The sequence below is a fragment of the Oncorhynchus kisutch genome, linkage group LG11 (assembly GCF_002021735.2).
Source record: "Oncorhynchus kisutch isolate 150728-3 linkage group LG11, Okis_V2, whole genome shotgun sequence".
In the NCBI taxonomy this organism is placed as follows: domain Eukaryota; kingdom Metazoa; phylum Chordata; class Actinopteri; order Salmoniformes; family Salmonidae; genus Oncorhynchus; species Oncorhynchus kisutch.
In genome coordinates, this window is record NC_034184.2 from 48,795,684 (window position 1) to 48,917,579 (window position 121,896).

General features: G+C 41.5%; 4 protein-coding genes and 1 pseudogene across 7 annotated transcripts; 3 read left to right on the plus strand and 2 right to left on the minus strand.

The window, feature by feature from the left end:
- Positions 1–9,149: 9,149 nt before the first annotated feature.
- Positions 9,150–24,975, minus strand: mettl18 (methyltransferase 18, RPL3 N3-histidine). Its single transcript, XM_020494908.2, has 2 exons — positions 24,748–24,975; positions 9,150–11,893 (listed from the first exon to the last, which is right to left on the minus strand). The coding sequence occupies exons 1-2, from the start codon at positions 24,847–24,849 to the stop codon at positions 10,895–10,897; spliced, it is 1,101 nt and encodes a 366-aa protein (XP_020350497.1). The 5' UTR covers positions 24,850–24,975; the 3' UTR covers positions 9,150–10,894.
- Positions 24,976–24,994: 19 nt separating this feature from the next.
- Positions 24,995–38,490, plus strand: zdhhc16a (zDHHC palmitoyltransferase 16a). 2 transcript variants are annotated; one of them, XM_020494907.2, is made up of 11 exons: positions 24,995–25,128; positions 34,694–34,952; positions 35,469–35,663; positions 35,755–35,843; positions 36,088–36,116; positions 36,265–36,398; positions 36,601–36,684; positions 36,958–37,028; positions 37,496–37,619; positions 37,696–37,766; positions 37,923–38,490. In XM_020494907.2, exons 2-11 carry the CDS (start codon positions 34,701–34,703, stop codon positions 38,023–38,025), a joined length of 1,152 nt encoding a protein of 383 aa, XP_020350496.1. In that variant the 5' UTR covers positions 24,995–25,128; positions 34,694–34,700; the 3' UTR covers positions 38,026–38,490. The 2 variants fall into 2 exon arrangements, with proteins under 2 accessions (XP_020350496.1, XP_020350495.1); XM_020494906.2 differs by having other exon boundaries at positions 24,997–25,128; positions 36,958–37,043.
- Positions 38,491–54,441: 15,951 nt separating this feature from the next.
- Positions 54,442–70,310, plus strand: ubtd1a (ubiquitin domain containing 1a). Of its 3 annotated transcripts, XM_020494110.2 has the most exons (5): positions 54,442–54,656; positions 56,004–56,090; positions 67,001–67,228; positions 68,081–68,266; positions 69,585–70,310. In XM_020494110.2, exons 1-5 carry the CDS (start codon positions 54,605–54,607, stop codon positions 69,806–69,808), a joined length of 777 nt encoding a protein of 258 aa, XP_020349699.1. In that variant the 5' UTR covers positions 54,442–54,604; the 3' UTR covers positions 69,809–70,310. The 3 variants fall into 3 exon arrangements, with proteins under 3 accessions (XP_020349699.1, XP_031691767.1, XP_031691768.1); XM_031835907.1 differs by lacking the exons at positions 54,442–54,656; positions 56,004–56,090 and adding an exon at positions 57,597–58,036; XM_031835908.1 differs by lacking the exons at positions 54,442–54,656; positions 56,004–56,090 and adding an exon at positions 65,077–65,302.
- A 10,511-nt stretch (positions 70,311–80,821) lies between these two features.
- LOC109898823 (PR domain zinc finger protein 8-like) lies at positions 80,822–84,135 on the plus strand. Its single transcript, XM_020493890.2, has 3 exons — positions 80,822–80,886; positions 83,422–83,599; positions 83,878–84,135. The coding sequence occupies exons 1-3, from the start codon at positions 80,822–80,824 to the stop codon at positions 84,133–84,135; spliced, it is 501 nt and encodes a 166-aa protein (XP_020349479.2).
- A 12,142-nt stretch (positions 84,136–96,277) lies between these two features.
- LOC109898822 (growth/differentiation factor 10-like) lies at positions 96,278–104,522 on the minus strand (annotated as a pseudogene).
- Positions 104,523–121,896: the final 17,374 nt, after the last annotated feature.

The following is a 121,896-nucleotide window of genomic DNA, read 5'->3' on the forward strand; positions in this document are numbered from 1 at the left end:
GGTGTTCTGTACATTAGCAAGTTTGCAGAAGAAGAGAGGGGATTACTCGTTTTACTGTTTGCTTTGCCACTCCTTTTATAAACTCCTGTCATTTGCCTCATTCTTACTGTATAACCCCGTCATGCATTTAAACCCTATCTCTCCTACACAACCCACTGTCGTTCTAACCTTTGTCTTTCATATATGTCACCGATGATTGATCTCTTACTGTATAACCCTGTCATATACTGTATTAAAGCCAGTCGAATCTCTCATATCTCATCACTCCTCACATTTGACTCTGTCCATCAGCATAGAAATATAAGTACTAGAATGGACATTCCCAGTGAAGTCACTAGCTGGTAGTCGCTAACTCTTCCATGGAACAGGCTCTGGGTCTGAGTCACCTTTCCCAGTTGAGAGATAACACAGTTGTGGCCAGGGTGTGTTGGTTGGGAATACGCCATCCTATGTTTAGAATGTTCCCTGAACTGTAAAAATGTACAGTAAAATGTGCTTGAGCACACACCCTGTTTCTCTATAAATAAGTGTCACTGATGATTTTACTATTCATGAATGTATGACTGTCAATATTAATCCAGTCCATAGTGTAAATAAACATTATGAGATTGTAAAGATTAATGAGAGTGTATTTTCTGAAGACACATTTATTCATTTACATGGTGTACATACAAAATACCCCAATTACAGACTTTAGCAGTTTATTACTTAACAAAGCTGAAATGTAATGTGCTGACTACATGTAATCTACAGAAGGACACATTTTATTTGAAACCACAAGTTTGCCATGTTAAGTCAGAGAATCCATATTCCTCATATAGAAGTATAGGTGCTGTCTTGTTATGCTGATAAGCAGTGCCTTGCCAGAAGAACTGAGCCCATAGATGACATCTCCAGTACCCACCATCTATGGAATTCAGTTCTCAGGGCACAACACCTCTCATTCTCCTCCCAAATTGTGTCTTCCTAAGCTTCTCTTTCACTCTCTAGGCTTTAGCACCTTTTAAATCCATTAAAATGGCTGCTGTAACACCTGGCTCAAAATGGTATTTGTTTTCGTTCATAGTCAATCTGTGACACTTTGGTATGATATTTTACATTACATTATGAATGGAATAACAGTATAATATCGTACGAATTATAAGACATAGTTCCATACGTCTTACTGAGTCCTACAATAGCTTATGAATTGGATGATTAATTTATATAAGGCCTCGTTACGCACTCATAACAACAAAGGAGAATTACAAATTACGGGAAGAATTTGTTGGCGGTTAGGGGAACTAACGACAAAGGTTATGAAAATGTACGTAGCAGGTTATGTGAATTGGGTTAAATTCAGCATAAGGGTTAGCTAAAATGCTATAACTATCCCAGAGACGACTCGAACACAGTACCTTTGGATTGCTAAACGGTCACGGATTATGCAGTTCCTGATCCTAGATCTGTGCCTAAGGGTTACTCCTACTCTTAACCTTGCCAAAGGATGTTTAAAGGATCCATCTGCAGCAGCCAAGATTCCTAAGCGTTTCACAACTTCTGTGATGGAAGTTGGCAGGGAGGAAAGGGAATCTTCTGTGGTGAGGTGATGCAAGGCCTGATTCAGATTGCAATGCGAGATACTGTACAGCAGTGGTCAGCCACAAACAAGCACACACAGTGCACTGGTCAAGCCGAGACATGACTTGTCACATAAAACAGTTCAACAGAAACAAGGGGAGTAGTCAGGAAGGTGAAAAGTTAAGATAAAAATAGTTGATTCACAAATGAAAGAAAATCATACTGTATCTGTACACAATACATATCTATCTTAACGTTCTGTAACGTAGAACCCTCCCATGGACAAGCCCCTGCAGTGTGATACAAAAAACACAATACTTATTTTAATGTTGCTCAGTATATCTTTAAATCCACAACAATAGATATGGTTTGCCACTCATCGTCATCTGAACAATTTATGTTGCAGGAATATAACCCATTCAAATGACTAGAGTCAATATTGACAGTGTGAGTACAGTTCGAGGAATCTTCAGTGTTATCCCCAGGTGGTTTACAGTGCATTCCTGAGTGGACATACGCACACACAAACAAACAAGCACACAGAAAGTTGTGAGGAAGAACACACCTTAATATATGCTCAGGAAACTGCAGTCTTCCCGTCAGTTAGTTGAACTGAGCAACAACCGGTTGAACTGCCTGGAACTAAACTGGAATAACCTTGCCTGAGACCTGGAGTCTTGTGTTAAAGCCTAAGCATTAGCTCTGGGAGCTAACACAGTGGGGTTAAACACAGTTAAACCCATTCAGTTGTTGACTAGGAACTATTGTTGTTCAAAAATATAAATGAAAAGATATGAATCACACATATGGTGTAGAATAAAGCGGGGACAGATCTGGCTACCAGGCAAAGTCTGAGCACAGTCTCTAATCAACCTCTAGCATATGTAACCCAGACAGATACGGTTCAATGGCCCCTCATAGATCAGATACTCTAACTCCACACAGCCCTTGTAGCCTTTGGGTTTCTGCCATATTGCTTACATCCATCCAATCCTCACAGAACGTTGAAAGGCCAACAAGAAGTGTACAAGGGTTTAGTGGTTAATTTCAGACTAGGCGATTCACACTACTTTGTGTGATACATAATGTTGAATAGTAACAGCTCTACATAATCTCTTATTCCAATACTGAAATTATACTCACACAGATGAAGACATTTGTTACTCAAATACTTACAGACTACATACATTGTCCCATTGCTTCATCGTGTCTTTTCCAGAAACAATGTTCTGGCTAATAAAAAAAAACTCACAATAGTGACCTGGCCCTCACCCAACAAATAGCGGTATCTTCCATTTTGGCATCTGATGTCCATTTAAAACACCATTGAGGATATTCTGTTTCATTCTGAAATCCTACTGGAGTTTAGACCATCCTCCACATTTCTCCCTCCACTGATATCCACCTGTACTGTCCAGCCAGGTCCCACTGTTCCCTGTCCCACAGTCACACCACACTGTCTGACAGAGTTGAGACTCACTTAAATACCACTCTTCTCCACACTAGTCTCCCCCTTCTTGTTTTTCTAGCTTTCCCTCTGTATGACAAGTAAAGCAGTCACTTCCCAGCAAGGAAACAGTGGGAGTGAGGCTCACGCCCCCACACAGTGATTCAACAGAGCTACTTCTGAGGAACTCCATCAGACCAGCCCTGCCCTCCCTCCCCATCAGAAAACATGGGGAGAGGCTAGGGGTTGCTTAATAGTCTATAGTCACTTCCTCTGCTTGTCTGGTCTTTTCTCTCACCTTCAACTCCTATTTCTCTTTTCTGATCTAAAAACATTAGCAAAATAATGAATTCCTGAGGAATTGTGTTGTCACGTCCTCTCCGGTCAGATGAAGAGGAGACAAGGTTAGGAGAGGAGGAACCTGTGTTAGAGTATTGATATGCAGCCCTAGTCTGGTGGAGGAAACAGGAATTCCCCTCAGCCTCAGAACAGCTGCTGGCACAAGGCACAGGAAAACATGCATTGGTTGGTATCTGTGTGTTTGAGTGAAAAGGAAGTCACGCGTTGCCCTTTTTAACAAAGAGGCATGCTTCAAGAGTTGGTGGAATACAATTAGGTTTCCACAAAACCACATTTTTTTTCTTCTCATATGTCAATTAGGTTATTGCGTCATTGATTCTGATTACTGCGTGTGGAGAAGGGAGTCAATTTGACCAATCTAGACAAGCTTGAAGCCTAAAAAAATAACATTGACTCCACTGTTAGGTCTACACTATGTGCATGATTAAACTGATAATTAGCCTAACGGTTAGAGAGGCAAGCCAGCAACTGGAGGGTTGCCAGTTCGAATCCCGGGTCTGATGGGAAAAATCTGGAGGGAAGTGAGCTGGCAATCGGAGGATTGCCGGCGTTAAATCCTAGATGATATTTCCTGCTGTTGAGCCCTTGAGCACATAACCCTCCCACAACAGTAGCTCCCAGTGTGACAACCCTCCTCACCGTTCCAAAACCTGTATACAGTGCCTTCAGAAAGTATTCACACCCCTAGACTTTTTCCACATTTATGTTACAGTCTGAATTTAAAATAGCCAATGACAAAAAACATCAGTTTAATCTAACACACTTTACCCCATAATTTCAATGTTTTTAGAAATTTGTAAAAATTTATTGAAAAGCTGAAATGTCTTGAGTCAATTATTCAACCCCTTTGTTATGGCAAGACTAAATACGTTCAGGAGTAAACATTTGCTTAAAAAGTCAAATAATAAGTTGCATGAGTGCAATAAGTGTTTAACATGAATTTTGAATGATTACCTCCTCTCCGTACCCCACACATAATGGTCTCACAGTCGAGCAGTGAATTTCTAACAGATTCAACCACGAAGACCAGGGAGGTTTTCCAATGCCTCTCAAAGAAGGGCATTGGAGAAGGGTAGATGTGTTAAAATGAAAGAAAAAAAGCAGACACTGAATATCCCTTCGCGCATGGTGAAGTTATTACAGGTACTAAAGTAATACTGCAAAGAATGTGTCAAAGCAATTCACTTTTTGTCCTGAATACACTGTTTAGTGCAAATCCAATACAACACATGACTGAGTTCCAGTCTAAATATTGTCAAGAATAGTGGTGGCTGCATCATGTTATGTGTATGCTTGTAATCGTTAAGGCCTGGGGAGTTTTTCAGATAAAAAATAAACTGAATAGAGCTAAGCACAGGCAAAATCGTAGAGAAAAACCTGGTTCAGTCTACTTTCCACCAGACATAAATTCACCTTTCAGCAGGACAATAACCTAAAACATAACCTAAAATTTTACCCACTCCACAAATGTCTTATTAACAAACTATAGTTTTGGCAAGTCAGTTAGGACATCTACTTTGTGCTTGACAAGTAATTTTTACAACAATTGTTTACAGACAGATTATTTCACTTATAATTCACTGTATCACAATTCCAGTGGATCAGAAGTTTACATACACTAAGTTGACTGTGCCTTTAAACAGCTTGGAAAATTCCAGAAAAGTATGTCATGCCTTTAGAAGCTTCCGATAGGCTAATTGACATAATTTGAGTCAATTGGAGGTGTACCTGTGGATGTATTTCAAGGCCTACTTTCAAACTCACCGCCTCTTTCCTTGACATCATCGTAAAATCAAAAGAAATCAGACAAGACCTCAGAATTTTTTTTGTAGACCTCCACAAGTCTGGTTCATCCTTGGGAGCAATTTCCAAACGCCTGAAGGTACTACCTTCATCTGTACAAACAATAGTATGCAAGTATAAACACCATGGGACCACGCAGCCGTCATACCGCTCAGGAAGAAGACGCGTTCTGTCTCCTAGAGATGAACATACAACAGCAAAGGACCATGTGAAGATTCTATATCCACAGTAAAACGACTCCTATGTCGACATAACCTGAAAGGCCACTCATCAAGGAAGGAATCACTGCTGCAAAACCACCATAAAAACCCAGACTACGGTTTGCAACTACACAAGGGGACAAAGATCGTACTTTTTTTTAAATGTCTTGGTCGCAAATAGGTCTTCCAAATGGTCAATGACCCCAAACATACTTCCAAAGTTGTGGCAAAATGGCTTAAGGACAACAAAGTCAAGGTATTGTAGTTGCCATCACAAAGCTCTGACCTCAATCCTATAGAACATTTGTGGACAGAACTGAAATAAATCAAATCTGAAATAAATCATTCGACTATTATTCTGACAATTCACATTCTTAAAATAAAGTGGTGATCCTAACTGACCTGAGACAGGGGATTTCTACTATGATTAATGTCAGGAATTCTTAAAACTGAGTTTAAATGTATTTTGCTAAATTGTATGTAAACTTCTGACTTCCACTGTACATCTGTAAAATTATAGTCTAGAAACTAAAGCTTTGGTTGTCTTCCATGTCTTCTCCCTAGACCTCCTCAAATGACCACCTCTTGAACATCAGACTCTGAGAACTCACTGTCCCGTTCCAATCTTGTTGATGGCGCATTGTCAAGCTCAAAAAGCCTCAAACTTGCTCAGATGGCCATCGATTTTTCAACCCTTGTATTGGTCAGCTTGTTGCGTGCTTTGAGTATGATCCCAAACAAGGACCAGTTAGCTCGCTGAGGCAGCTGATGTTGGTGGGATTTGGAGGATGATGAAGGCAACAGGGGAAAGAACCTCAGATCCAGTCTCTTCCACCAGGTGGCTGATGAGATGTTGGCACGACTGCCATATTGTATCTGCATCCCAACGCCCTTGCTTGGAAGTGTACTTCGCCAGACTGCCAAGAACATTGCCCTCATCCAGGCCAAGGTGGCAAGATACGGTAGTGATGACACCATAGGCCTGGTTGATCTCTGCACCATCATACAGGATGCTCTTGCCAGCATACTTGGGGTCCAACATGTACCTGCGGCGTGTATGGGCTTCAGGCAGAAGTCTTCACGCTTTTTGATGTATTTCACAACTGCAGTTTCCTCTGCTTGGAGCAACAGTGAAGTGGGCAGAGCAGTATGGATTTCTTCTCTTACACCTGCAAGCCGAGTCTGAACATCAGACAGGGTGGCATTGTCTCCCTCAATCTGTGCAATGCCTACTGCTATAGGTTTCAGGAGTTTCAGGCTGCTTACCACTCTCCCAAAATACATCATCCAGGAGGATCCTCTTGATGGAGCTGTCCATATCAGCAGACTGTGATATGGCCATTTCTTGGAGAGACCAGTGTTGCCAACTAATTTTCAGTGTAAGTTGCTAGAGGAAGGTTGATTAGTTGCTAAAAGTTGCTAAATGACGTTGTCATGTCATTGCGTGATAATGTAAAACTGCGTAATTATGTGGAATACACAATAACGTTACTCAAATTGACTGGCCATCTCGGCAAAAAACATGATTTGATATTTGTTCAGGAACAGACTCCCACTCTTTTCTGTACTTCTGGCTGTACATTTTTGATTGAGGCATGTTGATTGATGTTGTAAGTTCTGTTCAAGATCAAACGTTCATGACCAACTATATTAATTGAGTTTGGCTCGTCGAACCCGTAATACTCCTGCTGCAGTCAGCCAACAATGACTTGCAATTTGCTGAAATTGCTGCTGCTTGTGCACAAGCTGAGCGCCTGCTGCTGGCGTCACTCACAATGCTTTTGCAGCCAGGCACGTGTGTTGTGACTGAGTTTGTGACAGAGAAAATGGTTTGTGTCATTTAGAGGGGAAATGCTTGCATTTTAGCATTTGAGTCACTTTTCAAACGTTGCTAAAAGTTCCAAACACATTTTTAAAAGTTGCCAGGGTAGTCTGAAAAGTTGCTAAATCTAGCAACAAATTGCTAAGTTGGCATCACTGGGAGAGACTCCTTCCCTGCAGGAGAATGTCAAACATGACAACACCACCCCAACAGGTGTTGCTGGGCAGCTTCAATGTGGTGCTCTTATTCTTCTCACTTTATAACGTGATGATCCTTCACATGCCTAACCATTTCATTGGATCTCTTTTAGTGTATCCATTGTTTTCAGTGCCATGATGTCCTTGAGGAGCAGATTCAAATCATGAGCCGCACAGCCAATGGGTGTGATGTGAGGGTAGGACTCCTCCAACTTAGACCAAGCAGCCTTCATGTTCACAGCATTGTCCGTCACCGGTGCAAATACCTTCTGTGGTCAAAGGTCATTGATGACTGCCTTCAGCTCATCTGCAATGTAAAGACTGGTGTGTCTGTTGTCCTTTGTGTCATTGCTCTTGTAGAATACAGGTTGAGGGGTGGAGATGTAGTTAATTATTTATTGCCCACGAACATTCAACCACCCATCAGAGAAGATTGCAATACAGTCTGCTTTCTCTATGATTTGCTTGACATTCACTTGAATTCTGTTGAACTCTGCATCCAGCAAATTAGTAGATAAAAACATGTCTGGTTGGAGGGGTGTATGCTGGGCGAAGAACATTCAGAAATCTCTTTGAATACCCGTTGCCGACACAGCTCGAGCAAGACATTCATCAGCATCTCTATGTTCCTCCATTGAGTCAAAAAACTTCTGATTCCAGGACCATGAGCTGTTACTATCGATAAGGTGTGATTCATAATTTTTCACCTCGAATAAAAGTAGAGGGACTGCTTGTTGTGATCGCTGAGGGAACATTATGCACTTGGCCAAATGATTCTGCATCTTTGTTGCATTCTTCACATATTATTTGGCACAGTATTTGCAAATGTACACAACTTTTCCTTCTACATTAGCTGTAGTGAAATTTCGCCACACATTTGGCATTTTCCTGTAAAGATTAGAAAAATAATTGTAAAAAAACAAACAAATACAATTCCATGTACAGATAAATAGTTAAGCAGTTAGATTAAACAACTCCTTTATAAGATAAATGTTTTAAAATGAAACCAGTGAATTAACACTCCTTAGTTAGCAGGCTCAAGCAAGCTAAAACCCACATGGTAGCAAAAACTAACAAGCAGAAACTGTTAACAAGTTAGAAATGATTTAAACACTTTGCTGTAGGCTACTATTTACTAGTTAACAAAAAATGATCTGTCATAAAAGCTATTCACCTCACCCAGTGTTGTAATCAAAACTTACCAGAAGGCATGTAGTCATTTCCTCAGTGTAGTAGTGTGGGCTCAATAGCATCTCATTAGTGTGCAAGATCTTGAGAATCAGCTGTATGTGTGATGGAAGAGTGCACTGCACATGATGGAAAAATGAACTGTGCATGCAAAGGGTTGCAATTCCATTGAATTGGGGATAGTTTAACCAAAATATGCCACAAGACCTAGAATTGCCTTGCGTATCCCACAAAAAAGGCTCAGTTATAAGATAATTTTTTGATGAATTTAAGGAAAATTCATGAGTTTAACTTCCCATGGAAAATTTCCCAGAAAGTTTCTGACCCTTTGCAACCCTAATGGCAAGACCTGAAAACGGTTGTATAGCAATGATCAACAACTAATTTGACAGAAGTTTAAGAATGATGAAAATAATAAATGGGCAAATGTTGCACAATCCAGGTGTGGAATGCTCTTAAGAGACTTACCTAGAAAATAGGTGCTTCTAAGGTTTATGGATTTAATAAAAAAATAAAAAAAAGTCAATACATTTCTAAAACATGTTTTCACTTTGTCATTATGGGATAGTGTGTAAATGGGTGAAAAATATATTTAATCAATTTTGAATTCAGGCTTAACAAAATTAGGAATAAGTAAAGTGGTATGAATCCTTTCTGAAGGCACTGTATGTGTATCTTTCTGAGGGGTTGGTGGAAACAGGGGAAGTCAAATTTCAGTTGGAATTGACCAATAAAGTCATCTTAATCTTATTGGATGAAACAGGGCACTCGAGTTGTGCAAGTGTCAACAACTGGAACAGATGAGTCATACATAGAGATCAATGTGAAACACAGAACACAGACGAAAGTATAGACAAACTATCAGTAAGTGGAAGTTGACACATAAGATAACCTTAAAAAACATGTTAATCCTTCTTCCTCATGTTACATTGACACCAACACAGGTGTAACCCACTTAGGTGGTGCTGCCCTGTTTATTATTCTTCCTAGGATATCCCCCTCTCTCCCACTGGTTTTACTGTGCATTATCCTCCCTTCTCTCAGTCTGTGTTACAGTATTTCCACAAGCTTTAGATTTCCATGATAAAGCTAAAAGGGAATTCCACTTCTAGCTACACCACTCTGTCACCATGCTCAACAGAATCTACCCTGGTTTGTTCCTACTCATAGGTTTACCGTAATAAGTTAAGTGAATATTTTACATTTAAAAAGTTTCAATCATGATTTGTGACACTTTATAATATTTACTCGAGGACATATCCAATATGGTCACCCTTCTAGAAAGACATTTTGATATGCTTTGATATCATTAGATTGTAACATGACATTGCCAAGTCTTTAAAGTGTATACAAAATAATACTGATGGGCAACAAAATGTGAAAATGTGAACTAGGAGACAGAAACCACAAAGCCCTACTGCAGAATAGATGTGCTACACTACACTGGACTCCACTTTCAGACCACATCCATACGCAGATGAGAAGTCGCAATTGACATTTTGCAGCGGACTTCAGAAACAAGTCTTGCTTTCATGGTGCCATTAGAACACTTTGGGAATCACCTGCAAAAGGTCACTGAGCCCATTTCCTTCCCTCCTACCTACCCCCTATAAAGACCTTCATTTCCTTTCCACCTTTCTCATGCACTAGCCCTATTCTAAATAAATATAGAAAGTTAGAGAGATGTGAACAAAAGGTAAAGTTGACATGAAACGGTATCTTCTTTCGGGTAGTATATTGCGCCTACTTCAACTACCACTTATGTCCTGTTAAAAACCGACCTGCACCAAATACACTTGCCAAAATACTTTGAAATACTTGAGGTACGCTTGATATTGGCCTAGTTTGCACACTACAATGGAAACAATGGAATATCTGCTCATCTCCTCAATCTTCTTTATCAGACTTCTGCTTCTTTCCCTCCATCAGTGCAGCTATCCTGTTGTCCTCTTCAACTGGCGAATATTCAAACTCCTCCTTAATCTGCCTTCTTTGTGAAGCACATCTCCAGTATTTGACATACAAGGTTTTACCACCAAGGTAAAATAAGCCAGACTGACAGACCTACAGAAAGTCTTAAATATTCTATGTCTTTTCATTATCTGTCAAACAATCAAACATACGGTCATTTTAATTATGTGAAAGTCCCGTTTCTTTGTCCCAATTAACACAGGTGATCCTTATAGGAAAACGTTTATTTGAAACAGACTGATGTTAGCACACCTTAGGTAGCATAGAAGTTCCAGGTGCATCGAGTAGAAATTAATTTGAAAAATATGATCCTTTTTAGTTCTTTGAAACTACACAAAGTAAAAAGTCAAGACTTGTTTGTTGTTTTGAAGTGCATGGCCACAACGTGTCTCTGTAGCCCCTGGTCCACGTCCCACAGTTTCTCCATATCAAACACTCCCTTGTCCTCTATAAACTGTTCAAATAGGTGCAGCCCACCCCCCACCCCAAAGTAGTGGGCCTTGGTGGCCAGGTAGACCACTCCCCTCGGGGCCAACAGTCTGTGGAGGGTGTCGTGAAGAGCTGAGTAGTACGCCGTGTTGTAGATGGTCTCCGAGGTGAAGATGATGTCATATTTAGGGAACAGGTCTTCCTTGAGGACCAGCGCTAGGAAAGTTGTCCAGTCGCCCGAGAAGAAACGACAGCAGGTCAGCTTCGAATGCTGGGTTAGGTCCAGGGCTTGCCTCTTGGGCGACGGGCTGCCATCCTCTCCCTCTTTTTTCTGTTCATTCTTCTTCTCCTCATCCTTTTTCATTTTGTCCTCTTCTATAATTGTCTCATCGTCCTCCTCCTGCAGCCCCCGTTTCTTTCCCTTCACTTCTTCCTCCTCCCCTTCCACCTGACAGTTGAGCAGTGCGTTAGGCAGTGTGAGCTGTTCTATAACAGTACTATTATAGTCCTGGAAATGGACCTGACTTGCTCCGCTCTTTAGCGCCAGTAGGCCCAGCAGTCCAGCACCACAGCCCAAATCCAGAACCATCTTCCCCCCGAACGTCTCCCCCTCCCTCTCTAGCAGCTCCAGGAGGTCATAGGTACACTCCCACACCTTCAACCCTCCCTCGTACACCCCGGAGATGAGGTCCGAGCTCTGGGCGGCGGTCCGCGACAGGATCCTCTCGTCGTCATCTCGCTCGCTGGCCGTCCGCTCGAACACAGACTCATTCAGGAAGTGGAGGGGTGGAAGCGTTCCTATGGTAACAGTCTCAGAGACAGCATCGTTGAGGAGAAAGTGGGGATCTGCAGGGGGATGGTGTTCAACAGCTGCTTTGACAGTTTCTGCTGGGGTGGTGGTGTTGTTGCTGGGCACCTGTTGATTACACACAGGTAAGAGATGCCCATTGTCATGTGCAATGCAAAGTACAATCTGCATGCATACACAAGTGTTGTAACTGTCTTGTCTCCTGGTAGTCAACTACATACACATGAATAGAACAGACATAGTGGGAAGAAAAATTGTGTGAACCCTTTAGAATGACCTGGATTTCTGCATAAATTGGTCATAACATTTTCTGATCTTCATCTAAGTCACAACTATAGACAAAACACAGTCTGCTTAAACTAACGCAAACAATTATGTTTCATATCTTCATTGAACACACCGCGTAAACATTCACAGTGCAGGCTGGAAAAAATATGTGAACCCTCGGATTTAAGAACAGGTTGACCCTCCTTTGGCAGTAATAACCTCAACCAAACGTTTTCTGTAGTTTTCTGGATCAGACCTGGACAACGGTCAGGAGGGATTTTGGACCATTCCTCTTTACAAAACTGTTTCAGTTCAGCAATATTCTTGGGATATCTGGTGTGAACCGCTCGAGGTCATGCCAATCGTGTTGAGGTCAGGACTAACTGGGCCACTGCAGAAGGCGTATTTTCTTCTGTTAAAGCCATTCGGTTGTTGATTTACTTCTGTCTTTGGGTTGTTGTCCTGTTGCATCACCCAACTTCTGTTGTGCTTCAATTGGCAGATAGACATTTTGCAGGAGAATGTTAGGCTAAACTATGATGATAGCAAGTTGTCCAGGCCCTGAGGCAGCAAAGCAGCCCCAAACCAATTTGTCTTACCCTGTACTGACTGAGATACTTCTGTAATCCTTTCCAGATTTATGCAAGGCAACCATTCTTAATCTTAAGTATTCTGAGATCTCTTTTGTTCGAGGCATGGTTCACATCAGGCAATGCTTCTTGTTCTTTTGGGGGCGGGGCAGGGCAGCTCTAACCAACATCTCTCGTCTCATTGATTGGACTCCAGGTTAGTCAACTCCTGACACCAATTAGCTTTTGGAGAAGTCAATTAGCCTAGGGGTTCACATACTTTTTCCAACCTACACTGAATGTTTAAAATGTTGTATTCAATATAGACAAGAAATATACAATAATTTGTGTTAGTAGTTTAAGCACACTGCTCGTCTATTGTTGTGATTTAGATGAAGATCAGATCAAATTATGTCAAATTTATGCAGAAATCCAGGTAAATCCAAAGGGTTCACATACTTTTTCTTGCCACTGTAGCAGCATACTAATGCTTACGCACAAGCAAAGATGCCTAATGTCATGAAGGACACAGAATAACAAGGACTCCCTCTTGTGGTTGGCCGCACACTGTCCCAGTATCTGTGTGTTAGAGATGTTGATGAGTATGACGCATCTAGTCTCTAACACCTCAGATTCAAACTTCCATTAGACAGCTCTGCAATCATTGTCAAATAATGTTTGTTAATCACCAAATAAGGCATGTCGCTGTGCAACTATCTACTACCGTTAGGTCTGATATGTACCCCCCCCCCCCCCAAAAGTTAAATAAACATGTACAAGCAACCAAAAAACTGTCTTTGGCACCTCCAATGTATTGAACTGTTGCAGACTTTCGACCTGTGCGTGGCAGTAATGGAGGTGCGAAGAGGCATTTTTTCCAGTTGCTTGTACATTTTTATTTAGACCTTTTTGGAAAGTACATAACGAAAGTTCACATTATCGCAACTCAAATTTCTTTGGATGTACATCGCCAAACTCCATATCTGGTGAACAACAAACTCATTTTGACATAAAACTTGCAGAGCTGTCTAATGGGAGTTTGAATAAGAAAACCAATAAAAAATCATTAAAATTAAAATTCTTGGCAGAGACAATATATCAGGCTTTTATTGGCCTTTTCTAGTCTATCGGCTTTGCCAATATTCCCGCTAAACAGCAAAGCTGCTGCTATGCTAGCCGCCACTCACTGAAAGGTCAATTCATCTCCCAGTGCCTGTTGGAAAGCAGACAACCAGGTTTTCCACTAGGATTTTGCTTAGCTGCATTCAGTTTATTTTTTTATCCTGAAAAACTCCAGTCCTTAACGATTACAAGCATACCTACAACACGATGCAGCCACCACTATGCCTGAAAATATGGAGAGTGGTACTCCGTAATGTTTGTATTGGATTTGCCCAGCTGATTCAAATTATAAACTCATTAAAAGACTTTGATGATTTGAGTCAGGTGTGTAGTGCTAGGGCAAAAACAAAAAAGGTGCCACCCTGTGTGTCCACAGGACCAGGATTGAGAACCACTGCTTTAATAGCTTGTTGCAAACAGGATTCATGTTTAGGAATATTTTTATTTTGTACAGGCTTCCTTTTAACTGTCAATTAGGTTAGTATTGTGGAGTACCTGCAATGCTGTTGATCCATCCTCAGTTATCTCCTATTACAGCCATTAAACTAACTGTTTTAAAAAGTCACCATTGGCCTCATGGTGAAATCCCTGAGCGGTTTACTTCCTCTCCAGCAACTGAATTAGGAAGGACTCCTGTATCTTTTAGGTGACTATGGATACACCATCCAAAGTGTAATTAATAACTGTACCATGCGCAAAGGGATATTCAGTGTCTGCTTTTTTTCCCTCTACACGTCTACCAATAGTTGTCCTTCTTTGTGAGGCATTGGAAAACCTTCCCGGTCTTCGTGGTTGAATCTGTGTTTGAAATTCACTGCTCGACAGAGACCCTACAGATAATTTGTATGTGTGGGGTACAGAGTAGAGGTCGACCGATTAATCGGAATGGCCGTTTAAAAAAAATAAAAACATTATTTAACTAGGCAAGTCAGTTAAGAACACATTTTCAATAACGGCCTGTCTCAAATTGCAGAGCTGGGCAAATCCAATACAAACATTACGGAGTACCACATTCTCCTTACAGTTAACTAGTCCAACACAATAACGACCTGCCTCTCTCTCGTTGCACTCCACAAGGAGACTGCCTGTTACGGAAATGCAGTAAGCCAAGGTAAGTTGCTAGCTAGCATTGAACTTATCTTATAAAAAACAATCAATCATAATCACTAGTTAACTACACATGGTTGATGATATTACTAGATATTATCTAGCTTGTCCTGCGTTGCATATAATCTGACTGAGCATACAAGTATTTGACTGAGCGATGGTAGGCAGAAGTAGCGCATAAACATTAATTCAAACGGCACATTTGTGCGTTTTGCCAGCAGCTCTTTGTTGTACGTCAAACATTGTGCTGTTTATGACCTCAAGCTTATCAACTCCCGAGATGAGGCTTGTGTAACCGAAGTGAAATGGCTAGCTAGTTGGCGCGCACTAATAGTATTTCAAACGTCACTCGCTCTGAGCCTTCTAGTAGTTGTTCCCCTTGCTCTGCTTGGGTAACGCTGCTTCGATGGTGGCTGTTGTCGTTGTGTTGCTGGTTCGAGCCCAGGGAGGAACGAGGAGAGTGAACGAAGCTATACTGTTACACTGGCAATACTAAAGTGCCTATAAGAACATCCAATAGTCAAAGGTTAATGAATTACAAATGGTATAGAGGGAAATAGTCCTATAATAACTACAACCTAAAACTTCTTACCTGGGAATATTGAAGACTCATGTTAAAAGGAACCACCAGCTTTCATATGTTCTGAGCAAGGAACTGAAACGTTAGCTATTTTACATGGAACATATTGCACTTTTACTTTCTTCTCCAACACTTTGTTTTTGCATTATTTAAACCAAATTGAACATGTTTCATTATTTTGATTATTTATTTTGATTTTTATTGATGTATTATATTCAGTTAAAATAAGTGTTCATTCAGTATTGTTGTAATTGTCATTACTACAAATAAAAAGATTGTCCGATTTAATCGGCATCGGCTTTTATGGTCTTCCAATAATCGGCATCGGCGTTGAAAAATCATAATCGGTCGACCTCTAATTTGGTTATGTGACCTACTGGACTCAAACAAGTTTCAGAATGTCCACTGAATACCCTTCTATATTGCCACCCTTTAGTTTGTCCATTTTCATCTCATGCAATATTACACACATTTTTTATGTTTCTTATTTCAATAGCCCCTTGGTCATGTGACCTGACTTCAAACAAGGTTCAGAATATACACTCAGTGGGCCTACACATTGCACACCCTTTAGTTTGTCCATTTTCATCGCATACGCATTACATGAATTTTTCAAAATTAAGATTTTCAATAGCTCCTTGACCATGTGACCTACTGGACTCAATGAAGGTTCAGAATGTCCACTAACTACCCTTCTATATTGCATACCCTTAAGTTTGTCCATTTTCATCTTACGTTATTACATGAATTTTGTAAACTTTTACATTTCAATAGCTCCCTGTTAATGTGACCGACTGACTTTCAGAATGTCCACGGACTGGCGGAGATGGGCACCGCAAGGCATCCAGTACGGTAACGCGACCGATCCATGCGAAGCTGACGGGAGCCCCGGGGAGAGTCCTCTTTTCTTTGTGAAGGGCAGGGTGCCCTGGAATGGGTTCGCCCTGAGAGAGTGGCCCAAGCCCTGGAAAGCGTTGCAGCGTCTGGTGAGCGCTCCCTGGTCCTTGAAAATCTGGCGGAGAGGGTGTAATACTCGCGTCGTACCCATATCCGCAGTAGGTCTCCAAGGTAAACAGCCTCTGGCATGTTATAACAATGTAGGTAAGGTAAGATCCCTAACTTCGGGTTAAGGATTGGCTCTAAGGGCTGGGGCGGTCAGGCTGGGGTGCGAGGGCCGGGCTGAGCTCGGGCCAGTCGCTCCGTTTTCCTCCTCTCACCAACATTGGAAGTTTGTTGTGCGGCCCATCTGGCTGTCTCTCTTGCATTGACTTGCAAGGTGCTGCGTGTGGGGTTTCGTTGGGGTGGTGTCCATTGGCGGGCCGAAGGTCGACAGCAACTCTGGAACGTGTGCCCGGGCCCTTCTCGCGGATCACCCCAGCTACGGCGCTCGCCGGCTCCACACATTGTAGGTGGGGAGGTCTCCTCTACGCTCACTAGACTTGAGGCGGAGACCAAACCCATTGGCCCCGCAGTGATGGGCCATTGCATGGATGTGGCTCATGCCCTACGAAGTGGGGAGAGTTATCTCCAGCTTGTCTGGGGAGGGAGGCCTACACCTGATGTGGGTAGTACCATCCAAGCCCATTGATTTGCCAGCGGAACCATAAAATGGACGGCAGAAGCCTAGGTTCCCACTGGGCACAGATCACTGAATGTCAACTTGGTGAAATTCAAAGGAGTGTACACACCTGTCGCACTCAAATCACCCTTGGAGTGACTGTGACCCACTCATGTCAAAGTGAGGAATATTGAAGTGCGGGTAAAGGTGGTTCCTATGGCTCTGTCCCGGAGGGCTGACTGGGCAAGCAAATTATTGAAAGGGGATGATTATTTTCTGTTGCTTCATCCGACAATCGGCCGATGGTGCCTCTTTATACTGCGAGGGGTATTTGGTTCTCAAGCCTATAAGTATTGCGCTGGAACCTGATGTCGGTTGGGTGTAAAAACCAAGTTAAAGGCCCACTGAAGGTTAGTAGTGGCAACTGATGTCCAGTTTAAGACAGAAAAGCCTCTGATGCCACCGGGCGTGATTCGAATGAATGCCAATTTGATGATATCTGACCATAGCATGCTTCCCTTTGCGGTTGCACTCAAAACACCTTCGGGGTGGCTGTGACCCCCTCATGTCAAAGTAAGGAAATTAGATGAAGCGGGGGGAAACGGCGGGACATAATTAAGTCTTGAGGTAGCCAAATGCCTCGTCATCCAGTTAGTGACGCGCATGAATGGATGGATGAGATTCCCACTGTCCCTACCTACTATCTAGCAAAACCACAGCCAAGGGAATGGGCTTTGCTGAATCAGCGGGGAAAGAAGTCCTTGTCGATCTTGACTCTGGCACTGTGAAGAAACATGAGGTGTAGAATAAGTGGGAGGCCTCGACTGCCGATGAAATACCACTATTCTTATCGTTTTGCACTTACCCGGTGAGGCCGGGATGCGAGATCCGGGTGCTCGCGCTGTGTGCTCGCGCTGGGTGCGACCTGCTCTAGGGACAGTGGCAGGTGGTGAGTTTGACTGGGGCGGTACACCTGTCAAACGGTAACGCAGGTGTCCTAAGGCGAGCTTGGGGAGGACAGAAACTTCCCGTGGAGCAGAAGAGCAGAAGCTCGCACGATCTTGATTTTCAGTATGAAAACAGACCGTGAAAGTGGGGCGTTTCTTCCTATCATTGTGAAGCAGAATTCACCAAGTGTTGGATTGTTCACCCACTAATAGGGAACGTGAGCTGGGTTTGGACTGTCGTGAGACAGGTTAGTTTTTACCCTACTGATGTGTTGCAATAGTAATCCTGCTCAGTACGAGATGAACCACAGGTTCAGACATTTTGTGTATTTGCTTGGCTGAGGAGCCAATGGTGGGATTATGACTAAATGCCTCTATGTCAGAACCCCCCCCCCCCCCCCTAAACGTAGAGATACCATAGCACCGCGGATCTTCGTTTGGCCCGGGATAGCCTGCCTCTTTTGGCAGTTGAGTAGAGCCGTTCGTAACGGGGTTGGGGTGCGGCCGGATGAGTTACTGCCCCTCTCCTGATGCGCACCGCATGTTTGTGGGGAACCTGGTGCTAAGTCACTTTTAGACGATCTGATTCTGGGTCAGAGTTTCGTACGTGGCAGAGCAGCTCACTCGCTGCGAGCTATTGAAAGTCAGCCCTTGATCCAAGCTTTTGTTGGGGACGGAAGGCATCTTCCACCACCATCCTCCTGCTTTACTTATGGGTTACAGGTGCACAGAGAAGGGTCGGAGGCCAGACATGGAGTGTGAGAGAGCCCAGGCAGGCGGGTAGAAGGCATAAGACATTTACATTGGGCTCTGGAGGGGGCTAGGTGGTGGGCGCCCATCCTCTGGTGGGACAGTGCGTCAGGTTGGGCCTCGCTGTGGAAGTCAAAAGGTTACCAGGTGCCGGTGGAGGCCTCCCCCCAAGGTGAGGGTCACTCAGGGGTGGCTGGAAATCGGGCTGGGGGCAGCACTCTAGCTGTGGAGGTTGGGGACTTATTCTCTGAGCGGATAAAAGCGGGCGGGTTACCACGTGCCCAGAGCCTGTTAAGGGTTATCAGGTTCACGTGGATCCTGACAGCGGGGCTATAGACGTCTTAGAGTATAGCTTATTCCCTGGAATTACTAAAGCCAAGGGAGAGGGGTGTTGACCGAGTAGGTGTAGAGGTCTGTAGTTCCAGGGAGTAAGCTATACACTCTCAGGCCCAGGGAGAAGGCAGGCAGGGAGTGTAGGCCTAGAGGTCACCAGGTCAATGGGAGGCCTGCCTGGAGGTCAGGAAGGCCCAAGTGAAGGTGTGTAACACTGTCCTTCAAGGGGGCAGAGTAGGCAAATTAATGTAAAATTGCATGAGATTAAAATGGACAAACTAAAGGGTGTGCAATGTGTAGGCCCACTGATTGTACATTCTGAACCTTGTTTGATGTCAGTAGGTCACATGACCAAGGAGCTATTGAAATTGAAATGTAAAAAAACAAACAAAGCTTGTACTTTGTTTACGCTCCCTAACTAATTCATCTAGGAATACAAAATGCTGCTCACATGTTTATTAGCTTTGCAAAGCAAATTAAGTGCCAAATCGTGAAAATAAGACCTGTGCAATGTTGTGCAATTTTTCCAACATCATGACACTTATTTGGAGTTTGTGACTCAAGTGGTTTGAAAGCTGTTGTTTTGAAAGCGCAAATATCCAACCTGAAACTCTTTTTTACCTCAGTCTATAAACGTTGGTGAGCATCCACACCAGTGGGTCGTTTATTGTTCTGCAGCATACCTGTAAATCAACTGATCAACACATCCTACTGCATGCTGTTGGCCTATTAATAAGTAGCTGTTGATCACGTAGTTACAGGAAGTAGGGGTGCTACTTCCTGAATCACCCCCTGATAAATAAATAAAATATCAACCGTACTTTCATAATAGTTATTGTCCTTGGTGTGGATAGCCCTTTTAGAGATTTGTGTATATATATTTTACTTAACCTTGTCGACGATGAGTATGACGGGTCTCATCGCTAACGCCCAGGATACTCAGATTTAAACCAGACATATCCGATATGGATTTTTTTGTGAGACGATTGAGATTTTTGGTGGTCAACATTTTTTATGTAACCTTTTATTTGACTAGGCAAGTCGGTTAAGAACAAATTCTTATTTAAGATGACGGTCTACAATATTCAACATCATTAAATGTGAAAATGTTGATGATATTTCCCAAACAAGGCCATGTATGCATTGATTTACATTTTAATTATTTAGTAGACACACTTATCCAGAGCGACTTACAAGAGCAATTAGGGTTATGTGCCTTGCTCAAGGACACGTCACGATTTTTCATTAATGCATTATCAAATTTAATCTAAATAATAACATAATGGTAATAATTGTATTTGAATGGTAAATCTCTTGATGAACTGCGTAAATTAAGATGTCAAAGGACTAATCACAATACAGGTGAATGCATATTCAGTAGGAGTGTGCATGCATGCATTGAGTTATTGAGCTTGTTTTGGCTCATCAGTGGAATCCATGGTGCTGCAGATGATGATCTGTTTGCCTTTCATTTGGGACTTAATTAGCCTACTGATCAACAGCATTTGCATAGAAGCATCACTCTGCATGTCACGCCTGTATGGAAGGACATCATATAGGTCGCTGCTGTTAGTTTGAGAATATAAACTCAACAACAGACATAAACTGAACAAGTTCCACAGACTCTGTACCATCACTCATTCATATATCCTTATGTACATATTCTTTATCCCCTTACACTGTGTATAAGACAGCAGTTTTTTTTTTGAATTGTTAGTTAGATTACTTGTTCGTTATTACTGCATTGTCGGAACTAGAAGCACAAGCATTTCGCTACACTCGCATTAACATCTGCTAACCATGTGTATGTGACAAATAAATTTGATTTGATTTGCGACATGTGACTAACAAATGGAATAATGTGTCCCTGAACACTGGTGGGGGATCAAACTGGTGTGGCCACCAGCTACATTAAGTAATGCAATGCATCTCCTCCTCATGGACTGCACAAGATTTGCCAGTTCTTGCTGTGAGATGTTACCCCACTCTTCCACCAAGGCACCTGCAAGTTCCTGGACATTTCTGGGGGGGGAATGGCCCTAGCCCTCACCCTCCGATCCAACAGGTCCCAGATGTGCTCAATGGGATTGCGATCCGGGCTCTTCGCTGGCCATGGCAGAACACTGACATTCATGTCTTGCAGAAAATCATGCACAGAACGAGCAGTATGGCTGGTGTCATTGTCATGTCAGGATGAGCCTGCAGGAAGGGTACCACATGAGGGAGGAGGATGTCTTCCCTGTAACGCACAACGTTGAGATTGCCTTCAATGATAACAAGCTCAGTCCGATGATGATGCTGTGACACACCTCCTCAGACCATGACGGACTCTCCACCTCCAAATGGATCCTGCTCCAGAGTACAGGCCTCGGTGTAACGCTCATTCCTTCGACGATAAACGCGAATCCGACCATTACCCCTTGTGATACAAAACCAGGGGTCAGTGAAGATCACTTTTCTCGTCAGTGAACAGCAGTTTTTGCCAGTCCTGTCTGGTCCAGCGATGGTGTGTTTGTGCCCATAGGCGACATTGTTGCCGGTGATGTCTGGTGGGGACCTGCCTTACAACAGGCCTACAAGCCCTCAGTCCAGCCTCTCTCAGCCAATTGCAGAGATTGTGCGTTCCTGGTGTAAGTCGGGCAGTTGTTGCCATCCTGTACCTATCCCGCAGGTGTGATGTTCAGATGTACCGCCTGTAAGCTGTTAGTGTCTTAACGACCATTCCACAGGTGCATGTTCATTTTTAATTGTTTATGGTTCATTGAGCAAGCATGGGAAACAGTGTTTAAACCCTTTACAATGAAGATCTGTGAAGTTATTTGGATTTTTACTAATTATCTTTGAAAGACCGGGCCCTGAAAGAGGGATGTTTATTTTTTTGTTGAGTTTAGAAGAACATGTATTCAATGCAAATGGTGATTTGTAGAGATTTATTTTTCAGCTGTCAGGACACATCTCTAAAAAAACACAGCTGCCAGGATGAAATTTGAAGTGACTCGATTGGCTAGTTCAGCTATCTGTCAAGAAATGGGCAGGTTGTAACTTGAGCCTGCTGCTATAATTGGAAAGAGCAAGGCGGTAGCTACGCTCCCTTTCACTTCTCACCGCTCATATCACTTGGTGCTGTTTACTGCTACTGTGAGAACTAACTCAATGGCAATGACATTTGCTATCAAGCCATAAATGTGTATAATATCTAACATGGAGAGTTAGGGTAGGAAAAAATATATGAAACGACGATGCACGTTCAGTCTGACTCAAATCTGCCCATAGTTTGAGAAGCGAGAACACACACGTGCTGATCTACAGCTTTCTTGGTCCATAAACATGCAGGAAGATTATTAGGTACAGTGCCTTCAGAAAGTATAAAAATCTCTTAATTTTCTCCAAATTTTGTTGTTTACAGACTGAATTTAAATAGATAGAATTTCACATTTTTGGGTCACTGGCCTGCACACAATACCCCATAATGTCAAAGTGGAATTATGTTTTTCAAAATGTTTCCAGATTATTTCAAATGAAAAGCTGACATGTCTTGTCATTAAGTATTTAACCCCTTTGTTATGGCAAGCCTAAATAAATTTGGGAGTAAATATTGCTTAACAAGTCGCACAAGTTGCATGGACTCACTCTGTCTGCAATAATGGTGTTTAACATGATTTTTGAATGACTACCTCATCTCTGTACTAGAGGTCAACCGATTATGATTTTTTCAAGCCGATACCGATTTATTGGATGACCAAAAAACCCGATGCCTATTAAATCGGCCCGTTTTTTTAAATGTATTTTTTTACATTTGATTATTTTTTGTATTAATGACAATAACAATACTGAATGAACAATTATTTTAACTTAATATAATACATCAATAAAATCAATTTAGCCTCAAGTAAATAATGAAACATGTTCAATTTGGTTTAAATAATGCAAAAACAAAGTGTTGGAGAATAAAGTAAAAGTGCAATATGTGCTATGTAAGAAAGCTAACGTTTCAGTTCCTTGCTCAGAACATGAGAACATATGAAAGCTGGTGGTTCCTTTTAACATGAGTCTTCAATATTCCCAGGTAAGAAGTTTTAGGTTGTAGTTATTATAGGACTATTTCCCTCTATACCATTTGTAATTCATTAACCTTTGACTATTGGATGTTCTTATAGGCACTTTAGTATTGCCAGTGTAACAGTATAGCTTCGTTCACTCTCCTCGTTCCTCCCTGGGCTCGAACCAGCAACACAACGACAACAGCCACCATCGAAGCAGCGTTACCCAAGCAGAGCAAGGGGAACAACTACTAGAAGGCTCAGAGCGAGTGACGTTTGAAATACTATTAGTGCGCGCCAACTAGCTAGCCATTTCACTTCGGTTACACAAGCCTCATCTCGGGAGTTGATAAGCTTGAGGTCATAAACAGCACAATGTTTGACGTACAACAAAGAGCTGCTGGCAAAACGCACAAATGTGCCGTTTGAATTAATGTTTATGCGCTACTTCTGCCTACCATCGCTCAGTCAAATACTTGTATGCTCAGTCAGATTATATGCAACGCAGGACAAGCTAGATAATATCTAGTAATATCATCAACCATGTGTAGTTAACTAGTGATTATGATTGATTGTTTTTTATAAGATAAGTTCAATGCTAGCTAGCAACTTACCTTGGCTTACTGCATTTCCATAACAGGCAGTCTCCTTGTGGAGTGCAACGAGAGAGAGGCAGGTCGTTATTGTGTTGGACTAGTTAACTGTAAGGTTGCAATATTGGATCCTCCGAGCTGACAAGGTGAAAATCTGTTCTGCCCCTGAACAAGGCAGTTAATCCACTGTTCCTAGGCAGTCATTGAAAATAAGAATATTTTCTTAACTGACTTGCCTAGTTAAATAAAGGCGTAAAAAAGATGTGAAAAGTCAAATCGGGGCCCAAAAATACAGATTTCCGATTGTTATGAAAACGTTAAAATCGGCCATTCCTATTAAATCGGTCGACCTCTAAACCAAATAGCTATTGAAATTTGAATGTTTACAAAAATGTATTTAAAACCATGTGAGATGAATAGGGTGTGCAATATAGAGGGGTAGTTAGTGGATATTATGAACCTTGGAGGTCAGGAGGTCACATGACCAATGAGCTATTAAAATTATTAACATTGAAAAACCATGTAAAATTGTGTGAGATGAAAATGGACAAACTAAAGTGTGTGCAATGTGTAGGCCCACTGAGTGTACATTCTGAACCTTGTTTGAAGTCAGGTCACATGACATAGGAGCTAATGAAAAAAAAAAATGTAAGTGTGCAATGTGTGTCTATGCCATTGGTCAAAAGACGTTTTGATAGTTTTAGGGGTAATGGTTAAAGATCTATTGAAATTTGTGATCGATTTGTCACTATGTTGTCAGTCCCTAACTGCCGTTGTGGTCGTAAGGAAAACTACAGGCGAATATCTGTCGAATATCCAACCTGAATCTGTCTTTACCTCGGGCGTTCATGTTGTTAGTTATCATACTTGGTGTGGATGGCCCTTAACGCAGATACATGGGCAGCTGCACACAATCCCTTTTAAACAAGAATATAAAGCCAGGGTTACCTCTACTTCGTAAATAAATTATATTCAGTTGCACTTAATTAACGTAGCAGGAATTCTGCTCTTCGGTAACAGCCCAAAAAGCCTGGGGAATTCTTTGGGACCTCATAACTAAGGTTGTAGTGGCTCGAGCTAGCTAGCTGTTACTCACAGGTTTGACTGCATAATCCTGCTTTCCAGTTTGTGATTGACTTTCTCCACCTTGTTGCCCCTTTGTCGTCAACTGCACGTCGAAGTTGAAACTGAAAGACATAGTTCTGACGAAGCAGTGTATTTAACTAGTATAGCTATAAAAGGCAGGGAATAAATTCTGCAACCTACACGCGGACTGGAAGGAAAAGGAGTTAGATAAATACCCAGAACACCTTGCAGCACTGAGTCTGCGCAGTAGAGGTGTAGCGTTTGGGCTAAAAACGAAGCCCACGCCAGAGTATCTATCTTTCAAGTATTCGCCTCCGAATAATTTAAACCTACTTCGGTATAATGGCCAGAGATAACACCTTTCTCGCGGGTGGCGTGCGATCCTAAGAAAGTGAGTAAATACATTCAATGTATTTGTGCAATGGTAGCTAGCAAGCAGCATACAACGCTACTCTCGAAGCTTGTTACTGGTTAGCTCACGACACCGCTGGTCTGTGCCACTGGGTTTATCATTTCAATAGATTATTTTTTGGCAGACAGGGCGGTGAGGAAGATGTCAGCGTTTAAATTGATATGAATGTCTGCATATTATTGTTTAGCTATCTTTTATAAATAGCCTTCGTTCCGTCGTGCCGTCACATCCCCATTCTTTAATTTTTACACTGCTGCCACTCGCAGTTTTATCTATGCATAGTCACATTTTAAATTGTCTCGACTACCCTGTACCCCCTGTATAATGGCTCGTTGTTCTGTCATTTTATTGTGTTATATCACTTTAGTTTGTTTAATAAATATTTTCTTAACTATATTTCTTTAACTGCATTGTTGGTTAATTAAGGGCTTGTAAGTAAATATTTCAGCTAAGGTCTACTACACGTGTTGTATTCGGTGCACGATACAAATACAATTTGATTTCAATTGAACATTGTATCACGAAAAAGCTTTGTTATTTCTGTGACAGTGGCAGACCGAGGTAAAGACAGTTTCAGGTTGGGTATTCGCCTGTAGTTTTCCTTACGTCCACCAACAGCAGTTAGGGACCGTCAACATAGTGACAAATCAAAATATTCAAATTCCGATAGCTATTTAACCATTACTCCTAAAACTGGGCCTCGACATTGCACACCCGCTAGTTAGTCCATTTTCATTTCAAGATTTTACATGAATAAAAAAAAAAAAAAGTAGGATTTCAATAGCTCCTTGGTCATGTGACCTACTGACTCCAAACATGGTGCAAAATGTACCCTTATATATTGCACACTTGTGTTTTTGTACTGTAAAATCACGTGGTTTAATGTACATTTTTCGTAGTTTTAAACTTCATGTCAATTACACACCTAAGAAGTGTGCAGTGGATATACACCCATATTGCTTAACATCTAGTTATGTCTCTTCTATATTGTTGTACATTAATATTAGTTTGACAATTAGGGGGTTCAGTCCAGTGTTGTGTTTACCCTTTTCTTTAATATTTATCTATAATTATTGGTAGTTCTAAGTACTTATTTTCCCTGTTTTTTGTGTGTTTTTTTCCCCCCACAGTATTTAACAGACGTACACAATAGGAGAGAGACAGATAATATCTCCTTTCGTCGTTAATATCAACCATAAAGGAAAAGGGCAAGTACGAGAGTCATGCTATTAATTGTCCAAAGCAGGGATGGAGAGTGAGATGGTGAGGTAGGCTGCAGTGAGTTTACTGGTCAATACATATACTGAACATGTAACCATAGTAATGGTGGCTAGTAAATCAATTAATAAAAATGTAATATTGACAAATGAAACAGAAATTGTAGACCTTTAATCTTTTCCAACATGTCAGACACTTCAAATCAAATGTATTTGTCACACACACATGGTTAGCAGATGTTAATGCGAGTGTAGCAAAATGCTTGTGCTTCTAGTTATGACAATGCAGTAATAACCAACAAGTAATCTTACCTAACAATTCCAAAACTACTACCTTATACACACAAGTGTAAAGGGATAAAGAATATTACATAAAGATATGAATGAGTGATGGTACAGAACGGCATAGGCAAGGTGCAGTAGATGGTATCGAGTACAGTATATACATATGAGATGAGTAATGTAGGGTATGTAAACAAAGTGGCATAGTTTAAAGTGGCTAGTGATACATGTATTACATAAAGATTACATAAAGATGAGAACATTTCAGTGTTAACTTTCTCTTTATCCCTGGTTGATGTACATTTCAGAGCCTCTTCAGTGTAGATGGGGTATAGCATACATTTTCAACAACAAAGACTGCACTTCAAGTTTGTGTTCTCTACTCTTGTTTAACTATTTTGTCTTCATCCCTAGTTACAGCACATGGAGCCACCGTTGGCATGCAAAACATTCAATCTAAAACAAAACCAAGCGTAACATTTATTATTTAACATCAAATATCAATGTAGAATGACGAAGTAGCCATCCATTGTGTTACATCATAAATTGTCTTACATGCCGTCACTGTTGTCAAAAGATTATAAACATGTTAAATAATGTTACTAACCCAGTCAGTCTTTGGGCCACATCCAGGTTCTTTATCAGTGGCACACATGAAGTAGTTGTTGGCTTTTTTGAACTCTGAAATCATAGGCATGAACTGAACATAGGGCTGTCTGACACAACTACATAAAAATGATGAATTTACATTTACTTTGAATTAAACGTCATTACATACCAGACATTTTTAGTATATCCTCAGCCATTTCTTTTCGCAGTTGCTCCATGTGTTTTTGAAGGTTCCATAACAATTTGGGAGGGGATGTTGGGAGTTCTGTGCAACTTCCTTGGCCATCTACACCAAAAAATAAAATTGAGTTTTTGACCTAATTGCCACATAACAGCTAACCATTAATTATTGAAAATATAGCTATCAAACCTGCATTACAAAGACCCCGCAGCTGAAGGTGTCCTGTTGCATGGTGTGAGTTATTTCCCCTCCATTCCACTTTACGTCCACCCAGTCGTCTTTTCCATGGCAGGATCTTCTCATTTTGAAGTATTCACTTTTTTAAATGTAAATATAATGGAATTCTGATTAGTTATAGGCAAATGAATACACAAGCCAAATTGGTATGCTGTTTTCCTTATCACTATAAACTAGTAGTAGAGGTAATTTCCTTTATGTCCCATTCTACACACACAGCCTAAATTATAACCACTGAACCAATTACAGGACAATAGTAAAAGTAGGATATAGGATCCGACCCTATCACAGAGTGAATAAATGTAGAGCATTTGTAGACATTTAGCAAAAAATATTAAGTGACCGTTTCATCAGTACGTGCTTAAAAGAAAGTCATGACAGTGCCCACCAAATCTATGACAATTGTAAGCACCAAAGTGTGTTTGTAAAAATAATATCTGAAAATGTCAGTTGTTGAACATAATACTTCTATTTGCAATAGCAATTTATGATATATGCAGTTGAGGAATATTCCATGTACCAACAGTACATGTAGGACAGACAATAGACATTCCCACATACAGTATTTCTATTCTTTTTTTCTCTCACCTTTATTCATCCAGGTAAGCCAGTTGAGAACAAGTTAATCCCTATCTGCTTTTTTTGGTCCTCCAATAATAGGTATCGGCGTTGAAAAACCCAAATCGGTCGACCTATAATAATTGTAAATAAGAATTAGTTCTTAACTGACTTGCCATGTTAAATAAAGGTCACACACACACACCACACTGACCAAAAAGTTAATTTGTTGGCATTTACGTATGTCCCTATTACCAGTAAAACATAATCAAAACCTATTTCTTTCACTTACTTGCTGTGCTGTTTTGTTGTTCATTTGTTTTGTCGTTTTATTCTCAACCAGGATTTCTATGGAATGCCGTTTGGGTCTTTGCTTGTCAAAAAATATACTATTTGACCAATCAAGACCTGAATATGTCTGCACGTCACATAATAATGTAACGCATTCATTTATTCTTTACGTAGTTATTACACATTGATTACACTATCACTCGTATTTCATATGTCACAACGATTAATCCATACGTATGCTGTGATGCTGGTAATGTTGTCTCGCGCACCTACAATGCTGGTCATTAAAAATAAAGCTAGCTAGCTCATGGATGCAAACAATGTTCTTCTAGGTGTCATCTAAAATAACCCTAATTTATAAGACAGTTCTTATTTGATTAATGGTGGTCGGACCATCTATGTGAAGCTAGCCACAATAAAGATGAGTCACAATAGTGGACTTTGTGTTTAACCTTCAAAATAAAAGTATGGCATAATTCTACTATTTGTATTTATTTGCATCACTGTCAATGACACTTTTATTTTGAAGGCAAACTGCAAATTCCACTATTGTGCCTAACCCTCATTGTGGCTAGCTTCACAACACATAACCTGGTCCTGTCGAGCCAGCCAGATGAAGTTGGCTGGCTGCTTATAACATTAGCTTTGGGCAACAGGGTTAAGTAGCTGGCTAGCTATTTATTTTCATGAACTGAAATTCAATTTCAATAGGCGAACAACAAGAGGCAACTTTGCTAATACCTGCTCACAAGGATTCCTAAATCATTGCTAAGAATAATGAAACTGACTGCAGTTTCTACTTGTCATTGTTTTCAGGATAGTTGTATTGGTGCTAGCTAGGTACCAAGCTAAAGGTAGCTACCTCAGAAGTTGCGGTCTAACAAATGATTCTTTATTATCAATGCGGTATTGTATTCATTTGTGCCCGGTGTTCGGTTGTTTGCAGACTTTTTTTGTACAGCTTTGAGAAGGCTACTGTATCCTCCGACACCCAAAGACCCAAATGGCGTTCCATAGTATGTTGTGAAGCTAATAGCAGTGACTGTATTACTGTGTAGCTCCGGTAGGGCAACATCTGAAAAATAGCTCACTTGGTAGTAGAGGTTGACCGATTTATGATTTTTCAACGCCGATACCGATTATTGGAGGCCCCAAAAAAAAGACAGATACCGATTATTCAGGCAATTTTAAATATATATATATATATTTGTAATAATGACAATTACAACAATACTGAATGAACACTTATTCACTTAATATAATACATCAATAAAATCAATTTAGTCTTAAATAAATTAATGAAACATGTTTAAAAAATGCAAAAACACTGTTGGAGAAGAAAGTAAAAGTGCAATATGTGCCATGTAAAAAAGCTAACATTTAAGTTCCTTGCTCAGAACATATGAAAGCTGGTGGTTCCTTTTAACATGAGTCTTCAATATTCCCAGGTAAGAAGTTTTAGGTTGTAGTTATTATAGGAATTATAGGACTATTTCCCTCTATACCATTTGTATTTCATATACCTTTGACTGTTGGATGTTCTAATAGGCACTTTAGTATTGCCAGCCTAATCTCGGGAGTTGATAGGCTTGAAGTCATAAACAGCGCAATGCTTGAAGCATAGCGAAGAGCTGCTGGCAAATGCAGGAAAGTGCTGTTTGAATGAATGCTTACGAGCCTGCTGCTGCCTACCACCGCTCAGTCAGACTGCTCTTTCAAATCATAGACTTAATTATAATATAATAATACAAAGAAATACAAGCCTTAGTTTCCGGTTTTGACCATATTAATGACCTATCATTTCGAAAACAAAATGTTTATTTTTTCAGTGAAATAAGGAACCGTTCTGTATATTATCGAACGAGTGGCATCACTAAGTCTCTAAATATTGCTGTTATATTGCACAACCTTCAATGTTACGTCATAATTATGTACAATTCTGGCAAATGAATTACGGTCTTTGTTAGGAAGAAATGGTCTTCACACAGTTCGCAACGAGCCAGGCGGCCCAAAATGCTGCTTATACCCTGACTCTGCTTGCGCAGAACGCAAGAGAAGTGACACAATTTCCCTAGTTAAAAGAAATTCATGTTAGCAGTCAACATTAACTTCTTGACGCTCCCCATCTTTAGCGGGATAATTGTCATCAACAACCACTGAATAGCATAGTGCCACATTCACATAATATTACTAAAAATATTTATATTCATGAAATCACAAGTGCAATATTGTAAAACACAGTTTAGCCTTTTGTTAATCCACCTGTCATCTCAGATTTTGAAAATATGTTTTACAGCAAAAGCAATCCAAGCGTTTGTGTAAGTTTATCGATCGCCCAACAAAACATTATGTACAGTTAGCATTAAGTAGCTTGGTCACGAAAATCAGAAAAGCAATCAAATTAATCGCTTACCTTTGATGATCTTTGGATGTTTTCACTCACGAGACTCCCAGTTACACAATAAATGTTCCTTTTTGTTCCATAAAGATTATTTTTATATCCAAAATACAGTGGGGCAAAAAAGTATTTAGTCAGCCACCAATTGTGCAAGTTCTCCCGTTTAAAAAGATGAGAGAGGCCTGTCATTTCATCATAGGTACACTTCAACTATGACAGACAAAATGAGAAAAGAAAATCAAAAAAATCACATTGTAGGATTTTTTATGAATTTATTTGCAAATTATGGTGGAAAATAAGGATTTGGTCACCTACAAACAAGCAAGATTTCTGGCTCTCACAGACCTGTAACTTCATCTTTAAGAGGCTCCTTTGTCCTCCACTCGTTACCTGTATTAATGGCACCTGTTTGAACTTGTTATCAGTATAAAAGACACCTGTCCACAACCTCAAACAGTCACACTACAAACTCCACTATGGCCAAGACCAAAGAGCTGTCAAAGGACACCAGAAACAAAATTGTAGACCTGCACCAGACTGGGAAGACTGAATCTGAATCTGAATCTGCAAACCAAGCAGCTTGGTTTGAAGAAATCAACTGTGGGAGCAATTATTAGGAAATGGAAGACATACAAGACCACTGATAATCTCCCTCAATCTGAGGCTCGCAAGATCTCACCCCAAGATGAAATGTGGCTGGGTCTTTCAGCATGACAATGATCCCAAACACACCGCCTGGGCAACAAAGGAGTGGCTTCGTAAGAAGCATTTCAAGGTCCTGGAGTGGCCTAGCGAGTCTCCAGATCTCAACCCCATAGAAAATATTTGGAGGGAGTTGAAAGTCTGTGTTGCCCAGCAACAGCCCCAAAACATCACTGCTCTAGAGGAGATCTGCATGGAGGAATGGGCCAAAATACCAGCAACAGTGTGTGAAAACCTTGTAAAGACTTACAGAAAACGTTTGACCTCTGTCATTGCCAACAAAGGGTATATAACAAAGTATTGAGATAAACTTTTGTTATTGACCAAATATTTATTTTCCACCATAATTTGCAAATAAATTCATTAGAAATCCTACAATGTGATTTTTCAGGATTTTTTTTTCTCATTTTCTTTAAGCCTCCAAAATTGTCATTTGTATCTGGTCAAGAGTCTGTCCCGACTTAGGCACAGATCAAGTTCTCTCCACTTAATCATATTGTTTGTGTGTTCAGGACTACCCTCATGGTGTTTCAGAATGGTGTTGATATTTGACCAGTCATTCACACCTTTTATTATTTTGTAATCTTTTGTAGAAAAGAGCTTGCAGCAAAAACAATACACAGTTGTTTTTGAGTATGAAAGCCAGCTTCTGGTAAACTTTTCCATATTTGACAGCTGTTTCTGTAATACGCCTGAATGGAAACCTCTTCTATACTTGTCTTTAGGGTAAGAAAAATCCAGTCCTGGTTTGAGTGCACAGCGGTCCATTAACTCGGTCCTCATAAAGTCTGTTAAGACTGGGGGCCAATTTGATGGAGCAGAAACTGTTCTATAATGGTCTGAGCTGCTTGTATCTGATGCTGGCTGTACACCTCTGGTTGCGCTAGTACTGGATGAGGTTGCTTGTACTTCACCTGGGTCTGTGTTAGTTCTTGCTGAAGACTGCTGTATTGGGTCTGTGTTAGTACTGTACTTGCTGAAGCTGCCATTACTAGGTCTGTGTTAGTATTTGCTGAAGCCGACTGTACTGGGTCTGTGTTAGTACTGGCTGAAGCTGGATGTGGATTACCTGAGTCTGTGCTTGTACTGGCTGATGATCCAGCACCTCCTCTACTGACACACGTAAGCATAGCACCTGTAAATTATAGATAACAATACTATTATACATTTTATCAGCTGTATCAGGCCCATTCTAACTGGCTCCCCCAGATGTCTTTTATACACTTTAAAATATAAATACTATTTATACTATGGCTTGGCTGAATACTTGATGGTTATTATTTACTGAGAGATGTGCATCCATATTGCCCAGTATTCCTAGCTAATCAACATTTTTTAATTCAATATATAAACCAATAGTCAATGTCAATCCATTGCTTTCCATCTTGCCCAGAGTTTAAACTAAACCTTGACTGAGAGACTAAATCATCATTGCCTTGTTTTAAAATTCTGTACACCTATGAGTGCCATCACGCCCATATATTGCCTGGACTGGTACCCACAGAGGTTGCTGCTGGAAAGCATGAGTTCCATTTCATGAACGCATGTTCACACGTGACGCGGTTATCTTTTCCGAGCTGCAGTTTACACCGTTGGCGCTTATCAAACGTAATAAATAGTTGTATTTCACTCTCACTTTGGTCAGGCACAAAGTCACAGAACACAAACCTGGAAGTGGCTGGAAAGCAAGCAAGCAAGACAGACGGACCAAGAGATGCACTGCCCAGCTAGGTTAGCAAGACAGACAGAATAGAGAGCGATGCACATCAACTTAACGTTACTGTTATTTGCTGACACCAAACTTGGAGAGAACACAAGTTTAGCTGATCGCTGTTCCCGCAATTCACTCTCATGTTGTTTTTTTCTTCTTTTTTTGTGACCAGAAGGATAGTTCCGCTTCATCCTCTCATCGAAGTTGTAAACATTGACACCAACTTTGACACGAGGGGGAGGTGAGGCTCTTGCGTAATTTGCGGGCCCAACGCAATTTGCGCAATGAGCTTATAGGGCCGCCCTGCTCTGATTGGGAATACAGATATGCATCTGGTCACAGATACCGTAAAAAGAAAGTAGGGGCATGGATCAGAAAACCAGTCAGTATCTTGTGTGACCACCATTTGCCTCATGTAGTGCAACACATCTTCGCATAAAGTTGATCAGGCTGTTGATTATGGCCTGTGGAATGTTGTCCCAATCTTCTTCAATGGCTATGCGGATTTCCTCGATATTGGCGGGGAGACACTGTCGTACACGGATTGGTAATAGTTCCAATTTGGCCTCTGATAGGCTAGGTGGAAGTTTCACCATATTGCTTTGACCTATCAAACTATCTCCGATCTCCACAAGTGCATTGAGCGGAGGGTCAAGTGATTTATAAATGTACATTTGACCTGTTTCCACATTATTCCTTTACGGAGTCCCCTTTTCGGGTGCCAGATAGCCTAGTGGGCGAGTGTTGGGCCAGTAACCAAAAGGTTGCTTGATCGAATCCCCGAGCTGACAAGCTAAAGATCTGTCATTCTGCCACTGAACATTGCAGTTAACCAACTGTTCCTAGGTCGTCATTGTAAATAAGAATTTGTTCTTAACTGACCTTCATAGTTAAATAAAATAAATTCATTTGGACTGTTTTAATCGAGATTTCATCATTGATTCTTCTGCACATTGTAGTCAACCCCCATCTGAGAAGGATGTGAAAGTATGAAACAACACTACTGCCACAGTTTTTAATTTTATTTCCAAACTGCTGGAATGTAACTTCCCATCCAATGGCAGAGATTAAATGTGATGTCATGGGGTGGGGGGTTGGTTTAATCTAATCCTAAATTGGAATTACGGGTAGGCAGAAGGGCCAGCCGGCTGTTCCAACATATGCCGTTATTCCCAGGGAGCCAGAGGAATGTCGGAATTGTTGCTACGTCCTAATCATAATCAAAGTCATAATTGCTACGTCCGGCAGATGACAAGAGAAGGAGTAGGCCTGAACCCAGAACCAATACCATTCCTTACACCCATGTGGTCTTTGTAGCTGTGTGTGTGTACATTCATCCCTGTGTGTGTGTGTTTCAGGAGCAGAATGCGGCCGTGCCCCACCTTCCTGCTGGTGCTGCTGCGCTGGGTGCGGTTGCGCATGTGCGCCAGACGGTGGCGCTACAGCAATGGCAACAACAGTAGACTACCGCTGTGTGTGAGACAGAGATGGGCCTACCTAAAACTGATGGTTAACTCCCTCTATTACAACTCCCTCACCAACTCTGATGTCGTCATGGACTCACTGATGGAACCCATCTTCTGGATGGTGGACCTACTTACCCGCTGGTTCGGGGCGGTAAGTATGTGTGATAGTTGCACAGATGTTCTTTCTCATGAAACAATTACTCCATCTCTTCAATTGATTCTCTGGTACCTTTTTTGTATACTTTTTAGCCAGTAGTTCTGAAAATAGCGCTCGAGACAAGTGGTTCCCGACAATTACGTACTACATCACATTATGTGCACCACGTCATTGTTCTCTTGCTCTGCAGTGGGTGCATGATATACCTCTTGCTAGCTGTCACTTATATGGCGATGGGCTGAAGCTCTTCGGTAGAAATCAAATTGCTAGGGGGTGGGCCCATCTGGGGGCAAATGTAGGGAAAATGGCACAGCACAGCTTTCAGAAGTCGCTTTTCAAACCACTATTTTGTGGCTAATTAAGACTAATTCTGCTCATAGATTATGCATGTTTGAACTACACATTGACACATCCAACCCAAAGCGGGAGGTTTAAAAAAAAAAAACGAAGTAGTCGCCAAAGTTCCGGATCATGTCTTTAATTACTCTATCACTCTCTCCATCTCTCCAGGTGTTTGTCTGTCTGGTGGTGATACTGACCAGTTCTATCCTGCTGATAGCCTACGTGGGTCTGCTGCCCCTGATTCTCAACACCTACTCTCCACCTTGGATAGTCTGGCACATCGGTTATGGACACTGGAACCTCATCATGATTGTCTTCCACTACTATAAAGCCACCAAGACCGCCCCAGGATACCCCCCTACGGTACACACACACACACACACACACACACACACACACACACACACACACACACACAGGGGTGGAATAAATATCTGTGTTGTGTTTATTCCAGGTAAAGAATGACATTCCATTTGTGTCCGTGTGTAAGAAGTGTATCATCCCCAAACCAGCCAGGACTCACCACTGTGGAATCTGCAACACGTAAGACAAACTCAGGTTGCCCCTAACCACAGATCCAAGATCAGATGACCCTATCGCATATCCTAACCATAACCACTAGGGGGATGAAATAGCTGACCCTGGGCCAGTGGTACAGGAATTACTACCTACCTATCTACCTACCTATCTAACTACTCGATAAACTCATAATCCTGCTACGGTATGGTAGCAGGGTAGTATGGTAGCGTTGTAGGCCAACGTTAACATGACATCTTCTACTTCACAGGTGCATTCTGAAAATGGATCATCATTGTCGTATCCTTTAAATGGAGTTGGAGAGTGGAGATTATAATTGGTAATGTCAAGTTATCAGGGATGGGTGACACCATTTATGGTGTGGATGGGTGTTATGAGGATGGGTGTTAGTGTTTTTGGTTTCCTCCTTAACTCCCGTTCCCTCCAGCGTGGCTGAATAACTGTGTTGGCCATTTTAACCAGCGCTACTTCTTCTGCTTCTGTCTCTCCATGACCCTGGGCTGTGTCTACTGCAGCATCAGTGGCCGGAACCTCTTCCTAGATGCTTATAGTGCTATAGAGGTACACGCATACACACGCTTGCAAACTCTTTGAGAGAGACCTGAGCCTGCTGGTCTGCTATCTCCTCCATTGGGGGCTTCTATTGTTGAGAGGGTCATGGTCTACTGTAACAGTCTCTGTGTTCAGTTTTAACTCTTGAAGTGTTTCTGTTTATCTCTAACTCTTGGTTGTCTTGGTGTGTGTTTTTGCATTGTCCCCATAGCGCTTCAAACACATGGACTTGGATAAATCAGGTGTCCCGGTGACAGGGATGGGGCAACTCATAGGAATCTTACCTCCTGGGCAGGTAGTACGCGTACACACACACACACATACACACACACACTGCCCCTTCCACGTCATTCTGCTTCTCGTAGTTACTTTCTTGTTCTTAGTGGTGGTAGGTCAATGGATGACTTAGATTTAAAGGGTGATATTGTTCACACGATCTTTGATCTTATATTATACTTATTATTGCATACTCATGAAACCGGTTACTTAAGCACAACCTCTGGTACCGATTAGGATATGTTTTACTGTTTAGGCGTTTGTATGACCTCTGTATGTTGTTGTCAATCAGAGCACCTACCAGACCCCTCCTCCTCCCTACACGTTCAGAGACAAGATGTTCCACAAGAGTATCATCTACATGTGGGTATTAACTAGGTGAGATCTACTTCACAATATTACTGTTATTATTACTGTAATATGTAACTTTTTGGGTGACCTGACCATGTTCACATAGAAATGTTAGTTATAGATCTGTAATTGTCATTGAAAGGAAGTCTAAGAAGCAGTAGAAATGTTCTTTGTGAACTATTTCTGTACTTCCCATTCTTCCCGTATTGTTTTTGTCTTTTACATTCGGTTTTGTACACCAATTTCAAACCGCTGAAAATACAATATTTTTTGTTATAAAATATATTTCAGTGGTTTAGATGGTACAATTATTCTTTACACAATACCTGCTTGTTTTGCCACATTAACTGAAATTAGGTGAAAAAATAATTTTTGCAGCCAAAGTACATTTTCCCGTAATGATAGAACTTCAGCCTCACCGTACCGTGTGTGTTGTCATTGGTTGTTTTCCCCCAAAAAACTGTGATTGGTCATTTTAGCACGGTGGCCGTAGCTCTGGGGGGGCTGACTATCTGGCACGCAGTGCTGATATCCCGAGGAGAGACCAGCATAGAGAGACACATCAACAACAAGGAGGCCGAACGCATGGCCAAACATGGCAAGGTGAGCACACACATGCCACTTGTCTTAAAGTTGGCGGACACAAGCTATTTAAACTGTATTCTCCTCTTTCTCCCAGGTGTACAAGAACCCCTTTAACTATGGCAGACTAAACAATTGGAAAGTCTTCTTTGGTGTGGAGAAGAGAAGGTTAGTTACATGCTTGTCACCAAGCAGTGTGAAGATCTGTTGCTCTGTGCAGATATTTAACACGCACATTATGTGACTGTTGTGGTCATAAATAAAACACTATTAATACATATTATTATTTCGTTGAGGTAACCTCTGCCTCTCTTCTCTCTCCAGTCATTGGCTGACGCGAGTCCTCCTGCCCTCTGGACATGCCCCCTATGGGAACGGCCTGACCTGGGACATCTGTCCAATCAGAAAAGACATGATTCCCGTCTGAGCCAAATAGAAAATAACTGACTTGAGACATCTACCCAAATGAAGAAATACCTGATGGCTGTCTGACCCCTGACCACACAGACTCTGTCTACAGAGAGAACTACATCTCCCTGTCACCCCTGTTCCCTACAGGTACTGAAGACCGATGACCAGGTTATATGGATGAGAAGTGGAGTTCTGAGCTGGAGAGTGAATACTCAGAGAACTACAGGGATGGCCAGCAGGGAAGAGATGGGGAATGTTTGCAGCACCCAAGTGAAACAAACCTGGTTATTTCCATGTAAAAGGACCCATGAGCACCAACATGTGAAGTTCATAGGAGCATGTCAAATGAAAGCTATGAGTCAATATTTTATAGAAATTAATGCATATATACAGTTGAAGTCGGAAGTTTACATACACTTAGACTGGAGTCACTTAAACTTGTTTTTCAACCACTCCACAAGTTTCTTGTTAACAAACTATAGTTTTGGCAAGTCGGTTAGGACATCTACTTTGTGCATGACACAAGTAACTGTATCACAATTCCAGTGGGTCAGAAGTTTACATACACTAAGTTGACTGTGCCTTTAAACAGCTTGGAAAATTCCAGAAAATGATGTCATGGCTTTAGAAGCTTCTGATGGGCTAATTGTCAACATTTCAGTCATTTGGAGGTGTAACTGTGGATTTATTAAGGACTACCTTCAAACTCAGTGCCTCTTTGCTTGACATCATGGGGAAATCAAAAGAAATCAGCCAAGACCTCAGAAAAGAATTGTAGACCTCCACAAGTCTGTTTCATCCTTGGGAGCAATTTCCAAACGCCTGAAGGTACGACGTTCTGTACAAACAATAGTACGCAAGTATAAACACCATGGTACCACACAGCCGTCATGCATCTCAGGAAGGAGACGCGTTCCGTGTCCTAGAGATGAGCGTATTTTGGTGCGAAATGTGGAAATCAATCCCAGAACAACAGCAAAGGACCCTGTGAAGATGCTGGAGGAAACGGGTACAAAAGTATCTACAGTGCCTTGCGAAAGTATTCGGCCCCCTTGAACTTTGCGACCTTTTGCCACATTTCAGGCTTCAAACATAAAGATACAAAACTGTATTTTTTTGTGAAGAATCAACAACAAGTGGGACACAATCATGAAGTGGAACGACATTTATTGGATATTTCAAACTTTTTTAACAAATCAAAAACTGAAAAATTGGGCGTGCTAAATTATTCAGCCCCTTTACTTTCAGTGCAGCAAACTCTCTCCAGAAGTTCAGTGAGGATCTCTGAATGATCCAATGTTGACCTAAATGACTAATGATGATAAATACAATCCACCTGTGTGTAAATCAAGTCTCCATATAAATGCACCTGCACTGTGATAGTCTCAGAGGTCCGTTAAAAGCGCAGAGAGCATCATGAAGAACAAGGAACACACCAGGCAGGTCCGAGATACTGTTGTGAAGAAGTTTAAAGCCGGATTTGGATACAAAAAGATTTCCCAAGCTTTAAACATCCCAAGGAGCACTGTGCAAGCGATAATATTGAAATGGAAGGAGTATCAGACCACTGCAAATCTACCAAGACCTGGCCGTCCCTCTAAACTTTCAGCTCATACAAGGAGAAGACTGATCAGAGATGCAGCCAAGAGGCCCATGATCACTCTGGATGAACTGCAGAGATCTACAGCTGAGGTGGGAGACTCTGTCCATAGGACAACAATCAGTCGTATATTGCACAAATCTGGCCTTTATGGAAGAGTGGCAAGAAGAAAGCCATTTCTTAAAGATATCCATAAAAAGTGTTGTTTAAAGTTTGCCACAAGCCACCTGGGAGACACACCAAACATGTGGAAGAAGGTGCTCTGGTCAGATGAAACCAAAATGGAACTTTTTGGCAACAATGCAAAACGTTATGTTTGGCGTAAAAGCAACACAGCTCATCACCCTGAACACACCATCCCCACTGTCAAACATGGTGGTGGCAGCATCATGGTTTGGGCCTGCTTTTCTTCAGCAGGGACAGGGAAGATGGTTAAAATTGATGGGAAGCTGGATGGAGCCAAATACAGGACCATTCTGGAAGAAAACCTGATGGAGTCTGTAAAAGACCTGAGACTGGGACGGAGATTTGTCTTCCAACAAGACAATGATCCAAAACATAAAGCAAAATCTACAATGGAATGGTTCAAAAATAAACATATCCAGGTGTTAGAATGGCCAAGTCAAAGTCCAGACCTGAATCCAATCGAGAATCTGTGGAAAGAACTGAAAACTGCTGTTCACAAATGGTCTCCATCCAACCTCACTGAGCTCGAGCTGTTTTGCAAGGAGGAATGGGAAAAGATTTCAGTCTCTCGATGTGCAAAACTGATAGAGACATACCCCAAGCGACTTACAGCTGTAATCGCAGCAAAAGGTGGCACTACAAAGTATTAACTTAAGGGGGCTGAATAATTTTGCACGCCCAATTTTTCAGTTTTTGATTTGTTAAAAAAGTTTGAAATATCCAATAAATGTCGTTCCACTTCATGATTGTGTCCCACTTGTTGTTGATTCTTCACAAAAAAATACAGTTTTATATCTTTATGTTTGAGGCCTGAAATGTGGCAAAAGGTCGCAAAGTTCAAGGGGGCCGAATACTTTCGCAAGGCACTGTATATCCACAGTAAAACGAGACCTATATCGACATAACCTGAAAGGCCGCTCGGCAAGGAAGAAGCCACTGCTCCAAAACCACCATAAAGCCAGACTACGGTTTGCAACTGCACATGGGGACAAAGATCGTACTGATGAAACAAAAATAGAACTGTTTGGCTATAATGACCATCGTTATGCTTGGAGGAAAAAGGGGGAGGCTTGCAAGCCGAAGAACACCATCCCAACCGCGAAGCACGGGGGTGGCAGCATCATGTTGTGGGGGTGCTTTGCTGCAGGAGGGACTGGTGCACTTCACAAAATAGATTGCATCATGAGGAAGGAGAATGATGTGGATTTATTGAAGCATCATCTCAAGACATCAGTCTGGAAATTAATGGGTCTTCCAAATGGATGATGACCCCAAGCATACATCCAAAGTTGTGGCAAAATGGCTTAAGGACGACAAAGTCAAGGTATTGGAGTGGCCATCGCAAAGCCCAGATCTCAATCGCATAGAAAAGTTGTGGGCAGAACTGAAAAAGCGTGTGCGAGCAAGGAGGCCTACAAACCTGACTCCGTTACACCAGCTCTGTCAGGAGGAAAGACCAAAATTCACCTTGTTTAACTTGTTGTGGGAAGCTTGTGGAAGGCTACCTGAAACGTTTGACCCAAGTTAAACAATTTAAAGGCAATGCTACCAAATACTAATTGAGTGTATGTAAACTTCTGACCAACTGGAATTGTGATGAAATAAATAAAAGCTGAAATAAATCATTCTCTCTACAATTATTCTGACATTTCACATTCTTAAATTAAAGTGGTGATCCTAATTGACTTAAGACAGGGACTTCTTACGAGGATTAAATGTCAGGAATTGTAAAAAACAGAGTTTAAATATATTTGACTAAGGTGTATGTAAACTTCCGACTTCAACTGTAAATGTTTAAATGATTTTACATCCTAAAAATGTGAAATAGGCAAACGCTTTGATTTTTTGTCAAACAGATGGAAAAGGAGTCTTGGAAGACATCTACCAGAAAAAGTCTTAAAATGTATTAGAAATATATCAAAAGATAATACTATTGAAGTAAAGACCCCTGCCAACTAATGGCAACACATTTTAGCTTAGGATAACTTTTTCTGCCTTCTGTAAGTTTTAAGAAACATTGCCTTTTGCCTTGAAATTCCTTTACCAAAAACCCACATATCTTTAAGATATTTAAAACATTTCTCCTTTACTTGTTACTCCTTCCAGAAGTAACAAGTAAAAGGAGAACTATCAATTAGTGATATTGTTTTTACGTCATTACTTTATGAATTAAGGTATTAACTTTTAATTCTGTTACCAAATTGGTAACATAATTTCTGCAATTGAATTGGCTACAATGGGAAATCATAGTATTCACATACCACAGTTGTGTCACCTGCTACTGTCCTCCCTTCCACTGGCATACTTTTATGTTCAGCTTATAACTGTTTTGTTTTGGTCTAGTGGCCAAAGTCACGAGATAGAAATTAATTGTAACCTCTTAACAGCTTTTACTGACACCTACCCATGAGTCCTCTCTTTCCATTTACTGAAACCAGCCTCCTCCTCTACTGAGCATCGGACGTCCATGGACGTAAAAAGTAGTTAAAATTTGGTTCAATCTGCCCTGGCCTTGATTTCATTGCCCACAGATGTTTTTTGGTCCGGACCAGCCTTGGTTTCAACATCCACAAACATCTGGACCGGCCTTCATTTGACCCAAACATAGTGTTTCATAAGTTTGAACAGTACACTACAGTAGAGTATTGTTCAGTACATTACAGCACCGTAGGTGAAGTACAGTAAAGTATACAGCACCAGTCAACGGTTTGGACACACCTACTCTTTCCAGGGTCTTCATTGTAAAATAATAGTGAAGACATCAAAACTATGAAATAACACATGGAATCATGTAGTAACCAGTTGTTAAACAAATCTAAATATATTATATTTGAGATTTTGCTTTGACAGCTTTGCACACTCTTGGCATTCTCTCAACCAGCTTCATGAGGTAGTCACCTGGAATGCATTTCAATTAGAAGGTGTGCCTTGTTCATTTGTGGAATTTCTTTCCTTAATGCGTTTGAGCCAATGTGTTGTGTTGTGACAAGATAACCCTATTTGGTAAAAGACGAAGTCCATATTAGAAGCGACAGTCCGTCATTACTTTACGTCATGAAGTCCAGTCAATCCCGGAAAATGTCAAGAATTTGAAAGTTTCTTCAAGTGCAGTTGCAAAAACCATTAAGCGCTATGATGAAACTGGCTGTCATGAGAACCGCCACAGGAAAGGAAGACACCAGGTTATCTCTGCTGCAGAGGATAAGTTCATTAGAATAACTGCACCTCAGATTGCAGCCCAAATAAATGCTTCACAGAGCTCAAGTAACAGACACTTCTAACATCAACTGTTCAGAGTAGACTGCATGAATCAGACATTCATGGTCGGACAACTACTTAAGGACAGTAATGAGATGGTCGGACCACTACTAAAGCACAGTAATGAGAAGAGACTTGCTTGGGCCAAGAAACACGAGCAATGGACATTAGACCAGTGGATATCTGTCCTTTGGCCTGATTAATCCAAATGTGTTTTTTTTTTTTGCCATCCCATCTGGTTTTGACTTTGTGGGACTATCATTTGACAATGACCCAAAACACACCTCCAGGCTGTGCAAGGTTTATTTGACCAAGGAGAGTGATTGAGTGCTGCATCAGATGACCTGGCTTCCACAATCACACGACCACAACCCAATTGAGATGGTTTGGGATGAGTTGGACCACAGAGTGAAGGAAAAGCAGCCAACAAGTGCTCAGCATCTGTGGGAACTCAAGAGAGGAAAAGCAGAGTGCCAAGAGTGTGCAAAGCTGTCATCAAGGCAAAGTGTTGCTACTTTGAGGAATCTAAAATATAACATGATTCCATAGGTGTTATTTCATAGTTTTGATGTCTTCACTATTATAATAAAAATGAAAGAAAAACCCTTGAATGAGTAGGTGTGTCCAAATTTTTCACTGGTACTGTAGTTCAGTACAGTGAAGAAAAGTAGAGTTCAGAACAATACACAGTAGAGCATACAAGTTGAGTACACAAATGACTGTACTGAACTACACTACCGTTCAAAGGTTTGGGGTCACGTAGAAATGGTCCATTAAAATAACATCAAATTCATCAGAAATACAGTGTAGACATTGTTAATGTTGTAAATTACTATTGTAGCTGGAAACAGCTGATTTTTTATGGATATCTACATAGGTGTACAGAGGCCCATTATCAGCAACAAACACTCCTGTGTTTCAATGGCACGTTGTGTTAGCTAATCCAAGTTTATAATTTTTAAAGGCTAATTGATCATTAGAAAACCCTTTTGCAATTATGTTAGCACAGCTGAAAACTGTTGTGCTGATTATAGAAGCAATAGAAATGGTCTTGTTTGGTGGCATAGCTCATTAAAATAATAGCCAAGTATGCAAAGAATGATATTGCATATTTCTACCTTTTGGTCTAACTATTTAGGATACATCACCATGAACAGAATTACATCCATAATTTTGCATTTCTGTGTAGTACAGATCAGGGACCCATGATAAAATGCTGTTATCATAGCTGACACCACATTCTTTCTGCAGACATTGAATCTAGATATTTAAACGTTTTTGAAAATGTGGTCATGTAAAAAACTGAGGGAGATTTTAATGAAATTATGTTACCGAAATTTGCACCTGCAGTTCTTCCAGTAAATGTGTTTTTGTAAAATGTTCAGTGTAAATTGTTGAAAGTTGTCCTTGTGCATAGATGTGTATGGTTTGTTAAACTTTGGAATCAATGGTTTTTGTTTGGCATAGATTTGAAGTGTAAAATCTGACTCAGCGCAATTCAGTTTACCGTGGAATTGCCCCCCTACAAAATGTTTAAAACCTGGTCCTCTTAAAATAAAATAAAGGAGAGCCGCACACTCTAGGAGCTCGGATGCAAAAAATATTTATGTCCAATGTTTCGACAGACAAGCTGTCTTCATCTGGGTATAATGACAAACACTGCGGGATGACTCATTTATATTGTGTCAATAGACGCACGTGTCTGTAATCATGGCCGGGTGTAGCCTGATATCATTGGTTAATTCGCATATATTAAAATAGCATAAAAAAACAAAAGGGTAGCGTACAATCATAGATACAATTTGGCTACATAAGCCTACAAACATTTACAATAGCAAAATCACAAGAATGGATTCAGATCAAAGTCTATGTTGAGACCGAAAGGAGCAAGGGTCTTTAAATTAAAGATCCAAGCAGCCTCTCGTTTTAACAATAAATTGTCGAGGTCACCTCCTCCTGGGAGGGTGATATGTTCATTGCCAATATAACGTAGAGACAAAATCGAGTGGTTTTCTTCCAAAAAAGTGGGCCGCAACTGGTGCTACGATGCTCCGAGATACGTACTTTTAATTCGCGCTTTGTTTTACCCACAACATTTTTTCCCACAAGGACAAGTTATAAAATAAATAACTGCTCTAGTGGAGCACGTGATAAAATCGTTGATTGGGATCTGTTTCCCTGTTTGGGGGTGTTTGAATGATCTACATTTATAAGTGCCATTGCATTGAGCACAGCCATTACACGTAGTTTCCACCCTGTTGTGGCGCAAATACACGTTGTGCAGGGGTATCTTGGGGTGGTAAATCAGAGTTTACCAGTTGATATCTGAGGTTTCTGCTCCGTGAGAATACTACTAAGGGAAGGTCTGGAAACACATGACCGATACTATATCATCGGATCTTAGAATGTGCCAATGTTTGTGAACGATTCCCGTAATTTGTTCAGAGCACTTTGAATAGCGGGTAGTTAGAACGCAAGAATGCTTAATTTTACGATTTTTACCTTGAAAAAGGTCATGTCTCATTTCGAATTTTCTCAATGGTGTCATATATATATATGTATTCATACACATAGCTCATATATTATACAGCGCCAAACTAAACCGCCTGACTCAAGTCATCTTACGTACCCCTGCTAAAACAGGAACCAGCTCACACACCCAGCAATAAAACTACCCCCCTCAGCTCTGTTGTCTCACGACCCCAGGAAACACAGACATTCCATCGCACGAACACATACACCCAGCCATAAAACTGCCCCCTCTCTGTTGTCCTGCCTCACGACCCCCACTGACACACAAATACCATTGCATAAACACACACACCTCACCCCCCCCCCCCCCCCCCCCTCTACTGGTCGGGTGCTCAGAACAGAAGACTCTGCTTTGCACCAATGAGGCTCCTGCTCTGGCTAGAGCAGGTCCGCCTCCAACCCTTCTGGACCATTCAGAAGGCGATACGACAAGACTCTACCTACTTTATTCTATGTATAAAATGATTGTAACCTTTGTATAGGTCCCTTTTTTCACCTAACTCCCTACTGAGTTATGCGAATAGGTCCGTGCACGTTAAACTGCAGGACAAGATATCTTTGACTCATTAAAACTGCCTTTTGTTACAACTGAAATCCACTCTGTCCAGCGTCCGTGATTTGGTCTCGACTCTCCAGTATTTGAACACTAACAATGGCAATATTAATCTGACCATTTTTGTACCCCCTCTCCTTGAATTTTCTTTATGTCAGTCATATTTCTGTCGAAATCTGATTGTTTTTCACAAATTCTTTTGATTCGACAGAATTGGCTGTAGAGCAAACTGTTTTTCATCCTTAGGTAAATTATGGAAAGATATGTACTTCTGTTTGTTCTTAAGGAGATTAACAACATCTTTTTGAACAAGTCTGCAATATGTCTTGAGTGATTGCGATTGGCTGGAGGTATAAAATAACTCTTACTTCTAAAAGGAGTCGGAGTATGTGAGCAACCTACATGTTCAATAGAAATATCACGATTAGGGGAGCTAAACTATTCCCTTAAACGGATGTTTCTAAAAAAACCTTAAACATGTCTACCTTAACATCAAAATCGTTGCACTGAGTTGTAGGCACAAAAGATAACTGTTTGAATGTTAAATGACGAGACAGAGGCATTGATGCGAGTAACCAGTCTTGTTCAGTACATGACAACACATCCGGGTATTTCAAGCACCCCGGTAAAACACAAGAGTTGCAGTAATGAACATTTACCAACAGATGGCATCACTGTGCCATCTTACACCCATAACAAGAACCCTTTATTAAGCAAGGAGATATGGGCAGGGCGCAATATCTTGCTTGATAAATTAAAAACACTCAGTCCCATGGGTTCTGGGACCGTGTGAACGGTCCCCTTCTTCTTACCCCATCGGGTGCGGCATCTCGTCGGTCTCTTCAATCGTATTATCCATTTCAATAAAATCCCTTTTCAACTGGCCAACAATTAATGTAATTAAATCAATAGAGCATTTGTTCAGGATGGCACACCAGCGCTCACATAAATCATCTGTGCCTTGTCCCAATGATGGTTCTTTTTGCCACCTGAGTCCCCGTAGAATAATGCCTTGACGCACATAATCACTAAGAGTGACTATACTGTATGTAGATGCATTCTCATCTGGCGTTTAGATAAATTGAACAGTTCTTTTGAGAGGTCAGAATTACCCCCCGCTCCCTTTGGCTATATTCAAAGTAATCCTGTAATCTTTTGTCTTTAACCAGTGTCAGGAAAATAATTATAATTCGGCATCTTTGTATAGCTTTTTGTCGGTAGGGTGCTGTTTACTGGGTATCAGAATAATCTAGAGGCGAAAGAAATGCACACCTAACCTAACCTCAAATCTGGTTCTGGGCTTGCGTAATAAAGGCCTACCACACTCCAGTACTTGTTTTTTGAAATTATTTAAGACACTCTTTAAAAAGGTCGGGTTTTACATTTTTTTGATATGATGGGGAGGGAATCTGCTGTCTTAGCTTCAGGGGGAAGCTGGTTCCAACATTGGGGTGCCAGGACAGAGAAGTGATTGGACTGGGCTGAGCAGGAGCTGCCCTCCCGTAGGTGTGAGGGCCAAAAGACCAGAGGTGACAGAATGGAGTGTTCTGGTTGGGGTGTAGAGTTTGAGCATAGCCTGAAGGTAGGGAGGGGCAGTTCGTCTTGCTGCTCCGTAGACAAGTATAATGGTCTTGTAGTGGATGCGAGCTTAGACTGGAAGCCAGTGGAGTGTGTGGAGGAGCATGGTGACATGGGAGAACTTAGGAAGGTTGAACACCAGGCGGCCTTCAGTATTTTGTATAAATTGCAGGGATTTGATGGCACAAGCAGGGAGCCCAGCCAACAGTGAGTTGTAGTAGTCCAAAAAGGAGATGACAAGTGCCTGGATTAGGACCTGCGCCGCTTCCTGTGTGAGGTAGAGTCGTACTCTACAGATGTTGTAGAGTATTAACCTGCAGAAGCGAGTCACTGCTTTGATGTTTGCTGAGAACGACAGGGTGTTGTCCAGGGTTACGCCAAGACGCTCCCGCTTCTTGAGGTTGAGCTTGAGGTGGTGGGCCAAGCTGAGATTTCTGCGAGGCACACAGAGATGTGTGTTTTCACCCGGGTGTCAGAAGGGGTGAGAGGAGAAAAGTAGTTGTGTCATCAGCATAGCAATGATAGGAGAGACCATGTGAGGATATGATGGAGTCGAGTGACTTAGTGTATAGAGAGAAGAGGAGAGGGCCTACAACCAAGCCCTGAGGGACACCAGTTATGTGAGTATGTGGTGCAGACACAGATCCTCTCCACGTCACCTGGTAGGAGCAGCCTGCCAGGTAGGATGCAATCCAAGAGTGCAGAGCCTGACACTCCCAGCCCTGAGAGGGTGGAGGGGAGGATCTGATGGTTCACGGTGTCAAAGGCAGTAGATAGATAGAGTTTTTTCTTTGGCAGTGCGGAGAGCTTCTGTGACACAGAGAAGAGCAGTCTCAGTTGAGTGAACCGTCTTGAAACCTGACTAATTTCTCTCTCAGAAGATAGTTCTGAGAGAGAAAGCGAGAGAGTTGGTCAGAGACCACACGCTCAAGTGTTTTGGAAAGAAAAGGATTACAAGTCTGTAGCTTTTGAAGTCAGATCATTCTAGTCTTGGTTTCTTGAGGTGGAGCGACTCGGGATATTTTTAAGTCAGAGCGACCGCAGTCAGTGGTCAGGAATGAGGAAGTTATGAATGGGAGAAGGTCTCCAGAGATGGTCTGGAGAAGGGAGGAGGGAATGGGGTCGAGTGTGCAGGTTGTCGGGCGGCCGGGCCTCACTAGTCAGGATTTCATCTGGAGAGAAAGAGGTCAATGCGTAGGGTAGTTCTGTGTGAGTGAATGAGAAGTGGATGTTCTCAACCTTTTTTTCAAAGGGGTTGACAAAGTTGTCTGCAGAGAGGGAGGAGGGAGGGGCAGGTGGAAAAGAGTTTCCTTGGGTTAGAGGCAATAGCTCGAAATTTAGAGTGATAGAAAGTGGCTTTAGCAACGGATACAGAGGGAGTGGAAGGATGGTAGGTCCTCCGGAAGTGTAGGTTTCCTCCATTTTCACTCAAGCTTCCTGCAGACATGTTCTGTAACCTCGCAATGAGTCACTCAGCCACAGAGCAGGAGGGCAAGGCCAAGCCGGCCGGGAGGAAAGGGGACAGTGCGAGTCATAGGATGAGGAAAGGGAGAAGAGTAGGGTTGAGAGGGCAGAATCAGGAGGGAGAAGGATTTAGCAAAAGGGAGAGATTGATGGGAGAGCGAAGATTGCAACAGCTCATGGCCATCTGGGTAGGGGCTGAGTGGCTAGGGTTGGAGGAAAGCGAGACAGAAAAGGAAACAAAGTAGTGATCAGAGACCTGGAGGGGGATTGCAGTGAGATTAGTAGGCGAACAGCCTCTGGTAAAGAAGAGGTCAAGCGTATTGCCTGCCTTGTGAGTGGGAGGGGACTGGGAAAGGGTGAGGTCAAAAGAGGCAAGGAGGGGAAAGAGAGTTGGAAAGAAACAAATCGAATGCAAACGTTGGGAGGTTGAAGTTACCAAGTACAAAGAGAAGTGAGCCATCGTCAGGAAATGAACTTATCAAAGCGTCAAGCTCATTGATGAACTCTCCAAGGGCCCCTGGTGGGCGATAGATGACAACAATGTTAAGCTTGAGTGGACAAGTGACAGTGACAGCATTTAATTCAAATGAGGAAATGGACAAGTGAGAGAATGAGAAAATAGATGTGATTTAACTTTTTAATTTAGTGATTTATCAACATGTACACACAATGTCTGTGGGACTTAAAATGCACTCTATTACCCATGTACTATTACCCATGTACACTGTAGGAGGAGGTGGAGTCTTTGATGTCCCACAAACTATTACGAACACCAAGGGCTTGTAATTGGACCCTATTTCCTGTATAAGGCACTGCCTTTGGCTGGTACCTTTTTTAGCAGAACCTTTTTGGCATAAGGCCAAATGTAATCTGATTCTAATCATCCATATCAGACTGCCAACATGGTAAAGCTGTGCTTCCACAATATCTAAATGTTTATCTGTATTTTTTATCTTTAAATTAAATGCTTTTTACCCTGTTTTCTTTACATCATTAAAGAGGTTTGTTGTTCCTCAAAAGTCCATTCACTCCTCCGTCCTCTTCTAGGGTGATAACTGACCAATGCAAGGGTGAAGCTTGAGGAGTTAGGGGTAAAGCTTGACTAGTGCAGGGTTGATATCAAATAATACTGTATTTTATTTGTCATATGCACCAAATAAAACTGTTGTAGACTTTACTGTGAAATGCTTGCCCTTCCCAATGATGCAGTTTAAAAATAATAATACAAATAAAATAGTAACACGACGAAAAACATTTAATAGACAATGGAGCTATATACAGAGAGTACCAGTAGCAGATCAATGTGCAGAGTTACAAAGTATTTGCGGTAGATATGTACATGAAGGCAGGGTAAAGTGACTAGCCATCAGGATAGAAAATGATAAGAGTAAAATAAATAACAGAGTAGCAGCAGCAAATGAGTGAAAGTGTGTGTGCGTGTGTAACAGTACTCTTCTTGCGTTGTGTACAATCAGTCATCGACACGGAACTCCAATATGTAGCACTAGTCATGTAGCTCTATTCTGTTAGGAACGGCACAAAATTGCACGTCATGCAATGCACGTCTCACCATCCAACTCTGCACTCACGCACTGTACAAAATATATGAACCCCTACCAGACACAGTAAGTTGCTAGCTAGTACTGGCGGGAATTCTTTACAACAAAATGCACAACAAATATTCTCCAAAAACCGCTGCATCTTATGTGTGATGTTCGAATAACATTTACAAACAATTTGATATAAATTGTACATTTAAATCATCACTTGAGAGTATAAAAATCACTTTTGATGTACAGTGCTTGGCAACCAACAACTTACCGCTGGTTTGGTGCTTGTTCACTGGGACGATTCTAACTGGAACATCCCCCCTCGTAAGCAAGCCACGCAAACCAGCCAATAAGATGCCATGTTGAGTAGGTGAAGGCAAGACAAACTCAAACCAAAAACCCATTGGCTTAACAATAAAGTGGCAAGGGGAATCACCAATATAACCCTGTTACACTCCCCCCTACTGAATTCCACTTGCCAAGAAAAATAACAAAATACAAAACGGCACTGTGCAAACATACCAGATACAGAGACACTCAACATATGTACAGAATAATCCACAGAAAAAAAAAAATATATATACTACCTAATAGAGAAAACTAAAAGGTAAAGCTGTGTATATCAAGGATGCAGACCCTGCTTTAAATCAGTCACTAAATATTCCAGTCATTAGACTATTCTCCTTGAGAATTAGAGTGAAAAGCGGTTGATCAATCCACTTAGCCCTCATAGGTAAACATGCCTGTCACATGTTAAGTACACTCGGTGACTTTAAAACATCCAAGTAATAAAATAAACCACCATAAGATACTTTATCATATCCGTCACATTACCATCCTGCAACCTCTAATCATGGTCACAATGATGTAAAAGCAAAACAAATAAAAGATGTCAATACCATTGACCCTCTATTCATATATTTAACCTTCAAGAGCTAACTTTCTGATGATTCATAATCTCAATCAGTCTTGACACTGGTTTAAATAGCCTTCCTGCCCTTGACCTAATATGACCTTCAACTGCATAAGGGGTAACAGTGTTGTGTACTGTTGCAATAGTGTGTCCGTCAACACAGTCAGTACGTAACTGATCAGGTAAGGAATGGTCCGCGTTTGGTAGGTCAGTACCGATATCGTAAGCAGACTGGTCAATTAGCTCACTCACTACACTGTTACAGTCTCGGTCAGATTCTTGAAGACTCTCTGATCGAGGCAGACCTTCCAGCTGCAGTATATCATCCACGGAATCCAAAGGTGGAATATCCTGAGCATCCAAGGATCGCACATCACCCTCCAGGCTTGTGTCACCTGTTCCTTCAGAAGACAACTCTGACACCCACACTCTGGTTCTGTACTCAGCACCATCATCCACTGCAGTGTCCATGGCAGCTGAGACCACAAGGCTGTCATTCATGTCCTCAGACTCTGTTAATCCAGACATGTCTGTTTCCTCCTCAACAGCAGCATGGGGAAGAGGAAGAAAGTTGACTGGCATTATCAGGTTGCGATGTACCGTCTTCTCCCGTCCAGTGGAGCTGTTCTGAATCTTAAAAGTGTGACTGTCAGCATTCAATCCAGTGACAAGGTAGACAGTATCCTCCCAACGGTCAGTGAGCTTCCGCTTTCCCCGCTCCCCCTTGTTAGCCAGCAATACTCTATCCCCAATCTCCACTGGTGCTCCTCTGACTCTTCTGTCATAAAGGTCAGCATGCCTCTTCAACTGCTTCGCTGCAGATGCCTGTGCTGCATTCATGGCTTCTTTCAGATCTCTCCTCAAAGACTGAACAAATTGGTCGGTATGTGGGTGTGCGTATGTAGTGTATGTGTGTGGGTTTTGTGTGGGAGTGTCAATGTAGTGTGTGTGAGTGAGTGCATACAGTGCATTCGGAAAGTATCCAGAACTTTTTACATATTTTGTTACAATACAGCCTTGTTTTCTAAAATGTATTCATTTTGTCATCAATCTACACACAATACCCCATAATGACACAGTGAAAACAGTTTTGTAATTTTAGCAAATGTATTAAACATAAAAAACAGAAACCTTATTTACATAAGTATTCAGCCCCTTTACTATGAAACTCGAAATTGAGCTCAGGTGCATCATGTTTCCATTGGCCATCCTTGAGATGTTTGTACAACTTGATTGGAGTCACACACCTGTCTATAAAAAGGTCCCGCATGAGGTCAAAGGAAGTGTCAGTAGAGCTCCAAGACAGGATTGTGTTGAGGCCAACCGAGCAATCGAGGGAGAAGGGCCTTGGTCAGGCAGGTGACCAAGCACCCGATGGTCACTCTGACATGGCTCCAGAGTTCCTCTGTGGCGTTGGGAGAATCTTCCAGAAGGACAACTATCTCTGCAGCACCCCACCAATCAGGCCTTTATGTTAGAGTGGCCAGACAAAAGCCACACCTCAGTAAAAGGGCCACCACGAGCCAGAACAGCTTCAATGCACCTTGGCATAGATTTTACAAGTGTCTGGAACTCTTTTGGAGGGATGTGACACCATTCTTTCATTAGAAATTCCATGATTTGCTGTTTTGTTGATGGTGGTGGAAAATGCTGTCTCAGGCACTGCTCCAGAATATCCCATAAATGTTCAATTGGGTTGAGATCTGGTGACTGAGACGACCATGGCATATGGTTTACATCGTTTTCGTGCTCATCAAATCGTTCAATGACTACTCGTGCCCTGTGGATGGGGGCATTGTAATTTTATGGGGAATTATTTATCTCAAATGTTCTTCATCTAAATAAAAATCTGGAAATATATGGTCTGAACAATTTTCTATTTGATGTAGGGTTCTTAATTAACTATATTTACATACATGCATGTATACCATTTTATGGCTGGCTGTTTTAAGAGAAATGGTTGATTTAGCTAGAAATTATATTTCTTGCTGCTGCTGTTTATACTGCGCATGCGTTTCCGATTAATTTGTCGTCGGGACAGTGAACGCCGAGTGAAAGGCGATTAAATCTATAAACAAGCTGCAGATTGATTGCATGGATGAATCCACATGTTTACCTTATCAGACACGGTGCAGGGCGTTTTCAATCTATTGCAAGTACATCAACTCTAGCTTTTATACTGCGGCCTTTTTTATTCGAACGAAAAGATAATCTAGTTTTGGGACGCAGGGGTCAGAGCAGGCACAGTTTTGGGCCTGTGTGAAGCTAGCCACAATAAGGATTAGCCATGCTAGTGGAATGTGCGGTTCGCCTTCAAAATAAAAGTTGCCTCGTTGAAAGTGATTCAAACGGATACAACAAATAGTGGAACCATTCCATATTTTGACCAGATAACGCTTAACAAGGTCGGAATGTTATAAATTAAACAAAATGCAATAATGTGTAGATTGAGGGGAAAAAAACGTTTTAGAATAAGGCTGTAACGTACCAAAATGTGGAAAAAGTCAAGGGGTCTGAATACTTTCTGAATCTCCAATGCAATGTTAAAGTCTAATACATCCAGAGTACTAATTCAACAATGTTTTTTTTGTGTGTCAAATGAACAAATTCTTGTCTTTCGTTGAATTTTAAAGAACATTCCGACCTTGTTTAGCATGATCTAAATAAAGATTTTTTTATAAAATAAAAAAATGTAGTCCATGATTCCACTATTTATATCCGTTTGAATCACGTTCAATGGGGACTTTTATTTTTAAGGCGAACCTCAAATATCACTATTGTGGCTATTCCTTATTATGGCTAGCGTCACACAGGTCAGGTTTGGCACAGCGGCTGTGAGAATAGGCACCTGTTGGCGCAAAGGTGACAGGACAGACACAGCGTAAAGCTGCTGACTCGTGTCCCATCTCACGTATCGCTGCAGCTGAATGCAAAACTAACTTTGGAGTTTAAGTTATTTGGATGTGGCAAGCCAACTGCAGACAAATGCTGAGTTTGACGAACTGGATATCTGGTAAATAAAAACCTGTTTTGTTGAATTGATTGTTTACCAATGCAATAATTGCAAATAACAGCGCTGATAGAATTGTTTAATGTGTGTAGTTTTTAAGCTACGGTTGCATTGATTTGATAGATACAAAACCAAGACATGTGGAAACAGCCTGAAGACCCGATATCGAATTGCATTCAATTCTACGTCGGGCATAAGTGAGCATGTATGTGGATCAGAAAAATTCCTCTCAATCCCACAATCCAGAATGTTGAATGAAATTTGCCTGGGAAGCCGCTAGTGGTTTTATGGATCTTCACTATCATCTTGGCTTGATGTGTACAGCTGGTGATACACTTGTGACCCCCCAGCGACCGGTTCGTACATACATCATTCTCCATCCATGCAAGGCTTCGATTTCCTCCTTAACTAAATTGAATTTTGAAAAGGCAGAAAAAAGGGAGTACTATGCTTACTATCTTCCCCTTCAGCTTGATTGATGCAACCGGATTGGCTGAATGCGACAGGCAACATCTGGGACTAGCATTCCGAGGCTAGTCCTTAGTGGTTGACCAGGCTAGAATACAATTATATTGTAATTTACTTTACTGGTTGTCTATGTGGTTTGTCATTTTGCAGGTAGGAATGTGAGACAATATATCCATAGGACAATATAATTACATTAACGATTCAAAGTACTATGCGTTCAGATTTATATCATCTAAAGCATCAGCAGGAGCTCGTGCATGTGTTTACATGTTTCTGCAGGTGCTTCAGGTGACTACCAGTGCTTTCCAAAAGTTAGTGTAATCATACTTTCCTGTGGATATATTGTCTCACATTCTTACCTGCAAAAGCCATGCGACAACCAGTAAAATATAATTTTATTAAACATACTGGGTTTGTAGAGGTTGAGAGAGAACTTTCCTGATCCAAATGCACATTTATGCGGAATGTTGAATCCAATCCAATGCAATTCAATGTCAGGTCTTCAGGCTAATGGAAACAGCCATCTTGCTATCTTAATTGCAGTTTGTGAGCTCGAGCTGTCAGACACCTTGACAGCTCATGGTAGATGTGGCATGTAAACGTTGCCATTACAGCATTACCTATTAAACAATGAGCCAATGTCATTGACCATCCAAATCTGAGATGTGTTTTGCAGGTATATATCATACTGACAAGTATTGTCTTTGGATGAATAAAAAAAACACTTTATGATTTTTGTTTCTATATTTCAATAGCTCACCTTATATTTGTTTGGCAACATTATAACTGATTGATAACTGTTAATCTTTTATCTCTTTCCTGTGTGTGTGTTTTCCTGATGTTATGTAGCTACTGATGTTATGTAATTGTATGGCTCTGCAGAGACCGTCATGGGCGGGTGTGTGGGGAGGGATCAGCTGGACGGACCAGGGCCTGCCAGGACCTCTACATGGAGCAAAAAACGAGGAGGTAAGAAATTCTGACTGTATAATGCTCTGCAGACAGTGGTGTGGTGGAGGTTATACGTCATATACCCACTTTTCTTCAGTGGGCATTGTGTATACTTCACTCAAAGTAGCCTATGCCTACCAGGCAGAATGATATCATGATTATTTGCATCAATCCAGTGGCCATTTGTTTTGCAAACTCCATCTCATGTGCGTTACAGAAGCACCGGTAACTAGGGCTGTTATGGTGACCATATTACCGCTGGCAATCAGGAGTCATTACCGCAGTGAAATTCCACGTGACCATTGAGTCACAGTAACTAGACTTCTCCAAAACTGTGCTCTGATGCTTCCGATGGTCATTAGTAGTAGCCTACCAAACTTGCTAACTGCCAGTTGCTAGTGTCCCTTTAATCACTCTGACATCAATGCAAATGCAATCGAAAATCAAATCAAACACTTCATTAGAGCCCTGTTATTCAGAGTTATAGCAGAATATGATCACCTGTTGCGCAGCGAGAGCCAGCTCGTCATAGCTGGTTGATGCATAAGATTAAATGTGTTCCTGTTGCGCAACATTTCTATAGGCTGTGCTATGAAATTGTGTGAGAAAACAGAGTTTTGATGGCCTCTATTAAAAAGAGAAGGAACCCATCAGCTTTCAAACAGGGTTTAAACTTTGAGCACCTCTAATTCCTAAATATTTTGGCATTCAGGTGCAAAAAGTCCCTTTCTGACCTTCTATGGGCAAACACGTATTGAAAGTTTTGTTTAAATGAAAAGCGGTGTGGTAAAAAGTGATTTAATTCAAATGGATTAACCTATATACTACATTATTTGTTTACAATGTCACCTATGATAACAAAAACATTTGGTCCTTTTTGTTAGGATTATCATATGATTGTACGTGGTCCTCTGTTGCTCAGTTGGTAGAGCATGGCGGTTGCAATGCCAGGATAGTGGGTTTGATTCTGTGGACAACCCGTACATAAAATGGATGCATGCATGACTGTTAGTCACTTTGCATAAAAGCGTAATTGGCATAATATATAAATTATGGTTAAGCTAATGTAAGACCCTTCTGCAGAAGCTATAGTCTCTGGTCTAGGCTGGTCTGCAATGGATCATACCTGGAACTTTCCAAGGCCAAGTTTGTTTCTTAACAAACAGGTAACCTATACATTGGATTATACCAAGAAGTAGCCCCCTCCCCCTAAAGAGATGTACAATGGATTCTACCTACAACTATCTACCCCCAAACAGTTGTACAATGGCGTATACCTTGAACTGCCCATCAACAGGTGCAATCCCATTCACAGCAGATTAGCATGGTCTGACCAGAGTTTAAAGTCTATAATGGGGTTGTGGTGTTGACTTGGGTTATTCTTGACCTCTTACCCTAAATAGCTAATTGGATTTGTGCTGTTGTGTAAGCATTAGCTGCCTACCTAGCCAATCTGGATAGGATACTATTGATAGATGCTGTTTATGGCATATGCAGCCAGATATTCCATCTGTCATATATTGATCCTGTGGTATTTTGGGTGTCTGGGTGTGTGTGTGTGTGTGTGTGTTATTCAGGCATTCGTTAGTAAAGAACTAGGGAAGTGTCACAACAACTAGCTAACCTAGCTCAGACTCCACAAGGATAACTGTAGTCGTCACGGATAGTCAAAGCGTGAGAATCTAGTCCAGGTGGTGGGATCATACCCTTGACCACTGCAGCCTTCTTAGACAGAGAGACGTAAGCTTCAATTTCTGGTTGGAGTCTCTGAAGGGCTGTTTTTTCTGACGCTGAGTCAGTGTTGTGTTTGATTTAAACAACGGTATCTGGAACTAAGAGATTGTGTGTCTAACACACACATAAAATCTCTGGGAGAGAGAAAGAGAAGAACATGGGAGTCGCTAACTCTAGGGACTACCATCCTTACCACCCCTCACAGTCTCCCATTAAGGTGGTGCTGAAAAGTGAGTATGGATGCAGATGGACTATGGATTGTTGGAGTGCTAGATGACTGTGCTAGTGAGCCTCATCGTTCTAGAGCTTCAATTGCCAATAACATAAAAGTATTAAGTCTGTGTAGTTTGTTTTCCAACATGTCAAGTTGAAGAAGTGTAAGATGTGGTCATTTAGATATTAGTAACAACTTGTTATTAGGTTGTAATACATCTGTCTTAAGCTATAGTGTGATGTGTTAATATAACCTACCTCATTTCATGAATTCAGTTAACAGGGGACAGGGGATGTTTATGAAGGGAAAGGGAAAGGGGGATAGCTAGTCAGTTGTCCAACTGAATGTATTCAACTGAAATGTGTCTTCCGCATTTAACCCAACCCCCCTGATGGGTTATGAGGAGAAGGAAGTGTGTAATGTAAATAAGGGGATTTAGATGAATTATTATGGAAATATACTGTAGTAGTATCAGGAGTCTGACTGTTTGACTGTTGATGCATTGTGCACCATCTGTCAGGGCTGGAGACCAGCATCAAACTTCCATTATAGCCACTGCCTGTATGAGGGAAACATAAATTCTTTAGATTTGCATGAAATATGAGTGCATTGATGCAAGGATTTTTGTTGACTGGTATTCCAGGGAGTCACACATTTAAACTTTAGGGGTCATTGTGCTTTTGGCTGTGCAGTAAGTACTATCCCATTCATCAGAACCTCCAGTTTCTGATCTACTCCTCTAATCTACTTCCTGGAAAGGGTTTGGTAGACGGGCTGAAGTCCAGGTGGCTGCCCTGGGATCATTCTGTTAGCTCTGACCTCTCTCCTGTACTACTATACCAGTGGCATCACCCAAGGCATTGTAATGCCTATTATGTGATTCTAGGGGAAAATCAGCACTTTGTTCAGTGTTTTGCAGTCCCTGATAGACACTCCATAGCATTCACTATGTCCCTTTATGAAATAGTTACATTTAAATGTGTCCATTACAGAATAGGAGGCCATGTCTCAAATATGGCTTTTCAGACAATCATATTTCACAGCGTTTAGAAAGTTCTCACAGAGCTTGGTATCCCACTCACAGTTGTCCGCCAGTGTTTGTTATGAAGTTAAGATTTTGATGATGCCCGAATAGAAGTGTCTTGAGTTTTATTTGCTTCTTATGTCTTGTGAAGATAGGGGTGTGATTGGGACAGCCACCATAATTTGCAAATAAATTCCTAAAAAATCCTGAAAATGTGATTTTCTGGATTTTTTTTCTCATTTTGTCTGTCATAGTTGAAGTGTACCTATGATAAAAATTACAGGCCTCTCTCATCTTTTTAAGTGGGAGAACATGCACAATTGGTGGCTGACTAAATACTTTTTTGCCCCACTGTATAAGCAATTGTTGATATCTTGAAAATTATGTCATATACAATATATGCAGAAATACATTGCTCATACATGGCATTAGTGTTCTTTTTAGATGTTAAGATGAAAATAGTGTTTATCCGCAATCTGTGAACAGTCCTGGAGTGTCTTATTCAAATGAAAACCCCCAAAATCTGCTGACTTTTGTGGTGCTTATTTCTTTATCAAATGAGGAGAGACAAAGTTATCACACAAGTCAGAGTTCTACATAAACTAAATATTTATTCACTTATTAATACGGAGAGTATGTCACACACACACACACACACACACACACACACACACACACACACACACACACACACATAAGTGAATGATGTAAGTGCTCTGCAATAACGATGGTTGGTCGACAAACCACCCTTAGATGATTAGTTGAGAGCCCAGAGACAAAGAATACAAACACCTTTTATAGCAAAGATACACTCCCTTAGTCTACATGACAAACAACAGATGTGTGGAATGGGTCACAAGGTGAGACTTCGCATGAAATAATTTTATAATTCACAGCAGACAGTATCTGCCGTAAAGACTGTTCTGATTGTGTGGAAAACAGGGTCTGGACCCCAAAACAAGGCTCCCCTCATCATTATCCATAGCCGAGCCATCTCCACCCGGGTACCTCCCAACACACAAACACCAACTCATGCTATGGAATGCTGTCTTCATGTGTTAATCACCAAGGCATCGTAAATCCAGTGCCAGCATTAAGCCCCAAAGGCCCAACTCCCACACAGAGTGTTCTAAGAAACCTATTCTATTCCATAAAACAACCATTTGATGCAATAACATTATTATAACATGTTCTTGTAATTTTGCTCTCACACTTCATTTAGTGTCCAGAAAAGTGGTTTGGTGGTATAGGCACATTTACAGTATATTTCCTCATTTACATACTTAAATATAATATTTCAGAAATGGTGTAATAAAAAAATAAAAAAATTTAACTGGTAAAGATTCGGAAAGTATTCAGACCCCTTGACGTTTTCTACATTTTGTTACGTTAGAGCCATATTCTAAAATTGATTTTTTTTCCCCCTCATCAATCTACATACAATACCTATAGTGACAAAGCAAAAACAGTTTTTTTGATTTTTTTGTAAATGCATTAAAAATAAACTACTGAAATATCAAGTTTTCATAAGTATTCAGATCCTTTAGTCAGTACTTTGTTGAAACACCTTTGGCAGTGATTACAACCTCAAGTCTTCTTGGGTATGACGTTACAAGCTTGGCACACCTGTATTTGGGGAGTTTCTCCCATTCTTCTCTGCAGATCCTCTCAAGCTCTGTCAGGTTGGATGGGGAACGTCACTACACAGATATTTTCAGGTCTCTCCAGAGATGTTCAATCCGGTTCAAGTCCGGGCTCTGGCTGGGACACTCAAGGTTATTCAGAGACATGTCCCGAAGCCAGTCGTTCATTGTCTTGGCTGTGTGCTTAGGGTTGTTGTCCTCTTGGAAGGTGAACCTTCGTCCCAGTCTGAGTTCCTGAGCGCTCTGGAGCAGGTTTTCATCAATGATCTCTCTGTAATTTGCTCTGTTCATCTTTCCCTCGATCCTGACTAGTCTCCCTGTCGCTGAAAAACATCCCCACAGCATGATGCTGCCACCACCATGCTTCACTGGGATGGTGCAGGTTTCATCCAGACGTGACACTTGGCATGCAGGCCAAAGAGTTCAATCTTGGTTTCATCAGACCAGAGAATCTTGTTTCTCATGGTCTGAGAGTCCTTTAGGTACCTTTTGGCAAACTCCAAGCGGGCTGTCATGTTCCTTTTACTGAGCAGTGGCTTCTGTCTGGCCACTCTAGCATAAATGTCTGATTGGTGGAGTGCTGCAGAGATGGTTGTCCTTCTGGAAGGTTCTCCCATCTCCACAGAGGAACTTTGGAGCTCTATCAGAGTCACCATCGGGTGCTTGGTCACGTCCCTGACCAAGGACCTTCTCCCCTGATTGCTCAGTTTGGCCGGGTGGCCAGCTCTAGAAAGAGTCTTGGTGGTTCCAAACTTCTTCCATTTAAGAATGATGGATGCCACTGTATTCTTGGGGATCTTAAATGCTGCAAACATGTTTTTGTACCCTTCCCCAGATCTGTGCCTCGACACAATCCCCGTCTCAGCACTCTACGGACAATTCCTTTGACATGGCTTGTTTTTTTCTCTGACACGCACTTTCAACAGTGAGACCTTATATAGACAGGTGTCTGCCTTTCCAAATCATGTCCAATCAATTGAATTTACCACAGGTGGACTCCAATCAAGATGTAAAAACATCTCAAGGATGATCAATGGAAACAGGATGCACCTGAGCTCAATTTAGAGTCTCATAGAAAAGGGTCTGAGTACTTTTGTAAATAAGGTATTTCTGTTTCTTATTTTTAATACATTTGCAAAAATGTCTGAAAACCTGTTTTGTCTTGGTCATTATGGGGTATTGTGTGTAGATTGATGAGAAACAAACAATTTAAGCAATTTTAGAATAAGGCTTTAACGTAACAAAATGTGGAAAAGGTCAAGGGGTCTGAATACTTTCCGAATGCACTGTGTGTAATGGGGAATTAATAGACACAGCAAACAATGCACACAATAAAGTTATGAAGCAATGAATGGCGGGAGAGAACACATTCTGGAGAGAGACGTGCCTTGTGCATCTGAGCCACAATCTCTATAATCTTGGACCGTGTCATCTCTGTGGCCTCAATGGATTGGTCCACAAAAAGAAAAGTCCTCTCACTGTCAACTGCATTTATTTTCAGAAAACTTAACGTGTAAATATTTGTAGGAACATAAGATTAAACAACTGAGACATAAACTGAACAAGTTCCACAGACATGTGACTAACATAAATGGAATAATGTGTCCTGAACAAAGGGGTGTCAAAATCCAAAGTAACAGTCAGTATCAGCTGCATTAAGTACTGCAGTGCATCTCCTCCTCATGGACTGCACCAGATCTGACAGTTCTTGATGTGAGATGTTACCCCACTCTTCCACCAAGGCACCTGCATGTTCCCGGACATTTCTGGGTAGAATGGCCCTAGCCCTCACCCTCCAATCCAACAGGTCCCAGATGTGCTCAATGGGATTGTGATCCGGGCTCTTCGCTGGCCATGGCAGAACACTGACATTCCTGTCTTGCAGGAAATCATGCACAGAACGAGCAGCATGGCTGTTGGCATTGTCATGCTGGAGGGTCGTGTCAGGATGAACCTGGAGGAAGGCTACCACATGAGGGATGAGGATGTCAGCGTTGAGATTGCCTGCAATGACAACAAGCTCAGTCCGATGATGTCGTGACACACCGCCCCAGACCATGACAGACCCTCCACCTCCAAATCAATCCCGCTCCAGAGTACAGGCCTCGGTGTAACGCTCATTCCTTCGACAATAAACGCGAATCTGACCATCACCCCTGGTGAGACAAAATCGCAACTCGTCAGTGAAGAGCAGTTTTTGACAGTCCTGTCTGGTCCAGCGACAGTGGGTTTGTGCCCATAGGCGACGTTGTTTCCACTGATGTCTGGTGAGGACCTGCCTTACAACAGGCCTACAAGCCCTCAGTCCAGCCTCTCTCAGCCTATTGCAGACAGTCTGAGCACTGATGGAGGGATTGTGCATTCCTGGTGTAAGTCGGGAAGTTGTTGTTGCCATCCTGCACCTGTCCCGCAGGTGGGATGTTCGGATGTACCGATCCTGTGCAGGTGTTGTTACACGTGGTCTGCCACTGCGAGGATGATCAGCTGTCCGTCCTGTCTCCCTGTAGCGCTGTCTTAGGCGTCTCACAGTACGAACATTGCAATTTATTGCCCTGGCCACAACTGCAGTCCTCATGCCTCCTTGCAGCATGCCTAAGGCACGTTCACGCAGATGAGCAGGAACCCTGGGCATCTTTCTTTTGGTGTTTTTCAGAGTCAGTAGAAAGGCCTCTTTTGTGTCCTAAGTTTTCATAACTGTGACCTTAATTGCCTACCGTCTGTAAGCTTTTAGTGTCTTAACGACCATTCCTCAGGTGCATGTTCATTAATTGTTTATGGTTCATTGAACAAGAGTGGGAAACAGTGTAACTTCTTTGTGCTCAGTGGGACGCCACCTCGACAACATCCAGTGAAATTGCAGAGCGCCAAATTCAAATTACAAAAATAGTAATAATAAACATTCATGAAAATACAAGTGTTAAAAATCGGTTAAAAGATTAACTTCTTGTTAATCCAGCCGCTTTGTCAGATTTCAAAAAGGCTTTACGCCGAAAGCATACCATGCGATTGTCTGAGGACAGCACCCCGCATACAAAAACATACAAACATTTTCCAATCAAGCAGAGGCGTCACGAAAGTCAGAAATAGCGTTAAAATAAATCACTTACCTTTGAAGATCTTCCTCTGTTGGCAATGCAAAGGGTCCCAGCTATACAATAAATGGTTGTTTTGTTCGATAAAGTCCCTTTTTATATCCCCAAAACTCAGTTTTGTTGCCGTGTTTTGGTCAGTAATCCACTGGCTCAAAGGCGGTCAAAACATGCAGATGAATACATCCTAATAGTACCGGTAATGTTTGTCGAAACATGTCAAACGATGTTTATAATTAATCCTCAGGTTGACAATTAACTAAATAATTGATCATATTTCAACCGGACAATAGCGTATTCGATAGAAAGGAAAAATAATGAAAAGCGTGCACACAGTCACATGCACAAACTAGTACTGCATGATGCCAAAAGGTCTTATTCTTTGTCATTTTTCAGAAAACAAGCCTGAAACCATGTCTAAAGACTGTTGACATCTAGTGGAAACCATAGGAACTGCAATCTGGGCCCTAACCCATTATATAGTCAATAGGCTTTCAATGGAAAACCACTCGCATCAAAAAAATCCCATTTCCTGAATGGGCCATATCAGTTCTGTTATACTCACAGACATTATGTTAAGTTTTAGAAACTTCAGTGTTTTCTATCCAATGATTCCAATTATATGCATATCCTCGCTTCTGGGCCTGAGTAACAGGCAGTTTACTATGGGCACGTCAGTCATCCAAAATTCTGAATACTGCCATTTAGCCCAAAAAGGTAAAACTCTTTACAATGAAGATCTGTGAAGTTATTTGGATTTGTACTAATTGTCTTTGAAAGACAGGGTCCTGAAAATGGGATTATTATTATTTTTTTGCTCAGTTTAGTATGTTCTATGGATGGTCTTAAACTGCAGTAATTTATGGCTGAGATAATAATATGAACGTGACTGGGCATTCAAACATATCTGTATCCATTCATCATCATCATCAAAAGCTTCTCACAGGTATTCCTCACAAGGACACCAATAAGAAGAAGAGACTTGCTTGGGCCAAGAAACACGAGCATTGGACATTAGACCGGTGGAAATTGTCCTTTGATCTGATGAGACCAAATGTGAGATTTATGGTTCCAACCGCCTTGTCTTTGTGAGACGCAGAGAAGGTGAATGATTGATCTCTGCATATGATCTCCCATGAGGCATGGGGAGAAGGTATGATGGTGCTTTGCTGGTGACAGTGTCTGTGATTTATTTAGAATTCAAGTCACACTTAACCAGCATGACTACCACAGCATTCTGCATCGATACGCCATCCCATTTGGTTTGCGCTTAGTGGGACTATCATTTGTTTTTCAACAGGACAATGATCCAACACACCTCCAGGCTGTGTAAGGACTATTTGACCAAGAAGGTGATGAAATGCTGCATCAGATGACCCGGCCTCCACAATCACCTGACCTCAACCCATTTGAGATGGTTTTGGGATGAGTTGGACCACAGAGTGACGGAAAAGCAGCCAACAAGTGCTCAGCATCTGTGGGAACTCAAGAGGGGAAAAGCAGAGTGCCAGAGTAAAGTATTCCAGGTGAAGCTGGTTGAGAGAATGACAAGAGTGTGCAGCTGTTGTCAATGCAAAGGGTGCCCTTACACTGTGTATAAGACAGTAGTTTTTTGGAATTGTTAGTTAGATTACTTGTTCGTTATTACTGCATTGTCGGAACTAGAAGCACAAGCATTTCGCTACACTCGCATTAACATCTGCTAACCGTGTATGTGACAAATAAAATTTGATTTGATTTGGCTACTTTGAAGAATCTCAAATATAAAATACACTTTTTTGGTTACTACATGATTCCATATCTGTTATTTCATGTGTCACTGTTATCGATGTGTCACTGCAACCTTAAAGGTCCTCAATGATGTCACCATTGCCCATGATTCTAAGCAAAGTTGTGCTGCTATTTAAATTGACTTGGCCAAAGCTTTTGATATGGTAGACCATTCAATTCTTGTGGGCCAGCTAAGGAGTATTGGTGTCTCTGAGGGGTCTTTGGCCTGGTTTGCTAACTACTTCTCTCAAAGAGTGCCGTGTATAAAGTCAGAACATCTGCTGTCGCAGCTACAGCCTGTGACCAAGGGAGTATCTGGGTCATGTCCCCCCTGTTCCCAGTGATAGTTTCACCCCTAGTTGTATGCTTTTCATTCCCATTTCAGGTTTATGTTTGTTCGTGATCTAAGAAATATGGATTTGTTTCAGAATGCAGTTATCATCATTTTGAGGTCCGTTGAGTCCGTCTCCACTCAGCACTCACCTCTCAGAGCAATGCATTGTGGGATAGCAGGAGCTAAATCCTGTTATGTGGTGCCTGATTACTGTGGTAATCCACTGGACTGTTGTCCACTAAAATGAGTGTGTGTGGATGTAACTCTGGATAGTCCACTGCACTATAAATAATCACTTTGATTTCCCCCTCCCTCTCTCCCCTCTCTCTCTGAATCAAAGTGACCTTATACTGAGTCTCTACGCTGAAGATGCTTACAGAGGGGTACACACACCTCTTCTTGAGATGTGCTTCAGCAGTATAAAGCCCCAGATATACCTGAACTCCGGCCAATCTTTAAACCTTGAGAGACCTAGGGACCTAGGCCAACCTGGCAACCACAGTGTAGATTTACTCAAAGGTTTCTGGTTTTCACAGAGGCAGACATTGAAAGAGTGTCTAAATAACTATTCCTGTTGAGGGTTACTTTCTGCCTCATTACATTTACTTGTCACCTTTTTATATAATGATTGGTGTTTATTGTTATTCTGGAGTTCTGTCCATCTTGTAAGCTGATTGTTATCCACCTTGAAGATGAATGCATCTGATCTTCATGTTTCATGCAAAGTTTTGTTTTTCTAGAATGTGGTGTGCTTGCATGTTGAGGTCCAGGACTATTCACTTCTGTCCTATTTTGTCAAATTATACGATTCTGCTTTGGTTGCTTCTGTTCTCCCTACATGTTTTCTCACTCACTGTGAGAAAACTCCTTTATAATCCTTTATAATCCTCACTCCTTTATAATCCTTCACTCCTTTATATAATGGCTAGCTCCAGCCACACATGATTGGCATTTAAAAATGACAATTAATGAGAGCTAGTAAGCTACACTCTGTAATAAATGTTCTATTACATGATATTCAGAGGAATGGCAGTGTACATTCAAATCGAAACGCTGAATTGAATATCCTCATTAAATATACGCAACCTGATGTATTTACTTTTTCTTTATTTCCATTCAGGACGCAATGAGCCCCTTAAGAAGGAGTGCCCTAAATGGAAGAGTGAGTACCCTATGACTGAGGGCCAGCTGAGGAGTAAGAGGGATGAGTTTTGGGACACGTCTCCAGCCTTTGACGGCAGGAAGGAGATTTGGGACGCGCTCCGAGCGGCAGCAGTGGCTGCAGAGGTTAACGACCTGGAACTGGCTCAGGCCATAGTGGATGGAGCCTGCATCACACTACCACACGGTGAGACACACACACACACACACACACACACACACACACACACACACACACACACGTTCCATCTTAATAACTAACTTGTAACATCTAACTAATATAAAATGAGTATTTATAACATTTGGCACCAGTTAGAATAATTTTTGGTTTCATGTAGAACCTCCCTGTTGAAAGGGTTTTACATGGAACCCAAAACGGTTCTGCTTAGAACCAACAAGGGTTCTTCAAAGGGTTCTCCTATGGCAACATCCAAAGAACCATATTAGGTTCTAGATAGGGAGTGTAACTCCCTATATGCACTTGTGGAGATCTGAATGTATTGCACTGGCATCAATATAGTAATCGCTCCACCATGTATTTTTATAGCCTGGGTGATGTGTCCTGATGGAACCAGCCTGATCACATGACAGAGGGCTTACCATTTATGTTTCACTTAACACTGCGATCAGTCTGGTTCCACCAGGCTACGGGTGACATAATTCATGACCAGTTAGCTGATTTGAGATCTGTGTGTCTCTGGTTGTCAGATTACTGCCGTGTAGTTATATAATAGTCCTGGGCAGCATGACAAGACCTCAGGGATTTAGCTACATAGACATTATGGACACAGCAGAGGGGGAAAGCTCCTCTCTAATGTATGTGCATGTTTGACATGTGGTATTGCATCATTCTAGTATTATTTTCTAAACAGATCATTGCAGAATCGGGTGTGTTTCAGCAGGGCTAGAGCATAAGCCTGTGCTGTAGATCCGGGCAGAGGGTTGGCCACCTCTAGTCTAAGGGTCCCTAGAGGCTGGGGGTTGATTTCAGATAGGACTTGTCACTGAGGTTTGTTTTGTGTCTATCTGTCCCATCCAGGTACGCTGACAGAGAGTTATGATGAGCTGGGGAACCGCTACCAGCTTCCTGCCTACACTCTAGCCCCTCCCACCAACATCATCACTGAATGCACCAATGAGAGCCAAGCTCCCAATCTAAAGGAGCAGAAAAAGCCTCCCCCTCCTCCTAAAGAGGAGTTCCAGCTACGAGTACGTCTCTCGTGCGGTAAGAGAGACACCCTATTCCTTTTGTCGTTTAGTTGTTCAATTTCTCTCTGGGGTTCTTCATTGAGATAAGAGGGGTATACTATGAATCTAGATCAATGTACTCAGGCTTTTCTGAAATTAGCTACCTTCAGTTAACTTCCCATTCAAGCTCAGGCTTCATTCATGTTACAAAGGTAAATATTGATCAAACACCTGCCTACATCCTATCATTACCAGCCTGCGTGTTCATGTCGCACATGACTAGTTGTAAGTCAATTCATGGGGGAGTCAGTGCCACATTTTCATTTTTGCCCAAATCTGCAAATTCAGCAGACTAGGGGGTGAAATGTGCTATTAGAAGTTTTACTGCGTGTGATGTTTCAAATACATCCTATCATTTCTAACTGTGTCGTGTGATATGTATTTGAATATGACTATTAAAAAAATATATTCCCCAAATATGGTCCGGAGAACGAAGGGATGATGATGCACTCTTTGCGAGAGGGAGGGAATCTAATTTGATTGGTCCTCAACTCACGGCTCAAAGACTTTTGTCACCGGTTATCCCGAGTTGAACTCAGAGTTGACCAAAGTTAGCTCGCTTACTCCTCTATCTAGATTAGAGTAGTACACCACCCAGGATAAGTCTATGCCAATCCCCAGGGTCATTCCAATACTAATAATCTGAAGTGTGAATGTCAGCCCCTCAGGCCTAGTTATTATCATCTTTTTTGACAGTGTGTTTAAAGGGGGCCTGAAGCTCTAGATTTGGCCTTGTTTTTTCGGCTTGGTCATGAAGAAGTACAGCTGCCATGACTGAAGCCAAACGTTGTCGGGGGGGGGTATAATGTGGGTGTCTCTTGTAGATGTGATAAGTCTTTGTACATTCACTCTGCCAAAACAGTACACAGTTAGTCACTCACCCTTTTAGCTAACTTGACGCCATCTAACCAGGTTTTGGGTCTTGAAATCGCCTATGCCAGGGGTTCTCAAACTTTTGTGATAGCAAATTCATCAGGGACCACCTCGTAACTTGAGTGAGATACAAAATAGCATACAAGGAGTTTTACTATGACTTCGGCAGTGTATGTCTGGGTGAACCAAGTCTCGGCCCTGGGAAGGAACTTTTTAAAGGCTCTCCTCTTGGCATCTTAGATTAAATGTTGCAGTTTTAACGCTAATTTCCTGCGATTTTACACATTTTGCCATGAGGCAGAGAGAAATGTTGCAGTTTTAAAGCTTGAAGCAAGAGTCCTTAATTGAAAGACGCCATTCTATATTCCTGAACAGACCCCTGATTGTATAAGTAACTTGACCAATGTCTTTCTCCTCCACAGGTAAGGACCTACGTATAAGCGCCTCCATGTCAGACTCCATTTCCCAGCTGAAGACAGCCCTGGAGGGGCAGGAGGATATTGAAGCGGCCCACCAACGCTGGTTCTTTGCAGGGAAACTGCTAACAGATAAGACCCGGCTCCAGGACACTAAGATACAAAAAGACTTTGTGGTCCAGGTCATCGTGAACAACTACTCACCCGTAACCAAACTCATACCAAACTGAGAGAGAGAGGTGACGCAAGGCCTTGTTTCACTCCTCTGGAAGTTAAGAACACCAGGGTTGTGTTCATTAGCGCACACTGTAGGGAAACGTTTTGCAACAGAAAACAAACATGTTTTTATTGTACATGTTCAGATAGTTCCTCCAAGTTTCGGACCACTTTCTTACATTTCACGTCTAGTGGACACGACCCTGAACTGTTGGTTACGGCAAAGGAATTTGGGGTATAATATTTGATGATTAGTTTACGTTTGCTTTTGTATTTCCTATCCTCTTTTTGTATTTCCCAATATTTTCCTAATAATCCCACATTGTTAATTTGTGTATTTTCACTCCGTATGTGTAGCCTGGCAAAGAACGGACAAACTGTAGACTGAACTGGAAGAGAATCATGGCATGAGGAGAATTTACTACAGAGCGTCTGTCTGTCTGTCTGTCTGTCCACAGATTATCCACTACCATTACACCTCTGTCCCTGACAGTATATAAATGATTTTCCTTGTGATTGTGTCCTTGTGTTCATCTGGAACTTAAACTATGAATAGGGTTGGACAGTGGAAAGTATCCTGCCTGACGATACAAATATTCTATTGGATCTCCATTTATACTGAAAGCCATTCTATTTGTACTATTTCTATTGTCTGATTGTTACATAATGGTAAAGAAGAATATTGACAGATTTATGAAAGAATGTTTACATACTGTTTCAATGCGTGTTTAATTGTGAGTATTTATATATTTAATAAGCAGAAATGTATTTTTAAGTGAAAATGTTCATGAAAAGTCAATGTGATGGACAAGTGAAAATACTGTTTTATAAGGTGGAAATAGCTGATTTGAATTTCTCTATTTTTCCAACCAGGTATGGATAACATGCTGTAGTTTTGTATGCTCCAAAGTGCACTAAAAGTGGATGAATATTTGTGAATTAATTTATGAATAAACATTCTAAATTAATCAAATGAAAATTCATTCAGAATTTTGTGTATAAAGGCTCTCCAAACAAGTTTTTTTTTCATGAAGTAGGTAGATTCATAAATGCCTTCTTAACCCTAAATAATCTAGAAGATTAGATGTTTTTAAATCTACTAAATGTCTTCATAAGGTAAGTCTGAATTCCAAATACTGAGTGCTTAAATCAAAACGCTTTAAAAAATCATACATTTCCTAAGTCTGAATCGTCCCCTGAGTAATGACAAAGTGTAACTACAAATGGTAACAGTGTCAAACTGTTTTTATGGTAGTCAAGTGTATACATTTAAATTACTAGTGTAGAAAAATTGGGGCAAGTAGTAGAAGTAGTGTCTGTACTACAAATATACTGAGCAAAAATATAAGCGCTGGTCCCATGTTTCATGATCTGAAATAAAGATCCCAGAAATGTTCCATAAGCACAAAAAGCTTATTTCTCACAAACATGTTTAAAACCCTTTCAGTGAGCGTTTCTACTTTGCCTAAATAATCCATTCACGGGACAGGTGTGGCATACCAAGAAGCTGATTAATCAGCATGATCATTACAAACTTCCGGTTACTAGTCCAACACTCTAACCACTAGGCTACCCTGCCGCCATGACCACTGGCACGCTGGAGAAGTGCGCTCTTCATGGATGAACTGTACCGGACAGATGGCAGGACAGATGGCAGACAGCGTGTATGACCTTGTGTGGTCAAGCGGTTTGCTGATGTCAATGTTGTGAACAGCGTGCCCCATTGTGGCTGTGGGGTTATGGTATGGGCAGGCATAAACTACAGGCAACAAACACAATTGCATTTTATCAATGGCAATTTGAATGCACAGAGATACCGTGATGAGATCCTGAGGCCCATTGTCATGCCATTCATATGCCACTAACACCTCGTTTCAGCATAATAATGCAAGGCCCCATGTCGCAAGAATCTGTACATCATTCCTGGAAGCTGAAAATGTCCCAGTTCTTCCATGGCCATCATACTCACCAGACATGACACCCATTGAGCATGTTTGGGATGCTCTGGGTCGACATCTACAACAGCGTGTTCCAGTTCCCGCCAATATCCAGCAACTTCGCACAGCCATTGAAGAGGAGTGGGACAACATTCCACAGGCCGCAATCAACAGCCCGATCAATTCTATGCGAAGGAGATGTGTATCGTTCCATGAGGCAAATGTTCTATAGGATTGAGGTCAGGGCTTTGTGTTGGCCACCCTATACCTTGACTTTGTTGTCCTTAGACCATTTTGCCACATCTTTGGAAGAATGCTTGGGGTCATTGTCCATCTGGAAGACCAATTTGCGACCAAGCTTTAACTTCCTGACTGATGTCTTGAGATGTTGCCCCCTTTTTCCTCCAAACATAACGATGGTCATTATGGCCAAACAGTTCTATTTATTTTCCATCAGACCAGAGGACATTTCTCCAAAAAGTATGATCTTTGTCCCCATGAGAAGTTGTAAACCGTAGTCTGGCTTTTTTATGGTGATTTTGGAGCAGTGGCTTCTTCCTTGCTGAGCGGCCTCTCAGGTTTTGTCGATATAGGACTCGTTTTACTGTGGATATAGATACTTTTGTACTTGTTTCTTCGAGCATCTTCACAAGGTCCTTTTCTGTTGTTCTGGGATTGATTTGCACTTAATGCACCAAAGTACGTTCATCTGTAGGAGACAGAACGTGTCTCCTTCCTGAGAGGTATGACGGCTGTGTGGTCCCATGGTGTTTGTACTTGCGTGCTATTGTTTGTACAGATGAACGTGGTACCTTCAGGCATTTGTAAATTTCTCGCAAGGATGAAGCAGACTTGTGGAGGTCTACATTTTCTTTTCTGAGGTCTTGGCTGATTTCTTTTGATTTCCTCATGATGTCAAGCAAAGAGACACTGAGTTTGAAGGTAGGCCTTGAAATACATCCACAGGTACACCTCCAATTGACTCAAATTATGTCAATTAGTCTATCAGAACCTTCTAAAGCCATTACATAATTTTCTGGAATTTTCCAAGCTGTTTAAAGGTACAGTCAACTTAGTGTATGTAAACTTCTGACCCATTGGAATTGTGATACAGTGAATTATAAGTGAAATAATCTGTCTGTAAACAATTGTTGTAAAAATTACTTGTGTCATGCACAAAGCAGATGTCCTATCTGACTTGCCAAACTATAGTTTGTTAACAAAAAATGTGTGGAGTGGTTGAAAAACAAGTTTTAATGACTCCTTCCTAAGTGTATGTAAACTTCTGATGTCAACTGTAATTAGAAGACAAGGAATACTTTATCACCCATTTTGTGGAAATGGAAATTAGTATTTTTTCTTTCACCCACATTACTCTATCTCTACATCTAGTAATAGTCTGTCTATCATAACCACTGACTCAAAGGGAGCCTTTTGCTTGCTCTATGGAGTCCAGATCAGGTTACTGTAAAGCATACATGCTGATGTGAGAAGAGCTTTATAAATACATCAAGGGCTTTATGAATACATTAATCAATCAAACAATTGATTTCGTTTGATTGATGCTAAAGCAGAATGATGTATCTTTCTTCACCTTACAGGTGATGAGGGAGAGATTAAAGACATTCTCTGACGAGGCTGGAGTCAAGATTGTGAGTATCCACCAAAGTTGCCTACCGTTTTTCCACATTACTGTGCTCACTGTGGCAGCTTCCCTTCCTAGGCGTGGTACACTACCTACCCATGTCTCAAATCAATCAAATCAAGTTTTTAAAATCAAGTGTTATGTGTCACATGCTTCGTAAACATCAGGCGTAGACTAACAGTGAAATGCTTACTTACGGGCCCTTCCCAACAATGACTGCCTTGCCTGGTTCACCAACTACTTAGCAGACAGTGTTCAATGTGTCAAATTGGAGGGCATGTTGTCCGGTCCTCTGGCAGTCTCTATGGGGGTGCCACAGGGTTCAATTCTCGGGCCGACTCTTTTCTCTGTATATATCAATGATGTTGCTCTTGCTGCGGGCGATTCCCTGATCCACCTCTACGCAGACGACACCATTCTGTATACTTCTCGCCCTTCCTTGGACACTGTGCTATCTAACATCCAAACGAGCTTCAATGCCATACAACACTCCTTCCGTGGCCTCCAACTGCTCTTAAACGCTAGTAAAACCAAATGCATGCTTTTCAACCGTTTGCTGCCTGCCCCCGCACGCCCGACTAGCATCACCACCCTGGATGGTTCCGACCTAGAATATGTGGACATCTATAAGTACCTAGGTGTCTGGCAAGACTGTAAACTCTCCTTCCAGACTCATATCAAACATCTCCAATCTAAAATCAAATCTAGAGTCGGCTTTCTATTCCACAACAAAGCCTCCTTCACTCACGCCGCTAAACTTACCCTAGTAAAACTGACTATCCTACCGATCCTCGACTTCGGCGATGTCATCTACAAAATAGCTTCCAATACTCTACTCAGCAAACTGGATGCAGTTGTAATTATTCGCTTACCTCCTCATGCCTTTTGCACACAATGTATATAGACTCTTATAGACTCTATATAGACTCTACTGTGTTATTGACTTGTTTATTGTTTACTCCATGTGTAACTCTGTGTTGTTGTCTGTTCACACTGCTATGCTTTATCTTGGCCAGGTCGCAGTTGTAAATGAGAACTTGTTCTCAACTAGCCTACCTGGTTAAATAAAGGTGAAAAAATAAAAAAAAATAATAACAATGCAGAGAAAAAGAAAATTGAGAAATAATAGAAAAGTAAAACACATAACAATAAAATAATAAATACCCAAAGAGTAACAATAACTTGGCTACTCGACCACACTGTTTCCTAATGCGGAGCAATATGTTCCCTACCTAGAGAGTCACCCTTCGTCCTGCCATTAACAATGTGCAGACCCAGGTTTTTAGAGCTGGAGCACTTGTTTCCCATATTTATTGACAATACTGTCATAACCGTGTCTCTGTGTAGTTAGTTGTGATTCATACACATATGTAGCACTGTGTTCATGGGGATTTCTCCCTAAATCTATGTAGTCTGCTTACCAGTTCTAGCATTTAGATCTCCATTAACATAACTTTACTTACTGATGGGGCCATATTGCACACATGTAAATGTCTCAATCTGAGTAGGTACATTTGTCCTTGAACTCAGCAAAGTCTCTTTCGAGAACTATCTCTGAGAGATTTGATATCCAAGGAGAGTCTTGGAGAGAAGGGGCTGCAGTTTGGAGGGCTTGTCTCGATTTTGGTCTGTGGAGAAGCTTCATGCTCCTTTGCTTCTTCTCTTAGGGAAGTCTTCCTGGCTGCTTTCCGACCCCTGAACCATGACGGTGCCGTTATGGTAGTCGTTAACGGTCAGACTGGGGCAGTTTTCATCATTGTCCTCACTGATTGAGATCGGTCTTCCTTTTCCAATACCATTCTTTCAATGTTTTGGCTATTTTGTGCACAGGGCAGTGTGCCAGAAGGGGCTCACAGTATGAAATACGAGATTTGTTGTTCTTTCCCTCTAGTATTGGTAAGTCTACCACCAAGGTCTTGGGTGAAGAGCAGACATCTATCTGTACATAATCTTCATTTATCTTGGTAATTTAGTTTCTATCTCATTCCCAAGCTTTGTCTGCTTTATTCAGTTCACAGATTGTTTTTTTATACTGCAACAGCATCTCAAAAAACTTAAGCCAAAATCAGCAGTTCTTGTCCTATTTCAATTAAAAATAAAATTAGTACAAGTAGCAAAATGAACGTTTTTCTCAACTATTTGATAGCCTTCTCTGTTTGAGCTGTTAGCTATAGCTAAAACAAACAATTGATTATGCTGATGATGGTGTTGCTATGGTAATGATGGTAGCTTGCTAACTTGCTTGCTGAAGTACAAAGTACTGTGTGTATATATGTTTTTTTTCTTCACAAATACAATCAATAAATCCAAATTGTCTAGCGATTAATGGAAACAGACTTCTGATACAAAACATAAAACACTTTTATGACATTCGGAGATTGCCAAGCGTTCGATACTGAGTATACCTACAAGATTGACAGTCTTTTTATTATGGTGTTGAAAACTCAAACCATGATATTGAAGTGCTGGAAGTCAGTATGCTTTGTTTATTTGTTGTGATGCATTGGCACAGAAAACTGTTGATATATATTTTCTCTGATTTTCAACATTTTGAAGTCATATTTATATTATTAATAATTATAAATATGACTTCAAAATGTTGAAAATCAGATTTCCCCTAGCTGATCATTGTCTGTAGCTTGCTCTGAAACGAGTGTAATGAAACAGGCAGGGAGAGTGAGCTTGTCTGTGGTGGTCGTTGAATTCTCAACCTTATGGCCCATAGCCCTCCGTGGCATCGACTGTGCCACAAAAGCATGTTGAAGTGGCAAAGTCGATATCCATGTTTATAAATACAGGGTCACTACAGTTATTTATTTTGAGGTAATTCTATGAAAGGGGAGGGTGTGCAATTTATTTTACAGTACAAGGGGAAAGGTCATGTGAAAATACTTTTAACATTGGGGAGAGGAGTGCATTTTTCTTTATGACGCCTTGAGTGGGACCAGCCCCCCCACCCCCCAGTAAATATATCTGTCCCTTAGAGCCTTATTGCAAACAGGATGCATGTTTTGGAATAATTTTATTATTTATCTTTTTACTCTGTCATTTAGTTTAGTATTGTGGAGTAACTACAATGTTGTTGATCCATCCTCAGTTTTCTCCAATCACGGACATTACACTCTGTAACTGTTTTAAAGTCACCATTGGCCTCATGGTGAAATCCCTGAGCAGTTTCCTTCCTCTCTGGAGGGAGGGACGGAGCAGGAGGGAGGTGTGGAGACTGGGGATGGAATGGAGACGGAGAGAGGGGAAGGAGAGGAGGGCCGGACTAGAGACCTCTGGCCTGGAGGGGAGGGTTGTGAGAGCGAGGGGCAGGATGTGATCGAATGGAATCCTTTTTTTTTTTTTTACTTGTGTGAAGTTGATACAACGACCCTGCAACACAAACAAACATAAACAACTGTTAGACCAGGGGTAGACAACTCAGGCGCTTGTTCCACTGTTAGTTAAGCACCGATCTATCAAATGCGACTCTTATCAAACACTGCTCTATCACCACACTGAACTAAAAAATACATCACTCTCTCGTTGGAAGAGCGGGGATAGAGTCCCAATTGAAACCATTAAGTGCACCTTATTGGACATTTGACAATAGTTCGGCAGCCTCTGCCACTTTTTAGCCAGGGTGCTGCTGAAACGGACTGTTTTATGCAGCACTCCAGATAAGTTACTCCACTCTCGGGAGAAATTATATATGTTAACTGCATGCAAATGAAGGTTGTTTCGCTACCACACCCACAATGGAAACAATCCTGGTCTCGGATTCGCACGTGGAGGACTTCTGTGGGAGCTCGCTGTTATGTCTGAATTCGACCCAGTCCCACGCAACAAAGCTCCTCACAACTCTGTTTACGCGTCATTAACTGGGCAGAATACAACTCTAACTCTCTCATGTGGGGAGAAATCGACTTTTGTTCCGAGGAGATATTTGCTGTCAGCGTGGTCTAGATGGTTGTGTCAGGGCATGAAAGACCACAATGACCTCTGTAACTTTTGTAATGCTGTATTGTTATGAGGGAGCCAGTTCCGGACGCAAAGACACAGTTCTGTGAAAAGACAAAGCATTATCTAATCTTTCTGTGTCTTTGACCTTAAAGAGTCATCCTCCAGGGTTTTATTCATGCATGGGTTTTGTGTCTTTTTAAAATTGTCATACAACTTAACTAAGCACAGCAACAATGACAAAAAGCACAACAATAACAAAACAAAAGGCACAATGAAAAAAATCGCTACAAAAACGACAAAAGCACACCGTTGAAAAGCACAGCAACAACGACTAAAAGCACAACTACAAAAAGACACAGCAATAACTACCAGCAAAACAAGATATCTGACAAACACACACACATCTCTCCACATTACTCTCACGCCAATGGGCCCATGAATGGCCTTCAAGTTCATTAGAAGTTGAAAGGCCACGAGCCATATTGTGACAGAAGAGATTGCCTTTCATTTTCCCCTGATGGCCCTGTCACACAGTGGAGAAGAGAGAGGGAGGAGAGGCCCTCGTTTATTAAAGAGTCAAATGAGGACCTCCCATCCCTCCCTCCCTCTCACCGCCACCAAACTCAGAGGAAGGTCTAGCAAAGCAGATACATCTGCAGAACTGCTCTATGGATAGTGTGTGTAAGTGGATCATTGATTGTGTGGAGGAGGGATATTTTACAGTTGCCTGCGAAGTGTGTTTGAGTGAAGTGCGTGAGTGGATCGTTTTAATGTCATGGGAAGTGACAGGCAGAGCTGTCAGGTCAGATGTGTGTCTGTCTGTTTCTTGCTTTCTTCTTCCCTTCTCTTTCTCTGTCCTCTGTCTCTCTCTGCTCAGCTGTGATGGAAGCTATTTCACGTGAAACCACAGCTGTGTGTGTGTGAGTGAGAGGCTGGGTATGCTGGGGGTTGTATGGCGCTCCGTTTCCCACCATATGCAGGTTTCCCAACAGAGGCAGGTTAGGGGTGGGTGGTGAAGGGTGACAGCCACAGGGGCAATGAAGAGACTATGGTCATGACTAAGGGTTCCAGATAGCATGGCCCCAATTGAGTCTCAGCTTACGTAGTACGAGCAACGAGGGAAAAGTTGGTGGTTGTATTCGCTAAAAGTTTTTATTAAAAGTAAGAATTTCAGCACCCCGCAGAAGGACTGCAATTGTACAGGACAAACATAGGTACAGGTAAGCGTTTTCAGAATCGACTGATGGTGTGACTCAATGTTATTGCTAGCAAATCCCGTGACCAGTCATCAAAACTCAACTCCGCTTTGATATATACTGAACAGAAATATAAATGCAACATGTAAAGTGTTTGTCCCATGTTTCATGAGCTGAAATAAAAGATCCAATACATTTTAAATACAAACAAAAAGCTTATTCCTCTCAAATTGTGTTCACAAATGTATTTACATCCCTCTTAGTAAGCATTTTTGTTTGCCAAGATAATCCATTCACCTGACGTGTGGCATATCAAGAAGCTGATTAAACAGAATGATCATTACAAAGGTGCACATTGAAGAGAAGTGGGACAACATTCCACAGCCCACAATCAACAGCGTGATCAAGTCTATGCGAAGGAGATGTGTATCGCTGCATGAGGCAAATGGTGGTCACACCAGATACTGACTGGTTTTCTGATCCACGCCCTTGATTTGGGAAATCATCTTTTTTTGAGGTACTGTATTTTTGACCAATAGATGCATATAGTTATTCCCAGTCATGTGAAATCCGTAGATTAGGGCCAAATTTATTTATTTCAATTGACTGATTTCCTTAAATTAACTGTAACTCAGTAAAATCTTAGAAATTGTTGCATGTTGAGTTTATATGTTTGTTCAGTATAGGAGAACGGAGTTGAGAGTTCCTCAGCTAAATGGGGCCATACTTTGAACTTTTGCTAAGACCATGGTTTAAACCATTTGTCTAAAATGGCTAACTGGTAGCTTTTCTCATTGGCCAACCTGACCAAACAGCTGAGCAGATAATTACGTTACACATTTTGTCTCAGCCAATTAAAATCGTCCAAGTAGTCGTCCAAGTAGTCCAACATCTTTTCACAATAGCATCTTTACCAGAAGTCCACTTGCACATTATGATTCTCAAACTAACTGCACTTGCAAGGTACAGTACCGGCAAACGTTTGGACACACCTGTTCATTCAAGGTTATATATATTAAAAATTAAAAAAAATTCTCCATTGTATAATTGTCACGCCCTGATCTGTTTCACCTGTCATTATGCTTGTCTCCACCCCCTCCAGGTGTCGCCCATCTACCCCATTATCCCCTGTGTACTTATACCTGTGTTTTCTGTTTGTCTGTTGCCAATTCGTCTTCAAATCAAATCAAATTGTATTAGTCACATGCGCCGAATACAACAGGTGTAGACCTTACAGTGAAATGCTTACTTACGAGCCCCTAACCAACAATGCAGTTTAAAAAAATATGGATAAGAATAAGAGAAAAAAGTAACAAGTAATTAAAGAGCAGCAGAAAAAAAAAAAAAAATGTATATAGGGGGGTGCCGGTACAGAGTCAGTGTGCGGGGGGGGGCACCGGTTAGTTGAGGTAGTATGTACATGTAGGTAATGTTATTAAAGTGACTATGCATAGATGACAACAGAGAGTGGCAGTGATGTGGGGAGGGGGGGGGGGGGTAATGCAAATAGTCTGGGTAGCCATTTGACTGCATGTTCAGGAGTCTTATGGCTCTCTGCGGTAGCAGAGAGAACAGTCTATGACTAGGGTGGCTGGAGTCTTTGCCAATTTTTAGTGCCTTCATCTGACACAGCCTGGTATAGAGGATGGCAGGAAGCTTGGCCCCAGTGATGTACTGGGCTGGTCGCACTACCCTTTGTAGTGACTTGTGGTCGGAGGCTGAGCAGTTGCCATACCGCCCAGCCAGACCGCCCAGCCAGCCTTAGCCACCTGCAAGCCCAACCCCTACCAATCTAGTCAATAACTCAACTCTCTCCTCAACACATTGTCTCAAGCAAAGCAAAATAAAGGGTTGTAATCACAAGAATGGCTTTCAGATCAAAGTCTATGTTGGGACCGAAGGGCGCAAGGGTCTTTAAATTAAAGATCCAGGCAGCCTCTCGTTTTAACAATAAATTATCAAGGTCACCCCCTCTCCTAGGGAGGGTGACATGTTCGATGCCAATATAACGCAGAGACTAAATCGAGTGGCCTGCCTCCAAGAAGTGGGCCGCAACTGGATAAGTAAAGTTTTTACACATAATGGTGCTACGATGATCTGAGATACGTACTTTTAAACCTCGCTTTGTTTTACCCACATCATTTTTACCACAAGGACAAGTTATAAGATAAATAACTGCCTTAGTGGAGCACGCAAAAAGAATGCGTCTTTTTGCGAGACTGACCTTGAAAAAGGTCATGTCTCGTTTTGTTTAGAATTTTCTCAATGACAATATTCATCTGATCATTCTTGTAGCCCCTGATGGCTGAGACGCAAAGAAAGTTCAAGGCGAGGGGCCTGTTACGTGAGTGCAGCAAGGAGCCAAGGTAAGTTGCTAGCTAGCATTAAACTTATCTTATAAAAAACAATCAATCTTAACATAATCACTAGTTAACTACACATGGTTGATGATATTACTAGTTTAGCTAGCTTGTCCTGCGTTGCAAATAATCAATGCGTTGCATGTTCATTTATCATCGAATCAGTCTACCTCGCCAAACAGGTGATGATTTAACAAGCGCATTCGCGAAAACAGCACTGTCGTCGCACCAATTTTTATTTTATTTTATTTTATTTCACCTTTATTTAACCAGGTAGGCTAGTTGAGAACAAGTTCTCATTTGCAACTGCGACCTGGCCAAGATAAAGCATAGCAGTGTGAACAGACAACACAGAGTTACACATGGAGTAAACAATTAACAAGTCAATAACGCAGTAGAAAAAAAGGGGAGTCTATATACATTGTGTGCAAAAGGCATGAGGAGGTAGGCGAATAATTACAATTTTGCAGATCAACACTGGAGTGATAAATGATCAGATGGTCATGTACAGGTAGAGACATTGTTGTGCAAAAGAGCAGAAAAGTAAATAAATAAAAACAGTATGGGGATGAGGCAGGTAAAAATGGGTGGGCTATTTACCGATAGACTATGTACAGCTGCAGCGATCGGTTAGCTGCTCAGATAGCCATGAACATCAATTCCTTTCTTATAATCAATACACTAGTATATTTTTTAAAACCTGCATATTTAGTTATATATATATTTTCATATTTAGAAATTCATGTTAGCAGGCAGTATTTAACTAGGGAAATTGTCACTTCTCTTGTGTTCTGTGCAAGTAGAGTCTATATGCAGCATTTTGGTCTGCCTGGCTCGTGGCGAACTGTGTGAAGACCATTTCTTCCTAACAAAGACCATAATTTAATTTGCCAGAATTGTATATAATTATGACATAACATTGAAGGTTGTGCAATGTAAACAGCAATATTTAGACTTATGGATACCTCTCGTTCGATAAAATATGGAACGGTTCTGTATTTCACTGAAAGAATAAACGTTTTGTTTTCAAAATGATAGTTTCTGGATTTGACCATCTTAATGACCTAAGGCTCATATTTGTGTGTTTATTATATTATAATTAAGTCTATGGTTTGATAGAGCAGTCTTACTGAGCGGTGGTAGGCAGCAGCAGGCTCGTAAGCATTCATTCAAACAGCACTTTCCTGCGTTTGCTAGCAGCTCTTCGCAATGCTTGAAGCACAGCGCTGTTTATGACTTCAAGCCTATCAACTTCCGAGATTAGTGCCTATAAGAACATTCAATTGTCAAATGTATATGAAATACAAATGGTATAGAGAGAAATAGTCCTATAATTCTTATAATAACTACATCCTAAAACTTCTTAACTGGGAATATTGAAGACTCATGGCTAAAAGGAACCACCAGCTTTCATATGTTCTGATCAAGGAACTTAAACGTTAGCTTTTTTACATGGCACATATTTCACTTTTACTTTCTTCTCCAACACAGTGTTTTTCCATTATTTAAACCAAATTGAACATGTTTCATTATTTATTTGAGACTAAATAGATTTGTATTAATGTATTATATTAAGTTAAAATAAGTGTTCATTGTTCAATCGGTATTGTTGTAATTGTCATTTATTACACATAAATAAATCAACTGATTTTAATCGGTATCGGCTTTTTTTGGTCCTCCAATAATCGGTATTGGTATCTGCGTTGAAAAATCCTAATCAGTTAACCTGTAGTCCAGGCCAATTGGCAAAGGAGGTATTGTAGCCCTAGAATTAGCTGGTATATGGGCCTAGCTCGAGGCTAGCTCAAGGCTAGCTGGTGCTTGCTTCGGGACAGAGGCGTTAGCTAACAGTAGCCACTCGTTTGCAGCTAGCTATCTGCGATGATCTGGTGTAATGATCCAGAGCTGCAGGAATCCGGTGATGTGGTAGAGAGAAGCAGTCCGATATGATCTGGGTTAATATCGCACTATGCAGACTGGCAGGTGTTGTCCGAGCTAAGGCTGGCTGGTGACTGAGAAAAAGGTGCCGTGGCAAACAATGACTAGTAGCTAGTTAGCTGGCTAGCTCCTGATGGAAGTTCCAGTTATAAGGAATAAAAATAGCAGATCCGTACCATATTGGGTGAGGCGGGTTGTAGAAAAGTATATTTAGTTTGTAGATAGAAAGTGAGATTAAGATATATACAAAAAAAGACTGGTGCAGCAACACTTCGCAAGAAGTGTTGCTGCAATGATTACAGTTCTTACTGTAAAATGTTTTACAGCATCCCTGTAACAGCAACTCTGCTGCCAGTATAATGCTGTAAATTAACAGGGAAAAGTTTTACACTGCATTTATATTGGCCTACTAATTTGGGATGATGCATATTTAAGCCTAATATATTGTATTCTAATAACTCTTTCGCAAAAGCATCATATTCAAAGTCTCGATTCATCACATTTAAAATGTCCTACACTTTCAAATAACTATCATTTTAATAATGCATCTTTCTACAGACAAACCATGAACCATCATTTTTTACCTCATTCCCTCTGGACCAGCGATGGTAAATTCCTCCACCACCATGCGACAGTCCTCTACTCCAGCGTACATGTCATGTGCAACATCCCTGCTGGGGCACAGTTCGGCCCGTGCATCCTTCAGAACACGTTCCATGACACCATCGCCTTCATAGCGCTAAAATCCAGCGACAAGAGAAGCAAATCATACGTGTTCAGGGTACATTTATTTTCTATTTAATAACACATTTTGGCTTGCAAGCTGGGATACCACACAGAGACACAAGGATGCAAAACAGAGACTCATAGGCTAAATCAAAATCTTGTTAAGAAAATTATATACCACAAAATGGCTTGATTGTCATCCACGTACCAGTGGAAAATGATTGACCAGCCATTGCATTACATCTTTACAAATTCCAATCAATTAAATGTTTTCACTATGATTGAGGAGAGGCGATCCAGATGTCTCTATGTCATAATGATTTCTCTGAACAGGTGGGCCCCGAGGCTATGCGGAGTTCTGCTCTCGTGCTGTCCTGGCTGCGTCTGGTGCAAGTGGCACGTCACCGGGAGGAGCAGAACACCGAATCGTTCCTGAAGGGAGGCCAGCTGTATTTCCGGACCACTAAGGAAATCCATCAGGATGAGGAACTGTTGGTGTGGTATGACCAGGAGCTGTCACATCTACTGGGCTTCACTGACATCTCAACCAGAGGACATAATGCCGGTGAGAGACTTGGGAAAGTGCTATAGAAATACAGCTCTTAATCAGCAACCTAGCCAAAAAATCCTAAAGGATTCCAATAAAACAACCCTAATAGAAAATCCTATCAGATTTTGGAACCTATACTATAGGATTTGATCCTATAGGATCGAATCCTATAGGACCTCTCCTATAGGATTTTATCTTATAGGACTGGTTCCAAAATCTGATAGGATTCTTGTATTGGAATCCTTTAAGATAAAATCCTATACGAAAGAATCCCATAGAAGTCCAATAGGACTGGTTCCAAAATCTGATATGATTTGTCTATTGTATTAGAATCCTGTAAAATAGAATCCTATAGTATACAGTAGAATCCCATAGGCGTCGAATAGGACTGGTTCCAAAATCTGATATGATTTGTCTATTGTATTGGAATCCTGTAAAATAAAATCCTATACTATACAGTAGAATCCCATAGGCGTCGAAGAGGACTGGTTCCAAAATGTGATAGGTTTGAATCACTCCGATATTGTGCTGGTATGTTGAAACGGTTAAGAACCTCAGGGAATTATTACTGGTGTGAGTAGGCAAAGAGATGAGGATTATGCTCCGGAGAGACACGAGAGAGCGAGTGTTCCTCAGTTTACTGGTCTGATTGCAGTTGAACATAAATGTTTAGGTTTCTGTGCCATATTTAGCTGTGAGATTGTCCAATAAAGCTACAGATTACATTATTTTATTTTAGAGCTAATTTCCTGTATGTGGACTGTATATGTGTTACTAAATTACACACCTCACGTTTTGATCACATCGAATTGAGGGTAATTATATATCCTTTTTACCTCGGATTAGTGATGTTAGTATAACCGTTTATAGTAATCACGACACAAAATCGATTGCTTAAAACCGATCAATATCTTTGGTTTTGTACCGCTGATTTTGTCATACGCTCCGGCGGTCGAATTCTGCTATCATTTTCCAACTCAAATGGCAGGGAAAATGTAGGTCTCCTCTATAAAGGTCACTGGCCTCACACCAATAGATAGTTTGACTCTCAATCCATCACTCAAATAACAGCCAACCCTTGTCACTATTGATATCCTATGGCGGGTCGTGATTTGTTGAAGTTAAATAACAAAGCAACTGACCCATTTTTGGAGCCTTACAAAACTTCCATCTGACATTCTAGAATTTAGATGACTGTTTTCAGCAAATTATCTTCTAACCAGTGCTATACGAATTATTCTCAGATTCAGTGTGCCCTTTGAGTAGTGTTAGTTTAAATAATTCATACACACCAAAGTCTGCCCCTGTTCTATTGATTGATTTCAATCACATTCCAAGATACTTGTTGGTCTTTTCAACTTGTTTAATGAAGGTGGGTAATGAGGCCAAGTGGGGCTAGTACCAAAACCAACAATACGAATCAAAGTGTTATACAGGATTAGGTCATTCATTATAGTGGTGAAAAACAACGGATTATGTTATGAAAAAAAAAAACATTACACCTGGAACATCACTCACAATAGTCTGACTCTTGTCTTTATCATTCATCAAGCTTATAATCTAGATTTTACATGCTGCCAGCGATAACAGATCTTAATCAATGACTTCATCTGTTAATTAGCACAATATCTGGTTAATCATGCTGAACATTAAACACTGAATCTAATAGCTAGTTACGGTGGCCTTAAGGTAACAAGCCATCTGGACCCTGAAGACAAATAGAACCAATATCGAATGGCACACAAGGTCAACTCTTTGGCAATTTCTCACATTGACAATGCTGGAAAGGTTACATTTCTTATCAGTTTTAGTAGAGCTCCTAGCACCTTAGAGTGTGTTATTTCCACATTTCAGAAATCAGGCCCAGTTACATTTCAACCTGCCCTAAGTGTTCACAGATCTGAAAGAAGAGTGATGTCTCCTGGGTGGCGCTTTAGCCATATTGTTGACACCTATCTAGTCCCTTCAGATAGGCCTAGTGAACGCAACACCATAGGGTAGGCATAGAGGTTAGAGGTTGAAATGGAATAATCACTTTGCACTGATTCATTTTAAGACAAGTCTTTTGTTTTGCCAAAGTGACCTGAGTTATATCTTGTTGCAGAGATATGAAGACAGCTGACAAAAAGCACAAGTTCTTACAGAGTTTTCAGTTTCACTATTGTACAGTATAAGAACCATTAATTGAGGCTTCAGGGTAAACCTGGCCTACAGAAATTGCCTTTCTATCGCAGGTAAATGAGGTGGGAAATGGGCACCAGGACCTGAAGGTTCATAGGAAAGTCAGGCTTCGACCTTCTCAGAGTACAATCTTTGTAACGTAATTTTATTCACCATGGAAAGCACAAACTCTAACTGACTATTCAGTCAAAGAATCATAGTTCTGTTTCAGATGTTATGGAATACATGTGCATGTGTTTATATAAACCGACACATTATTAGTCCTAATTAACAGAATGAAGATTCGCTTCGGGTTCTAATCACCTGCAGAAAGAGCCATTTCAGGCGAGCACAGAAAACTGCACCCTATTTATTTATTTATTTTTTTACCTTTATTTAACCAGGCAAGTCAGTTAAGAACAAATTCTTATTTTCAATGACGGCCTAGGAACAGTGGGTTAACTGCCTGTTCAGCGGCAGAACGACAGATTTGTACCTTGTCAGCTCGGGGGTTTGAACTTGCAACCTTCCGGTTACTAGTCCAACGCTCTAACCACTAGGCTACCCTGTTTTATAAAACAGGAGTACTGTATTTTTCCTTGAACTGTGGCTTTGAACTGTTTAATTTAATGTTTAATTTTATATGTACAAATGGTCTAGTGTGAAAAGATGATTTCCCAAATTATTCTCAGCATGATTTAAAAGTAGGGTACAGGGAAATTTGAGAACTACTTCAAGTTGAATCCAGAGGCGCAACTTTCACTGGGCACAGGGTGGGACATGACCCCCCACATTCTGAAATTGCATGTTCGTACCCCCCACTTTTATCATTGCACTGTGATACAAAACGTGGCTCCGGTGTGCTTTAGTACCATGCGGATGCCTCAGAGAGGTTGGGTAGGCTGTTTTCCAGTTTCAGCCATCTGGATTTAAGACCGAACAGGCACCGCAGAGCATGTGGACAGGTTGTGTGAAGGTAGAGCTTCTGCTGTCTGTTGCACTTTTTCTCAGAGTTGTAAAAACAAGCAGAGCAGAAACTGCCGACTCTAGTCGACTGATCTAGCAGGCAAGGTAAATGCTTTTTGACAGAAAAATATTTTTATTCCTAGAGCTAAGCTAATAGTGTAACTGACATGTTACATTAGGTAATGTTTCATCCCCTCTTGACTGAAGTGAATGAACTACTAGCAGCTAGTTATCTAGCTAGTAGCTACCACAGCCAGTTCAGCTCTAGCTAGCCTGTAGCTACAGTATCTGTCAGGTAGCAGTATCTAGCAGCTGTTGTATGTATGGAAATGTTTTGTAGCCTTTGTTTTGTCCCGTTTCAACAGAAGTACCATTACCTAGCAGAGATAGTGAGCCAACTAGTTAGCTAAAGTCAGCTCACTAACTTTAGCTATTATTTTTGCCTCAATCGCACTTGACCTGAATCAAATTATTAAATCAACTATTCTGAAGGTTTTTCAGTGCAATATCAGTTTTTACTAGTCAGTATAGCAATGTTACGTTATTGATCTGTCAGATTCCCTACTTTCACACGGATACAGTATAAACAGCTCTACAGGCTTTATGGTCATGGTGCACAGTCAGTACACAACACTATGCTCATCGTATCTTAGCAGGATCAGATGGAGACAGGTGTCTCTGCAGGGTCAGACAGCCAGGGAAGACCAATCTACAGACCTCAGGACAATTTTAAAGTATATTATAATATAGTATATTATAACACTCTGTGAATTGAGTTAATGGGTAAGCTACAGTCTGGGATCTGGGAATAATGGTAATTTCACTTGTTTAAACATTGATTCTATTCATGGATAATGTATAACTGTACACCAATGTAATTATTTGTCATGCCTCATCTGAGAAGGATCAGATGGTGCAAAACAATATTGATTATTGAATTATCATTGATCTAGTTCAGTCTTATCAATCACTTAAACATATTTAATAATGATCTTTTACCTAGCTTGATGAATGGACATTTCTGCTTTATGTTGTTCTAAATAAAGATGACTAGAAAGGCCATGGGTCATATTAGATTGTGTAGAAATTCAGGAAATGGGTCCTCTCAAAAATGGGAGGACCCCCCCCCCAAGTTATGTCCCCCCCACTTCTAAAACCAAAGTTGTGCCCCTGGATCTCACTACTACCCTATTTAAACTCACCAGTCCGTCAACATAGGGAATGTCCAGGCTACTGTTTTTAGTGTCAAGATCATGATCCTTTAAAAAGTAGATTTGCCTCAAAGATAGTGGAGGCCATCGTGTCAGACACGCACAAACAAGGTGTGTGCATGAACAAACAAAGCAACAAAATGTGCCTTTTGAAAAAAAAGCTAACTTTAGAAGAGAAATTGGATCAGCAAGAAAACAGAATGAGACTATTGAGAATATTGTCTTTACTAGAAGATGAGGAAAAATGGATCTTTCCATTTACGTAGTCAAACTGATAGAGTAACTTGAGGTGGGAATATCACCAGAGCATCTGGAATGACGCAATAGGATCGAACGCTAAATACCCACACAGAGTAATCTTCAAACAATGGAACAATCAGACCAAAGTCAACATTCTGAAGGCACAACCGGGAAAGGGGATGAGAATCCAAGGCTAGACCATTGGATTAGTCCAGGATCTGTCTGCAAAGCTGAGAAAGAAACGTAAGGATTACCTGCCAATCACAGTCACTGGAGGAAAATGAGATCAAATCTCAATTCTGCCTTCCAGCAGTGCTGTGGGTATGGAAGGGAACGCAAAATATGGATTTCACAAGCGCTGATGAAGCCTTTATCAAGCTGCAAAAAACCTTTCCAGTTGATGGCCCCAATGAACTGTTCTCTATAGAAGTAGCCGATGCCAACAGGCTACATAGACACTGATAAGACAATTAATGTACAGTACCCACGGAAAGTATTCAGACCCCTTGACTTTTTACACATTTTGTTAGGTTACAGCTTTATTCTAAAATGTATTAAATTGTATTTTTCCTTCATCAATCTACACACAATACCCCATAATGAGTGGCCTCCATCTAGCCACTCTACCATAAAGGCCTGATTGGTGGAGTGCTGCAGAGATGTTTTGTCTTTCTGTAAGGTTCTCCCATCTCTACAGAAGAACTCTTGAGCTCTGTCAGAGTGACCATCGGGTTCTTGGTCACCTCCCTGACCAAGGCTCTTCTCCCCCGATTGCTCAGTTTGGCGGGCGGCCAGCTCTAGGAAGAGTCTTAGTGGTTCCAAACTTCTTCCATTTACGAATGGTGGAGGCCACTGTGTTCTTGGGGACCTTCAATGCTGCAGACATTTTTTGGTACCCTTTCCCAGATCTGTGCCTCGATACAATCCTGTCTCGGGGCTCTACAGACAATTCCTTTGACCTCACGGCTTGGTTTTTGCTCTGACATGCACTGTCAACTGTGGGACCTTTATATAGACAGGTGTGTGCATTTCCAAGTCATGTCCAATCAATTTACCACAGGTGGACTCCAATCAAGTTGTAGAAACATCTCAAGGATGATCAATGGTAACAGGATGCACTTGAGCTCAATTTCGATTCTCATAGCGAAGGTTCTGAATACTTATGTAAATAAAGTATATTTATTTTTAATACATTTGCTAAAATTTCTAAAAAACAGTTTTTGCTTTGTCATTATGATGTATTGTGTGCTAGCAATTGAGACAGGGATTGGGTGTGTGCCATTCGAATGCCTTTGAACAGGGTATAGGTTGTAGGTTGCAACATATTGTTAAATATGGTCATGGCAATAAATTGGAGCTGGAATTACCATGGCTGCTGGCACCAGACTTTCCCTCCAATGGATCCTCGTTAAAGGATTTACAGTGTACTCATTCCAATTACAGGGCCTCGAAAGAGTCCTGTATTGTTCTTTTTCGTCACTACCTTCCAGAGTCGGGAGTAGGTAATTTGCGCGCCTGCTGCCTTCCTTGGATGTGGTAACCATTTCTCAGGCTCCCTCTCCAGAATCAAACCCTGATTCCCCGGTACCCGTGGTCAACATGGTAGGCACAGAAAGTACCATTGAACGAGCGCACCCCTCATGGGTTTTGGGTCTGATAAATGCACACATCCCTGAAGGTTGGAAATGATTTGCTCTAGATATGCCACAGTTATCCAAGTAAAGTTGGACTGATCAAAGGAACCATAACTGATTTAATGAGACATTCACAGTTTCACTGTACTGGGCAGTGTGTACTTAGACTTGCATTGCTTAATCTTTGAAACAAGCATATGCTACTGGCAGGATCAACCAGGTATCCCCCCGCAACGTAGAGGTTGTCCCTGGGCGCGCTGGGCAGAGAATGGCTGGGGGGAAGTGTCCTACCCCGTGGGGGGAGGAGGCCCCGGTGCAATCCAGTTGGAGGCCCTGAACTGCCCGTGGCCTGAGCCACGGGAGACAAGGCGCGCTCGAGAGGTCTTTGTCTAGCTGGAGGGTTTAGTAGGAACCGAGCCAACGACATGTTTTGAGAAACACTCATGTCTCTGGCACAGGTGTGTAGAGGGGAGTGGCACACCCATTCAGTAATACCTGCAGCGGTTCCTACTAAACCCTCCAGCTAGATAAGACCTCTCAAGCGGGGTACCGGAACACCAACGTAGGGCCACTGGGACAGACGGGTCAACTGGGTCTTGCTTGGACGGGGCTCGGCTGGACTGTATCGGAGAAACTGGGTGAACCGTCTCCAAAAGGGGTTCCACCAATAGAAGCGAATCCACATGGGGCGGGAGGAACCGTCCGTCTGAACACCGACCAAAGGCCAATCGACAGGGGCCCTCCCAGGTTTATAACCAACCCAGAACACTATAACAATATGGAATAAAATAAAATATATTCTACAAGAACCAATATTACTCTCTAAAAACACACCCCGATGGAACATTTCTTGGATAGCTTAAACTAAAGGCATAGAAACCATAAATGTATATATTTCCTATTACCATGACAAAATTCAAATGCAATTTTGGACTGACAAATGTAGACATTTTAAAACACATGCAAGTTAAAAGTTTTACATTACAACATTTTGATCTGGAATCTTTTGGACATCAGAGCAATGTTGCGAATTTTCTAATTTGAGTCAGAATGCCTATCCAAAGACAGTGAATATCCCTTTTGAGCATGGTGAAGTGATTAATTACACTGGATGGTGTATCAATACACCCAGTCACTGCAAAGATACAGGCGTCCTTCCTAACTCAGTTGCCAGAGAAGAAGAACATTTCTCAGGGATTTCAACATGAGGAAAATGGTGACTTTAAACTCAAACTTTTTTAATGGCTGTGATAGGAGAAAACTGAGGATGAATCACCAACATTATAGTTACTCTACAATACTAACCTAATTGTACAGACTAAATAAATAAATAAATATTCCAAAACATGCATCCTGTTTGCAACAAGGCAGGCACTAAAGTAATACTGCAAAAATATGTGGCAAAGCAATTCACTTTTTGGCTTTAATACAAAGTGTTAAGTTCAGGGCAAATACAATACAACACATTACTAACTACCACACTCCATATTTTCAAGCATAGTGCTGGCTGCATCATGTTATGGGTATGCTTGTAATCATTAAGGACTGGGGAGTTTTTCAGGATAACAAAGGAATGGAATGGAGCTAAGCACAGGCAAAATCCTAGATTAAAAACCTGGTTCAGTCTGCTTTTTGACACTAAGAGATGAATTCACCTTTCAGCAGGGCAAAAAACGAAAACACAAGACCAAATCTACACTGGAGTTGATTACCAAGAACACCATGAATGTTCCTGAGTTTCCGAGTTACAATTTTGACTTAAATCTACTAGGAAATCTATGGCAAGACCTGAAAATGGTTGTCTAGCAATGATCAACAACCAACTTGACAGATAATTTAGAAAATAATAATGGGCAAATGTTGCACAATCCAAGTGTCACGTCTGGAGGAAACCTGGCCACCATCCCTACAGTGAAGCGTGGTGGGGGCAGCATCATGCTGTGGGGATATTTTTCAGGGACTGGGAGACTAGTCAGGATCGAGGGAAAGATGAACAGAGCAAAGTACAGAGAGGTCCTTGATGAAAACCTGCTCCAGAGAGCTTAGGACCTCAGACTGGGGTGTAGGTACACCTTCCAACAGGACAACGACCCTAAGCACACAGTCAAGACAATGCAGGAGTGGCTTTGGGACAAGTCTCATATCCCCATCCAGCTTGACAGGATCTGCAGAGTAATGGGAGAATCTCCCCAAATACAGGTGTGCCAAGTTTGAAGCGTCATACCCAAGAAGACTCGAGGCTGAAATCGATGCCAAAGGTGCTTCAACAAAGTACTGAGTAAAGGATCTTAATATTTATGTAAGTTTTTCATTTTGTATACATTTTCAAGAATTTCTAAATACCTGTTTTTGCTTTGTCATTATGCTGTATTGTGTGTAGATTGATGAGGGGAAAAATGATTTAATCCATTTTAGAATAAGGCTGTAGTGTCACAAAATGTGGACAAAGTCAAGGGGTCCGAAACTTTCTAATGCACTGTACATAGCTAGCTAAAAGCTAGGATAGGTTAAAGATACTACTAGGAGCTATCGACCGCCACCTAATCATTAACGTCACAATAAACGGGAGGCAACGGTCATATAATATAATTGGCTTAATAACTTCTTAAGGATCGGGGTCCTCATCAGCTAGATGTCACCACATGCTTTTAAGCCAGTAGCAGACAAAAACATACAAATCTAAACAGCTAACGTTACCCTTAACCTCAAGACGCATTCATACACCGACTCTTTTGGGGGCTTGTTCCCGCATGATATCAGGTACACTCCCCTTATCCCATGCTCTACCATTTGATGGTGAACTGTTCTTTAACCAACCCCAAAAAGAGTTGTAATGTCACGAACAGACGTGCTAACAAATAACTTTCTACAGCATCCATAGGCAGTATGTGAGCAGGGCGTCCAACTGCTCCGGTGTCATCTGAATGTTGGATTGAAGGATTCAGGCGATGGCAAACTTCATCCAAATTGCTGAACACTGAAGGGTCAACCTCTGTGTCAGTAGTTGCAGCTAACTGGAACAAATTGTCAGCCAGAGACTCCACACGAAAAAATAAATAATCAGATTCAGCACTAGCATTTTCAGCAAGGTTAGCCAACACTCTCAAATATCTGGCTATCTCTTGCATGTGTGTAGCCATATTGCGTAGTGTCTGTGTCATAGCAACCAGGCATGTGAAGTCGAACTTCGTGCTCTGATACCGATCAACCAATGGGGGTAAGGTCACAGTGACATAGCTTGATTGACAGCCTCGTCATTTGCATAGGGATGAAGAAAAACATAAATAAATAGATCAATTAATAAAGAAAAGTTGACAGAAATAAATAAATAAGCAAATAAATAAATACAGGAATAAATGGTGCAAAAGTACTCATTTATATCAAATTGTGTTTATGTATTGATTGATTTCCATGTACATTGATTTATTTTTACATTTATATGCATGTATATTTATAGATTTATTTATGTATTCATTTATTTTTGATTTTGGCTGTCTTGGTCCTCCATAGAATGGTGACAATAATGTTTGGAAGCCACTGACCTGTACCCGGTTTCCAAAAAAACAGATTAAGGCTAAGTTCATCTTTAGAACCTTTGTAGGAGCATTGTTAAATCTCTGAGCTGTTTCCCAAAACCATCGTTATTAACGTTGCACTTGAAAACGCTCGTAATCTAAAGGCTTGTTCACATTACCCATAAGCACTCCATTACACTGCGGTGATGGAATCGCAACGCCCGCTTGCGGTTGAAGGCTCCATTGCGAGATGGACACCACATACTTTTACATTTTCCAAACTTTGTGTCATTATAAGAAATCCTGCTACGACCTCTTACAAGCCATCAAACAGGCAAAGCGTCAATACAGGACTAAGATTGAATCCTACTATGCCGGCTCTGATGCTTGTCGGATGTGGCGTGGCTTGCGAACTATCACGGATTACAAAGGGAGACCCAGTCGCGAGTTGCCCTGTGATGCAAGCCTTCAGACGAGCTAAATGCCTTATATGCTCGCTTCGAGGCAAGCAACACTGAACCATGCATGAGACCACCAGCTGTTCACGATGACTGTGTGATCATGCTCTCCATAGGCGATATGAGTAAGACCTTTAAACAGGTTAACATTCACAGACGGATTACCAGAACGAGTACAGAGCATGTGCTGACCAGCTGGCATTTTAAGTCCACCCAGAGTCTGTAGAAGAACAAACCACTGAAGATGAAAATATTTGATTATCGGTTATGGCTTCATGGAATAGCTAGCAACTTGTAAAAAATTACGCATTCCTATAAGTGGGTATTATTTTAATATTTATGTTATATCATACACATTGGCTGTTAACAATTGTTGGAAAAATTACTTTTGGCATGCACAAAGTAGATGTCCTAACCGACTAGCCAAAACTATAGTTTACTAACAAGAAATTTGTGGAGTGGTTAAAGAACCAATTTTTAATGACTCCAACCTAAGCGTATGTTAACTTCTGATTTCAACTGTATATTTATTTATTTATGTTTTCATTTATTTTTTATTTTGGCCATAATGGTCCTCCATACCATTCAACATCATCTTCACTAGATGGTTACTTAAAAACAATGACATATTCTATTGACAAATTTGGATTCAATTACTTTTTATTATTACAATTCAATACACATTTACAAAAATACATCCTTTTATAAAATGTAATAATAATATGGTAACCAAGACAAGTTCATTTCCAAATATAATATAGAAATATAGATTTTTTGGATTGTTTCTTCCACTTACCTGGCAGGCTTGAAAATGTTATTAAGGAGGGAAATAAACAAATGAATTCCAGATCTTTACTATTCACTTGAAGGTCATTTTTTTAGTTCAACAAAACTTTATAAAATAATTTTTACAACATAACAGAAACGTCCCTCAAACAAATACTGGTATGTACTCAGTATGCATAACCTTATAGAGTCACTAGAATGCATCTGTATGGCGTTCTGTGTATTAGTACTGTGTAAGCTGCCTATATAGAATTTTTATTTCATATATTTTTATTTAATCTTTAACTAGGCAAGGTTGAAGGACCTTCATTTAACTGAACAGTCCTTTACCATCATTCTAGCTTGAGCGACCAATGTGTCTGGGCCAATAAAACATTTAAAACATGAACACAAACCATGAGCTCCATCCCTTTGACATCCTTGTGCGCATTGTTTGGATAGAGGGAGGTATAGGGATGTACAGTGCATTCGGAAAGTATTCAGACATTTTGACTTTTTCCACATTTTCTTAGTTTAAAACCCTATTCTAAAATTACATTTCCCCCCCCTCATTAATCTACACACAATACTCCATAATGACAAAGACAAAACAGGTTTTTAGACATTTCTGCAAAAAAACAACTGAAATATGACATTTGCATACCTATTCAGACCCTGAACTCAGTACTTTTTTGAAGGTCCTTTGGCAGCAATTACAGCCTCTAGTCTTCTTGGGTAAGACGCTACAAGCTTGGCACACCTGTATTTTGGGAGTTTCTCCCAGTCTTCTCTGCAGATCCTCTCATGCTCCTTCAGGTTTGATGGGGAACGTCACTGCACAGCAATTTTTAGGTCTCTCCAGAGATGTTCGATCGGGTTCAAGTCGGGGCTCTGGCTGGGCCACTCAAGAACATTCAGAGACTTGTCCCGAAGCCACTCCTGCGTTGTCTTGGCTGTGTGCTTACGGTCGTTGTCCTGTTGGAAGGTGAACCTTTGCCCCAGTCTGAGGTCCTGAGCGTTCTGGAGCAGGTTTGCAGTTTGCTCCGTTCATCTTTCCCTCGTCCTGACTAGTTCCTCAGTCCCTGCCGCATACCCACAGCATGATGCTGCACCCAACATGCTTCACCGTAGGGATGGTGCCAGGTTTCCTCCAGACATGACGCTTGGCATTCAGGCCAAAGTGTTCAATCTGGGTTTCATCAGACCAGTTAATCTTGTTTCTCATGGTCTGAGAGTCCTTTAGGCGCATTTTGGCAAACTCCAAGCGGGCTGTCATGTGTACTAATGAAGATGACCCAGGACTCTATTACAACAAGCATGATCAGTGCCACAAAAACAAAACAAATTCCCCTCTCTCTCCCTCCAGTTGTTTGGAGGGAGAGAGAGGGGAATTGAGAAGCGGTGATGCTGTTTTGTAGAGGATATGGTAGATGTGAAGGATATTGTGGTGGTGTGTCTGCTGCTACCAGAGGACTTGACTGGTGCTGCCAACAGCAGATAATGTGCCTCTTCAACACCTCATCATGTTCAACTATCGTTCTCTCAGTGTTAAAGCCTGAGGGATATAAAGGACCAACAGACGGAAAGACACCTCAACTCGCCTTTTTACTTCCCTTTTTTGTCCTTTTAAATTCAGTCCATCCTGTTTAGCCTGGCTTATTCCCCCTCTGACTTCTGCAGCTATCTGCAGGCACAGCTCTCCACAGACATACTGGGGTAGACCTTGAGCACCAGATTACCCCTTTCATCCTGGTAGAGAACCCCCAGGAGGCTCATCTTCTCTGGGACACAGCAGGGCTCTGGGACCCCTGGAACTATCCCAACCGCACAGACTATACTCTGGATGGTAGCATGGTTAGAGGGATGCAGTACCTAGTAGAGAGAGGGAAGGGTGGGTGGAGTAGAGAAAGAAGGAGAGAGAGAGGTTACAGCATTTACTGGCAATGCCGATAATAATTCAAATGGAAAAATTACATTAAGGTTACTCTGTATTTTAAAAAACGAAAAGTGGTCTTGATAAAAGCCGTCTATGATTTAGAAGCACAATGGTTCATTCATTTAATAAAGTGCAAGTTGGAAAACATGATACAGTCGTACAATTAAGTACATTTAAGTGTGTCTGCAATGGCCAGTAATGCTGCTGAATTATACTATTTCCTAAGTGTTGTAGACATAACATCAGACTATGAGCAATGGAGCAGTTCTAAGTTGGAAACCATAAAAACATTCTCGGCTGTTGTGCTCACCTTAAAATAAGTGTGACGTTATTCCTCTCTGTCCTATTGTAGCTTTGTTCTGCTCTCTAACATTGACCATGTTTATTACGACTGCTTTAGTTCAGAGGAAGACCAGATTTGAACGAGTTTCAGATTTGACACAGGTTCGTCACAGTCTTTATCTTGGGAGCAGGGATTTCACTGGTGCCAGCGCAGTAGTAGCAATCGAAGGCTTTGGGCACCAGGACCCACTCACTCCAGCCAATGTCTGCAAAGTCTACCTTGAGTGTCCTCCTACAGCAGCTCCTAACCTGGGGCTTCAAGCCCTACTGTTTACTTTTTGTCTCATCCAAGGTCGGCTCATCAAAACTCAGCATTGAAGACTTACCTCCTCCTTCATTCCCTATATCACTCTTTCCATCCCTCCTTCCCTCACTGTTGTCTTGCGACCTACTACCTCCAACGCTGCTCTTTCTTGTGGTCTTCTCATCCAAGCTCAGGACTGGCGATTGACCCCCTCCATCCCTCTCTCCATCTTTCACTTCTTCCCCCTTCCTCCTCCAAGCGTGGGCTTGATGGATTTCAGGGCATGGTAGGCAGTTTCAAACGAGTCCTCTTTCATGGATCCGCTAGGCCTGTACTCCACTTCTGGCAGTTCGTTGTTCTGGAGTATGGGAGGGATGGTACCTCCCTTCTCACATGATCCTTTGACCCCAATTTAGCGTGAAGAAGAGAACGGTGAGGAGACTCTTTCTCCGCCTCAGGATCATACCTCTGTAAAGTCTGTGCCAAACTATTGGGCTCATCTAGCTCCTGGTCGTCAGCATACACCAACAAATAAGGTAGGCTGGCCCCAGACAGTATGTCCTCTGGTTTTCTGTGGTACTGCAGCCCAAAGTCCACCTCCACCGACACAAAATGGCTTCCCTTTCCCTGGCCTCCTTTATCACTGTGGTTACATCTTTAATCTGCCACGACCCTCTCTGGTGGGGGTGAAAGGTCACACTGCCTAGCAACAACCCATGAGACCCTGGATTGACCTCTGACCCAGAGGGGTCAGAGCGAAGGAGAAGGTGGATGGAGGAAGCAGGCGTAGAGATCAACACACCAGGGTTTTGTAGTGTTTGCAGAACCAGGCGGTCGGCCGCGATCGCCGGTCGAACAGGAAGTGGAACGTGGCAGAGAGGATGATCTCCAAGTCCTGGAGAGATGTCAGGTTCAGATGGTACAACGTCCTCTGGTCAGATGAGTCTACAGGGGGAGAAATCAGTTACTTCCGAGAGTGTGTTTCACAGTGACCCAGGCCTAAATCCAGAAAGAGTAGTCAGAGGCACAGTGATTCCCTATAGTGGGAAGAAACCTTGAGTGGAACCATACACTGGAAAGGGAACCCATCATTCTCTGGCTTTTATAGGAGAGTATTGAAGAGGGGAAGTCAGGAGGGAGATGATTTGGATTGACTAAAGAGATATACATATTTTTGTTGTTAAAACTCCCTTAACATCTCTCCTTAGAGTACATGGTTTCTGCAGGAAAAAACACAACATGTAGAATGATATGCTATCTTAGAACAGAATTTTGAGTCAATGTCGGGTTGTTTTGTCCTATAAAAAAATAAATGAAGCGCAACTGTGCGCTAAGGCTTCATAATCCAGCCCAGGATACAGTCGCCTCGAGGGAAATAGAGCGGCCTTGATTTGGCACATTATTGGTGTCCCGTCTCCTAGTTACCTCATAGATTTCATAGCCGGCAGCACCGGCGCTTGACTTAGGGCGAATCCTACACACATTCTTTGCGCTTCTGCGGCAGCAGGGCTATACACTACAGTTGACACCACACAGACAGATCTGCCCCTGAGTGCTGTCCTAAAAAGCACTCATTGGCAGATGGTTCCAAAACAAGCCTACCTATTTGGGCAGCCTTGTCTCAAAGACTAGCCTTTTAATATTACATGTAAATCCGGGCATTCAAATTAGTATGATATGTTAAGTATGGTTATATAAGACAGATGGTTGCTCAAGGCAAAGGTTGCAAGTTCGAATCTCATCACTGACAACTTTAACATTTTAGCAACTTTCAACTACTTACTACTTTTTAGATGCTTTGCAACTACTGAGCATGTTAACTACTGAGCACGTTAGCTAACCTTTCTCCTAACCCTCCTAACTCCTAAACTTAACCCTAACATTAACATTAACCCCTAACTCCTAGCCTAACTAACGTTAGCAAGTTAGCTAACATTAGTCACCTAGCTAGAATTCGCAACATATCATACGTTTTGCAAATTCGTAACATATAATACCAATTGTAATTGGTAATGTATAATATGAAATGGGTGATGGACATTCACAAATGAATACATATGATATTAGGGGGTAACTAGCCCCCTGGGGTAACTGGCCCCACCCTGTACTTCAGATTAAGACCACAAGATGTCACCTAATTATTTTCCCAACTCACTTTGGCTGCCACTGCTCAACAAAAAATGTCCTCTGTGTAATCACAACTTTTGGAGATATTTCAACAAAACAATTTTGCGGTAAGTTAATAAAAAATGTTTTTATTTTGAAATAGTTGTAAATATATTTCAATGAAGTTAGATCTATAATTGTTTTTTAAATATACAAGTAGGAAAGTGTGTTTCCTGTCATTTAAACAATGACAAACCCAGTTAGTGGTAGTTTATGCTAACTTTCTAGCTAGCAACTTCACTACCAGTTGTATTTTTTTAATTTTTTTTTATTTCACCTTTATTTAACCAGATAGGCCAGTTGAGAACAAGTTCTCATTTACAACTGCGACCTGGCCAAGATAAAGCAAAGCAGTGCGACACAAACAACAACACAGAGTTACACATGGAATAAACAAACGTACAGTCAATAACACAATAGGAAAAGTCTATATACAGTGTGTGCAAATGGCGTGAGGAGGTAAGGCAATAAATAGGGCATAGTAGCAAAGTAATAAAAATGTAGCAAATTAATACTGGAGTGATAGATGTGTAGATGATGATGTGCAAGTAGAAATGCTGGTGTGCAAAAAAGTAAATGAAAAGAAAATATGGGGATGAGGTAGGTAGATTGGATGACTATTTACAGATGAGCTGTGTACAGCTGCAGCGATCAGTAAGCTGCTCAGATAGCTGATGCTTAAAGTTAGTGAGGGAGATATCAGTCTCCAGTAAATAATAGCCATCTAGCTAGTTAGCATAAGCTGCTAGGAGTGCTAGCTAGCAACTTTACTGCCAGATCGTCTGAGGTAAAATACATTAAAAAGATAACGTAACTTAATTGCAGTTGTAAATGTTTCCCCTAGTGACTGATAGCTTTGCAGTTAATGTTACTTCATAGCCTTTTAACTATTTTACACAGCATTTAATAATTATTGTCATTTTAAAGACTTCTGGGATTTAAAATATTGCATCATTCAAATAATATTTAGCGCAATTATAAATAATTGATTTTATGGAAAAGGAACAACAAAGAAAGAACAAAGAAAATTAATGTGGAGGTGAGTTAAAAAGAGGGACTTTACATCAAATTTTTCATAGTGCGGATATTAATGGTGACATGTGCAACATCAATTCCCCCCATATTTTATTAAAACAATTTAAATAAGACAACTAGACTTAGCTTGTAAGTATTACTTACTTAAGAAACCCTATGCCATAATCTTCTAACGGGGTAACTGGCACCCCATGGGGGAGGGGTCAGTTACCCGGGATAAAAAAAAAAAAAAAAAAGTAAGTTTATAGTTTATTCGCCTAAGCAAGGCCTTCATCCACATACAAATTTTTTCCCAAACGTTGCTTTTTTTTGTGTCAGCCATTAGACATTGTTCTTAGGGGGGGCTAGTTACCCATGAGTACCCTACCAAACTAAACATATCACACTAAATGAGTGTCTCGGATTTACATACAGAATATTACGGGAGGGAGTTGGGCGACAGTAGCCTACATTGATGTTATTGAAAAAAATAAAACATTGGGTTGTTAAACAATAACAACCATCACCATATCTCTGTAAACGAAGAATACACCACCAAGTTGCGTTTCTCTCAGTGCCAATCTCAACAGCACCGAGAAAAGTTTCTTACTCTGTCTGAGAACAGATATACAGTATGTCTCCAACACTCATATGTGCATCTCAATAATTGAGAAGCCACATCAACACTAATTTATCTAAATTTTTCTGTCCAGCATCTGAACAATTATGTTGGACGTGTGAATTTCCCTTTTCTCAATGTTCATCATAGACATCTATAGGCCTTCCACAACCACACTCACCTTGGCTGGCTCTGAAACTCCTGACAGTATTTCCCTCTACGAGTTGTTTCAGTTCTCTGTTGTATTTCTCATACAGCCTGTGCATATGCTGTGAGACCACGTCATGATCTGCGCTGTCCCGGTCAAACGAAGACTCTGTACCATCTCTGACCTGCCCCTGCACGATCCTTGGGTTTCGACTCGCGGTCCGACCCTCCAAAGCTCCAAGACAACTCCCCAGCAATAGAAAAAACTCAAACCAGACTGCTATTTCAGAACAAAACGCAAAATCCTAGATCCTAGGGAGAAAACATGCATCCAAGGAACGACTTAGTATATAAGTGACTGGAATCCAAGGGTATGTGCCGCTTTCACTGCTCTTTCTAGGTTGCACTGTCACTCATGCACGGCAGACCGTGTGGATGTTGGAAGCCTACTCTCCATAGAGTTCTGCCATTTTTACACTTGTTTCTCGTTTACAGCCAGATGTGATAGATAACACTGGGTATTGAAAGGCGCTGACATCTACATCTGCAGCCAACGAGATAACTCACTCACTACAGTTTGTAATGCCCCGTCTCTCTCTCTCTCTGGTCCATTTGAAAACAAACTATTAAAACTCACAAATTTAGCAATCCAAATACGTGCTTAGGGTCATGTATAAAAATGCTGGGCAGTCCCATCAGTGGCGGTGCATGGGCAAAATCACTGGGGAAGCCAAGCAAAACATTTTAAAAAAAATACATATTACAACCTGTGTTGTGATAATTGCGGTGTTTGCTCTAAAACCTGTTAGTTCAAATTCCTCGCGACCGTGATGAACAGGCTTAGGAAGACAAAGAGGCAGAATAAATTCTTTGTTTCATCACAAAACCAGAAAGCAACAAACAATTACTAAGTACTGTAGCAAAGAAAACAGGAGCTGCCTTCACTATTCCAGTACCATTTCAACATCATCAAATCACCTATGCTTAGTCTAATACAGTGCCAACTAAAGGATACCAAAAGCAATTTAGTCTAATCAATGTAAGCTAAATAGACTATATATACAAAAGCATGTGGACACCCGTTCAAATGAGTGGATTCGGCTCTTTCAGCCAGTGGATTCGGCTCTTTCAGCCACATCCGTTGCTGACTGGTGTATAAAATTGAGCACACAGCCATGCAATCTCCATAGACAAACATTGGAAGTAAAATGGCCTTACTGAAGAGCTCAGTGACTTTCAACATGGCACTGTAATTGGATGGCACCTTTCCAAAAAGTCAGTTCATCATATTTCTGCCCTGCTAGAGCTGCCCCGGTCAACTGTAAGTGCTGGTTTTATGAAGTGGAAACATCAAGGAGCAACAACGGCTCAGGAGCGAAGTGGTAGGCAACACAAGCTCACAGAATGGGACCGGAATGGGTTTCCATGGCCGAGCAGCCGAACATAAGCCTAATATCACCATGCGCAATGCCAAGCATCGGTCGTAGTGGTGTAAAACTCGTCGCCATTGGACTCTGGAGCAGTGGAAATGCGTTCTCTGGAATGATGAATCACACTTCATCATCTGGCAGTCCGTTGGACGAATCTGAGTTTGGCGGATGCCAGGAGAACGCTACCTGCTCCAATGCATGGTGCCAACTGTAAAGTTTGATGGAGGAGGAATAATGGTCTGGTTTGGGCTAGGCTCCTAAGGTTCCAGTGAAGGGAAATCTTAACACTACAGCATATAATTACTTTCTGTACTTCCAACTTTGTGGCAACAGTTTGGGGAAGGCCCTTTCCTGTTTCAGCATGACATTGCCCCCATTCACAAAGCGAGGTCCAGACAGAAATGATTAGTCGAGATCGGTGTGGAAGAACTTGACTGGCCTGCACAGAGCTCTGACCTCAACCCCATCGAATACCTTTGGGATGAATTGGAATGCGAGCCAGACCTAATCGCTCCAGAAGAGTGGAGGCTGTTATAGCACCAAAGGGGTAGCAACTCTAAATTAATGCCCATTATTTTGTAAGGGGATGTTCGACGAGCAGGTGTCCACATACTTTTTTTCGTGTTGTGTATGATGTGGCATTGTTCTGATATCTGTGTGTGTGTGTGTGTGTATGTGTGCGTAAACCAAGTGATTCGCTGGGATGTTGAAGCACTTGGTCCCCTTCTTGATTCTCCTCCAGTAGCTCTCCTTCTGTTTCTCCTGCACCTTGTTGATGTGCATATCTATTGGAGGGTCAGAAAACAAATTAACAGCAGACAGTTTTTACCTGGTCAAAAACCTCCACGTCCTTCTCATTCTGTGCCTAATGTGGTCCTAGAAGGCATTCTGATCTGGTTCGATAACTTCCACCACATCAGGTGGAGTTTCAGTGATCTGAAAGTGTTATTCAAAAATAACAGTAGACAAACAATAACACATGAAGTCAGTCACAAATTTGAATGACTGCACTGTATGCAACAATTGTATATACAATTGCATTGTTCACCTCAGTTAACAGCTGCGGCTCCCGTCCGTACAGCAGGCGATAGGGCAAGTACTTGGTGGAGGCCTGGACACTGCTGTTGTGTGCAAAGAGAATTACCTTCAGGTTATCCTCCCACCGTTCCTGGTCCCCTTCAAGAGACTTGCCCATGGCAGTCTTGAGGGTCTGATTGGTCCGGTCATCCAAACCTGGAGGAGTGGGTAGGTAAGGGATATCTATTGACTATGTAAGATATTGTGTCTGATTATGTACCATGGAAAAACAATTTTACAAAACGGTCTGTAGCTGATATGCTGCGGAGACCCGGTGCTTCAGCCCCTGTCCTCGAACTAGGCTTTGTTGGTCTAAGGAAAATCGCATATCAGTAAATAAACTTGGTTATATAGTTGGTGACAGAATATAGCCTATTTTATTACCTTGTGCCAGAGTTCACGACCTCGGTCACTCAAGATGACCTCAGGAGCACCGTGGGTGTTAAAGATGTCCATCATCGCCTTAGAGGTGGCCTCACCAGTCTTGTCCTTGATGGGTATCATACAACATGAAAATAGTTTTTTTGGTTCCAAGCACCCTTTTTATGGGTTACAGAAGGGAATTTAGAATTAAGCTAATTTTCTTCCTTTACTGACCTTAAAGGGTATAGCCTCCACCCACTTGGTGAAGTAATCGGTCACTGTCTGACACCAGCAGTTGCCATTCCTGGATTTTTTGAAGGGTCCGATGAGGTCCACCCCAACATTTAAAATGTTACATTATTCTTACCCGTATATGTCATACAGTACACAGTTTTCATATTTGTACGGATACTGACACAAACATTTGATCATATTGAAGTCTGCTGTGGTCAAATAAAGCAACCATTTTTTTTTAAGCGTGTCAATGCAAATTTGAAGTTGACACCGATCATGTGCCATGGTGAAACAACTCTGGCGCCACAGTCTTCACCCTCTCAAACTTCTGGCAGGCTAGTCAGGTACTGACCTACAAGCAAAAGTGTCCAATTGAAACACTGTGTGCTCTCTGATATGACATTCATCAAAATCATAATAATTTCAAATATAATAGCATGTGAAAACATAAGGTTAAGCTGTCCACATCCTTGACAATCCCAGGCCAGAAGAAGCGGAGGTTGATTTTGGCAATCATGCACTTCACCCCGAAATTTCCAGCATGCATCTCTGTCAGCACGGCCTCCTTCTCCTTAGTGAAAATACCCTCCTGTGTGGCTAGCCATCCTTCCTCCATAGGTACATGTGATTGCCTAACAAGTTGGAAGACAATAGTTGTCTAAGTAAATTTGCACTGATGTATTTATCTTTCTGTTTCTCTCGCTCTTCATCTCTCTCTGTCTTTCACTCTTCCCACCTCTTTTCCTCCCTGTCACTTTCTTCCTCTCTCTCTTTCTGTATGGGTCTCTTTCTAACGAAGACACCTAGTTAAGGGCAATTGGAGTTACCATAATTGTTTACACCTAACCATTTGATCGATCAGGGTTAACTTATAGCTAGATACCTTAATGTGACATACATATAACTACATGTATAGCTAGCAACATGTAGATGACGAACTAATGTTAGCTAGATGAAAATGTGTTGTTAAATGGTTGTACATAACTAGAAGGATTTATCGAACAGTAATATAAATGAACTGCTTAACGTTACCCATGAATTGTGAATTTCTCTGCCCCCCTACGAATCTTGTGCCTCTTGTCGAGATCAGTGGTGCCTCCAAAGTACTTCGCCTGGTTGTAATGATAAAAGAACATCTCCTCGAGGGATGCCATTAAAGTGCAAGCTACATACAAACAGAAAGCAGCTACAATAACAATAAGCTAGCTAACTTAGATAACGTTAGCTAAATAAAACTGCCTGGCAGAGGTAAATAAGTAGCTAGCAATGTCAATATTAAATACATCTAAAAACAGCTTAAATTATTTATTGCTATTTAACAATATGTTCTTATGTAATGAAAAATACAGTGCTGTGAAAAAGTATTTGCCCCCTTCCTGATTTCTTATTGTTTTGCACATTTGTCACACTTAAATGTTTCAGATCATCAAACTAATTTTAATATTACTCAAAGATAACCAAGTAAACACAAAATGCAGTTTTTAAGTGATCATTTTATTTATTAAGGGAAAAAAGCTATCCGAAACTTCATGGCCCTGTGTGACAAAGTAATTGCTCCCCCCTTGTTAAATCATGAATTTACTGTGGTTAAATCACATTTTTTGTAAAACTGAGTTCAATTTCACTAGCCAAACCCAGGCCTGATTACTGCCAGACCTGTTGAATCAAGAAATCACTTAAATAGAACCTGTCTGACAAAGTGAAGTAGGCCAAAAGATCTCAAAAAGCAAGACATCATGCTGTGATCCAAAGAAATTCAGGAACAGATGAGAAACAAAGTAATTGAAATCTTCAGTCTGGAAAGGGTTACAAAGCCATTTCTAAAGCTTTGGGACTCCAGCGAACCCCGGTTAGAGCCATTATCCACAAATGGAGAAAATTTGGAACAGTGGTGAACCTTCCCAGGAGTGGCCGGCCTACCAAAATTACCCCACGAGCACAGCGACGACTCATCCAAGAGGTCACAAAGAACCCACAACAACATCTAAAGAACTGCAGGCCTCACTTACCCCAGTTAAGGTCAGTGTTCATGACTCAACCATAAGAAAGAGACTGGGCAAAAATGGCATCCATGGCAGAGTTCCAAGGCAAAAACCACTGTTAACCAAAAAGAACATGAAGGCTCGTCTCAATTTTGGCAAGAAACATCTTGATGATCCCCACAGAATATTTTCCCCAAAGTCTTGGACTGACGAGACAAAAGTTTAACTTTTGGAAGGTGTTTCATCTGTTTCATCTAGCATAAAAGTAACACAGCATTTAAGAAAAAGAACATCATACCAACAGTCAAATATGGTGGTGGTAGTGTGATGGTCTGAGGCTGCTTCGGGACCTGGACGACTTGCTGTGATTGATGGAACCATGAATTCTGCTCTCTACCAAAATGTCCTGAAGGAAAATGTCCGGCCATCAGTTCGTGACCTCAAGCTGAAGTGCACTTGGGTTCACACAGCAGCAAGTCCACTTCTGAATGGCTTAAAAAAAACTAAATGAAGGATTTGGAGTGGCCTAGTCAAAGTCCGGACTTGAATCCGATTGAGATGCTGTGGCGTGACGTTAAAAAGGCGGTTCATGCTCGAAAACCCTCCAATGTGGCTGAATTAAAACAATTCTGCAAAGAAGAGTGGGCCAAAATTCCTCGATTGCAGTTGTTGCTGCTGAGGGTGGCACAACCAGTTATTAGGTTAAGGGGGCATTTCTTTTTCACATAGGGCCATGAAGGTTCGGATAGCTTTTTCCCTTAATTAATAAAATCATCACTTAAAAACTGCATTTTGTGTTTACTTTGTGTAATATTTACATTTGTTTGATCTGAAAATGTAAGTGTGCAAATGTGCAAAAAAACAAGAAATCAGGAAGGGGCAAATACTTTTTCTCAGCACTGTATATGGAAAATAAATAGTGTTATCTTTACAGTCTTTTCGGTCCTCTGAAACAGCAGGTAGTCAGCAGGTTGTTACCTTCAAAAACACCACCCTTGGAGAGCAATTCTGAGGAAATAATTTTGTGCGAACTAAGTGAACGCTTCTGAGGTGAAATAAAACTAGAACTGCCGGCGTCCTCCTTCCTTCGCGACCGCTACGAGGTAGCCAAGCAATCAGCATAGCAACAAACGTGTTGGTTCATTATGTAATCCGGTCAGAATGTTGCAAGTTCTAGCAACAGCCCTAGCAACAGAAGCTAGAACTCATCAAATCCCATTGTGATGTAGAGGGGGACACTATTTGTCCGGGGGACACTATTTGGCATGACAGGCCCTATGACTCACCATACGCCCAGAAGCTTGACCTCGGATGTGTCATAATAATAGGTAAGTCTGCCTGGGGAGCGTTCACAAGCCTCTCTGTGAGGTACCTTTTACACAAACACTGTGGAGAAAGGACGCCCTACTCTCTTCGAGCCAAGTCTCAACCTCTCCTTGGTGAAAGAAAGATGCCTGTCAACCTGCATTACGCAGCTACTAAAGTCTTCCTTGCAACAAAGAGTAAGTTCACTTGGACTGCAATGTGTTCCAGCAAACAAGATGACAATAAATTGGCCTTCTCCATCGAAGACAGCTCTTTTCTGAAAATTATGATGGAAGGGATCAGGAAGGACGACAGCAACAGCTAGGTGGCACCATTACCATTCAAGTCACCAAGACGTTGTCTCCCCGACAATAGACCTCTAGCCTGAAACGCTTCTCCTCCCACAGATGCAACTTCCTTAGGAAACCCGAGATGAAAGACTACTTTGTCTCTTTCATGGAGGAGATTTTCAAGCATGGTCATGCTGAAGTGGCTCTTCCCCTGAAAGAAGAAGAAGAACGGTGGTAACTACCTACATTTGGTGTCCATTACCCAAAGAAGACTGGTCAAATCCCTGTGGTTTTTGACTCCAGTGCCCAATACGATGGAGTATCCCTCAATGATGTCCTCATGACTGGGCCTGACCTCAACAACACACTCCTTGGGGTGCTTACTCTTTTCCGTAAGGAATCTGTTGCTGTGACAGCGGATATCCAACAAATGTTCCACTGTTTTCTGGTGAAAGAAGACGATCGTAACTTCCTGTGTTTCCAGGGAAACGACTTGTCAGAAGACATCATCGACTACTGCATGAAGGTCCATGACTTTGGCAACAGTCCCTCTCCAGCAGTGGCCATCTACGGCCTCAAACAGTCTGTTCAAGAAGGAGAACCAGACTATGATCCTGATGTCAGACAGTTTGTGGAACGTGACTTCTATTTTGAAGATGGCTTAGTCATTTTCAACAGTCCAAGATGCAGTCACCCTGCTTAAGAGAGCACAAGAGATTCTCGCCAACTCCAATTTTAGGTTACACAAGATTGCCTGGATGGATTTGTCCATGGACCATCGCCTTTCGCATGACAAGAGGCCTCGTCCACAGTAAGCGGTTGCCCGTCATATTTACCTGTATGAGCATGAGAGCCGTTCATATTGAAGTCCTTGAATCACATCAAACTTTATCAACGCCCTGAGGCATTTCTTCTCGATCAAAGGCCCAGCAAAGCAGATTCGTTCCGGCCGTGGGACCAACTTCATTGGGGCCTACAAGGAACTTAAGATCCCCTCGAACATCAAAGGCGACTCCTTGGATACCTACATATCTGTCAGAACAGGACTGCAGCTGGATATTTATTTATTTATTTATTTTATTTGACCTTTATTTAACCAGGTAGGCAAGTTGAGAACAAGTTCTCATTTACAATTGCGACCTGGCCAAGATAAAGCAAAGCAGTTCGACAGATAAAACGACACAGAGTTACACATGGAGTAAAAACAAACATACAGTCAATAATGCAGTATAAACAAGTCTATATACAATGTGAGCAAATGAGGTGAGAAGGGAGGTAAAGGCAAAAAAGGCCATGATGCAAAGTAAATACAATATAGCAAGTAAAATACTGGAATGGTAGTTTTGCAATGGAAGAATGTGCAAAGTAGAAATAAAAATAATGGGGTGCAAAGGAGCAAAATAAATAAATTAATTAAAATTAAATACAGTTGGGAAAGAGGTAGTTGTTTGGGCTAAATTATCGGTGGGCTATGTACAGGTGCAGTAATCTGTGAGCTGCTCTGACAGTTGGTGCTTAAAGCTAGTGAGGGAGATAAGTGTTTCCAGTTTCAGAGATTTTTGTAGTTCGTTCCAGTCATTGGCAGCAGAGAACTGGAAGGAGAGGCGGCCAAAGAAAGAATTGGTTTTGGGGGTGACTAGAGAGATATACCTGCTGGAGCGTGTGCTACAGGTGGGTGATGCTATGGTGACCAGCGAGCTGAGATAAAGGGGGACTTTACCTAGCAGGGTCTTGTAGATGACATGGAGCCAGTGGGTTTGGCGTACAGGTCACAATGGTGGGTAGTATATGGGGCTTTGGTGATAAAACGGATTGCACTGTGATAGACTGCATCCAATTTGTTGAGTAGGGTATTGGAGGCTATTTTGTAAATGACATCGCCAAAGTCGAGGATTGGTAGGATGGTCAGTTTTACAAGGGTATGTTTGGCAGCATGAGTGAAGGATGCTTTGTTGCGAAATAGGAAGCCAATTCTAGATTTAACTTTGGATTGGAAATGTTTGATATGGGTCTGGAAGGAGAGTTTACAGTCTAACCAGACACCTAAGTATTTGTAGTTGTCCACGTATTCTAAGTCAGAGCCGTCCAGAGTAGTGATGTTGGACAGGCGGGTAGGTGCAGGTAGCGATCGGTTGAAGAGCATGCATTTAGTTTTACTTGTATTTAAGAGCAATTGGAGGCCACGGAAGGAGAGTTGTATGGCATTGAAGCTTGCCTGGAGGGTTGTTAACACAGTGTCCAAAGAAGGGCCGGAAGTATACAGAATGGTGTCGTCTGCGTAGAGGTGGATCAGGGACTCACCAGCAGCAAGAGCGACCTCATTGATGTATACAGAGAAGAGAGTCGGTCCAAGAATTGAACCCTGTGGCACCCCCATAGAGACTGCCAGAGGTCCGGACAGCAGACCCTCCGATTTGACACACTGAACTCTATCAGAGAAGTAGTTGGTGAACCAGGCGAGGCAATCATTTGAGAAACCAAGGCTGTCGAGTCTGCCGATGAGGATATGGTGATTGACAGAGTCGAAAGCCTTGGCCAGATCAATGAATACGGCTGCACAGTAATGTTTCTTATCGATGGCGGGTAAGATATCGTTAAGGACCTTGAGCGTGGCTGAGGTGCACCCATGACCAGCTCTGAAACCAGATTGCATAGCAGAGAAGGTATGGTGAGATTCGAAATGGTCGGTAATCTGTTTGTTGACTTGGCTTTCGAAGACCTTAGAAAGGCACGGTAGGATAGATATAGGTCTGTAGCAGTTTGGGTCAAGAGTGTCCCCCCCTTTGAAGAGGGGGATGACCGCAGCTGCTTTCCAATCTTTGGGAATCTCAGACGACACGAAAGAGAGGTTGAACAGGCTAGTAATAGAGGTGGCAACAATTTCGACAGATAATTTTAGAAAGAAAGGGTCCAGATATTAAATCCACCTCATTCCTCTCACATGGGTGTTGCCTGGGAGAGGATGATTGGCATAGAATTCAGGATTCTCCATGCTATGTTCCTCCAACAGGGTCATTCGCTAAGTCACAAAACGCTCACTACTCTGATGGCAGAAGTGGCTGCCATCATCAATGCCAGACCTCTGGGTCCAGTTTATACAGATCAAGATGACCTCTCTCTGCTACTCTCCTCACCCAGAAAGTGAGTATCCCTTCGAGTCCTGCTGGCAACTACAGAGCCAAGGATCTCTTTAAGAGTCAGTGTCTTCTTGTTCAACATCTTGCAAATACCTTCTAGAATAGGTGGAGGAAACAATACCTCTCTTCACTTCAGATCAGAAGTGGCAGTCAAACAAGCCCAACCTTGAGCCTGGAAGCATTGTGCTCCTCAAAGACAAACAAGTCATGAAGATTGCATGGCCTGTTGGACTGATCTCTCAAGTATTTCCCAGCAAGGATGGTAAAGTCCATAAAGTCGAGGTTAGACTCTGCAAGCAAGAAGGAACTAAGCTCTTTCCTAGGCCTGTCACAGAGACATTCCTTCTCCCTCCAGAGATCTAAACAAACAAGGCCTCTTATATGAATATTCCATAGTTATCAGAGTGGCTTTTGTTCTGTTTTAGTTGTAATACTTACCTATATTACTTACCTTGAATTTGGCTCCCCCTATTGTTGATCTGCAGTATTTTTGTTTAGCTAGAAAATGACCTGTCATGTGACCTGTTAGGAGGAAGTTGGTCATTGTTGCCTCATGTAGAGCTCAGAGTCCTCTGTTTCAGTTGTCTGCTTACAATCTTCAGAGTATTTTAATTCCTTTTGCATATATTTTTTGTTCCAGAGCATTATTTGTGGAATTTGGATGTGTATGTTTACTTTGTGGAATAGATGGACTGCACTAGTTTAATTGCTACAGTCTGTTAGCCTATCATTTGCTAGTTGTCAGTGTGAGCAAAATATCAGGTCACATTCATATCTAGTTTGTATTTTATGACGGATTACATTGTCTTATGCAGACCTTGTTGTCTTTGTTTCAGTTTCACGCTGTTTCAACTCAATAAATCTTGTGAACATGGAGATCATCCTTTGAGGATTTTGATGTGAAAGCGCTTTATCTTGCTGTCAAAATATGCACACGGAGGACAGTATAATAGGGTTCCATTTGGAACAGAACCCCATTGTCATGGTCCTGGCCCCCATACGCAAACCACTGTAGTATAAATGTGACAAGCATTTTCACATATCTGTGTGTGTGTTTGTGTTTCACCTCGCCATAATACTATAATATTTTCCCACACACCAGGGAAGTTTTGCTTTGGGATACCCGGTTGCGTAGACACACACACACACAAACAGTGTGGGATTCCAGGGGAAAACGTCTAATTTCACTCGTCCAATGACCTCATCCCTACCTGTCAGGTGGAAACCTATGTAAGGAAATGGATGACATAGTTGGCAACAGGATACATTTTGGGCTCATTCTCTACCCCTCCAATCTCTTTGTTTCACCAGTTATACTACTGGATGTGACGTTTAAAGTCACAGTCAGGTAGACTGTTCACTGAGTGGGTCTGACAGTAGCCTGTTCTCTATAAGCAAGTTTGGAAGTAGCCAGTCCTGTTCTATTCCATTCGACTACCACAGCGATTTGATGGACAAATCAACAAACTGTAATCTCTCTCTCTTTGACTCTCTCTCCCACTGTTTCTCCTCCTCCTACATCTACCACTCTCCAATACAGAGTCAGGATTTGTTCTTCCCTCCACCTCCAGTCTCTCTCCCTCGCTCCTAAAACCAGTTATATTTGCCATGAAGTGAAATCAAATTGCAGGGGTTAGTTTTCCCACTTTAAAACGGCCACATTGTTTAACAGCCATCCTATCTCTGGGGTCTTTACCTGGTGAACAGCGGAATCATATATAAATATATATATACAGTGGGGCAAAAAAGCCACCAATTGTGCAAGTTCTCCCACTTAAAAAGAATGATAGGCCTGTACTTTTCATCATAGGTACACCTCAACTATGACAGACAAAATCAGAAAAGAAAATCCAGACAAATCACATTGTAGGATTTTAAATGAATTTATTTGCAAATTATGGTGCAAAATAAGTATTTGGTCATTAACAAAAGTTTATCTCAATACTTTGTTATATACCCATTGTTGGCCATGACAGAGGTCAAACATTTTCTGTAAGTCTTCACAAGGTTTTCACACACTGTTGCTGGTATTTTGGCCTATTCCTCCATGCAGATCTCCTCTAGAGCAGTGATGTTTTGGGGCTGTTGCTGGGCAACACGGACTTTCAACTCCCTCCAAATATTTTCTATGGGGTTGAGATCTGGAGACTGGCTAGGCCACTCCAGGACCTTGAAATGCTTCTTACGAAGCCACTCCTTCAAAACTCAAAATCTCACGATACACGGCCCCATTCACTCTTTCCTTTACACGGATCAGTCGTCCTGGTCCCTTTGCAGAAAAACAGCCCCAAAGCATGATGTTTCCACCCCCATGCTTCACAGTAGGTATGGTGTTCTTTGGATGCAACTCAGCAATCTTTGTCCTCCAAACACGACGAGTTGAGTTTTTACCAAAAAGTTATATTTTGGTTTCATCTGACCTTCTGCCAATCTTCTTCTGGATCATCCAAATGCTCTCTAGCAAACTTCAGACGGGCCTGGACATGTACTGGCTTAAGCAGGGGGACACGTCTGGCACTGCAGGATTTGAGTCCCTGGCGGCGTAGTGTGTTACGGATGGTAGGCTTTGTTACTTTGGTCCCAGCTCTCTGCAGGTCATTCACTAGGTCCCCCCGTGTGGTTCTGGGATTTTTGTTCACCGTTTTTGTGATCATTTTGACCCCACTTGGTGAGATCCTGCGTGGAGCCCCAGATCGAGGGAGATTATCAGTGGTCTTGTATGTCTTCCATTTCCTAATAATTTCTCCCACAGTTGATTTCTTCAAACCAAGCTGCTTACCTATTGCAGATTCAGTCTTCCCAGTCTGGTGCAGGTCTACAATTTTGTTTCTGGTGTCCTTTGACAGCTCTTTGGTCTTGGCCATAGTGGAGTTTGTAGTGTGACTGTTTGAGGTTGTGGACAGGTGTCTTTTATACTGATAACAAGTTCAAACAGGTGCCATTAATACAGGTAACTAGTAGAGGACAGAGGAGCCGCTTAAAGAAGAATTTACAGGTCTGTGAGAGCCAGAAATCTTGCTTGTTTGTAGGTGACCAAATACTTATTTTCCACCATAATTTGCAAATAAATTAATTTAAAATCCTACAATGTCATTTTCTGGATTTTATTTTCCTCATTTTGTCTGTCATAGATGAAGTGTACCTATGATGAAAATTACAGGCCTCTCACATCTTTTTTAGTGGGAGAACTTGCACAATTGGTGGCTGACTAAATACTTTTTTGCCCCACTGTATGTATGTATGTATATATATATATATATATATATATATATATATATTATTGATCCCCTGTTGTCACAGGGGATCACTACTCTCACACACTGCATGTACAGCAAAGACATTACACATATTAACAATTAACAACTCTATTAATGATGTTGCTCTTGCTGCGGGCGATTCCCCGATCCACCACTACACAGACGACACCATTCTATATACTTCCGGCCCGTCCTTGGACACTGTGCTATCTAACCTCCAAACGAGCTTCAATGCCATACAACACTCCTTCCGTGGCCTCCAACTGCTCTTAAACGCTAGTAAAACCAAATGCATGCTTTTCAACCGATCGCTGCCTGCACCCGCATGCCTGACTAGCATCACCACCCTGGATGGTTCCGACCTTGAATATGTGGACATCTATAAGTACCTAGGTGTCTGTCTAGACTGTAAACTCTCCTTCCAGACTCATATCAAACATCTCCAATCGAAAATCAAATCAAGAGTCGGCTTTCTATTCCGCAACAAAGCCTCATTCACTCACGCCGCCAAACTTAACCTAGTAAAACTGACTATCCTACCGATCCTCGACTTTGGCGACGTCATCTACAAAATTGCTTCCAAAATTCTACTCAGCAAACTGGATGCAGTTTATCACAGTGCCATCCGCTTTGTCACTAAAGCACCTTATACCACCCACCACTGCGACCTGTATGCTCTAGTCGGCTGGCCCTCGCTACATATTCGTCGCCAGACCCACTGGCTCCAGGTCATCTACAAGTCCATGCTAGGTAAAGCTCCGCCTTATCTCAGTTCACTGGTCACGATGGCAACACCCATCCGTAGCACGCGCTCCAGGTGTATCTCACTGATCATCCCTAAAGCCAACACCTCATTTGGCCGCCTTTCGTTCCAGTACTCTGCTGCCTGTGACTGGAACGAATTGCAAAAATCGTTGAAGTTGGAGACTTTTATCTCCCTCACCAACTTCAAACATCTGCTATCTGAGCAGCTAACCGATCGCTGCAGCTGTACATAGTCTATTGGTAAATAGCCCACCCATTTTCACCTACCTCATCCCCATACTGTTTTTATTTATTTACTTTTCTGCTCTTTTGCACACCAATATCTCTATCTGTACATGACCACATGATCATTTATCACCCCAGTGTTAATCTGCAAAATTGTAATTATTCGCCTACCTCCTCATGCCTTTTTGCACACAATGTATATAGACTCCCCTTTTTTTTCTACTGTGTTATTGACTTGTTATTTGTTTACTCCATGTGTAACTCTGTGTTGTCTGTTCACACTGCTATGCTTTATCTTGGCCAGGTCGCAGTGAAAAATGAGAACTTGTTCTCAACTAGCCTACCTGGTTAAATAAAGGTGAAATTAAAATAAAATAAAAACACGCACGCTTGCGTGAGTCAGATACTTGCTAAACACACACACAGACAGCTGTGTGCCTCAGATACAGGACTCCTTCAGAAGGCTACAGATCAAACAGAACTTAGCGAAAGCAGCATGTGTTTTTCTTTACTCTCCTTGTATTTCATGTCATCATAACATAATTGATGCATATTACCCATTACAATTGTGCACATGTTTGTCTTTGTCCAAGAGAAGCAGAAATGAGCAAGTTACTGTTTGTGTGTGTTGTGCTTAGGTGTAGGAACTAGCTAGACATCAAGGAAAGCCCTAAGAGGTGTTTGCACACACGGAATCCCCTACTTCTGCCAAATATAATTTATTCTATTTATAAATTTGGCTATTTGTCAAGCTTATAGAGCATAATTTTCCATTGATGAATTAGTCAACAATATTGTTTCCTTCCTTGATTCACTCTGAGTGCAAAATCCTTTAGCTGAATGCTCTAATTACATTTTGATAAATTAAAGTCAGTCTTTAAATTCTCCATTGTATAAACAATTTTATTTTCCTGCTTGTCTGCTATGTGCACTGATTTCAAACAATTAGAGTAAATGTGTCATTCTCACACCTTCCTCCAAATCTTTAATTACTTCATTGATTCACAATCAAAACAACTTAGCTAACATTGTTTTTGATGTAAAGCTGATCATGTTATGGGTGATGACAGATTTACAGGGGTAAGAGGAGCGAGGATTTTCAGAAAGGCCTGATGGTCTACTACTGTCAGATTTTCACGGGAAGGAAATAAAAGCACAAAACAATGATTCTAGGCTTTCTGGATTCGATACAGGGTAAGCGTCGGTGAGTATGTTCATTTTTGGTTGAAAATGTCTCTCCGAATTCGCTACAATCATTCATTCTTGGGTGTGCAACCTTGACTGATGAGCGATATCCTGAGCTCTGTTTTTGAACCAACAATCTTGCTAGGGTACCTGTCTGCCACATATCAGGCCGGTGACAAATGACCTTTGGCGTGGCACATCTGATAAAGTTTCTCATGTTCCCGCCATGACAGCGAGCCACGTTATTCTGCAGTGACAGCATGCGTCAGCGGTAATTTATGGTGCTCTGCCACTTGCTAAAGGAGCATTTAATAAGCTGTCCTGCCATGTCTGATGTGTATCATTGTGACAGTGACCTACTTACAGTCCCTTCGTTTGGAATGTCAAACACATCACTGTATCAGCACGTCTGGGGATGGACTGTGCTTGGTCATCATTAGCTGTATACGCCTATTTAATGGATTAATAAGACTGTCACGGGTGTCGTTGGAAGTAGACCAAAGTGCAGCGTGGTAAGTGTACATTTTAGCTTACAGGGCTAAGTGGCACAAACAAAGTTAACTTCCCACACTGACAAGGGGTAAAGGCTGCCTAAGTATGATTCCCAATCAGAGACAACGAATGACAGCTGTCCCTGATTGAGAACCATACCCGGCCAAAACAAAGAAATACAAAAACATAGAAAATAGAACATAGAATGCCCACCCAAATCACACCCTGTGTTTTGTTTCTCCCTGAATTTGTTGTATGTGTGCACGTGTGCGCACAAGCATGCAAGTCTATTGGCCTATGTGACGTGTATGCAGGCATGTGGTAATTTAATTGCTCGGTTGGTGCGTTCTCTCTATCCCTCCTTTACACACATGCAGTGTCCATCAGAGCAGACATCTCCATTGGAAGCAGACACATATTGATGGTGCTAGCCGCCAGTGACGACTGGTCGTCTTCCTCCTCCACGGTGCTCCTGGTTAAGGACGAATCTCTGATCCAGAGATCCAAACCAGAGGTCTCATCAGCACCGCGCTGCCTGTCAGGCACATTTTAATCACAAACCCTAATTAGAATTTACACTAATGAATACAAATGACTCCCAGGACTCCACAAGCTGATAGTCATAAATTATCATTGTCGCTAAATAGCATCAATTTACAGCTCCATAGTCATTTTTCAATTACCTGCTCCCGCCGGAGCCACTTGAGGATGATCTGCCGTAGATAAAGATAAACTATGTTTCTATCCATGGAGTGTGTGTGTGTGTGTATAAAATAGTTTTCTCGTTATGGGAACATCTTTGAAGTGGTGAGCCAGTTATTTTTTTCAAATAACAGCTTGACAGAGAGGGTTGGTTAATTATCAGCAGGTGTTAATCATGATTTTCTGACATGGCTGATGGGGGTGGGGTGGGGGAGTTCGGGAGGTGAAGACAGTCCTTGCCATTCCATTACATGTTCTATATACTGTAGTTGCCTAAGTATCAGAATGCCTGAAAAGGCAGGTAAGTCACAGAAGATCATGACCCAAATTATTTGTAGGTTACTTTTTGCTGGATAAATGTCTTTCTGAGATGATATATCAGACAGCTTTTTATTTTGAGTTTAAAGGGACATTACACTCCAAAATCAAGGTTTGCCAGATGTTTTCATATGTTGGTTCTCGGTTGATATACTGTAGTTTCACGTAGCAGGCCATCTAATGGAAAAGATAGGCACCATGTAATTTCCAGATTTCTGGTGCTTATGTTTTCCATTCATTTGGGTTGAGACGTAGAGCTGGACCTACACCACCGATGGCGTGATATTTGGACTACTTTTGAGGTCTGAATATATCTTCCAAAATGTGATTTTGAAGTGTAATATCCCCTTTCTAAGTAAAGGTGTTTTTAATCCTATAGCTGTGGTGGTGAAACACATTCACATTGAGCCTGCCTCTCTCCCTGCAATGAAAAATAAATACAGTAATGGAGCGAAACCACTGTGTGTTTGTGTACGCACTCTCACATGTCTGTGCCAGTGTTTCCAGTGCTCTGAAGATGGGCCCTGTCCCGGCCCTATCCCCAAACCCCTCATGATTCACTCTCTACAGACCAAACCTCTTTACTATGCTTCCTACTTTTCTGGGAGTGAAGAAAGAGCCCCATAGCCCTGTGTGTGTGTCATTATAAATTTGTGCCTCTTTCAGATCTGCCAAGCACAACTCTGTCTCTGCTGGTTGCTTGCAGAGCAGCTCTTACAAGCACAGCTTTTTTTGTTTACAACTACAAAACGTTTGGCACAGTTTAGTCGCTAAATTTGTGCCAAAACATATTCAACACAGGCAAATGTAGTTTTGATTCACAGGAGAAGATTCACTAGTCGCAAAATCTTATTGGATTTGACATAACAAGTTACATGTTTGCAAGTGTTGTATTTATTCACACAATACCTGCTTGCTAGGGTTGTTGCATTTACTCTCAAAAGAAGTTTGCAGATATTTTTTGCAACTATACAACTGATTATACAAGTAACAGCTCATATTTTACATGTGCAAATCATACTTTATATGCTTGTACACTTAATTTAACTTACAAATATGTATTTTACAGTTATAAGGAAGGTGTAATCGTATAGTTTGTCATTTTATATTTTGATTATGCTATATTTAGAATTTATATAAGTAATTTCAAACCTTATTCAAACAGTTTTGTTGAATAGGAAACACATCATAAAATATTTCATCTTTTTTAACCATATTTGTACTGTTTAGCCTACTGGTTAGCGCATTGGGCCAGTAACCAAAATGTTGCTGGATTGAATCCCTGAGCTGACAATGTAAAAATCTGTTGCTCTGCTCCTGAACAAGGCAGTTAACTCACTGTTCCCTGGTAGGCCGTCATTGTAATTAAGCATTTGTTCTTAACTGACTTGCCTAGTTAAAGATTAAAAAAGTCATGTGCTTTTCTAATAACCAATTTCTGTGTTCATGCAAGTGACTAATTGAGCGAATTCTCACTATCAGTATCTGCAATTTGACAGTACACCCAGAACCTTGTTCTGGGAAAGGGATTTAGAGAAGAAGCCTTGTGAGGTATTGGTTGGTCACATGAAGGAAGCAAACGTTAATGATGAATTAATTTTGAATGATGAATAAGCTAAATCATGCAAATATAACTTGTCTGTATATAAGAGAACTAATGGGACAGCCCCGGGTGGAGCTTCTGATCGCCATGTGTGTGTGGTGCATTGAGTTGGTTGGAATCTCTCCAGCATGCTGATAACAAACAATGATTCATTTAAGATGGACATCGACTGTCCCTGTGTAGAATTTCTACGATATTATTGATTCTGCCTGCTGAGCTTTCCAGTGGGGGTCTGCGAGGAAAACCGATGGCACATTTTAAGAAGTGTGAGGGAAATTCCGTCTGACCAAAAGACGACGAGACCTGCCCAGACCAGACACTTACTGTGAGATGCCCAAGAGGAGACATATCATCCACAAACAATTGAGGGACACAGCTGATTTCAGTCAATTTAAATGAATTTGAAAAATAAAAATGATTAAACCAATAATATTAATGTGAGTAATGTATAAAAAGGTACCCATAGTCATATAGAGAGAAGGTTATTTACTAGTCTTAAGAGAAGACTAGAGCGATGGTGTAATGGTACCATGGAAAGCCCCGCTGATAGTGGTCTGTAGGCATTTATTGAATAAGTGTCTACGTGGTCTGCAGCTACTATCAATAATGTGGTGTTATTATATACAGTGGGGCAAAAAAGTATTTAGTCAGCCACCAATTGTGCAAGTTCTCCCACTTAAAAATATGAGAGATGCCTGTAATTTTATCATAGGTACACTTAAACTATGACAGACAAAATTAGGGGGAAAAAAATCCAGAAAATCACATTGTAGGATTTTTAATTAATTAATTAGCAAATTATGGTGGAAAATAAGTATTTGGTCAGTAACAAAAGTTTATCTCAATACTTTGTTATATACCCTTTGTTGGCAATGACAGAGGTCAAACGTTTTCTGTAAGTCACAAGGTTTTCACACACTGTTGCTGGTATTTTGGCCCATTCCTCCATGCAGATCTCCTCTAGAGCAGTGATGTTTTGGGGCTGTTGCTGGGCAACACGGACTTTCAACTCCCTCCAAAGATTTTCTATGGGGTTGAGATCTGGAGACTGGCTAGGCCACTCCAGGACCATGAAATGCTTCTTACGAAGCCACTCCTTCGTTGCCCGGGTGGTGTGTTTGGGATCATTGTCATGCTGAAAGACCCAGCCACGTTTCATCTTCAATGCCCTTGCTGATGGTAGGCTTTGTTACTTTGGTCCCAGCTCTCTGCAGGTCATTCACTAGGTTCCCCCCATGTGGTTCTGGGATTTTTGCTCACCATTCTTGTGATCATTTTGACCCCAAGGGGTGAGATCTTGCATGGAGCCCCAGATCGAGGGAGATTATCAGTGGTCTTGTATGTCTTCCATTCCCTAATAATTGCTCCCACAGTTGATTTCTTCAAACCAAGCTGCTTACCTATTGCAGATTCAGTCTTTCCTGCCTGGTGCAGGTCTACAATTTAGTTTTTTGGTGTCCTTTGACAGCAATTTGGTCTTGGCCATAGTGGAGTTTGTATTGTGACTGTTTGAGGTTGTGGACAGGTGTCTTTTATACTGATAACAAGTTCAAACAGGTGCCATTAATACAGGTAACGAGTGGGGGACAGAGGAGCCTCTTAAAGAAGTTACAGGTCTGTGAGAGCCAGAAATCTTGCTTGTTTGTAGGTGACCAAATACTTATTTTCCACCATAATTTGCAAATTAATTCATTAAAAATCCTACAATGTGAGTTTCTGGATTTTTTTTCTCATTTTGTCTGTCAAAGTTGAAGTGTACCTATGATGAAAATTACAGGCCTTTCTCATCTTTTTAAGTGGGAGAACATGCACAATAGGTGGCTGACTAAATACTTTTTTGCCCCACTGTATAGGAGATACATATGGTGCATAGGAAGTAACAACAAGATAATTGTTGAAGTTGCACATGGGGTAATAAAGGAGATTACCGAGTGTGTTCGGGAATAATACTAAGTGAATGTGGGTGTGAAAGTTGTGTGATTGTGAGATATGACATATTAAGCTGATTTAAAATGTGGAT

Coding starts and splice junctions, on each gene's coding strand:
- mettl18 (XM_020494908.2), bottom strand. CDS start 24,849: ATGTCTTTCAGTTTCAACTTCGACGTGCAGTTGACGACAAAGGGGCAA. Junction 11,894..24,747: donor AGGATTATGCAGTCAAACCT/GTGAGTAACAGC, acceptor TGTAATCAACAG/GTGCCCAGCAACAACACCAC.
- zdhhc16a (XM_020494906.2), top strand. CDS start 34,701: ATGCGGCCGTGCCCCACCTTCCTGCTGGTGCTGCTGCGCTGGGTGCGG. Junction 36,117..36,264: donor GAAAATGGATCATCATTGTC/GTATCCTTTAAA, acceptor CGTTCCCTCCAG/CGTGGCTGAATAACTGTGTT. Junction 37,044..37,495: donor TACATGTGGGTATTAACTAG/GTGAGATCTACT, acceptor TGGTCATTTTAG/CACGGTGGCCGTAGCTCTGG.
- ubtd1a (XM_020494110.2), top strand. CDS start 54,605: ATGTGGCAAGCCAACTGCAGACAAATGCTGAGTTTGACGAACTGGATA. Junction 67,229..68,080: donor CTGCATCACACTACCACACG/GTGAGACACACA, acceptor TGTCCCATCCAG/GTACGCTGACAGAGAGTTAT. Junction 68,267..69,584: donor ACGAGTACGTCTCTCGTGCG/GTAAGAGAGACA, acceptor TCTCCTCCACAG/GTAAGGACCTACGTATAAGC.
- LOC109898823 (XM_020493890.2), top strand. CDS start 80,822: ATGGCTGAGACGCAAAGAAAGTTCAAGGCGAGGGGCCTGTTACGTGAG. Junction 80,887..83,421: donor GAGTGCAGCAAGGAGCCAAG/GTAAGTTGCTAG, acceptor CCTCTGGACCAG/CGATGGTAAATTCCTCCACC. Junction 83,600..83,877: donor GCAAATCATACGTGTTCAGG/GTACATTTATTT, acceptor TTCTCTGAACAG/GTGGGCCCCGAGGCTATGCG.